The 140,770-nt window shown below is 38.1% G+C and overlaps 15 protein-coding genes, 1 long non-coding RNA gene and 2 pseudogenes across 20 annotated transcripts; 8 read left to right on the plus strand and 10 right to left on the minus strand.

Annotated features, from left to right (window-relative positions):
• Window positions 1-266: 266 nt before the first annotated feature.
• Window positions 267-30,752, minus strand: LOC121755002. Its single transcript, XM_042150287.1, has 2 exons — window positions 30,057-30,752; window positions 267-377 (listed from the first exon to the last, which is right to left on the minus strand). Exon 1 carries the CDS (start codon window positions 30,692-30,694, stop codon window positions 30,131-30,133), a length of 564 nt encoding a protein of 187 aa, XP_042006221.1. The 5' UTR covers window positions 30,695-30,752; the 3' UTR covers window positions 267-377; window positions 30,057-30,130.
• Window positions 30,753-31,779: 1,027 nt separating this feature from the next.
• Window positions 31,780-33,346, minus strand: LOC121754938. The gene is made up of 2 exons (XM_042150222.1): window positions 32,774-33,346; window positions 31,780-32,094 (listed from the first exon to the last, which is right to left on the minus strand). Exons 1-2 carry the CDS (start codon window positions 33,246-33,248, stop codon window positions 32,030-32,032), a joined length of 540 nt encoding a protein of 179 aa, XP_042006156.1. The 5' UTR covers window positions 33,249-33,346; the 3' UTR covers window positions 31,780-32,029.
• A 1,665-nt stretch (window positions 33,347-35,011) lies between these two features.
• Window positions 35,012-37,487, plus strand: LOC121756481 (soluble inorganic pyrophosphatase 6, chloroplastic-like). Its single transcript, XM_042152039.1, has 6 exons — window positions 35,012-35,296; window positions 35,724-35,884; window positions 36,219-36,319; window positions 36,443-36,624; window positions 36,988-37,086; window positions 37,197-37,487. Exons 1-6 carry the CDS (start codon window positions 35,051-35,053, stop codon window positions 37,287-37,289), a joined length of 882 nt encoding a protein of 293 aa, XP_042007973.1. The 5' UTR covers window positions 35,012-35,050; the 3' UTR covers window positions 37,290-37,487.
• Window positions 37,488-39,608: 2,121 nt separating this feature from the next.
• Window positions 39,609-43,483, minus strand: LOC121756480 (probable sphingolipid transporter spinster homolog 2). The gene is made up of 16 exons (XM_042152038.1): window positions 43,108-43,483; window positions 42,693-42,824; window positions 42,379-42,480; window positions 42,188-42,292; window positions 42,018-42,093; window positions 41,856-41,930; window positions 41,602-41,701; window positions 41,489-41,536; window positions 41,364-41,418; window positions 41,151-41,227; window positions 40,984-41,060; window positions 40,750-40,863; window positions 40,503-40,622; window positions 40,241-40,369; window positions 40,036-40,114; window positions 39,609-39,942 (listed from the first exon to the last, which is right to left on the minus strand). Exons 1-16 carry the CDS (start codon window positions 43,272-43,274, stop codon window positions 39,815-39,817), a joined length of 1,584 nt encoding a protein of 527 aa, XP_042007972.1. The 5' UTR covers window positions 43,275-43,483; the 3' UTR covers window positions 39,609-39,814.
• Window positions 43,484-44,027: 544 nt separating this feature from the next.
• Window positions 44,028-52,394, minus strand: LOC121756479 (K(+) efflux antiporter 3, chloroplastic-like). Its single transcript, XM_042152037.1, has 19 exons — window positions 52,175-52,394; window positions 51,363-51,743; window positions 50,762-50,863; window positions 50,486-50,566; window positions 49,817-49,918; window positions 49,578-49,655; window positions 49,000-49,068; window positions 48,825-48,875; window positions 48,191-48,304; window positions 48,009-48,110; window positions 47,788-47,922; window positions 47,432-47,613; window positions 47,218-47,353; window positions 47,051-47,122; window positions 46,854-46,952; window positions 46,397-46,558; window positions 45,172-45,261; window positions 44,931-45,092; window positions 44,028-44,405 (listed from the first exon to the last, which is right to left on the minus strand). Exons 1-19 carry the CDS (start codon window positions 52,220-52,222, stop codon window positions 44,172-44,174), a joined length of 2,400 nt encoding a protein of 799 aa, XP_042007971.1. The 5' UTR covers window positions 52,223-52,394; the 3' UTR covers window positions 44,028-44,171.
• A 4,165-nt stretch (window positions 52,395-56,559) lies between these two features.
• On the minus strand, window positions 56,560-59,073 carry LOC121753707 (peptide methionine sulfoxide reductase B5-like). Its single transcript, XM_042148954.1, has 3 exons — window positions 58,640-59,073; window positions 56,976-57,132; window positions 56,560-56,893 (listed from the first exon to the last, which is right to left on the minus strand). Exons 1-3 carry the CDS (start codon window positions 58,930-58,932, stop codon window positions 56,729-56,731), a joined length of 615 nt encoding a protein of 204 aa, XP_042004888.1. The 5' UTR covers window positions 58,933-59,073; the 3' UTR covers window positions 56,560-56,728.
• Window positions 59,074-60,070: 997 nt separating this feature from the next.
• LOC121754831 lies at window positions 60,071-61,243 on the plus strand (annotated as a pseudogene).
• Window positions 61,244-62,957: 1,714 nt separating this feature from the next.
• Window positions 62,958-65,628, plus strand: LOC121756072 (protein RMD5 homolog). The gene is made up of 2 exons (XM_042151529.1): window positions 62,958-63,098; window positions 64,319-65,628. The coding sequence occupies exon 2, from the start codon at window positions 64,325-64,327 to the stop codon at window positions 65,483-65,485; it is 1,161 nt and encodes a 386-aa protein (XP_042007463.1). The 5' UTR covers window positions 62,958-63,098; window positions 64,319-64,324; the 3' UTR covers window positions 65,486-65,628.
• Window positions 65,629-65,881: 253 nt separating this feature from the next.
• On the minus strand, window positions 65,882-66,660 carry LOC121756073. The gene has a single exon (XM_042151531.1). It carries the CDS (start codon window positions 66,471-66,473, stop codon window positions 65,946-65,948), a length of 528 nt encoding a protein of 175 aa, XP_042007465.1. The 5' UTR covers window positions 66,474-66,660; the 3' UTR covers window positions 65,882-65,945.
• Window positions 66,661-66,671: 11 nt separating this feature from the next.
• Window positions 66,672-69,539, minus strand: LOC121754832 (protein trichome birefringence-like 12). The gene is made up of 4 exons (XM_042150127.1): window positions 69,519-69,539; window positions 68,887-69,416; window positions 67,583-67,720; window positions 66,672-67,292 (listed from the first exon to the last, which is right to left on the minus strand). Exons 1-4 carry the CDS (start codon window positions 69,537-69,539, stop codon window positions 66,761-66,763), a joined length of 1,221 nt encoding a protein of 406 aa, XP_042006061.1. The 3' UTR covers window positions 66,672-66,760.
• A 446-nt stretch (window positions 69,540-69,985) lies between these two features.
• LOC121753853 (phosphoglycerate mutase-like protein 1) lies at window positions 69,986-73,994 on the plus strand. Of its 2 annotated transcripts, none has more exons than XM_042149115.1 (10): window positions 69,986-70,283; window positions 70,924-70,985; window positions 71,082-71,189; window positions 71,289-71,368; window positions 71,816-71,978; window positions 72,160-72,234; window positions 72,354-72,442; window positions 72,984-73,103; window positions 73,252-73,296; window positions 73,396-73,994. In XM_042149115.1, exons 1-10 carry the CDS (start codon window positions 70,148-70,150, stop codon window positions 73,502-73,504), a joined length of 987 nt encoding a protein of 328 aa, XP_042005049.1. In that variant the 5' UTR covers window positions 69,986-70,147; the 3' UTR covers window positions 73,505-73,994. The 2 variants fall into 2 exon arrangements, with proteins under 2 accessions (XP_042005049.1, XP_042005050.1); XM_042149116.1 differs by having other exon boundaries at window positions 70,232-70,283; window positions 70,924-71,013.
• A 7,321-nt stretch (window positions 73,995-81,315) lies between these two features.
• LOC121756070 lies at window positions 81,316-83,059 on the plus strand. Its single transcript, XM_042151527.1, has one exon. It carries the CDS (start codon window positions 81,497-81,499, stop codon window positions 82,898-82,900), a length of 1,404 nt encoding a protein of 467 aa, XP_042007461.1. The 5' UTR covers window positions 81,316-81,496; the 3' UTR covers window positions 82,901-83,059.
• A 5,646-nt stretch (window positions 83,060-88,705) lies between these two features.
• Window positions 88,706-89,764, plus strand: LOC121755012. Its single transcript, XR_006040601.1, has 3 exons — window positions 88,706-88,912; window positions 89,005-89,089; window positions 89,564-89,764. It is a non-coding gene; the product is annotated as an uncharacterized LOC121755012 (long non-coding RNA).
• Window positions 89,765-97,299: 7,535 nt separating this feature from the next.
• Window positions 97,300-99,888, plus strand: LOC121756426 (transcription factor GTE7-like). 2 transcript variants are annotated; one of them, XR_006040948.1, is made up of 4 exons: window positions 97,300-99,023; window positions 99,132-99,381; window positions 99,466-99,609; window positions 99,704-99,888. XR_006040948.1 is itself a non-coding variant. In XM_042151974.1 (3 exons), the coding sequence occupies exons 1-3, from the start codon at window positions 97,521-97,523 to the stop codon at window positions 99,522-99,524; spliced, it is 1,812 nt and encodes a 603-aa protein (XP_042007908.1). In that variant the 5' UTR covers window positions 97,300-97,520; the 3' UTR covers window positions 99,525-99,738. The 2 variants fall into 2 exon arrangements, 1 of the variants encoding a protein (XP_042007908.1); XM_042151974.1 differs by having other exon boundaries at window positions 99,466-99,738.
• A 439-nt stretch (window positions 99,889-100,327) lies between these two features.
• LOC121755761 (myb-binding protein 1A-like protein) lies at window positions 100,328-107,516 on the minus strand. 2 transcript variants are annotated; one of them, XM_042151136.1, is made up of 10 exons: window positions 107,367-107,516; window positions 106,551-107,210; window positions 105,701-105,826; window positions 105,424-105,621; window positions 104,920-105,144; window positions 103,705-104,829; window positions 102,950-103,234; window positions 102,300-102,741; window positions 101,332-102,194; window positions 100,328-100,948 (listed from the first exon to the last, which is right to left on the minus strand). In XM_042151136.1, the coding sequence occupies exons 2-9, from the start codon at window positions 107,181-107,183 to the stop codon at window positions 101,353-101,355; spliced, it is 3,876 nt and encodes a 1,291-aa protein (XP_042007070.1). In that variant the 5' UTR covers window positions 107,184-107,210; window positions 107,367-107,516; the 3' UTR covers window positions 100,328-100,948; window positions 101,332-101,352. The 2 variants fall into 2 exon arrangements, with proteins under 2 accessions (XP_042007070.1, XP_042007069.1); XM_042151135.1 differs by lacking the exon at window positions 100,328-100,948 and having other exon boundaries at window positions 101,154-102,194.
• A 735-nt stretch (window positions 107,517-108,251) lies between these two features.
• Window positions 108,252-111,610, minus strand: LOC121756227 (heat shock 70 kDa protein, mitochondrial). The gene is made up of 6 exons (XM_042151720.1): window positions 111,426-111,610; window positions 110,715-110,782; window positions 110,547-110,625; window positions 109,897-110,463; window positions 109,197-109,817; window positions 108,252-109,099 (listed from the first exon to the last, which is right to left on the minus strand). Exons 1-6 carry the CDS (start codon window positions 111,498-111,500, stop codon window positions 108,470-108,472), a joined length of 2,040 nt encoding a protein of 679 aa, XP_042007654.1. The 5' UTR covers window positions 111,501-111,610; the 3' UTR covers window positions 108,252-108,469.
• Window positions 111,611-114,151: 2,541 nt separating this feature from the next.
• On the minus strand, window positions 114,152-117,666 carry LOC121756427 (zinc transport protein ZntB-like). Of its 2 annotated transcripts, XM_042151977.1 has the most exons (5): window positions 117,427-117,666; window positions 116,366-117,132; window positions 115,199-115,278; window positions 114,830-115,094; window positions 114,152-114,748 (listed from the first exon to the last, which is right to left on the minus strand). In XM_042151977.1, the coding sequence occupies exons 2-5, from the start codon at window positions 117,111-117,113 to the stop codon at window positions 114,480-114,482; spliced, it is 1,362 nt and encodes a 453-aa protein (XP_042007911.1). In that variant the 5' UTR covers window positions 117,114-117,132; window positions 117,427-117,666; the 3' UTR covers window positions 114,152-114,479. The 2 variants fall into 2 exon arrangements, with proteins under 2 accessions (XP_042007911.1, XP_042007909.1); XM_042151975.1 differs by having other exon boundaries at window positions 116,366-117,664.
• A 15,184-nt stretch (window positions 117,667-132,850) lies between these two features.
• Window positions 132,851-137,998, plus strand: LOC121755065 (annotated as a pseudogene).
• The last annotated feature ends 2,772 nt before the right edge of the window (window positions 137,999-140,770 follow it).

Raw genomic sequence — 140,770 nt, forward strand, 5'->3', positions numbered from 1 at the left:
AACTAATATATAAAAATACGACTCACGTTCCAATGTTTTTTTCTTACACACTTTCTTTTATGTATTTCTTAAAAGTTGTGTTCAAACTTAACCGGCACTCCTGATTGAGAGGGAAGCCCTTCTTTAACTTTAAAGTCTTTAAGATTTTTTGTAGAGAATTAAATATTCCCAGTTTAGCGAGAAAAGAAATGATTACACAACTTGCTTAGGCTGTTCAACGGTACGGTAAATAAAAACGCACATACAAATAGTAGCACTCCTATAAATATAATTAATATCCTCCATGATTTATTATTGTTCACAAAATGAAGCATCAAAACAAAGTACAATAATATGCATGCATATAAGCATGGTTAGTGCCTTGCTTAGATTTCTACCTTTTTAATTATTATTATCTCGTGCGTAGTAGATTTAATTTACCACTCCTTAAGTAGTAACGATCACGACGGTAAACAGCGACGCAATGACATTCCCAACGAGACCGAGCACCGTGTTTAAGACGATGCTCACAAGAGTGATAGCGCTGGTAAGTGTGCCGGTTGTCGTGCTGAGCCGCCACCACAATTTGATTGTAACCCATTGCTACTTTTGTTTCTTTTTAGAAGAGCTTAGTTGACACTACTATTAGCTTCCTTTAAAACGGAACTGTTAATTGAGAGTGAGGACTTTTCAAGGGTCTTAGGAGCTTTAGGGAGTTACAAATCTAGGATTGACGTCCCTAGTGTATGTAATATACGCTTGTGCTTATGTGACTCGTCCTACTGAAGTATGAATTGTGCTAGGGTGTTGTAGTTGGAATGTGTATAACCATAACTGTGAAAGCACATCCCTGGAATTCCCTTATCTCATTTGTTTTTCCTCTGTGTTTTATCTGCATAAGTTGTTTAATTCTACTTTTACAAGTTTTTTACTTTCAGAAATCTCTAACCTTTGTTTTCTCCAAATAATAGAAGAAGCTTTGTAGAAGGTAGACAATTTGTGTCTATTTTCCATGTGTTCGATATCCGGTAGTGACCTTTACCTATACTATATATACCATGTATACTTGCAGGATTATTTAGTGTTAATAAAAAGTGCATCAAAACCACCATATCATATACTACCTTACAGTAAATTTGGTATACCTTACCGAAGTTCAGTATTCCGTACTTTTGCGGTATACCTGACTTTCAATATCAATAAAAATAGATAATTTGAGTTTTTAAAATATTATTTATATTTTATAATTTAAAAATATATATTATTCAAAATTATATTTATATTTCACAATAAACTTTATAATTTAAAAATACTACTAATATTTTTCCTTATTTATTACAAAATGAAGCATCAAAACAAAGTACACAATAATATGCATGCATAGCATGGTTAGTGCTTGTTTAGATGTTCATTTTATCATGCTATGTAGTATATTACCACGGCCTTAAACATTGTTCACGATTTGAAACACACCCACTGAGAAAACCCCAGTGAGACCGAGCAGCCCGTTAACAAAGGTTGTCACAAGAGAGATAGTGCTGATAAGTGTGCCGGTGGTGGTGCTGAGGATGGGGCAGACCGTGGAATTAAGAGGAAGATCAACGAAAATGATACATGGTGCGAATCCATTAATGAGCGGGCCTAACTGGGTACTTAAAAATGGCAAAGTGAGGTTAATAGCTCCATTGAGGCCGGTGACGCCGTTGATGACCGTCCCCACCCCAGACAAGAGAGTGGAGCAGTTTAGGCCCAACTTCACCCCCGGGATCCCTTCCGACCCAGGGGGGCAGTTTCCGTTGGCTGTGCAGCAGAATTGTCCGTTGATAACGCCATTATTCAGCACTTGGCCGTAGGCAAGAGGAGAAAAGAGGAGGAGAGCCACCACAATCAAGGCCAGGGATTCATTGTAACCCATTGCTACCTATTTCTTTGCTATGACCAAATCTTTATTTTTCTTTTGATTTGTTGTGATTCAATCTATGCGAATGCACTACTATTTATAGTGGTATTTGCTCCCCTTATTTGCATTATTTAGAGTTGAATTTGAAAGAGCAGTATTTAGAGTTGAATTTGAAAGTCGCACTCCGTCTGTCCATAACATTTCTCACTTTAATTCCTTGTTAGTTTGTCAAATTTCCATTTATGAAAAATAGTACCCATTTTGGGAACGTTGCCGAATGGGTAAGTTGTCAATCTCAGGACTATGTAATATACCCACTCCGTTCTCTTATGGTTGAGTCATTTTTCTATTTCGGGAAGTTCTCTCATAGTTGAGTCATTTCCATATATAGTAACTCTTTCTCTTTCGTACTTTATTCTATCTATTTTATTCACTTTTTACTTTATTCTCTCTAATTTGTTCTCTTTCTTACTTTTTTTTATCTATTTATTTAACACACTCAACATTCCTTCTTAAACTCCGTGCCGAAAAGTTTCACCTCAACTATGAGGGAATGAAGGGAGTACTTTATCCGCTGGGTGACGGGCGGGCATTTTACCAGAGGTTTCTAATCTACCCTGTCTCATATTGTTACAAAAAATATATTCTCTCTTCAGTTAACACATAAAAATAACCATCTAAAATCTCATGTCATCCCATAAGTGTGGCATCTTTTATAGAACCGATGGAATATTAAATACTACTCCCTCCGTCCAGGTTAAGATGACACATTTTTTTGTCGACACATGATTTTAGAAATTGATGGTTAATGTGTTTAAAGGGAAAGGGAAAAAGTGGTTGAATGTAATAATTGGAGAGAGAAAGTATCTAAAAATATAAATGTGTCATTTTATTTAGGACAAACTAAAAGCAAAGTGTGTCATCTTTAGTGCGACGGAGGAGTACTACAATTAATCATAGGGATGTAATCAAATACACTACTAACTATCTACCAACACTTTATATTAAAAATGTCAATACAAAATGTCAAATACATTAAGTTTGTGGCTGTGGCGTGGCTAGACAAGTTTTTGTGGCTGTGATGACTAGACGGACAAGTTTTTGTGGTGAAGAAGAATACACAAAATTCCTTGCTAAGGACTTTGGCGATGAGAAGAGGAAAGCCTTGAAAGGTCCAACGATAGGGGATAGCTTTATGGTCGAAGAAGAAAGCAGCCATCAAAGGAGGCGCGGTGCACGATCATCAATGGAGTCGAGGCACCAAAGAAGAAAGTATATGACAATAATTAACTCACATTTCCTTACCTACTACATTATCCTTCTTACATTTTTCTCTCTACTTTTCATCCTCTCACTTTTCTCTCCCTCCATTCAACACAATAAACATTTTTTTCTCTTAATATCCGTGTTGAAAAGAAGCGCTTCAACTATAGCAGGATGGAGGGAGTACTATTCTCCAAGATTTATTACACGCCTTAACAGCTCTCCGTTCATGATTATAATCTCATTTTGCCATTTTTTTGTTGCCCGTGTTGTAAACTTGTAAAGTCCTTTTACTTTATTCCATTTTAGGTAAGTCCTACCATTCAAGGTCGGGATTGCTTAAACCCATTTCTATTTTGATTTAATTCCTCCCCGAACATTATATACATTGAAGTGCATGTTTGGTAGACTAGATAACTCATCTAGGGATAGAATTATATGAACAAACATATTTTAAGTGTTAGAATTTGAAAGTCGTATGTTCATTATTGAATAGTGCAATTATATCATATATGAAAATAATGAATGGATGCTTTGTTATCTTTTACAGTACTTCAGTATGCAAATAATTCTAAGCTACAAGTCAGCCTAATGTTATATTCCCTTCCTTCCATGTTAATAGAGTTATTGCTTTTATGGGGAGTTTCAACTATTTCTATTTTTGAAGAAAATAATCTAATCTCTTACTTTATTCACCGTTCACTCAAAACATAATTCTTAATCTTTGTGCTAAAAAGAAATGTCACGAACAAAGAGAGGTAACATTTAATTTTAGCATTTCAACTTGTATCAAGTGCATTTTGTCAAACGTAAAAACAAAAGGAAGTTAATAGCAACAGTAGTACTACTATATTTACGCAATAGGCATGCCAAATTGAATCCTTTACTTCTTTCAAAAGTCCTACAACTCCTTAGAATACAAATATGTAGTAGTATTTCTTATATGTATGTTTTACCAAGAATATATTCAGCTCTAGACGACCAGCATACATGTAGTAGTACATTGTATGCTGGTGTTGTGGATATATATATGACGAAGATGCCGAGCACACAGCTCCAGTAGTGGATAAGTCGAATTCCATACTGTTGCTAGCGGCGAAGACGACAGAAGCGTCGTCTTCGATTGGAGACAAAAACGATTGCGCTATGGCATACCAACTATACCTAGTGAACACGCTTTAGCAAGGCCCTATTTAGGTGAGTTGCTTTGATCCAAGTAGCTAATGGCTTTCTATTTTTTAAAAGAAGATCCAAGGTCCCAAACAGATTATTTTATTCATAACTTTCCTTATAACCTTCACCATTACATGTTGTTGGATGATCTCAAATATAAACGACGGACACCCTTATTTATATTTTTTGAAGAAACTAAAGTTTTGTTAGGTACACATAATTATGATTGAATTGGAATAAAATTTTCTAGAAGCTTAATTATAATTGAATTCTAAATTTTTTGTTTGGTTAAATGGCTAATTGATATAAAATTGAATTTGAATAAATTATATGTGTGTGTAATGTGTGCACTCACAGTGGTGAATGTGCTCGATCTTATAACTATTTGGAATTTCAATTTATAACTTTTGATATAGATTTCAAATAATTGGGCACATTGACGCTTTATTTTGTAATTTATTTTCTTATTCATGACATTTTCGATTTAAAATTACACCAAACGTATTTATTTTCTACTAATATTGCTTGTTCTTATCGTTTGCCCTCGTGCACAAATGGAGAAGAGTTTTATTCACCAATGCTCACGATCTTAAACTAGTGCACAACAAAATAATAAATGGGACCGATGACCGCGTTTCCGACTGCAATCTGAAGAATGGGAATGCCGATAAGGGTGCCATTGACGGAGTAGAGAATGGGGTAGACTGTGGAATCGAGAGGATGCAAATATAATTAAAATAGTTGTTTTTTAATTAACGGATAACTCAAACCCGACCCACCCCGTTATCTTCGGGTTCTTATTGGGTCGACCCTATAAGGACCCAAATCATAAATGTGCGTGTTCGTGTCGGGTTTACTTCGTGTCCAATAAAAAATTGCCAGCACCAAACTCACTTAAATTAATATTTTGATTATTTACAATTATTTTCTAATTAATTAGTTTTAAAAGAAATAGATAAATATGGCAAGTTCACTCACAAATTCTAAGATTTCTAGAAGCAAGAATAAAATATGTACCCAATTTCCATTTGCTAATTTCAGATAAGGCCCAACAGAAAAAGAGAGCTCAACCAAAAACACACATACTATATAGGTTTACACATATCAAAGTGATCTATACACATATGTGCATTGAATCATTAATTCATTATTTCACCATGAAAAAATCTATTTAGTCAAATGATGAATTCTAATTTTGTTTTCTAGTTAGGCTTCAATTTAGGCCTTATATTTACATCATTATTTATTCCCCAAAATAATATTCGACCAGCAGCAACTACTTACAGACAATATTTTCAGTCCATTAATCATCACTTAAATTAATATTTTCTCCTAGTCTCTCTTACTTTACCAATTTCTCATTAAAACACATGTCATCTACAAATAAAACTAATTTTTACTGACGAAAGAAGTATAAAACTAATATATAAAAATATCCAACATTTTTTTCTGCACATTTTCTTTTATATATTTCTTAAAACTCGTGTTCAAACTTAACCAGCAGTCTTGATTGAGAGGGAAGCTCTTCTTAAACTTTAAAGTCTTTAAGATTTTTTGTAGAGAATTAAATATTCCCAGTTTAACGAGAAAAGAAATGATTACACAACTTGCTTAGGCTGTTGAACGGTACGGTAAATAAAAACGCACATACAAATAGTAGCACTCCTATAATTAATATTGTTCACAAAATGAAGCATCAAAACAAAGTACAATAATATGCATGCATATAAGCATGGTTAGATTTCTACATTTTAATTATTATTATCTCGTGCGTAGTAGATTTAATTTACCACTCCTTAAGTAGTAACGATCACGACGGTAAACACCGACGCAATGAGATTCCCAACGAAACCGAGCACCGTGTTTAAGTAGACGCTCACGAGAGTGATAGCGCTGGTAAGTGTGCCGGTTGTCGTGTTGAGGATTGGGCAGACTGTGGAATGGAGAGGAAGGCTAGCAACGACCCTACATTGTGGTAGGAGTCCGGTTGTTATGCCGAATTGTACGTCTAACAATCTAAGTATATTGTTCACACGGAGGGCAAAGGTTCCATGAAGGCCGGTGATGCCCTCGGCGAGCGTCACCACTGACCCCGTCGGAGTGGTGCAGTTCAGGTTCACCGCAACTCCCGGGATCCCTACCAACCCATTGGCGCAGTTTCCAGTGGGTGTGCAGCAGATTCTACCGGTGACGTTGATCGCATTGAGTAGGTTGAGCGAATTCGGGAGTAGGGATGGCACGCTCGGGAGTTGGCCGTAGGCAAGAGGAGTCGCCGTGGCCAGGAGGAGGAGAGCCACCACAATTTGATTGTAACCCATTGCTACTTGGTTTCTTTTTTTAGGAGCAAATCTATGTATGTTTCTTTTTTGTTTTGATTTGCTGTGTTTCAATCTATAGGAATACACTACTATTTATAGTGCTATTTATTAATCAATTTTGTAAGTATTATTGAATTTGAAAGTCATTATTGAATACTCCTACTACAGTTATTCATATTTACAAATTAATTCTTTGGTATTATTCTTACTCCAGTATCTGTAAATAGTTGTAAGCTTCAATTAAGTTAACATTGTAAATTTCTCCATTAGAATTTAATTTTAGCATTTCAACTTGTATCAACTGCATTTTGTCAAACTTATTACCAAAAGAAGTTATTGCCTACAGTAGTGCTTCATTTATGCAATACGTATTGCCAAATTCAATCTATTATTTCTCTGCAGCTCCTAAGAATACAATATATACAGTCTTGAATTTAGTATATTTTAAAATGTAATTAATCATAGTATATCATAAAAAAACATTATAAATCTTATAGTACTCCTACATAAGTAGTTTGTAACGACCCGCTAAGCCGATATTATTAGAAACAATAGTATTAGCTTGATTATCTATATAAGTGACTTTTAAGCGATTAAATCCGAAATGCGATAGATCGTCGTAGTTGTTTGTTTTGACGTTAGGTAAGTGAATAGAACACGTAAATATACTACACATATATGAATATAATAAATTTGGATAAATTAATAAATAAGATCCCAAAATCAAAATATTAATGTCCGATACATCCAACAAAAGTCCAACAAAATTTAATCTATACATCATGCGTTCTAAGAAAGCGGGTACTTCAACGCGGACGGCCATGTACTTGAACCGATTATACCTACACCAAATTAAATGAATAAGTAAACAAACCCTCAAATAATTAAATTAATAAACAAATGAAAAAAAAGAAATGAAAAAAGGGGCGTATCCGAGAAGAATCAATTGTCATTAAATTATGCATTAATGAATGAAAGATCATCCTATCCTATCTTCTGAAGATACACGCCTCCATCCACTTGCCATCTCTTAAGTATATCTCTTAGAAGATACATCCCCACTTGCCATCTCTTAAGTGTATCTCTTAAGTATACGTAAATATATATAAATCATTTTTGCCACTTACCCAAATCACCATCAAATCCTAAATTCTCTGCACACACCAACCCAACGTTGATAGAGGAGTCCGAGGAAGGAGAATTTCACACAATTGTACAATTAAACACTACAATCCAACAACACTTTACTTCCCCATCAAAAGGTAAACAACAAACCTTTCCTTTCATCCATATATGTACATACAAGCATGCATATATGAATTCGGAAATAGAATCTGCCAGCACAAATTAACAACATACTGGATTTCACTTTTTATTCATCCACATAGCAAGACATACACTCATAATTCACCAAAATCAGTAGATAGAAACCAAGTAAAACACTTATCTCTATGAATCAGTAGATAGAAACCAAGCAAACTCAGCACTCTGTCACCGACAATCGACAATTAATGCTCTGAAAGCCACTGCTTTCATTCCTTTAAAAATCTGAAAAAAAATTGAATTAACAAAGTTATTATTAAAAAAATGATTTCTTTGAGATTTGAATAAATGAAAAGAGATGAGATTAACGAACAGATTTCCGACCACCTTACCTGTCGGGGATCGGCGACGGCTGACCTGAGTGGGAGGGGGAGATCTGGAGATGACGGTGGCGTATGTGCTGCGCACGGTGGTGGTGGTGCGTCGTCGCACTCGCTGCGGCGGCGGATGGTGGGGTAGTCCGAGAGGAGAGGGAGAGAGAGGGAGAAGCGGACACCGAGAGAGATGGAGTACCAATCTGCTGCTTCCGGAGGCGGCCGGACAACCGGGAGGAGGGCGGCGAAGCCGCCGCCTGTGCATGCATAGTGGCGGCGGCGGCGGATCGGGAGAAAGATAGAGGGGGGGCGGCGGCGTGACGGTGAAGAGAGAAGAGAAGAGAAGAGAAGAGAAGAGAGAGAGGGCGATAGGAGAGAGAGAGAGAGGGAGGAGTAGGCGCCGCCGGAGCGGCGGCGCTGCGGCGGCGCTGGTAGGGCGGCAGAACGATGGCGACGAGAGAAGGGAGGGAGGCTGTGCATTCTTGGGGAGTGAGGGAGGAAGAAGGAGACTTAGGTTGTTACTTAGGTTTTCTTAAATTGGGCTTATTGATTGGGCTAGTTCTTTTATTTACTTGGGCCAAGGGAGTGAGGAAATTAATGTGAGCCCAATTCTTTTAAAATCATAATGGCTGCTTTAATTGGAGGAGGCCCAATTTTCGGATTTAATTATTGTGGGCTAAAAATGGGAGAGAGTCTCGGCCCAGTTTCGAAAATGGTATCATTTGGGAGAAAATATAATACTAAATATTAGCCTAAGTTTTAAAATAAGATTTCATTAATGTTTACTTTAATTATTGTTTTATGATTTCTTCAAATGATGTAATTAAACTAAAATAATGAATCTTGGAATTTATTTTAGAGTTTACGTTAACATTTTAGTGACACATGGAGTGTCACTTAGTCGGAGCCCGAAATAGCAAAAAAGTAGTAATAGATAATGTAAGTTTTAGAAAATTCTTAATGAATGATAATCACGCTAATAAAAATAATAATATTAATAATTTAATAATACTAATAAAAATAATAATAATATTAACAATAGGGTTAAACCTTGAGATTTCATTTCTCATTTAATTAGATTAGTTTAAAACTAAATTAGTATCTTCCTATTGTTTTATTTTCAAAAGGGTACGTCGCAAGTAAAGTCGGAACGAAAGATTCAAGTTAAGGGAACTAAAAGATCAAGGTGAGCTTTCTTATACTAAAACTACAAATCATATTTTATGAGAACACGAACACATGTTCGTCATTTTTTTAAAAGATGTTGTCTTGCCATAAATGTTTTTGTATGATGCCTATCTGTTTGGCTAAGGCCAAGTGAATTATGAATGATGATATAAGTCGAATTCGGGTCCCAGTGAGGGTGGTGTCCCCACTCGGACTAGTGTACACAAGCTACCTCTGACCATGAACGGCAGAGCAGGTGACCGTGGAAGGTGGCCACCTTCCCGGCACAAGAATACCTCTGACATGATGGGCAGAGAAGGTGACCGTGCGAGAACACCATCTCGACGGCACAATGTGATCAGATATGGCTAAGTACCGGAAAAAGTGGTTGCAACCCAATGTGAATATTTTTAGTAAACTCGGGCATTTTCAATAAACCCCCGAGTGTTACTGTGATGATGGCTTGACAATATTTTCAAATGTATATTTGTATTTTTCGGCAATGTGTTCACTGAGTACTTTTTGTACTCAGCCATGCATATATTTCTAAATGTGCAGGTTGAGCAGCGAAGTGGTGGAGGAAGTGCTATTGAGACAAGACATTTAATTCAGTCAGATTTTGACTCTCGGAGGTTCATGTCTTCATACATGGAACCGCGTTCATTTGCTTCCGTTGTGCATTTTAAAAGACTCAAGTCTATTTTGTTCAAAACTCTGATATTTTGAAATTTTTACAAACAAATACTCGAGTTTTTATGATCGAGTATCTTTTCTTCTATGTATCAGCACTTGATTAGTCATATCTCGCAACCAATGTTTGATTTTATTTTCCCTTAATTCTTTCCCCGCTTCTTATACCCCCACCCCTAGTCACGGTTCCCCGACTATGCTATCCTTAGCAAGTGCGGTCGTGACAGAGTGGTATCAGAGCCAGGTTTCTTTCTCGCTCTGAACCCGAGAGTCTTCTTTGAAAATCTTTGGTCTAGCCTTGTTCCACTAGACTGTCTAATCGATGAAAATGCTCTTAGCACTCCCACCAGTCGCGCTCAATGAGGAAAAAGGCAACTTGTTCTTTTTCAAAAGAAAGTCAAGATGTTTGAAAGTTTGACATGGAGAAATAACGCATGCAGTTAATTTGAATGAACAGGTGAAAATACTAAGTTTAAAGAAAGAGTTGATGTTTCTTGATTTGGTAGCATGCTTAAAGAAAGAGTTAGTATGTCTTTTCTTGGCTAAAGATTGTGAATGTATGAATAAAAGAAGTAACTTTCCTAAATGGAAAAAGGTACTGAAATATGAAAGTATAAAGTATACGAGTCTGATACCAATTGTTGAAATGATGTCTCTTTTTGAGTTTGTGAAATGATACCTCTTTTTGAGTAGTCTTTGAATCATATTGCTAGTATGGGGAAATCAAAATTTCCAAGAAGTTAGAATACTTAGTTATGCGTTCCTTCTAGAACACATTATGAACTCGAACTTAGAAGTACAGTATGAACATTTTCGCTTTCCCGAGCGACGAAAAGAAAAGGACGCAACAAGAAAGAAACTTCGTCATGAGAAAAGCAATCCAACATAGAAAAAAACGATGTTTCTAGAAAGATGGTAGGGGTTAGATGTCATTCTCTACGTCCCAATGACATGAATAATCTGGGTTAGCCATTGTCTTTCTGGACAATCCAATTACTCCAAAGGATCATACCTTTGATCCAACTAAGCGATGTACACATACATAGCAATAGAATATGATTACAATGTAAACAAAGAACCTAGCTCTACAATATAAGTAAACAGAAGCGACGTGTTACAAGGATGATCGTTATGACGAACCGAGAGTACCAATGAGTCATAATCCCCACATATGGGCGTCTGACGTGATCGTAAAGTGATAATAGCTTGTGACCAAAGATTCTCATAAATCAGTTACCATTCTCTATGAAGAATTAAACAAGGGAGTATCACTATTGTAGTTAACCAGGAAGATTCATTAGCAACGCCTACTTGGGTTCCCATGAATTCTATTTTCTCGCATCCCCTTTGATCAAAATACTTTTTATTGAATTAAGATATTAAATGACTTCTTTTGCAAGGTAATGTGTCATTATTTTCCCTCTTCTATGTCAAGGTTGTGAATCACTTTCAGTTTTGAGCTTGTTACCTCATGTTTTCTGATAACCTCCAGTGACTACGGTCCTTCTTTACTCGTTCTGTACAAAAGCAATATATTGACTCTTTGAATTCTTGCCACCAAACTCCTATACTAGGAGCTGCTTTATTTATAGCCTTCAGAATAAACATGTTTCTCTAAACTATTGTCTCTTCAATGATAATATATTCTTCAAAGATTATTAGTTGATCTTTAGTGTTTTCAAATGTGCTTGTTGACACTCTTTAATTTATAAAGAATAGTCCCATCTTTTTAATCCCACTATAATTATTCCGGCATGCTTTGAGCTCTTTAGCAACTCCAAGTCTAAAGTAAATTGCTCTATTCCCAAACTAGTTTGCTCTGGTTGTCTTCTCTACTAGTTAATTTCTGTGATTTGGTTATAAACTTTGTAAATTCATTAACGTGATATAATATCACGATGTTATTGACCCAAAAGGGTAGTTCCTTGTCATTCTTCTTTCTCAAATCCACTTGAGCCTAATCATTTTCAGTCTTACTATATTGGAGCAGTCATCTGGTGAGACCTTAAACCTTTTAATTTGACCCTTTTTGTTTTCAGACATACTTATTGACAAGCTCTTTGTTTTACATGAGTATTCTCACCTTCTAAATTCAAATATGATTGTTGTCTCTTGATTTGAGCTTTTCTGCAAGCTCCATGTTAAAGCTGTCACATTGCTTCTCCCTTGGCTAGTTTCCTCTTGTTGCCCTCTTTATTAGTTAGTTTCCCTGAATTGCCTATAAACTCTAAAAATTTCGTTGATATGATCTTCTATCACAGTGTTGTCGAGCAAATTGCAATTGTTTGTTTTTCCTATTCTTTTCAAATCCATTGTAACCAACTATCTCAAGTCTTCCTGTTATCACCTGGGGATACTTGAAACTTTTCTACTTCACTGTTCATTTTGATTATATTATTGACATCTACATTCTATTCATCATACCCTCACTTTTGCAATTTATTCCATCTGGCAAGCTCTTCCCATAATAAAATTCTCAAGCTCTATGGGTATAGATCAAACCCTTTGAAGTTGTATCTTTTCTTTTCTAGGAGTGAGCATAATGAGCCCAATTGAGCATAGTCCTTGCCCTTCATGAAAACCTTTGTTGCAAGCTACTAGTGAAAGTTTGTGGTGAACCAAACACTCACGTAATTGAAATAATTATAATTGTTTTGTTTTCATGGTTACCTTGGAGCCTACCCAAAGTAAGAACGATTCGAATATTTCTCTTGGAGTCCCAAATTCAGTTCCTATCAAAGTTAAAACTCTTAGACCACCTCTAAATTTCCTCGCGTGAGACCCTCAAGGAAGCGCAAGACCGGCAAAAATCCTACGCCGATGAGCGTCAAACGGAATTGAAATTTAACATCGGAGAGAAGGTCTTCTTGAAAGTATCCCCTTCCAAAGGAATAACCAGATTTGGACTCAAAGGAAAGCTGAAACCACGATTTATTGGACCCTATGAAATTCTAGAAGAAGTGGGCCCAGTAGCATATCGCTTGGCATTACCACCCAACTTTGGGAACGCATACTACGTATTCCACGTCTCCCAACTTCGAAGGTACGTGTTCGACCCAAAACATGTGATTCGCCATGAAGAAATCGCTCTACAGCATGATCTGAGTTACGAAGAAAAGTCGGTAGAAATACTAGATCGAAAGGTGCAGCAGCTTCGGAACAAGTCGATTGCTACAGTGAAGGTTTTGTGGAAAAAACACGGACAGGAATAGGCAACATGAGAATGAGAGGAGAAAATAAAGGAGAAATATCCCGAGTCTTTTGTCTAAGTACTTCCTAAATTTCGGGACGAAATTTCTTTTAAGGGGATAGTATGTAACGACCTGCTAAGCCGATATTATTAGAAACAATAGTATTAGCTTGATTATCTATATAAGTGACTTTTAAGCGATTAAATCCGAAATGCGATAGATCGTCGTAGTTGTTTGTTTTGACGTTAGGTAAGTGAATAGAACACGTAAATATACTACACATATATGAATATAATAAATTTGGATAAATTAATAAATAAGATCCCAAAATCAAAATATTAATGTCCGATACATCCAACAAAAGTCCAACAAAATTTAATCTATACATCATGCGTTCTAAGAAAGCGGGTACTTCAACGCGGACGGCCATGTACTTGAACCGATTATACCTACACCAAATTAAATGAATAAGTAAACAAACCCTCAAATAATTAAATTAATAAACAAATGAAAAAAAAAGAAATGAAAAAAGGGGCGTATCCGAGAAGAATCAATTGTCATTAAATTATGCATTAATGAATGAAAGATCATCCTATCCTATCTTCTGAAGATACACGCCTCCATCCACTTGCCATCTCTTAAGTATATCTCTTAGAAGATACATCCCCACTTGCCATCTCTTAAGTGTATCTCTTAAGTATACGTAAATATATATAAATCATTTTTGCCACTTACCCAAATCACCATCAAATCCTAAATTCTCTGCACACACCAACCCAACGTTGATAGAGGAGTCCGAGGAAGGAGAATTTCACACAATTGTACAATTAAACACTACAATCCAACAACACTTTACTTCCCCATCAAAAGGTAAACAACAAACCTTTCCTTTCATCCATATATGTACATACAAGCATGCATATATGAATTCGGAAATAGAATCTGCCAGCACAAATTAACAACATACTGGATTTCACTTTTTATTCATCCACATAGCAAGACATACACTCATAATTCACCAAAATCAGTAGATAGAAACCAAGTAAAACACTTATCTCTATGAATCAGTAGATAGAAACCAAGCAAACTCAGCACTCTGTCGCCGACAATCGACAATTAACTCTCTGAAAGCCACTGCTTTCATTCCTTTAAAAATCTGAAAAAAAATTGAATTAACAAAGTTATTATTAAAAAAAATGATTTCTTTGAGATTTGAATAAATGAAAAGAGATGAGATTAACGAACAGATTTCCGACCACCTTACCTGTCGGGGATCGGCGACGGCTGACCTGAGTGGGAGGGGGAGATCTGGAGATGACGGTGGCGTATGTGCTGCGCACGGTGGTGGTGGTGCGTCGTCGCACTCGCTGCGGCGGCGGATGGTGGGGTAGTCCGAGAGGAGAGGGAGAGAGAGGGAGAAGCGGACACCGAGAGAGATGGAGTACCAATCTGCTGCTTCCGGAGGCGGCCGGACAACCGGGAGGAGGGCGGCGAAGCCGCCGCCTGTGCATGCATAGTGGCGGCGGCGGCGGATCGGGAGAAAGATAGAGGGGGGGCGGCGGCGTGACGGTGAAGAGAGAAGAGAAGAGAAGAGAGAGAGGGCGATAGGAGAGAGGGAGGAGTAGGCGCCGCCGGAGCGGCGGCGCTGCGGCGGTGCTGGTAGGGCGGCAGAACGATGGCGATGAGAGGAGGGAGGGAGGCTGTGCATTCTTGGGGAGTGAGGGAGGAAGAAGGAGACTTAGGTTGTTACTTAGGTTTTCTTAAATTGGGCTTATTGATTGGGCTAGTTCTTTTATTTACTTGGGCCAAGGGAGTGAGGAAATTAATGTGAGCCCAATTCTTTTAAAATCATAATGGCTGCTTTAATTGGAGGAGGCCCAATTTTCGGATTTAATTATTGTGGGCTAAAAATGGGAGAGAGTCTCGGCCCAGTTTCGAAAATGGTATCATTTGGGAGAAAATATAATACTAAATATTAGCCTAAGTTTTAAAATAAGATTTCATTAATGTTTACTTTAATTATTGTTTTATGATTTCTTCAAATGATGTAATTAAACTAAAATAATGAATCTTGGAATTTATTTTAGAGTTTACGTTAACATTTTAGTGACACATGGAGTGTCACTTAGTCGGAGCCCGAAATAGCAAAAAAGTAGTAATAGATAATGTAAGTTTTAGAAAATTCTTAATGAATGATAATCACGCTAATAAAAATAATAATATTAATAATTTAATAATACTAATAAAAATAATAATAATATTAACAATAGGGTTAAACCTTGAGATTTCATTTCTCATTTAATTAGATTAGTTTAAAACTAAATTAGTATCTTCCTATTGTTTTATTTTCAAAAGGGTACGTCGCAAGTAAAGTCGGAACGAAAGATTCAAGTTAAGGGAACTAAAAGATCAAGGTGAGCTTTCTTATACTAAAACTACAAATCATATTTTATGAGAACACGAACACATGTTCGTCATTTTTTTAAAAGATGTTGTCTTGCCATAAATGTTTTTGTATGATGCCTATCTGTTTGGCTAAGGCCAAGTGAATTATGAATGATGATATAAGTCGAATTCGGGTCCCAGTGAGGGTGGTGTCCCCACTCGGACTAGTGTACACAAGCTACCTCTGACCATGAACGGCAGAGCAGGTGACCGTGGAAGGTGGCCACCTTCCCGGCACAAGAATACCTCTGACATGATGGGCAGAGAAGGTGACCGTGCGAGAACACCATCTCGACGGCACAATGTGATCAGATATGGCTAAGTACCGGAAAAAGTGGTTGCAACCCAATGTGAATATTTTTAGTAAACTCGGGCATTTTCAATAAACCCCCGAGTGTTACTGTGATGATGGCTTGATAATATTTTCAAATGTATATTTGTATTTTTCGGCAATGTGTTCACTGAGTACTTTTTGTACTCAGCCATGCATATATTTCTAAATGTGCAGGTTGAGCAGCGAAGTGGTGGAGGAAGTGCTATTGAGACAAGACATTTAATTCAGTCAGATTTTGACTCTCGGAGGTTCATGTCTTCATACATGGAACCGCGTTCATTTGCTTCCGTTGTGCATTTTAAAACACTCAAGTCTATTTTGTTCAAAACTCTGATATTTTGAAATTTTTACAAACAAATACTCGAGTTTTTATGATCGAGTATCTTTTCTTCTATGTATCAGCACTTGATTAGTCATATCTCGCAACCAATGTTTGATTTTATTTTCCCTTAATTCTTTCCCCGCTTCTTATACCTCCACCCCTAGTCACGGTTCCCCGACTATGCTATCCTTAGCAAGTGCGGTCGTGACATAGTTATAAATAAATATATAAAATTTAGTGAATGATAAAATTTAATTAATATCACGAACAATAGTGTAGTTTGAGATTTTCCACGAAAATTATTTTATCACGTTCAATATTATATTTGTGGTTTGTCACGCTTATTTTTAAATTTGAATGGGAAATTGCGAAGTTACTGGAATTTTCAATTATCCTTATGTACATATTTTGTTTTATTTTAGTATATTTTATTGTTTTAGTTTCTTAAGCTATAAATGCGTCGTTTATTCGACCATATATGTCGTCACACATTAATATACGTAACACTTATATGTCACCATGCATCTAATAACTTTAAATTCAATCCTAGTATTGTCAACTGGGTCACTGTTTAATCTTTATTATGTAAATAATTGAAATGTCGACGTTTTCATGGCATTATTTATTTTGTCACGAAAAATATATATTTAGTCCAATGATGAATTCTAATTTTGTTTTCTAATTGGGCTACAATTAAGGCCTTATTTGTTTACATCATTATTTCATCCCCAAAATATTTCCAGTCCATTAATTTAACTCACTTAAAATAATAGTATTGTAAATATTTATAATTAATTTCTAATTATATAATTAGTTTGGTTTTTGTAAACAGTAATACCTACTCTTATTTTCCTAAAAGAAGCTAAATTGGGAAATTTCTCAACCCGAAACTATTTAATTTCAGTACATTTTTGTCCCAGATGTTCTCCTACTCTAAAAAGTCTCGATTTTCTTATATTTGCTTTATTTGAATTTCCGAGGAATTACATAATAACCAACACATAAAATCTAAAGCACCTTTGAGTTTAAAATATACTCTCTTGGTTGAATACGAGTTTTAATGCATAATTGATAAAGTAAGAGAAAAGCAGAAATAGAAAGTTATTAAAATATTATTAGTGGAGAATGAGTTCTACCTCATTAGAGAGGAAAAAGTTCCCAAAATTTAAAAGTGCATATTATTGTGAGACGGACTAAAAAGGAAATAGTGTATATTTATGGAGTATATAAAATGAATTTCTTTTATAAAACACATACAATGAGGCCTAAAATGACAAGTGCATCAAGTCCTTGCTGGGTTGCAAACTAATACCACATTGGAAAATGGCGAAAAGTTGGAAACAATTATTAAATGTTTCAAAGTCCAATTAATTTGAAGCCTTTAAGAAGTGATTCGAAAACAAATATGTGGAAATAGTTAAGCTTTAAGTAAGGTCAAGATTGAAAAAAAAAATACTGTATTAAATAATATAGCATTTAATTTTAGCAATTACTGCAGTTTGTCGAACGTAATAACTAAAGATGTTATTATAAATAGTAGTGCTAAAAGCCTACTTTATTTATGGATTAAACACTGCCATATTGATTCCAATAATTCTTTTATAAGTCTTGTTGCTCCTTAGAATATTCCTGCACTATATTTTATGCAGGTATTTTAATCATTGAATGTTACTCAGGCATATTCATGCTATTGTAAATATATATATACTTTCTCATTTTCATGCTATTGTAGATATATATATACTTCCTCATTTCCAATTCGTACTGAGTTGAGACTTTTTTTTTGGCACAACATTTAAGATATTGATATTTACAGATTAAATGGACAGAGAATAAAGTAGAAAAAATAATAAAGTAGAAGATGGAATAATAAAGTAGAAGAGGAACAAAGTAAGAGAAATAATAAAGTTGGAAAGAGATAGAGAGAACAAAATAAGATACAAAATAAAGTTTTTGACGTAAAAAGGAAATAAGTAAACTAACATGAGATAGTTCGAATTGGAATCCGACACAACTAACTTGGGACAAATGAAGTATGTTCAAGACATCGAGCACCCCATATTTAGGCATGCACAAACCGACCCGGCCCGGCGGTTAACCGCCGGTTCGGGCCCGCCGGTTCATGAATCGGAACCGGGCCAGGAACCGGCGGTTTGAACCGTCTGGCGGTTTCAAGGGTCGTAAGGGCCGGTTCAGGTTCGGCAATATATTGAACCGTGAACTGGCGGTTCGACGGTTCGAACCGCCGGTTCAAAGGGTTAAATAGTGTTTCGTAGGTTAGGGGTTCTTAGGGTTCACGTAGGGGTTTAGGATAGCCGTTGGAACCGGCGGTTTGCGGGGTAAACCGCCGGTTCGGGAGCCGGTTTGCGGGGTAAACCGGCGGTTTTCTTTTATTTCTTTTTTTTTTTCCATTAATTCCTACTTTAAAAATATGCAAATACAATTACATAATTGTATTTGTATATACTCTAGTCGATGAAGTATATTTCTCTATACGGCTAAATGAGGGAAATTTTTGACAATTCTACTATAATTGTTGATTGTTAGACGAAACTCAACATTTAAAGTTGAATTGCTAAAGGTGTCCTTAATTTAATTATGTAGAAAGATCTTCTTCGCCGGTTAAGAGTATATACATAATACACTTATACGTTTAAGAACTTCAACGTCGTTCTTGTCATTTGTAATTAGTTCTTCACTAGTAGTCTTATTTGTATTTAAATTTTGTTTAAGACTTCAAGACCACCATATGTTTTCAATTTGTAATTGTTGTAACTTGTAACTTGTAATTTGTAAACATGCAATTTCAATAAAATTGCAACTTTAGTCGTATTTTTTTCAATTTTATTTACTCACATTTTATACATAAACAAACTTGAAAAGTGTAATGTAATTTGATTAAAAATGGAACCGGCCCGGAACCGGCGGTTCAAGCCGAAAACCGGCGGTTTTGAACCGCCGGTTTTTTGAACCGGAACCGGAACGGCCGGGAGCTAGGCGGGCCGGTTCAGGTTCAAGGATTTCTTGAACCTTGAACCACCGGTTCATGAACTGGAACCGGCGGTTCCTGACCCTTGTGCACACCTACCCATATTCCTCCCCGTTGTTATAGTTTAATTTATCCATTCTACTTAATGCACATGCAAATTTGCCAATTTATTTAAATGATACTTCCTCGGTCCACAACTAGGAGTTCCAGTTCATTTTTGTTATAAATGGATAGTAGACTCCACATTAGACTAACTAATTTCATTCACATGTTATTATAAAATTAATAAATAAAAATGTGACCCACATTTTACTATTTTTTTTCTACATATTTTACTTTAATTTATATTTCTTAAAATTCATGTCGAAGCTCTTAGCTGCAGACTGAAAGAAGGAGGGAGTAGCTTTTTAACCGCACAACTCTTTAAGATTGTTTTAGAGAATTAAAATATTTCCAGTTCAGCGAAAAATGAAAAGTAACGGTTTATTTTAAGAAGAAAACGAGGCAAATTACCTTATATTTTGTACTCCATATTTTGTTGTTATTCATGACATTTTTAAATTTTAAATTATGTAATCCTATTTAATTTGTACATTACAATTTTAGCTAGCTTCCTAAGTCTCATCTTTTGACCTCATTTTCGTGTCATAATTAAGAACTAAGTTTAGGAGAAATCTTTGAGACAAGCTTCGTCATAGTATTATCATTCATAAGTAGCAAAAGCGTTGCTAAATGCTAATACTTGGTAAATAAAAGTGCAGATACAAATAGTAGTAGTAGTAGTATAAATTAATACTATAATATTCTCCATGAGTTATTACACGACTTATTGTTCACAAAATGAAGCATCAAAACAAAGTACAATAATATGCATGCATATAAGCATGGTTAGCGCCTTGCTTAGATTTCCACATTTTAATTGTTATTATATCGTGCGTAGACGGAGAAGAGTTTTAACTTTTAATCACGATACTACTACCCCTTAGTAGTAATGGTGACGACGCGCAGCACCTGAAAAACAAAAACAAAAACGGGGCCGAGCAGACCGTTAACGATGGTGCTCACAAGCGTGGGAACGCCGATAAGGACGCCGTTGACGGTGCTGAGGATGGGGCAGACTGTGGAATTGAGAGGAAGGCTAACGAGAACGTTGCAACTTACGAGCGGGGCGATGGGAAGAAGGCCTGGCAGCACGCCCGGTGAAATTGGCACAGTGATGTTAAAAGCTCCAGTGGTGTTGGTGACTCCCCGGAAGAGCGTCTGCACCCCGGTCAACAGATTCGTGCAGTTCAGGTTCACCGTAACTCCCGGGAGCCTTGGCGACCCAGGGGAGCAGTTTCCAGTGGGTGTGCAACATATTACGCCGCTGAAGAGGCCGGTGGTGTTGCCCTCCTTCGGCGGTGATAGGGCGTAGGCAAGAGGAGTCAAGAGGAGGAGAGCCGCAACAATCAAGGCCGGGGATTGCTTGTAACAACCCATTGCTGCTAGATGTTTTTTTTTTTAATTTAATTTAATTTTATTTTATTTTATTTTCTAGTGTATTTGATTTTGCTGTGATTTAATCTATGGGAATGCACTACTATTTATAGTGTTATTTGGACTTGAATTTGAAACTCGTGTTGAATAGTATTACTACAGTTATTCATATTTACAAATAATGAATGCATGCTTTGATATATACACTTTCTTACCCCTATATACTTTAAGACATAATGGCAATGCCATAATGAGGTTTAAATAATAATTTTGTTTTACATTTAATTTTATATTAAGTTTGGATTTGGTATATATACTTTCTTACCCCTATATAATAACGGTACTTGCATTTCAATTAATGCTACTTGGATTTATTTAACATCTAACTCTATTTTTTTACTATTGTTTATTCATTGTCAAATTAATTCTCTCGTTTTTCTTCTTATTAAATTATGTGTTCCATTAAAAAAATTTTGTTTTCTATTAATTACTCAATTTCTAATATTTCTATAACAATGAAAAACTCACTTACAAAATTTTTGTCCAAATTACAATACACATATGATCAATTCATTCTTCATCATTTTTGTCCAAATTAAACTATCAAATTATTTTACAATTAAATATATAAATTTGGTTACGTAGTGTATTATTAATATTATAACAATTAATTTATAATCTACATCAATGATTTATTTTAAAAATAATAGCTTTAAAAATAATGTCTTTTAACTAAAATCATGAATGCAATAACATATGCATGTTTTAATTTAGTTATCATAAGTCAAAGATGTATGTTTTCAAAATAAGGGTATATTAGTCCATATATATAAATTAAATTTATGGCAAAATGACATAAAAACATTATGGCATAGAGACATTATGTCTCTAAATCACTACTCTTCAATTAATTGTAACATTAGCCGCGCACTTGGCAACGAAGGGACAAATCTTGCTGCAATGAGCTTGAGTTCAAATCTCACTGCTGTTGTATAGTTTCTTCCATCTCTCAGGCACAAATGTGAGGCCTTGGGAGATGGACTTCTGTCAGCTAGTGGGTTAAGGCCTCTCCCTTAACGAGCTACTGCGTATCCTGATTTAACTCCCTCACATTATGTCTGGCCGGAGTGTGGGGACCGCCAAGACGACTGAATAGATTTTTTTTGTTGCAATTGTAAAATTCTCCATTTAGCATTTAATTTTACCATTCAACTTGTATCAGCTGCATTTTGTCAAATGTATTACCAAAAGAAGTTATTGCCTACAGTAGTGCTACATTTATGCAATACGTATTACCAAATTCAATCCAATATCTCTCTGCTGCTCATAAGAGTACAAATATATACAGTATTAAATTTAGTAAATTTAAAATGTATAGTACTCCGTATATCATAAAATACATCAACTCTTATACTCCTATATGGAGTAAGTAGTTATATATAAAGATAAAACATTAGTAAAATTTAGTGTGATAAAATTTATTTAATATCATAAACATTAGTACCGTAGTTTAAGATTTTCCACGATTGACAATTTCAACGAAATTGATTCCCTACGAGGCTTGTCGAAAGAACGTTTAAGTATAAGTTGGAGATTGATTTAGAACGTGGCATATTAAAAATGATATATTATTACAATAAAGTATACCACCTTTAATTATTGATGAACTAATAATGTCAACGGAGTTTGGCTTGAATATTACGGGCGGGTAAATTTACCTACGGTCATATGCCATCAATAATAGTTGTGAAATATTCGAGAGGCAAGTTAATAATAGTTGTGTTAATTTTAAATTAATTATTTCGTTAAATCTCTATTCGTTTTATCACAAATGAGTAAGATTATTAGGCTTAAGAAGAAAATAATACTACTTTAATTTCCATTTGCAAATTTTGGATCAGGCCCAGCAGAGGAAAAAACCCAACAAAAAACACAAACACATAAGCTAACATAAAAAGAGAGTGACTCATATATATATGTATATTGAATCATTAATTCATTATTCCATAACGAAAAAAATTTATTATCAAATGATGAATTAGAGCATTATAAATAGCAACAATCCAGCTACAGTCCAGTTAAAATTCTTCCTGCCATATTATCATGTCTTTCTAAAAAAAAAGAAAAATAAATAAAATATTATCATGTCTTTCTCACAATTTAGCCAATATCATAGACTTCCCACAGCACAGCCATAGCCGCCCAGTCTACCCCTCTCATTTAATTCATTTTATCAAATTAACAGTACAAAATTAATTGAACAAAATAGAAAAACATATTTTATTAAAATAAAAAGCTTACGTAATGAAATGCCATCAATAATAAACACTTATTTAATCGCTATAAAAATATGCACAGATTCCTAATGCACGGTTCCCTATTTGTAATTTTTTTAGGATCTTCGTCTTCCTTAAGAGGAGAATATTTTATTTTTAAATATTTTAAACTTAATTAATTTGATTGATTGCCACATAAATTTTAATTCGATTGCTATATACCCCTCCCTGAAATTTTATCACATTTTATTTTATGCACTCGTTTAAGAAAAATGATAATAAATAACTAAAGTGGAAAGATGATAAAGTAAGAGAGCGAATAACGTAAATGAGAGTCTTATTTACATTATTCTCTCACATACTTTACCATCTCTCTACTTTAACTATTTAATGTCATTTTTACAAAACGAATACAAAAAATGAAACGTGATAAAATTTCAGGGACGGATGGAGTAAGTTCTAATTTTGCCACATCATTTTAATTTTTTATTTTGAGGAAAAAACTAAAAAGTCTAAAGTCCATATATTTATATTCAAAAAATAAAATTTAAGGGAAAAAATAGAAAAAGTTGAAAGTTCATATATTTATAAGCAAATAACTCTATTGTCTATTGAATAGTACTACAATAGGCAATGTTAAAAATGAATATATTATCTATTCCACGACTAAGATCAATCATACACCATTAAATTTTAACATGAGTGGATATGATTAAAGCTCACGGATTTCAATAAATAGTAGATTCAATATCAACAAAAGGGTAAAATAGTCAACATGTTATAACATACTCCCTCCGTCCCACTATAATTGATCAACTTTCCGTTTTGAGTTGTCCCACCACAAGTGATCAATTTCATTTTTTAACAAAAGACAAAACTTTAACTCTCTCTTACTTTATTCTCTCTTTCTTATTTTATTCTCTCTTTATCTTTCTTACTTTTTCCTCTCTCATACTTTATTCTCTCCACTTTAACTCAATATAAATCATTTTCTTAAATCTCGTGCCCAAAAGAAATTCATCACTTGTGATGGGACGGAAGGAGTAGAATTTTTCACAGTTTTTTTTATATCAATGTAGTGTAATATACGATTTTTTGATGCATTTATTGATATAAAATCTATTATCAACATATACGAAAATAAAATAAAAATTATTAAATTTCTTCATTCGATAATCGTCGGAATATATGCAACTGAGATCTCGTTAGGTCCTTATGAAATTACCTTTAATTTGATATATTTTTTACAAAAAAATAATTTAAATCGGGAGAGTTACGTAAATTTCAAGTTTTGAGATGATTTTGAGAAGAGAGAAAATTGCTAGTTTTAACTATCATATATATAGTTGATGTATATACCAGTTAAGTTTTTTTAATAATTTCTTTTAATTTTAAATATAATCCACATGTCATTATTTCAACCACTCAATCTTGGGGAAGGATCTTCGGCTGTGGTGAAAGCATGTTTAGAAATTTAAATATATTTTTAGTGAATTTGAAGTTTCTAATTCATTTATCTATTATTATATTAATAAAAACTTAATATATAATTTATATATTTAATATATAGAATGGAAAGTTATTTTTTCAGTAATCTATATTATAAAATAATCACTGAAGTGTCGAATTAGAGTCAAACAAATAAAACAATAGTAGAAAGTTTATCGGGTTTCCGGGTCAGCCCATTGGGTTTTCAGTTCTGGCCCTAACGGGTTGCGGGTTAATCGGGTGCGGGCTAATCAGACTGTAATTTTATCGGGCTGGAAATTTTCAGCCCTAACCCTATAAATTTGGCGGGCTTTTCGGACCAGCCCACGGGTTACGGGCTAAATTGACATCCCTATCCCCACCCGACCACCCCTACCCCCTTACCCATACCCCCATGTTTTCTTTTAATCCATTTATATTTTGTTTTAAGTATATACATAATTCTTTAATTCTGTATCATGATTTCTTTGTTATACAGTATTATTTTGTTTTTTTTTAATTTTTTAGTTATACATCATTTTGATATTTAAATTAGATTTTGTTATTAAAAATATAAAAGATGTTCCGTAAAAATATTAAAAGAAAAAAAGTGTATGTGTGGTTTAACAGAAATGTACTTCTTTTCCTTAATACTTTTATTCTTTTTTATGGTATATTTTCATTTGTTTATTTAATAAAAAAACACTTTAAATTTGATTATCAAAATGAAAAAATTAAAATGTCTAGCCAAAAAGTTACTTACTTTTAAATCGAATGCTTGTTATTGAAACTCAAGCGTAGTATAGTAAATTTATTTTTTATGGTATATTTTTCTTTGTTTATTTAATAAAAAAACACTTTAAATTTGATTATCAAAATGAAAAAATTAAAATGTCTAGCCAAAAAGTTACTTACTTTTAAATCGAATGCATGTTATTGGAACTCAAGCATAGAATAGTAAATTTATAAAAATAATTAATAAATAAGAAATATTAAGAAAATGGTTACAAAGGATTCAATGGCATTTTTAGTGTAACAAAAATTAAATTAAAGTGAATGAAATCCATAAGAAATATAATTAAAAATAAAAATATGAAAAGAATTCAGTACAATTTGTTACCTAAAAAAATAAATGAATTAATAGAAATAGTTGATGCCAAGTTTCCTACCAAATGATTAAAAGAATAAAGTTAAGTGGAGATTAAAAGAATTGTTTATCAACTTTGTAAGAGATGAAATGAATATACATCCAAACAACACTGTTTAAAAGAAAAACGTGGGGGGTATGGGGGTGAGGGGGGTGGCCGGATGGGGGGTAATGGGATGATTGAATATTAAATGAATATTATAAATGTTTGCTGCTGCCGTTTCATTAGGCAACTTCTGCGTTTTGTGGCACAGCATGGGGTACATGGGGTGCTGTGGTTTTAACCACTGCAGAGAATCCTTCTCCCTAAATCTCTTAATCTAATGAATAAGATTTAGTCTTAATTTTGAAATGTTAATTAAATAGCAATTAATTACAACCCGTACTACAATTATTCATATTTACAAATAGTGCACGCATGCTTTGGTATTCTTACTTCGCAGTGTGTAAATAGTTCTAAGCTAATTCAATCAATTCTAACATTGTAAAATTGTCCATTTAGTAGCAAGCTAGCATTTAACTTTTGCATTTCAACTTGCATCAACTGCATTTTGTCAAACGTAATACCAAAAGAAGTTAATGCCTACCGTAGGTTTAAAACCTATATACAAGTAATATTTTATGCAGGTGTGATAGGAACCTTGTCCTATCGAGAGCACTTGAATAGCTGATGAGCCAGCTGCGCTCAATATCGGCTCGAATTTAGTGAGAAAATGAGTATGGTTTCTAGGGTTTTCGAAGAACCCTATATGTGCATGGTTTCTAGGGTTTTCGAAGAACCCTATATGCGCGTCCTAAATATGTACTCTCTCCGTCCCACTTAAGATGACACACTTTCCTTTTTAGTTTGTCTCACATAATTAAAATGACATATTTCTATATTTGGAAACTTTCTCTCTGCAATTAATATATTCATCCACTTTTTCTCTCCTCGATTAAATAATCAACTCTTTTTCTCTCTTCATTTAACACTTACATCCACTTTTTCTATCTCCAATTAAACACATTAACTAAAAATCCTAAAACCATTAACTTTCTCAAAAATATGTAATTTCCCTAAACTATAAAAGTGGTAAGAAATATCACATACTTTGGCGTTAGTTATTTTTGCCATGACGGGCAGAAGGCGGATCCAGATGAATTACGTAACATTTTAAATCCTAGTTGTCGCTACTTCTTTTCACATGGCGTATAATATGTGAAACCATAGGGTTAGAATTAAAACATTTAAGAAAAAAAAAAGCAGAATATCAACTGATTCAAAGTACGATTTGTTAGTCAAATGATCACATTTATCGAAAAAGCTAGGGAAGGAAACAACGTCGTAATGTTTTAAGTTTCTGGGTGCAGACGCAAACTTTACAGTAGTCCACGTAGATCATATTTTGTCAAAATATTTTAAAATCGGTCTGGCGGGAAAAAAAGCTCTGCCAAAGTTTATATCAATTATTTTATTATATTTTTTGATGAATTATGTTTGCCATTCTCCTTATTATAATAAAAGAAAAACCTAATCCTTTTGTGGTTTTACCAATCTAAATGTTCAGGAAAGAATATTAAAAAAGAAAACCCGAACAGAGCTCATAATACGCCCGACTCATTACATTGAATTAAAGCATTTAAATAAATAAAATAAATGACATTAAAAAGGAAAAGATTAGGGTCGCATAATACACATAATCCACGAAGCACTCCGGTGGTCTTGTTTGCCTGCATGGTCACTACAGAAGCGTCTTCGATTGGAGACAAAAACTACTGCGCTATGGCATACCAACTATACCCAGTGAACATGCTTTAGCAAGACCCTATTTAGGTAAGTTGCTTTGATCGAAGTAGCTAATGACTTTCTATTTTTTAAAAGAAGATCCAAGGTCCCAAAGAGATTATTTTATTCATAACTTTCCTTATAACCTTCACCATTGCATGTTGTTGGATGAGCTCAAATATAAACGACGGACACCCTTATTTATAGAGTATTTTTGAAGAAACTAAAGTTTTGTTAGGTACACAGAATTAGAATTAGGATTGAATTGGAATAAAATTTTCTAGAATTAAAATTTGAAGAAATTGAATTATAATTGAATTCTAAATTCTTTGTTCGGTAAAATGGCTAATTGATATAAAATTGAATTTGAATAAATTATAAGTGTGTGTGCTGTGTTTTTTTGTGTGTGTAATGTGTGCATTGTGTGTGTGTTGTGTATATGCACTCATAGTGTGTGTAGTGTGTGAATGTGCTCGATCTTATAACTATTTGGAATTTCAATTTATAACTTTTGGTATAGATTTCAAATTGTGAAATTAGAGGAATTGAAATAGTTGGGCACATTGACGCTTTATTTTGTAATTTATTTTCTTATTCATGACATTTTCGATTTTAAATTACACAAATCGTAGTATTTATTTTCTACTAATATTGCTTGTTCTTATCGTTTCATCGTTTGCCCTCGTGCATAAATGGAGAAGAGTTTTATTCACCAATGCTCACGATCTTAAACTACTGCACAACAAAATAATAGTAACTGGGACCGATGACCGCGTTTCCGACTGCAATCTGAAGAATGGGAATGCCGCCATTGACGGTGTTAAGGATGGGGCAGACTGTGGAATTGAGAGGAAGGTTAACGACTACTTTAAATGGCCGAACAAGGACGGTATATTACTCAAACGCAAGCTAAAAACTCCGGTGGAGTTGGTGACGCCCTGGCCAAGCGTCAGTGGTGAGGTTCAGCTTCACCCTCACTCCCGGGCCGCAGTTTCCGGTGGACGTGCAGCAGATTCTGCCGCTGATGATGCTGATGCCGCCGTTATCCGGCAGTAATTGGCCGTAGACAAGAGGAGTCAAGAGGAGGAGAGCCACCACAATCAAAATGGATTGCTTATTAAGTATTAACCATTGTTAATTTGCTATGTTTCTATTTTGATTTAGTGTGTTTCATTACACTATTATTATAATGCCATTTCCTCCCCCATTTTGCATTATTTACATCTAAGAGTTGAATTTTAAAGTCGTATGTTCATTATTAAATACTAGTACTACAATTATTCATATTTACAAATAATGCACGAATGACGAATGCTTTCACGTCTGCAAATATAATTAAAACGGATAACCCAAACCCAACTCGTTATCTTCGGGTTCTTCTTGGGTCGACCCTATAAGGACCCAAATTCTAAATGTGCGTGTTCGTGTCGGGTTAACTTCGTGCAGATTCGTGCCGAATAAAAAATTGCCAGCACCAAACTCACTTAAATTAATATTTTAATTATTTACAATTACTCCATCCGTCCAAGTTTAAGAGCCATATTTTGTCATTTACGTCCGTCCCAATTTAAGAGTTCCATTTAGAATTTACCATATTTGGACATAAAATGTAACCTCATTGTTGATGAAATTTACACTCAAATGTCATTACTTTCATAAAAATAAAACAAAATCCTAAACATACAAAAAGTAAAAAATGTCCCACTTTCTACTATCTCACTTCAATTATTACACACTCCAACAATTTCTTAAAACCCGTGTCCTAACTAAATTGCACTCCTAAACTGCGACGAAGGAGTATTTTCTAATTAATTAGTTTAAAAAAGAAATAGATAAGCATGTCAAGTTCACTCACAAATTCTAAGATTTCTAGAAACAAGAATAAAATATGTAACTAAATTCCATTTGCTAATTTCAGATCAGGCCAATCAGAAAAAGAGGCTCAACCAAAAACACACATACTATATAGGTTTACAGATATCGAAAGTGATATATACACATATATGTAAATTGAATCATTAATCATCACTTAAATTAATATTTACCCCTACTCTCTCTTACTTTACCAATTTCTCGTTAAAACCCATGTCATTTACAAATAAGACTATTTTTTATGGACGAAGGAAGTATAAAGCTAATATATAAAAATACGACTAACATTCCAACGTTTTTTTCTTACACATTTTCTTTTATGTATTTCTTAAAACTTATGTTCAAACTTAACCAGCAGTCTTTGATTGAGAGGGAAGCTCTTCTTAAACTTTAAAGTCTTTAAGATTTTTTGTAGAGAATTAAATATTCCCAGTTTAGCGAGAAAAGAAATGATTACACAATGGTGGAATTGCTTAGGCTGTTGAACGGTACGGTAAATAAAAACGCACATACAAATAGTAGCACTCCTATAAATATAATTAATATCCTCCATGATTTATTATTGTTCACAAAATGAAGCATCAAAACAAAGTACAATAATATGCATGCATATAAGCATGGTTAGTGCCTTGCTTAGATTTCTACATTTTAATTATTATCTCGTGCCTAAATAGAGAAGACTTTTATTTATGATAGTATGTAATATTACCACCCCTTAATTAAGTATTAACGGAGACTCTGGAAAACACCAACGTAGCGAAATTTCCAACGAGACCGCGCACCTCGTCTTGGACGACGCTCACGAGAGCAGTAGCGCCGGTAAGTGCGAGGGTCCCCGTGCTGAGGACGGGACAGACTGTGGAATTGAGAGGAAGGCTAACAACGACCCTACATTGTGGTAGGAGTCGGGTGATTCCGCCGAGTTGTAAGCCTAACAAGTTATTTATATTATTCACAAGGAGGGCAAAGGTTCCATCAAGGCGGGTGATGCCCCGGGCGAGTGTCATCACCGACCCTGAGGGAGTGGTGCAGTTCAGGTTCACCGCAACTCCCGGGATCCCTACCGACCCATTGTCGCAGTTTCCAGTGGGTGTGCAGCAGATTCTTCCCGTGACGTTGGCCGCATTAATTAGGCCGAGCAAATTCGAGATTAGGCCGGGCAAATTCGGGATTGGGACGGGCAAATTCGGGATTAGGCCGGGCAAGCTCGGGATTAGGCCGTAGGCAAGAGGAGTCGCCGTGGCCAGGAGGAGGAGAGCCACCACAATTTGATTGTAACCCATTGCTACTTTTGTTTCTTTTTTAGGAGCAAATCTATATATGTATGTTTTTGTTTTGATTTGCTGTGTTTCAGTCTATAGGAATACACGACTATTTATAGTGCTATTTGCTCCTTTTTTTAATTGAATCAATTTTGTATATTATTGAATTTGAAATACATTATTGAATAGTACAATTATTCATATTTACAAATGTGATATTCTTCCTCAGTCTGTAAATAGTTCTACGCTTCAATTAAGTCTACCATTGTAAAATTCTCCATTTTAGTAGCTACCTAGCTAGCATTTAATTTTAGCATTTCAACTTGTATCAAATGTAATACTACCAAAAGTAGTTATTGACTACAGTAGTGCTGTATTTATATTTATGCAATACGAATTGCCAAATTCAATTCAATAATTCTTTGCTGCTCCTTAGAATGCAAATATATACTCCTATTGAATTTAGTAAATTCCCGTACATTTTCCATAAAATTCCTTTCGGGTCCCATACATTAAGTTTGTGACCTTATTTGGTACCAAAATGTATCAAAACAATATATTATGGATCAAAAAGAATTTTAAGCCAAATGTAAGGGACTAAAATTGGATTTTAGTCTTGCCAATAGTAATGCTAAAAACATAATACAATTGTATATGTCATAGGGATTGTTAAATTCGATCCAATAATTCTTTCAAAGGTCCATAAGTTAGCATACAAATATATACTCATCGTCCCAAGTTGAGTCGTATTCTTTTTTCTTTTGACAAAATTTATCTCTCCAAATTTATTAATCTCTCCAACTTTTCAACATAATATCTTAATCCATGTGCCAAAAAGTTTTGTCACAACCTAGTTAAGAAGGTGACCTTAAACTTTATGGTATATAATTAGTTATATGGAATACATAAATATAAAATCTTAAAATTTAGTGAATGATAAAATTTAATTAACGTCATGAGCATTGGTGTAGTTTGAGATTTTCCACGATTGACAATTTCGACCAAAAATTGATTATGACGTGGCTTGTCGAAAGCATGTTTCTGAGTATAAGTTCGAGATTGAATCGCGATGTGCCATATTATAATCACATATATTTCTCCGTAAATGTAATAAGTGAATCGTAAATCATAGAAAACTACTAACATTTCTTCATGATTTAATGTATACAAAATGAAGCATCAAAACAAACTATAATGATATGGTTAGTGCTTGTTGAGATGTAGTACTACATTTTATTAGGTGGTGCGTACATGGAGATATAAGAGTTTTAATTATGATATGTTAAGCAACGGTCAGGTCAAACGTAAACACAACAAGATTACTAACGAGGCCGAGCACTTCCCCAACGATGGAGCCTACGAAAACGGGAGCACCGGTAAGGGTGCCGTTGACGTTGTTGAGGGTGGGGCAGACTGTGGATCTGAGAGGAAGGTTAATTGTGAGAAACCAGTGATAGGGTCTACCCCGAACGCTTGTAGACTATTCACAATGATGTTAAAAACTCCGATGCCCTGCCCGAGACTCAACCCGATGCCCAGGGATGAGTCGCAGTTTAGGGTCACCCTCACTTCCGGAAGCCCGGGCGTGTTGGTGCCGCAGTTTGGGGTGGGTGTGCAGTTTCCATATAATCAATATTGATGATATTAGAATTTCTTTTAATAATTCATTAACGGTTCTATTTATCTTGTGATATTATATCTTAATCAAACAAAATAATTATTTAATCAAATACTAATGTCAATAAAATTTCTTTTACCAATCAAATAATTTGAATGAAAATAATTCATTACTTTATATATCTATATTTTGATAGTATTAAATTTGACCACAATAAAGGATATAGAAGTAAAATCAATTCCTAACTAAACCAGATATTCTAAGTAAACCGGTTTTTTTGCTATTAAACCAGTTTATGGCTGGCCATAATGTGACCACGTAGCATTTCCCTATACAAATAGTAGTAAAAGTCTCCATGATTTGTTACACTTAGATTAATGAAGCATCAAAACAAACAAATATTATATGCATACTTAATTAGTGCTTGTTTAGATGTACTACATTTTATTAGGTCGAGTGTAAATGGAGGAGAATTTAAATACCATCGACGGTGAGAGAGAACGACACTACTTTAAAAACCGCAATGAGACCGGCGACTGCATCAATGATAATTCTCACGGGAGTGAGAACGCCGGAAATGATTCCGGTGGTCGTGCTGAGGATGGGGCAGACTGTGAAATTGAGAGGGAGGTTAACGAAGACGTTGCATGGTGGTACGTCTCCGGGGAAGATAGGTCCTACCGAACCATTCACTTGGATGATAAATTCTCCAGTGGCGTTGGTGATGCCCTGCCCGAGCGTCTCCAACTCTCCCGAGTGAGTCATGCAATTCAGGTTCACCGTCACACTACGAACCCCTACCGACCTAGGGGCGCAGTTTCCGTTCGATGTGCAGCAGATTTTGCCGCTGATGATGGCGTTATCCACCACGGGGACGCCGTATGCAAGAGGAGTCGAGAGGAGGAGAGCCACCACAATCACAATCACAATCAAGGCTGGATATTGCTTATAACCCATTGCTACAACCAAATATATGTAGTATATGTTTCTATTTTTATTTGCTGTGTTTCAATCTATGGCAATGCACTACTATTTATTGTGCTATTTGCTTCACATTTCGCATTTTATCAATCTTGCATTATTTACATGTAATGTAAGTGTTGAATTTGAAGCTCATATTTTCATTATTGATGAATTATTCATGTTTACAAATAATGATGGTGAATTAAAATTCGCATTTAATTTTACCATTTCAACTTGTATCAACTGCATTTTGTCAAACGTAATAACAAACCAAAGTTATTGCCAACAGTAGCGCTAAACACCTAGTACTCCATCCGTTCGCCATTTATAGTCCTATTTTGACTCGCCACGGGATTGCTTATAACCCATTGTTGTTTTTTTCTGTTTTGATTTGTTGTGTTAATGTAATCTACGGGAATACAATACTCCATCCGTCTCATTCATTCAAGATGACCACATTCTTGAGTGACTCACAATTTTAGGATGAATTGTGTAGAACAAATAGAGATGAAGTAACAGAATATTTTAATGAGAGAGAGATTTATTATTTTGAAAATGGACATTTTGAGTGAGACAAACTAAAAATAAGATGTGGACATTTTGAATATGACGGAGGGAGTACTATTTATAATGTTTTTTGCCCACTTTTGCATTTAATCAAGTTTGTATTATTTGAATGTATGCGTTGAATTTGAATGCTACTAGTAGTTCTAAACTTAAGGTTGAAATTTCTCTATTCAATAGTAGTAGTATCATTTATTTTAATTAGCATTTCATCTTGCATCAAGTGCAATTTGTCAAATGGTAAACCTATTGTATTTGTGCTAAATTGAATCCAATAATTCTTTCATAAGTCGTGCTCCTGAGAATATGGATCTGTTTAAGCATGTATTTTTATCATAGAAGAGTAAATATCGAAATTGAAATATAAAAAGGGACTCAACTGCTGATATTTAAGTTACTGATCAGGAAATAACAATGGCTTCCCATATATTATGAGAACTAAAATTTTTCATTTATTTTGTAATTCAATTATATAAAAATTTAACTTTTTATGAGAGATTGAGAATAAAATCCTGCCGGTGACGATCCTGATCGCGTTATTCGGCAGTAATTGGCCGTACGCTAGAGAAGCCATGAGGAGGAGAGCCGCCGCAATCAAGGCCCGGGCTTGCTTATAACCCCATTGCTACTTTTGATTTTGCTGTGTTTTTAATCTATGGGAATGCACTACTATTTATAGGGCTATTTGCTCCTCCTTGTGTATTATTTACATCAAATGTTGAATTTGAAACTCCTATATATATTCATTATTAAATATTAGTACTACAACTCTTTGTAAAATTCTCTATTTAGTACAGTAGCATTTAATTCTGACATTTCCAACTTGTATCCGGTTCATTTTGACAAACAACTAGTGCTAAAAACCTAATAGTACTATAACAAAAATTGCATTTTTCATTTTAGTACGTTCTATAAAAAATATGTGCATTCCATTTTTGGAATGCTATCCCAATTTATTATTTATATACATTAACTTATTTATAACTTATATCACTATTAAACATTACTAATAACGTGAGTCTCATTATCCACTAATACTACTTAAACTAACTTTTCCACCTATTTTTTTATTATTTTATCAATGTTATTCTAATTCTAGTGTCATATAGTATTATTTTTATAGGAATGTTTATATTAAATTAAAATATCTGAAATATGTCAAATTTTTTTTATTATTATAAAGTTTAAAAAGCAGCAGCCACAGAACTCACTCTCTCTCTCTCCACACAGAAATGGCGGCGACGAGAGTCATAGCGTCAGCTGGCAACGCCGTCTCCGGTGTTTTTCTCTGCAGAGGCCAATCGATAGCTGCGCCTCGAAGCCTCAATCTCTGCTTCCGAAACGGCAGATTGCTCACGCAGAGAAGGCGCCTCTTTACCTGTAATGCCATACACAACCCCCAAGTTCAAATCAAGGAAGAAGGCCAGCCAGAATCCTTCGACTACCGCGTCTTCTTCGTCGATAATTCCGGAAAAAAAGTATGTGAAACTTGGATATATCACGTCGATTTCATTCTCATATTTGAATTTGATTTGAAATTTACTTTAATTGGAATTTGGAGGACTGGGTTGTGGAAAATGAAAATTGTGCTTTTTTTAAATGGTGAATTGTGCTTGTATACTGGTTTTGTGTCGAATCTAGCACGATTTTGACGGTACTGATCCATTTACTTTATAAGTTTTTCTCAGTAGCTGGTTATATTTCTGGTTGAATTGAAGTTAAGATGTGTGTTTAAGAGATTTGAAGAGACAAATTGATGTAGTATGGTGAGAAATTGAGAATTCTTAGAGCAAACAGCATTGGAGTAGTAAATTCTAGCTAAGTTTTGGAAATAATTTTGCAGTTCAGCTGGAATTTATGATTCTGGCTGTGTAGTAGCTAACAATCTGTGATTATTTGACACAGATCTCCCCCTGGCATGATATTCCACTTCACTTGGGTGATGGTGTATTCAATTTCATAGTGGAGATTCCAAAGGAATCGAGTGCGAAGATGGAAGTTGCTACTGATGAAGTCTATACTCCCATTAAGCAAGATACGAAGAAGGGAAAACTTCGATACTACCCGTAAGATTGATCTGATTTCACTTTCATACTCCTTCATGGCACTGGAATATTAATTTCTGCTGTTTCACTCCTGGAATGAGTGGTCTATGTTTTGTCAAAGCAACGATCTCTGAGAGGGAAAAAGGAAAAAGGAGAGATGGGAATGGAATAGCAATTGCTTTATAGGAATTGCTGAATTTATATACATGTCAAGCCTGTGCTTATCAGCCCTATATCATTTTATCTTGCTAAATTGGCCTAATTATGCTTTTCTTGCTTGTTTTACCAAGTGTTTCGTTTCTTTATTCTGAATTTTCCCCCTTCTAAACTGTGCTTGTCTTCTGCTCTTCTGTAGTTACAACATTAACTGGAACTATGGATTGCTTCCACAAACATGGGAAGACCCTTCACTTGCAAATGCTGAAGTTGAGGGGGCATTCGGAGACAATGATCCAGGTGTAGTATCAAGCCTTTCAGCATCATGCTTATCTTATGTTGTTAGGTGAACTTTCCCATAGAAATGTATATAGGTAATCAAGAACGCAGGTTTAAGCTAATTGTAATCGCCTTTGCTTATAGTTGATGTTGTGGAGATCGGGGAAAGCCAAGGAAAAATTGGGCAAGTCATGAAAGTGAAGCCCTTGGCTGCTTTGGCTATGATAGATGAGGGAGAGCTTGACTGGAAAATAGTTGCGATTTCATTGGATGATCCAAGGGCTTCCCTTGTTAACGATGTTGACGACGTCGAGAAGCATTTTCCAGTAAGTAATCCATTCTTTATGGATGCTTCCAGTATGATATTAGACTGCAAGCTGATCTACCTTTACTGAAACTCTACTTGATCATTCTTCTGTTCTGCCACATACAGAGCTGCCTTTCATGTTTCAAATGGTGATTAAAAAGTCCATCTATCTCGATTTCTTGCAACTGCCTCGAATAGCTTGAACGATATAAAAACCTAATTTGTGAACATTTTCAACTCATCGGTTACATTTTACAAATAGGATGACCAATCTATTTTAAACCGAGGATTGCTTGGTTGCCCCCCCCTCTTTTCATTTGGGACCAAAACTACACTTCTCACATGAGTTGGTTAATTGTGAAAGTTGGCAAATATTTTGCAGGGAACTCTCACTGCAATCAGAGATTGGTTCCGAGACTACAAGATACCTGATGGAAAACCTGCCAACAGATTCGGCCTTGGAAACAAGCCAGCAGATAAGGTATCATTTCGACTGTTTATTTCCAAAAATATCTCCTCTCACGATCCTATCATGTTCTGTTGTAACCATGATGATCTGATATTCTTTCCTTGCTGTTTTTGCGAGTGCAGGATTATGCACTTAAGGTTATCACTGAGACAAACGAGGCATGGGCTAAACTTGTGAAAAGATCCATTCCTTCTGGTGAACTATCTCTCGTCTAAATGAGGCTCTAACCGTAGAGCGTCTGTGCTGCCAGTTTTCAGCATCACTGGTAATGCGATGAAGCTCTTTTGCTGGAAATTCACCACTATTTATTTTTCTGATATTGAAAGATAAAATCATTGCAGCAATGAAACTGTTGCTTGTGTATTCATCTCGGACAAGTTTTTTCAGAATAAAGAGTCTCTTTCGTTACCTTACCTACCATATCATTAATTCATTATTATTCGCTTGTGTGTTGTGTGTTTAACAACAGAATAATATGAAAATACATGAATATATTTATTGAGAACAAAGGAGAAAACCGGACATGTACATGAAAAGGTAGAAAGTAAAGCACATATATTTACTCATCAATAGCCACTGCCATTTTTTTGGCCCTATAGTTGTAGTTCAGTTATGCGTCGCCCTGTGTTGTGGTGGCGGAGAAGAACGGAGATTGATCACAGGCACTTTACGGGAAGGGTGTTGTTGGAAAAGAGAGGAGCTGTGTGAAATGAACCACCTTGCTAATGGTGATGACGATGAAGCAGGTGTCTTCGACTTTGTTGACGGAGAGCGAGCAGATGCCTGCGCCCGTGCGGCTGCTGCTCGGTTTAACATGAGCATTGCTGCTGTTGGTGCCATTGCCGATTAGCTGCAGTATGAGAGAGAGATAGAGATGGTTGGTGGTTGAATTATTTGTGTATGATGATTGATGAGTTGGGTTGGATAATATAGAGAAGCAGTGGGGCCCTCCTGTGGGGCCAGTTTCTCTATCATTATTTCGTTGGCTGGTGGTTCGCACTGCTTGTAAAAATCCATACCAGAAACGGCTCCCGGTTTGCTCTTGACTTATGGTAGCACACAGCATACTCATGCTTATCGTCTTTTATTCCAATGGCTCGATCCAGATGGGATCGAGCCAGGGATGTCAATGTAGCCCGCAACCCGTGGGCTGGCCCGAATAACCCGCCAAATTTATAGGGTTAGGGCTGGAAATTTCTAGCCCGATAAAATCAAAACTCGATTACCCCGCACCCGATTAACCCGCAACTAGTTATGGCCAGACCCGAAAACCCGATAAAATTTCTATTATTCTTTTTTTTTACTCCTAATTCTGCACTTCATTGATTAATTTTATAATATAGATAATTAAAAAACAACACTCAATTTTATATTAAATATATAAATTATATATTAAATTTTATTAATATATTAATTGATAAATAAATTAAAGTTTTCAAATTCACTAAAAAAATTTAAATTTCTAAAACATGCATTAAAATTCCACGAAATATCTCAAATATTGGTATTTGATCTTGTTTATGATTGAGTTTAAGCATATATCTCAAATATATCATAATTAAATGTTTTACATTGTATGAATATAAATAATATTAATTATTATTTATTGGATTGATCGCATGTTAATATTATCAGTAGCAACCCGATTAACCCGCTGGGCTAGCCCGAAACCCGAGATTTTAGGATTGAGGTTGAACTTTTATAACCCGAAAGAAATCACAGCCCGATTAGCCCGCACCCGATTGACCCGCAACCCGAGTAGGGTTGTCCCGAAACCGGAAGGGGCTGACCCGATTGACATCCCTAGGTCGAGGGGTTGATGCAGGTGACGACCTTCTTTGCTATGTTCGATCTAGATTGCACAACTTCCGTTTCATAGAATTGTTATTAATTTATTTTAGTATACTAGTATTTGTTAGTAGTATTATAGTATGTGCACAAGCTCATTATATTTTAGATTTATAAATTTGCATATTTTATACATGGGAATTTTATAGTAATATTGAAAATCAAAAGAGAACACCTTCGTACGAGCAACATGGTCGGTGCATGTCGGGCGCATGACTGCGTGTGTTTCTCATATGGCGGCATGTGGAATCTACTAATGGTGCTTAGAGGTGACTAATAGTGGTATCAAATTAATTATCCCTATATCCCATAAAAATATATAATTTTTGAATAACATAGAGTTTATAAATTAATTCTTCATTCATCCCTCAATAAGAGTAATCTTTTATTATTTCAGTCCATCCAACAATAAAATACATTTTACTTTTTACCATAAATAATAAATATATCTCACATCCACTAACTCGATCACTCATATTAGGTCTCATATTTCAATCTTTTTCAACTTACTATTCTTTATTTTTCTTAAAATCTGTATCCACCATAAGAGTGACTCATATTATGGGATGGAGGGAGTAAAATTGAATGGATATATTTATATAAGTGAATACCAACGTCTGGATGAGAAATTCCTACCGTCTTTGGTGATAATATAAATTAACCAAGGCATCAAATTCACTGCTTCAAATTGGAAATTTCAACAGCAAATTTCAATTAGAAATAAAACCGAGTCCAATATTACAAATCAACTAATGCCATGAAAATATAGACATTTCTTCGGAAATACAAGAATGATATACATAATAAAGAGCATTGAAAGGAAGAATTTACACAAAAATAGGTGAAAAATCCAGCAATGTCTCTCTCCAAAAACTGCTACCAAGACTCCAATCTAAGATGCTTCCGTCTTCTTCTTCTTCTCCTTCTCCACAAGCAACGGGGTGGAATTCGACTTATCCACGACCGAAGCTGGGTGCTCGACATCTTCGTCGTATCTATCCACAGCAGGCATGAAAATTCCTGCATAACATACAAACATCACAACACTTGCACTCTTTACACATTACACATACATGTGCGATAACTTAGATCGATAAAAACAGATGAACACACCTACAACCCAAATTCCAGCAGCCACGAACAGAATAGACGTTAAAGTAAGGGCGGTAGCCCTCCAATTGTTGATCCGGTCCTGCAGACGGTAACCTCCTTATCACGAGAATGCTACTAAAAACGAGACATCCGAATCCTATTTTCTTCTAAATCAGCCTTCTTAACTCTTGATAATGAAACGTGGGACGAAAATAAGAAGAAAAACCTGGAGGAGCCCAACGAGGGGAGAGGACGGGACATCACCAAATACGTGAATTGCTACAGTTGACATTGCCATTGATAATGGTCGAAGACTAGGCTCGACACAACGCAGACAAACGAAATTTACAGGGGCCTGTAGAGGTCATCGATCCAATCTTAATGCATGTTTATAATTTAGTTCAGAATGTGAGGGTGAAATGTAGGAGTACCGATAGGGCCACACAAAATGAACGACTTCAAACCGAAACGGCTGGGAAGAATGGTACCTGGGTAGCAAAAACGAGCAGCTGTCCAATCGCGAAAAGTGCCAGAAAAACATACAGGCTACGGAAACAAAACGCAGCAAAGCAGAATACTGCTCCGAGGAGTGTAGCAAACGACAGAAGCTGCAAACAAAATAGCAAGAATAGAGAAAGTGAATAATCGGGATCTACAAAAATAGCAGCGGCTCTATTTCACTATCCGCAGTTTCACATGTCGTGAAAATGATATGTATGAAGGAATGTGGATCACCTTAAAGGCATTAGGTAATGTGGAATTCATACGATCGAGAACATGACCACCTGCTATTGAACCGAATACTCCACAGATCGCTGTAACTCCACCAAACATATAATCTGCATTGCTCTGGATAATATAGAGCATCGACGTTCAACCCAACAGAGACATCAGAGTTTATTGCACGGCACATTCATCTATTTTTCGACATAAAAGCACAGCCAATTTATCTTTTTCATAAGAGCTTACCATGTGGTATATATTATATCCTGCCTTAGGTCCCCAGTACGAATAGGCGCCGATCACAAAATTATACGCAATATACCCTGCAATCGCCATTGAGAAATAAAATAATTACAAGAACGAATAGTGTTAGAAAAGAAACACTATTCCGTTACAGCAGATAGAAGATTTACCAAGAACATTAACCACGTACACCTGGTTAAGCAAGAGAAGTTGCATATCTTTCCCGAATATTGTTAAAGCTCCATACCTGAAATATGTAACATTCACTCAGAAATCGAAATGATATTCGTATGATCTCAACATCAGATAATTATCTAAGTTGAAACATTAGTGTAGAAAAAATTTTCTTCTAGCTGAACATGTTAGTTCCTAATGTTCTTCACCTTGAAGACTTTGAACTTTCGTCTCCAACCTCTTCCCTCGTGGAAAGGTCAGAAGCTGCAAACACAGTTGAAAATGGTAAGACGATTAAAAAAATCATATATTAGCAATCGAAAATATCCAGCACCTTGATCTTCGGCTGCCAATGCTTTGTTAGCTTCAGCTTGACCGAAACCTGGATGAAATTGGGTTCAGCAAATAGATATCGAATGAGCAAAGTGTGTGATTGCTTTCACAGACCTTTCAACTGCAGAGGTTTCATCACAAAGCCTAATATAGCAAAGGGAAGCATCAGTAGTGCCAACACCCAGAATGCCCATCGCCAACCGAAAGTACTAATCTGTAATCGAGCACAAATCACTCGATATCTGGACGATAATGGAGACAGAGCACATGACTCAACTCCATGTAATATCATTCAATGCTTGATCGAGTAGCGAGTGACTAGTCAATAGAAAATAGCATATATTTTAGATATCGAGTATGAAACGTACCAATCCACCATAAACGTAACCCACTGCAATACCAGTTGGTATACACATGTAAAATGCTCCCAGCCATGCTGTTCTCTATGAAGAGAAGGAAAAGGTGTTAAATGGACATAATGAATAATGATGTGAAGTCTTAAGCAAGAATGTTTCGGACAGACATCAAACCTGTGTGACTGGGGCATTGTCATCTATGAAAGGAGCAGCGAGACTTATGAAAGAGGCCTCGCCAACACCCACTAGCCTACAGAAAACAAAATCCAGGCAAAAATTAAGTAACAGCGTAAAACTAAGGAAACGAATGCTCCATAAATTCTGAGTAATGAGCAATATCTTACATGCGAGCAACCGCCATGGACCAAAAATTAAACGAAAACCCAGAAAAAGTAACTGCAACTGTCCACACACTCAGGCCAACTCCAATGAGTCTAAATGGATTGACACTGCAGGTTCAAGCAGACACAACAATCTATTTATCACGGCGTAATAGTGCCACCACGGAAAAGTCCTGAAAGTGAAGATATATTACCTCTTGGCTGAAGAGGCAAAAACCGGAGATGCCACAAGGAGCCCAACCATGAAAGCAGATGATATAACTCCATCCTCGAAGTTAGTCATGTCAAATTCACCCCTGCATAAAAATTGGGAGAGGTGAATCAATTCTTGAAACATTAGCATTATGTTCAAATTGATTGTCAATCAGTGAATCTTCAACACCTAAAACCTGTCCATTATATTAAAGAAAGATAAAGAAAACAGCCCACAATATATTTTTGGATCATAATTAGCATAACAATATTCACATGTTAAAAATATGTGAAAAATGCAAAATCACAGACTTACTGAATTCCACTACCAGGTGTGCATACACCACTCTCCGAGCAAGTTCTAGCACTCCCATTGACACCGTTACTCGCTATAGCTCCTCGATCAACGTAGTTTATCAAGTTGATCACACAAAAAATAGCAAGTAGCCTGACAACAACAAACAGTTACAACATTTGTCAAACATCATGAGTGAACAATGCCAAGAACAGACACTGCTTATAAATTATACTAAATCATTCTACACTCAATCCTCAAACTATGACAATAAGAAACCCCATTCTTGAAAACCAAAACCAAAAAGATTCGAACTTTTTCAACCCCTCCACCATATACTCTCCAATTCACCAAGAATTTCAATCATATCATAACTATATTGAACTATAACCATGAAAAATCAACATAAACATTTTAGGCAGAAAAAAAAGTGGACCTTTTGGGAGTAAACCAAGAAGGGTTAGAGGTGGAAGCTCCGGCCATATCTTTCTCCGTCTCCAAAGTCAGAGCTGCAGACTGTGGCCGTGGGGCCTGAATCGGGTCCGGGTTCGGATTAGGTCCCGGGTTTGAATTTGGGTCCTGTGCATTTTCTTTCTCCCCCATGATTACAGAAATATTTGGAGTATAAATATATTTATTGGCTTCACTGTCTTCTTCCCTATATTCAAAAGGTTATTTCAACTTTTTCACTTTGTATGCTTTTTAGATTGAAGTCTTTGTTTTTGTGAAAATCATTTGAACTACTGAGGAAGGAGACGAAGGTGGTTGGAATGTTTGTTGCGATGTTTTGCTCTACAAAATGGGATCTTTTGAGTATTTTTCGTTGGATTAGTTTTTTAGGTTGGAACTTGGATGTGACGTCAGTTACATAGTACTGATTCAATCATGCATTATATCCAAAATTGAGTCACAGTGTATTAGTTAGTTTGAAATAACGAAATTGCTTATAATTTTACTTCCATCGAATTGGATTATTGAATATTTGAATTGAATTGGAATATTTAACAAAATTGCTTATTATCATTGAGTTATAATGTTTAACGTTTCATTTTTAATGTGAGAAAAAGGGTTTCATTTTATATGGGATAGAATGAGGTTTTCAATAGATTGAAATATTTTCAATTGTGAATTAGTACACTTTTTTGCTGAAATCCATAATTATGAGTGTTCTTAGCCATGAGTTAGTATTATTTTGTTATAATTCACAATCTACAAACACTCTCAATTGTGATTACAGAATTTATATTAAAATTCACAAGTAAAAGTACTTGAGTGTTTATTAGTTGTGAATTAGTGAAACCACTAACAATAAACACTGATGAACTATAAGCAATAGATAAATCATGGCTAAGACTGTTGAGCAATATATAAGAATGTCTGAATTGTGATATTCATGAATTGACATATGTACACATTGTGGTTAATGCTAAAATCAATTTTAGTAGACAAAACTTGAGCTTAAAGAAGGATATACAAATTCAAGATGTTGTTGAATCATATCTAACGCCCGTCATTACCAACACCTACTCGATTCTTCACATCACCTTCGTCTGCAACAATGCTATCTGTACCTATATCGCAGTACAACACTCCTTTAGCTTCATCCTCCTCCAAAACTACCTCGTCATCGCCATCTATACCACCTGCCTCCATGGCCCCGCTTTCACTCGCCCGAGATTCATACCTTGCACTTCTAGAAGGTTGATATGCACCTACTAAGTCTGCTGCCCTCAGCTTAAAGAAACAAATCATTTTTTCACTTGTAAGATATACATGTCACACGCATCATAAGAGGAAAGAGAAAAAGCAGCAAGGAATGTGTAATTTTGAGAAGTGATGATATGATATCTTGTCCTGTTATTGTGTATGCTCTTCTATTTCTTCTAGCATAAACCTAGGATGTTGGGTTCTGATCATGGCCTGATAAACAGGTACATTGCATCCAATTCAGTCTTTCAAGAGCGAACCAAGCATTTTGAGATTAATTGTGACTTTATCCATGAAAAAAATCAACAAGGATTGATTTCTACACGGCGTATAATAACTGAAGCACTCAATGGGGTCGGGTTGATTATCTTTGTAACAAGGTTGGCATAGGCATAGGCATGATTAAGGTATAAAAATTGTAGAGTGAGTTCGTACTTTTCTAGTTGAATCTAGAGAAATTTTTCTACCTTTGATTCGCAACGTATGCATAGTAATTCGTTTTTTTAAAGGTGGACCATGAATGTGTAATCTAGTGTGGGAATAGAAAAATACCTGCAATGGCTTCATAACAGTCATCTCTTGATCATCACTTTTTCCTACAGCTTCTTGAGCTTGTACTTCCATTGATTCTCTTACAAGTTGTCTTAGGAAGTTTACATCATCAGACATAACACCAAATCCTTTCAAAAGCTTTGACCCGAGCTGCAAACTTGTCTGGAGAATTGAAAGGAAAAACTGTCAAGACGCTAGATCACTTCAACATATTTAATGACAAAAATGCAGATAGAAATACCTCTGTATTTTCAAGAATGGCATCAGTTGCGCCTGCTTTCTTCAATTCAAGCAAATGCATCATGTCCTGTGCACGGACATATATAGGAACCTGCAAGATTCAAGTATTAGCCACTCGGTAGTAATATAATGAATTTACCAAAGTAAAAAAGAAGTTTTACCGGCTACACCTGTGTATGAAAAAGTGTGCTAGTGTGTGTGCAAACAGTTAACTACAGCTTTGTGACGACATCGCTAGAAACGTAATTGGAGGGGCTCAACTGAGCCATTCTTTGATTCTGAGGGGGGATTTGGGACAAATAATCAAGGAGGGGGCAATGTGAAGGCCACAGAACACGGGAATAGTTGAGTCTATCACATAACCCTTATCCTTATACATACATACTATGCGGCACGGATACGGATACGCGTATCAGTATCCGAAGGATACGGATACGCGGATACGGCTCTTTCCCAAACAACCCGATACGCGGATACGTTTTAACTATTTTTTAATAAATAATAATAGTGCATAATAAATTACAAAATAGATATTCTAATGTTATTATACAAATAAAAATAATAAAATTACAAAATATTAAAAGCTAAAGTCAATTTCTTTTATGGTCGATTACACCACATCGATTTTTTGGTTATACTTATCCATATTACCAATAATATTGATCAAAATATTTATTTATAGTTACAAAATTAGACAAAGTTAATGGAGTAATAAATTGGCCCAAAAAATGAGCCCCAAATATACTCCTTTTCCATCGTGACTACTTCTTGCCCAATTCATTCTCCCATTTCCAATTTTCTTCAATCCCTAGTTGAGGCAATAGCGGCGCCTCCCCTTTCTTCTTCTTCTTCTTCTTCTTCATATCCGATTAACTGTCAATTTTGTTCCCAAATCGGATTGAAGTTCGTAAATTGAAAGTTGCGAAGTTCTTCGACAGAGATGGACGTTGATTTCGAAGAGGAGAACCTCAGATCTTTGCAGATAGAGGAGGATGAAGGCCCAATACGGCCCAGCTCGCGGATACGCCGAAGGATACGTATCGAATCTGAGGTTTCCCGGCCCAATACGGCCCAGCTCGCGGATACGCCCAGGATACGTATCGACGGTGTATCCGTCGCGTATCGGTATCGGATACGTATCCGATACGTGATACGGCAACAGGGTGGCGTATCGGTGTTATATAGCATACATATATATGTGGAGGGAGAGAGGGAGAGAGAGTAACCGCAGGAAAGACAAGACGAATGCGCTCAACAGCCTCGAGAGTCTTCTTCTTCCCTGTATACATAATTAAAATAGCTTTGGGGGAATTGATGCCAGCAGACTGCAATACGGCTGGACGGGAACCATCGCCATAGAGAACAGGGAAACCAAGTTTCCTAGATGTCTGTAATCAGTTAAAAATGAAATTGAGTCTTAGGCTCAGCATAAGAAGTAGAAATATCCAACCTGACCAAAAAGAAAATACTAATCCTACCAGAACTGTTGGAAATTTTGCTTTCATTACATAGATTAATTATACTGTAATAGATTATAGAAAATGTAAAAAATTATTGGCTTCAGAATCTGTTTATCACCAACTAAAAATGCAAATCAATACTTGATCTAAAGACAAGATTATAGGTGTCTTGCAGGTCAGGAGCATTTCCATTAGAAATCTCGAGGATCTCAGAAGCACCAACCTTCACAACTGAAGGATCCAGATCAAAAGCGACATATGGCCACCCAGCATCACCATCGATCCCAGAAGCTAATGGGGTTGCTAAGAAATTGGCAAGGACCTTGTTCACAAAAGAGCTTACAAATATTAACTTAAAATCAAACATATTGTCAGCGAGCTAATAAGTTGGATGCATTAGAAATGATAAACGAACTCTACCTGTGCCTTTTTACCAAATCCAACTATCACAACAGGTTCGGTGGCATCAAAGTTCACAGAGTCATCAGCTTTCTGTGTCAATTAAAGAACAAGCTTATTTTACCATCTATCTAAATAAATCACATCAAATACCTGCATAAGTAACTCTCGTTATTTCAGAAACTTACATTTTCATCCTCAAATTTCTCACCAACATAATCAGCCAACTTTCTTCCCACGTCATTCAGAAACGGTGTGAGAGACATTGACAGGACAACAACAATAATGAGAAGCTTGTTCAGTTCAAGTGGTAGCACCCCAAGCCTATTACAAGTCCGGAGTTAGCATGCTGCAATTCTATGACAAAAGAATGATCGACCAAGAAAAATAATTCATTATTACCTGTTTGCCAGTGAAAATACTACAAATGCAAATTCACCACCTTGAGAAAGAAGCAAGCCTATCCTTATGCTCTCTTGGAGAGTCAGTCCAACTCGGGGACCTAATGCCGTTATTATCAATGTCTTGATAACTATCAAACCTGCTAAAAGTGAGATTACATTTGGCCACTCTCGCATAAGCAGCTGCACAAAACAGGTGAATATGTATAAGGGAGTTGAAAAAGATCCAAAATGGAGGTTCTTGAGGAAACTTAATGCATCAAAACAGTGTTGTGCATAGAAGAAACATGAATCATAGAATACACCAGTAAAGGTGACGAAAGATTTACCCACACAATGCCAAAATATATCCAGTACCTGAGTGTCAATCGAAGTACCGGTTGTCACAAAAAACAACCCAAGAAGTAAGCCTCTGAAAGGCCGTATGTCGGCTTCAATCTGTGTGCGGTAGTTAGTTTCCGCTAAAAGAGCCCCAGCTAAAAATGCCCCTAGCTGCAAATAAATAAATTTAGAAACCATCTACCTTAGGTGTGAAGTATACCCATTATAGTATATATTCAAAGTATACAGCATCAAACCGTGTCACTGAAGCCCAACTTTTGGGTAATTAGTGATGTTCCTGCAACTGTAAGCAAGCAAAGAGCGACAAAAGCTTCTGAACTCCTTGCTTCTGCAACAACCTGGAATCAACAGCCGAATTTCATCGCAAGCAAAATAAAATTTTGGATGTTGAATATCTTTATGATAAAGTTGTTCACACCTCAAAAACCCTCCTCAGAAGATACTTTCCACCAAGAGACAGCAGACCTAATCCAAGTAAGGCTTTTAGACTTTCTTTAAGAAGCATTGGCCAAAGACTTTCTTCAACCAAATTCTGCAGATAAAACCTTCGGAAGCTTTAGTAGTAGTTTGGTAGAAACGATGCAGCTTCAGAAACTAACAATCTGATAGGCAGCAGCCTTGCACCCAAAATCAGTTTTGTAGAAAAAGATCTATATGTTCACCATTTAATACTTTAAAATACTTAAGCAACCAGCTAGTCAAATTGGATGTGATGTGCTATCTCAGCATCAGTTTTTTGCAAGACCATTTCTTGTTCAGGTTACAAAAAGTCACGGTTCCAAGATGATGACTATAATCAAAACTAGATGAGTGACTGAAGAAAAAGAAGTGATACCTAATTCTAGAAGTGATCAATGAAACACATTTTAGGAAGTGATACCTAATTCTAGAAGTGATCAATGAAACACATTTTAGGAGCTCTCAGGCTCATCTACTGAAAACTTAAGCAAACAACCACTAAATAATTACAAGATGATTAAGGAACACACAACTGACACAAGTATACCTAAATAGGATCTTATTGTTTATGCCATCTGAATATTTCAATATACCTGGCTCTCCAGTACCGGCAGTATCACAAGAAGTGGGACAACTGCAATGTCCTGCAAATACCAAGCAGTAGGGATCCAAAAAGGTTACTAGTTTTCGAACTCTGTCATATGACCACTCCCAGCCAATTCAGTTTTATTTCCTTAAAAAGATGGGGATGTGAAAAACATAAAACACCTGTAATAGAAGTATCCCTAGAGTTGCTGACCCAAATCTGGTAGGTAGCTCCCCCTTTTCTGCAAGAAGCTATAATAGTGTGTAAGAAATTATAAGTATGACCAATGCTTTTGGCCTTTATGAATGGCCTCAGCCACCTAGTTTTTCATTCTTACTATCATGATAATGATACAAAGCTCATCTTAAAGATTTCTCTAGTACGTAATTCTTTTGAGAAAAAATTGAGCTAAGAAATCAAAGCCTGATGAGTGACAAGGAGGAAACATGAAAAACCGCTAATGAATAAACTTCCAGGTTATTAAGAAATTACATTGAAGAGCTAATGAATCTAAAATAGATCATCATTTAATTCTAAAGCCGTATCTTGTATAAAATGGTAAAGTTCAAGTGTTGATTTGATGGGTAATGGGGGCATAGTCATATAGAGAACTCAAGGCACAAAATGGGCAATAGGAGAAGGAAGAAGACAACAGCTCGATATAGAATAAAAGTCACAGTTTTATAGCTTTTGCATAGTGAACTCAAACAAGCCACGAATAAAGGAGCACCCACTATTCAGGTAATTTAAGCTGAAGTACCTGGAGAACAAATGCTGAAGAAGATAAGGAAAGAGCAGCACCAATAACCACAGCCTCATCAATGCTTCGAATGTTGACCTACAATTTTTCATAGAGCAACATCAAAATACAAAACGGCAGTGAAAGTAAATACTTTTTAATGTCTTAATAAAGGGATATATGGAGTATACATTAATTTTTGCAATCGATTTTCCTTGGAATCAAATCAGTATGGAATATTAGACATACAATTATCTTACCAAGTCAGGTCTTGAGTGGAAAAGAAACTCCAATATTTTTGTTCCAATGGCACCGTTTGGTGGCAGCTCAAATGCTGTGAAAGCAAGAGTTGATAGTATAACCTACAAGGTGACAACACAAAATCAGCATAAAACGACAGCTTACTGCATGAATAATCAAATGGAAAATTCTAACATAACATTACAACCTGGCCTACACTAAATGCATTACTAACTTATGTAACAAGAGACACGCGGAAAGACAATCAAAAAGATGGGCTAAGACTCATCGGCTTAAAGACCTTCATGCATCTGAATCTGCTTGAACTAGTTCAGGTTCCTCCTTAATCAAGCTACCATAATTGAGATTAGCTAAACTAGCTAGTGTCTAGTAAATAAAAGTTGCATAGCTCTAGATCAGAATAGTATATAGTTGTATCATGGTACATAGTAAAAGAACACCACGCAAGGCTAGATGAAATGCGCTCAAAAAAGTTAAAATATGAGAACAAAGTCTGGCATCACTCAGAAGTTGGATCTAGCTATATTTAGCATATTCATTGTTCTTTACCATGGATCACATCTTTTACAGGTAAAGAGCTGAAGTGAAACGGGATGATGAAGACCTTGTGGCAAAGGGACCCAAGAAATCAAATGGTTACAATGAACCAAATATCTGTCTGTATATACCTGAGTTAGCCCTAGGCCAAATGCAAATTTAGCAAGAGCAGTCAAGCGGGCAAGCGAGAGTTCCAAACCCATCTCAAACAGCTGCAAGAACTTATCTGTTAGTTATCTGATAGCCATTCTAAAGAAATGGATAACTTTATATCTTAACTAGAAACTAAATAAAGATGAACACGCGGAAGACAATGAGAAAGTAAAATAGTTGTTTGGGCTTAATCCGAGTTGTCATGGAGGGATTTTAATCCAGTAACAAATAAATATATAAAAAGTTGGACTTACCAAGAAGAGAATTCCCCATTCAGATAGAACTTTAACATCTGTGAGATTTCTAATCAATCCAAATTGGTTGAGAACAACCCCTGCAGAGAAGAAACCTAGAATCTGAAACAGGCAAAGAAATTAGCACTTGTTGACATAAATACGATATGCTACAAAAATCAAAGAATAGATAAAATTTATTACTGTAATATTTCACAGTTGAAATCATAAAATGAGTTAAGTTCATTCTAAGTTTCACATCAGAAAGTACACAGTTGAATGCAGCCAACGTGGCAATTAGAATTATCAAGTTATTATACACAATGCAATGTTGTCAGATATTTGGCTAATAGATTCCTCTACAACAAGGAGGCCTCTTGTTTGATATGTATTGCGAGCCTACAAGGATTCCGGATCCATTTGAAGATGTGAATAAATTCTGATAGGTCAAGAACCCATGATTCTACATAATCATCCAGAACTCATTAACATATAGCTGAAAACATGTGAAATATATGAAACGACAGCATTTTATACACGAAAAGTTGCAACAAAGACAAATTTGTAAAAGTTAACGAATGAAACTTCAAGAGTCATACTCCATGTGGTCAGGTCAACTTACCGGACTAGCTTTAATCGTTTTAAAGACAGGAACCACAAGTACTGTTACACATAAGAATGTCAGCGTGTCCAACCCCAAGTCGTTGATAACATCCACAGCAGCCGCAACATCAAGTGAAGCATGTATCCTAAATCTGATATTTTTGACATGTCTGCGGCTGAGAAGGTGGGACTTTCCGCGACCAGTTACTGAGTAAGATGATAACGGTCTCCCTTTGAAACCATTGTACACAAGATGGCAATTGATTTGACGAATCATGGACAGGGATGGGGAACCGGCCAACTGACCACAACTGGATGAAACAGTAAGATGACATTGGGACGGGAGGGAAGCCGAGGCCATTGATCTAACGGGATTAGTCTGGAAACTGATGTCATACCCCTGCATTAAGTGCAAGTTGATTAGCCATTCAATTGCCACACGAGTTAAAAACATATCATACAGATTCACATGTATAATCAAACAGTCAAAAGCTAGAACATATCAAATCTCAACACAGAAAATGTGTATACATTCTGTGATGACATGAGGAACAGTATCTCAACATATCGCCAGCTGCAGCAAATTAACCCACTTAATAGTAATCAGTAAAAGGAAACGTGAAAGACATCTCAAAATATCTCAATTTTATTTTCAACAAACAAATTCAGCGCAAGTTAAAACAATGATCCTCTCATTCTCCAACTAAATTGCAAAGGAAATCGATCAAAATCAAAAAGCAAAAAATTACCAAAGCGTTCAATGAATTAAACATGTAATTACGAATTCTACGAGAATCATACAGAATTAAACGATAATGAAGTGAAACTGACTTTCAATCTGTGGGCATGAGCCACTGCATCCAACATACTGACATTCATGAAACCAGAACAAGCGACCTAATCAAACAATTGCAGCTAACATTTGACGAAGGCACACTGAGAAAGAGTCTCCGGAGTTGAGATAATGGAGTTTGCAGAAGGGAAGGAGGAGGAAGCGGAGGAGCCACACGTTCACGCCATTGGAGTTTTTGGAGCTTTTTGAATAAGAGAAATAAATTTGTCATTTTAGCGGTCACAAATCACAATATCAAAAATAAAAAATATGGATGATTGTTATGTGATTACGTGGCATTTTCGTGTTTCTTAATTTGGTGTTTTTAACAATCAAATATTTTTAAATTACAAACAATTTCTAAATAATAAATTTAATATTAAGTTACTGCATGCTCAACAAAAGCATATAAATAGCCTCTGTTGTTAAGGGTGAAATTTATCATGTCACAGGTTGAGTTATGGTTGACGCACAATTAAAATATAAGGGAACTGAAAAATAGTACCCAGAAAAAGAGTCTTCTTAAGAAAATTCACATTTAGGCACTTTTGACGGTGAAAAATCACAATTAAAATATTTCTTTTGACCATTTTACTCTTAAGGCCATATTAAGTCTATCATTTCACATTTTCTTATTTAAAAATATTTATATGTACATATTAAAAGATAAGAAGATCTCATCGCAAATAAATTATATATTTCACCCCACCTTTAAAATCTTCTCATAAAACCCCCTCACAAAAATTTCAGCATTATATATTTTTTCCGGCAATGCACGACTTATTTATTTCAGTGATTTTTTCTCTACTAATTTTCGAGCTTCTACATTTGTGTCTCTTTCATTCGTGTGTTCTCATTTTTTTTCTTGTGTGAATAGTTATATTTTCTTCATTGTTTCATATAGCTCTGCTTATTTTAATGGGACAGGGGGAACGTGTATGATATGCAGTGTACAGACTTGGTGCGTCGTTGTGTGTAGAAAGCATGAGCACGTGCATATCTATATGAAGATCCTCGTATCTTTATTAATTGGTTAATTAGTGATTTGTCATATTTTTTCATATATGTTTATGATATTTTCTTGTTCTTTAAGTTATGGTATTTCGCATTATAAATAGGTGTCATTGTTATTCCTTTCAATGAACGAACGAATGAATTTATGAATGTACGTTTCTTTCTATTTTATTTTACGCACTTTGTTTAAGCTTGAGTTGTCGACGGGATTCCGCCTCCCGGGACTTCTCTTTTATCTTGTTTATCGTCTCCGGCATCGTGATAAGGGAAATACCCTTATTAGCATGCCTCCCTATTTATAGGGTCAGACCATCGCAAGAGAATTATTGGAATCAATGACACCATTATGACTAATGGGCGACTGCTAGTTATAGACGTTGTAAATGTCTCTCATACTCAATGAATCTAGACATCTAAGAGAGTTTTCGATGTATCTGGACTTATATTAGTACACGGGAAATGGAATGTCTCCCCACATCTCCCGGTGATATTCTCCCATGTCTCCCGGGGGATGGATGTTTCCTAGGGGACCAACGGGAACTGTCACTAGGAAACGCCCTTGTGACAGCCGGGATACATCCCGTGGGACGACGGGAGAAAACCTCTGACCAACGCCCTAAGGGGACAACAGGATATGTCCCGGGAACTCCCCCGCCATTGGTTGTTCTTAGACCAAGGCGAACGATCATTCTCATAAACCATTTTCCAAGATCCAAGTTCAAGGCGCCCAATGCACGGGGACGGGCCACGATCCCACGACATCTGACATGAGATGGCTGCAATGGCACACACATGTGAACTTCACAACCCGTCACATGACTCAATCTTATTCTTTCATATTTAAATGGCAAACTTGAGTTCATTATTTCTCACTAACTGGGAATCGATTTATAAAGAATAAATATACAATGATCATTTACTCAGAATGTAGATCAATTCTAAATTTCACAAAATTACATCTTACGCCTGAGCCTGAGCCTGTGCGACCCTCCCCTTCTGACGCTCCTCCCACCATTCTGGATACCCCAATCTTTTAAAGCAAGTGTCTCATGTGTGTTTTTTGTTTTCCACAGTGGGAATACCACAATCTTGATGTGTCGGGGCGGTTTCCCGGCCGGCTAGTGGCGGCGGGGTGAGACGATGGTCCATTCCGGTGTGGCTGGCGATTGCTCTGTGCGGTGAACCCATGCCCGATCTCCCTAAGTGATGAATCGGCGTTACCGCCGTCGGTGTCTATGGTGGGTGCAGCGGACGTCGGTGGCATGATTCAACGTCGAGCCGCCTCCGTCTTCACCCACCCGTAGGCTGTCGCTACTGATGGGTATGGCTCATCTTTCAAGATTTCTCGCCGGATTGAGTCGTACTCCTGATTCAGTCTTGTTAGGAACTTGATTAGCCTCTTCTCGCTCGAATGCACCCTGTACTGACCAACTCCCTTGTCGCAGCAAGTCACGGGCTGCTTCTGGCAGTGGTCAATATCCACCCATAGCCCGTGGAGTTTCAAGTAATATGTCTCTAAGTCGAGATTTCTTTGTCTAATTGCGATTACTTTTTTTTCAGATCGTGGATGAGGTATTTGTCCGCCTTGTTCTTAAAGGTCACGGTGAGGCTGTCCCACAACGCCTTTGATGTTTGGTGGTGGGTAAATTCTGAGATGATGTCGTTCTCGATGTTGTCGATGATCCACGAGAACACCACTAGGTCGTTCTTTTCCCATTCATTGAACCCTCTGCTCCTGGTTCTGGGGGGTTGTTTCTGATGTAGGAGTACGCCCCTCAGCCTCCGATATTCACCTTGATCAGTCAAGACCATAAGGGGTAGTTCTTCTCATTCAATTTGAATGCTATGGTGATGCTCTTGTTGTTCTTTAAGCTTTTCGTCTGTTCTTGATTGGGTTTTGTATCTTCCACTATGTCTGACATGTTTTTAGTGTAGGATTTGGTTTTTCTGGACTAATTTTGGCTAAAAGCAGGTCGGGTATTAGTATATATTGGCTATGATGAAATTTTCTAAGCCAGGATCTTACTGCTATGAGGCCATGTTAGAAATCGGTAGAATGATTCTTTCTTATTCACTGAAAAATGTACAAGGATTGTAGAGCTTATATAGACTAGGCTATCTCTATACATGGTAAACCTAATTTACATTTATTTGCATTCTGTCTATGGTATGAATTGATTCCATATCAATCGTGTATATCATGCTTCTGATCTCGTGTGAGTTCTTTCCAACACTGAGCATCTCCAATAGATCCCCTAACCTAAGATGAACATAATGTATAACATAAAGTGTTAATTGTTTTGACGGGACTCATCTGGAAAAGAAGATAGATCCCTAGTTCTGTGAAAAACTGAAAATCTCCACTACCGGTGAAACTTGGCCACGTGAATTTTTTTCCACCAATCTTCTTTCTAATCTCCTTTTATATAGAGTTATATTGGTCAGATTAGGGATTCGTGGAGGTTGGACTTTGGCCAAAACTGTTGGTCTTTACTAATTAAATTGAGCCTAATTTAATACATGCCGAACAGAATATTATTATCCGTCACTACAATAATTTAACAATCCTACATGTTTGAGTCAAAAAATTGTATGAAAAGATACAAAATAAGAAATCATACACACCCCCATCCAAAAAAAAATAGTCTCATTTGTGGACGACACGAGTTTTAATGAGAAATTGGTAAAGTAAGAGAGATGGGGGAAAAAGTAGGTAAAGAAAAAGTAGGGGAGAAAAAGTGGATAAAGTATGAAAGTAGAACTTTCAATTTTTAGAAATGTGACTATTTTTTGTAGACATACCAAAATGGCAAATGAAACTATTTTTCGTGGAGGGAGGGAGTAACATGGTTAGATATGTGCGTACACACATGAAACCACTTCCAGCGTGTGTCAATGCATTTCCTCAAACCCACAAATTTATGATCCACAAAGCCATTACATTTTTGGAGGAGACTAAAAAGCCTCCCAAACATGTTCTTGTCCATCTTAAGTTATCAACACAAGATCTACCGATAACACCAACCATCCTATTCCGGTCGGGTGCTTCATCTTTGGCGTAAGGAAGCGCTCTATATAAGTTTTAGGTGGTGTTTTTTTGTATCTAAGTTTTGAAGTGGTATATGAAATATTGCTTCATATTAGAAAAACATTGCACATTACTTACCATAGCACTAGCATGTTTTTTGTTTCATGTTGTTTTTTGGAGGACCATTAGTTGCTTCTAACAAGTGAGAAACCGTTAGTAGTTTTTTTATATACTATGGTTCTTTCATTCTTTGCTTGTTTTTCTTTTTAGGTGCATTGATTTTTATGCTCATATCCAAATTAATTTGGAAGTTGAATTTTAGGCATTAATTGTCATGACAACTTTTTCACAAACTCAATCAAATATAATCCAGTGACTCAGGGGAATAATTGTGGAGCAACTACAGCTTATTGAATACACCAATTGATAGTGATGATAAAGAAGTTCTATTACAGTGCAATACACACAACAATATTATCACATTCAAATTGGAGACAGGAGCTCGTACACATCACTGCGAAGACTCGGAATTTCCTGGAGTGAACTTGAGCGATACGCTGTTAACGCAATGGCGTTCATCCGTGGGTGTACGGAAACCTTCTCCTTTGAAGACGTGGCCAAGGTGTCCACCACAGGCTGCACACGTGATCTCTATCCTCCGTCCATCAGGATCAGGCTGCACACGGCGCCCTGTCTGTGAGATATACCGGCTACCACTCCAAGATTGCACAGGAGCACCAAGGAGAAAGAGAACTTACAGTTCGGTTTATGGCCCCAGGGAGTCCCTCATAGAAGGCAGGCCAACCGCAGGGGGAGTTGAATTTGGTTGTCGACTTGTAGAGGGGAGTTCCACATCCTGCACATTCGTATATGCCCTCCGCAAATAACTTGTCATATTTACCAGTACCAGGAAACCTGGTCGTACAGAGTGATTAAGCATATCTCATAGAAGAGTAAATAAACAACAATGTATAATATACACACCTTCTGCTCTGTAATGTATAACAATATACAAACTCAAGGTATTATGATTTCTACAGATGAGGAATTATTGCAACTACGGATCCAAGAAGACAAAGTTAAGTATAAATCATAGAACAGTGAATAAACGACAATGTATACTAAACACGCCTTCTGCTCCATAACGTAGAAGTATAACACCACATAAACTCAAGATATCATGATTTCTAAGAGACAGGTGAATTATTGCAACTATGGATCAGAGAAGAAGACCAATAATTATTGGTGAGGAAGGCAGAAGAGCTCAGTAAATTAGTAATATCATATTGAAAACATATGAAAGCAGAATCAGCAGCAGCAAGCAACTGACGGTGGACAAAGAGGCGATAGGACAAGTGGTTTACATTAGGAGGCACTTCCAAAGAAAATTGGGAACCAAAAACAGCTCCCGACAACTTAAAATTATGAAAAAAATACAGTGCATAGTTCTATATCTGTGTAATCTCACAATAGTCTGAAAGTAATCCTTGCAATGAAGTGGCAACTAAAGCTCTATGTTACATGGGGAAGTATTGCAACTATGGATCCGAGAAGAAGACCAAGACTATTGGTGAGAAAGACAGAAGAGCTTCGTAAATTAGTAGTAATAAATACCATATTGAAAACATATGAAAGCAGAAGCAGCGAGTGAGGGTGGAACGGTGGACATAGAGGTGATTAGTACATGTGTTTTACATTAGTAAGCGCTTGCAGAGAAAAGTGGGCACCAAAAACAGCTTCGGCAACTTACAATTACGAAGAAAACAGAGTATATAGCTCTATGTTATATGGGAGAGAGTGGCAACTATAGCTCTATGTTATATGGGAGAGAGTTTACTAGCCTTGAAAATGAAGTGGCAACTAAAGCTCTATGTTATTAACGCGGATGACGACAGCAGTATCAAGCGAAAGTAAATTCTGATAGAACGAAAATTGTCACAAAGCTCAACCAGAGTATAGGTAGGGATGCTCGGTCTCTCAGTTGAAAAAAATCTATATCTTATCTTCTATAATTATGTACTCCTATAACAGTAAGTAAGAATTCAGCAGTGATTTCTGCTGTTTATACAAACAATTATTCGCAATTGCATCACATTGGCATTCAAGATTTCAGCTAGATCATCTCCAGCAAGAAACATTCCTCAATCTCAATATGCTATCTCACAATTTGTGATATTTAGTGTATTTAACACAGAAATGTTAATGGAAATGCAAACCCTAGGCACTTCAAGAACTAAAATCTCTCACTATAACCCCACAGCAAAAATTGCTTGAAACAAGCTAGAAATAACTGATTAACTCATCAATATCTAGAAGAATCAGAACACCTGCATGAATAATCTCCACGATTAACCCCTTGAATTTCATAATTCCAATGAAAAAAAAAACAAATTGCAAAAATTGGGGATAAAATGAAACGTACTCGGTGCCCTTGAGGCGTAGAATGCGAAACTGCTCCGGCGAGAGGATCGCGCGCCACTCCTCCTCCGATTTCTGCACTGAATCAGTGGCAGCCATGGCCACAACTCCGCTTCGGAAACCCTTCTTCCCCCGATTAAGATTCAACCAAGGAAGGCCACCGGAAAAATAGGTGTTATATCGAATGATTTGAAGAATTGGAGAATTGGGGAAGCGATTGATTGGGTTGGGATTGAGCGCTGGGGAGCTGACACTGAACGTTCTAGAAGCCGCGAGAGGTGAAATTTTCATTATCATTTTGATATTTAATTACATTAATCGACCCGTTTTCAACCCTTTTTCTTGTATATGTGTGTGATTCAATGCCCATTCCGCCAATGCATAGTAATCTGTGGCGGAGGGCAACCAACGAAATGCAAGGGGGAATTTGCCACGTTGTGTTTGGCTCTAGGGTGTTCAAAATCTTCATTGGGATAAGAGTATCTACAATACGGACGGATGTCCCGACAGACATCCCAACGGACATCGCAAAACACCTTCTGCCCGTCATAAGGATATCACACTGCACTGCCACGCCATAAGGACATCTCACTGCACAATAGCGGACATCCCCAAGGACATCCCGACGAACATCCACAATAATCAAAATTCACAAATATGCAATTTCACATAATTAAAATTTCGACACAGATACGAGAAAAATGCAATCATTTTATTTCAAAAATAAAGCATACATATTTAAATTAAAAAAATACATGGTTCACAAAAAAACCATCCCAAACCAAAAAACGATTCAAACAAAGTATATGTTATGTCTTGAATCTGTATAGTTTGCCGCTAGCCGAACGGGGTATGGTACGTTTTTGTTTTATACCTTCATTTTCGACGATAATACATGCGTCAGAGTTTTTAAATAAATCGTATATATAGAGTTTGCAACGAGCGATATATATAGAGTTTTATAAAAAAATCATAAATTCGGACGTCCCGCGGAAACCGACGGACGACCTCTCGTCCGTCGTTTTTGATGCAATAGCGGACGTCCGCCCTGACGTCCGCTATTGCGGATGCTCTAATGGATTATTGGATGTAAAATTTTGGAAGGTCATAAGACCAATTCAGTAGATAAGACTCGTGCAGTCGTATACATTAAAGAACATAGTATCCTCTCCGTCCACAAATAAGAGTCTCGTTTTTTCCATTTTAGTCCATTCACAAATAAGAGTCATGATTCATTTTTACCATAAATAATATTAGGGTCTCATATTCCACTAATTCATTTCACTCATATTTCATTTAAAACTAATATAAATAAGTGAGACACATATTCCACTAACTTTTTTTCACTCAATCAAATCCTCTTTTTTTGCATCACAATAGGTATTCTCTTGAATCAACCAGGAAAGTTTCTACGAGTGTAAATTTTAACTGAGTAATGTCTGACATTATCTATCTCGTTCTGCAGATAAGTTCAGTGCCAGTTTCGGAGCTGTTTCAGCACAGAGTTTTGCTATACAACAAAGATGCCACGCGACATCTTTTGAAGTATCTGCAGGGCTCGATTCCTTGTTTTTTAGGTGAAGGTCAAATTCTTTCACAGGTGAAACAGGTTGTTAAAACAGGACAAGGGGTCCCTGGATTTGAACGTAAAATCAGTGGGCTATTCAAGCACGCAATTACTGTGGGAAAACGTGTTAGAACAGAAACCAGCATCTCTACTGGCTCAGTATCAGTAAGCTCGGCTGCTGTGGAGCTTGCTATGATGAAACTTCCTGAGTCTGCTCATGATTCGGCAAAAATGTTGGTTATCGGAGCTGGAAAGATGGGGAAGCTAGTGATACGACACCTAGCTGCAAAGGGATGTAGAAGGATAGTAGTTGTAAACAGAACAGAGGACAAGCTAAATTCGATTAGAGAGGAGCTCAAGAATGTTTAGATTGAATATAGGCCTTTGTCGCAATTATTGCCATCTGCTGGTGAAGCAGATGTCATTTTCACGTGTACAGCTTCGGAAACACTTCTGTTTTCAAAAGAGCAAGTTCAGACACTACCCCTCGGGGGTCCAGAAGCTGGAGGCAAGAGGTTATTTGTCGACATTTCCGTTCCCAGAAACGTGGGATCATGCGTATCAGATGTTGAGAGCGTTCAAGTTTACAACGTGGATGACTTGGAGGAAGTAGTGGCTGCAAACAAGGAAGACGGGTTGATGAAAGCCATGGAAGCTCAGGCGATCATTGAGGAAGAAGTGAAACAATTCGAAGCATGGAAGGACTCTCTCGAGACTGTCCCAACCATCAAGAAGCTCAGGGCGTACGCAGAAAGAATCGGGGCCGCTGAGCTGGACAAGTGCTTGTCGAAGATGCGTGATGATCTACCAAAGAGTGAAAAGAAAGCTATATATGACCTGAGTGTAGGAATTGTGAACAAGCTCCTTCACGGTCCCATGCAGCACCTGCGATGTGATGGCACAGATAACCGCGGGCTGGATGAAATCCTGGAAAACATGCAGGCGCTTAACAGAATATTCAGTCTGGACACGGAGATATCCGTCCTGGAGCAGAAAGTACGGGCGAAAGTGAAACAGCAGAACAAACAAGCAGCTTCTTGAGATCTCTGTATGCGATTCATTTGATTTTGGGGAGAGTACCTTCTCTCCATCGGCATTGAGTTTATCATTTTTGGAGGTGTCGTAACTTATGTATAGACCGGGACGAGGACGAGCAACGAGGATACAAGAGCAAGCCATTGAAATCGGGCTTAGCATTAAGAATAAGCATGAGAGAGGTTAGCCTTTTCTTATTGTGTTGATTGTATACACATGATGACTGCATATTTTTCTCACCAATTTGTGTTGATGCAATTCTTGTAAGCATATTTCTTATGGGAATTTGATTTTTCTCAAAGCATCTTCTTGTAAGCTATAGATATAGAGAGAGAGGCTTCTCAATTTGTTGTATCTGTTTGTTGCTTATGCAATATTTAAACATTATATATGGGATCTTTATTCAGTTGTAGTCAGTTGGTTTCAGGTTCATTTTTTGATTTTTTTTTTAATCAGGAATTTATATCCAAAATTATGTCGTTAGGTATGATGTCTTTGAGAGAAATTGAGACTTGAGAGTGAAAGAAAAGATGCTTTTATTGACATTTACTATTTTTTCCGTCCACAATTTTAGTGTTTTGTCATATTAGAGTGAGCATTCACAGTTTAAATACTCCTATTCATTTACATTTTTATTTTCTAATTTTCCATTTGAACTAATATCATAAAATTCATTAAAACTAAAAAAAAGAATTTGTATACGTTGCACCAAAAAATGCTAGTTAATTGATTATCTATCAATTATTAGTAAATTTCAGTTTTCCAGTAATCTAGAAACTTTATGTAATACTATTCCTTAATTTCTATAATTTTGTGGTATCAGAAATTGATAATGTGATATAAGAATAAATAACAGTGAGAGAAGTGATGTGAATAAATAAAATATTATTGTTTCAATAATTAAAAATGTGTCGGATCATTGAATTTACTACTTCATCTATTCTCTAATCTCCTATCCCACGTCAATTTTGGTTTGGCTAGGGACGAATTAAAATGGCTAAAGATTTTTTTTAAATGGTGGAAGTAGGAAAAACAAAATTAAATAGTTAATAATTGTACAGCTAATTAGCCCTTTTTTAAACATGGTCTAGACTCTAGAACTAGCATCAATTGTAGAGTCAGTCGAACTCAATTTAAGACACGAGTTAATTAAATTATTAAAACTCTATCCAAACCTAAAATAAACATGTAGTATATGAATTAGATGCCTCAGTTTATGTTAATTAGATTTAAAAGCTTAAATTGCTAAAAAAATTATTAAATTTAATCAAATTTTAGCTTATCCCTTAATTTTTTTTTAAAAATTACTATATCATAACTACTCCTATGATACTACTAGCACTATTTTTCTCAAATGTCTTATAGCAAAATTTTTTAGCATGCTACGTCTTTGAATTTATCAACGTAATGTATACATATGTAAAAATTTAAGACATAGTAATCAACTAAATGTATTAAATAACTTCATTAATTAGCCAAATATTTTGTTCCTATGATATTTTTCATGTGCCAAAAGCACACATAATTTCCCCTAAATCATAGATTATGGTATAGTTAAAAAAATGTTACAATTATTATATAATTAGTCATTTAAAAAAATTGTGAAATAGATGAGAATTTGTTGTGATGAATTTTTTGATCATTTACCTATTCAAAAATATCATAGATAACCAACAAATAATTTCATTATTAGTGAAAACTAATCTGGAAAAACAGAAATAGAAAACTGAGTCAGTTTCTTTTTTCCACCACTCTTGATCTCTCTTTTATTTCTTCACATGTTACGCAACCGCAGCTGCTTCCACTGCATAATTTCGCAATCAGCAAACAAGAAAAAACTCCAATCTATTCATCGGTTTAGGTACACAATTTGTTGAAATCCTTTGTATTTTCTTTAATCTCGCTATTAAATTCTCGATTTTCTTTGTCGCTCTTTATCAAGTGGCAATGAATTCCTCGATAAGATCAAATTGTTTTCATGCTTTTGTTAATTGTACCCAATGCTGTTGAATATTTTCTTTTACGTTGGTTATTTGGTATTGCTGCTGATCAAATTGATTCTGTTGGGATTTTGAATTGAGAACATTGTAAAATCCATTGATGATGTGTGCAAAAACCTAGTTTTGGGGAGTTGTGGCTATATTCTATTCACATAGATATACACCTACTGATGTGTATCACGGTTTTAATGTGAAATTGGTACATTATGTGAGCGAAAAGAAAAGCACTTGACTTGAAGAAGTTTTAGTTGATAGTGTGATCCATTTTATTAGTATTGTACTGTGTGGTGAAAATGTTTCATGTTGTTGTTGTTGTGAAATGGATTTTAGATGAGTTCTCATGATGTTATCTTGATAGAGTTTCCTTATGCTATCTACTATGTGTGAAACTCTTGATTGGATGAATCCGTCTTCGTTTCACGCATTCGTTGTTGGATTGTAGCTCTTTCGTGAATTGGTGCATCTGATCTTCCAATTTTGTTGTTTAGCTATACACCCGAGTTTAAAGATCGACTGCAACTTACTGAATTGATAACTTTCAGATGCGCTATGGAATTAGAAAGTACTAAGTATATCGCTTCGTGTCAAATAGGTTGTTTCTATTCTCAGTTACAACTCATGCATCCGTTGTTGCTGTCTAGTTTTTTGGACAAGAAGGCAAGAACCATGTTTAATAGTCTTAATTATGCCTCTTTTTGACGTTTTCCATATGAACACTTACTAGAAGAACGAAGAAATTAGATGGCAAAGTACCAAAGTTGCTATAGATTGAGGTGGTAAAGAATGAATTTCCTTTTGTATAGAGAAAACATTACATTTGATGCTCAACGGTTTTTTAGCAGAGAACTCCAGTTTAGGTTTAAATAGTGATCCGAGAAAAGGGCGACTACGGCCTTCTTTTGAGCAGATGCTGATTAGCCAGATCTTGTGTTTTTGTTATGATTCCCAGTTACAGTTAGGGCGACTGAAATGACAGCTTTTGGAAATTGTTCATGATTCTTGTTGACTCTGTACAATTTTCAGCTCTTTTTGCATTTGATGTATTGAAATATTGCCTGTGTTGGGTTGTTTTCTGAACTAGTGAAACATGGAGCTGATTGCTGTACAAGATTCATTCGAGAGGGTTGCAAAGAGACGAAAGCTGTCGTCTTCGAAATCCCAAGAAATAATCATCCAAGTTGTCTATGAAATCGAACAGGCACTGTCAAGAATACAGTCAAGTAGTGATTCCATCGTTGCAGACGTTGATCAGAAGACAGTTCTTGCTGAACTGAAAGCCAAGCTTCACGTTGTCGGTTCACAAACTCATTTAGAGGGACCGCTGCAAGAGCTTCATACGGAGCTCACCAGGTATCAGAAGGTGCTTGAGAAAGTGCTGCATCCGGACATATCCATGGCGTGCGTAGATGCTGATTTCGACAGCCATATGATTAACCAGATAATTATTCGTCACTTCTACTCTGAAGCCCTATTTGACATCGTCGACTGCTTGGTTAAAGAAGCAGGGGAAGATGAAGCTATTTCACTCAGATTACAATATCAAGAGATTCATGAAATACTGGAGGCTCTGAAGTCAAGAGATCTCGGGCCAGTTTCAAAGTGGATCTCTGTGAACCAAGAGAGACTGCGCGAGTCCGGTTCGGATTTGGAGCTAAAACTCCACAAACTGCAGTTTGTGGACCTTTTGCAAGGCAAGGGAAGATCTGCCGCGCTTAAATACGCCAGAACTTATCTCGCTCCTCTGGCTTCTCGTCACATGAACGCGATACAAAGGCTCCTTTGCAGCGTGCTGTGGGAAGAGAGGCTCGACAGGTCCCCCTATGCTGACCTGGCGGATCCTAGCAACTGGCTGAGTTTCGCGGAGGATGTGACGCGGGCCTTTTGCAGCTTCGCAGGGCGGTCGATCAGGGACCCTCTGACCGTCGCGCTAGCTGCTGGGATGGAAGGGCTGCCGACTCTGCTGAAGCTGGCGAACGTGATGGCAGCGAATAAGCAGGAGTGGGAGGCGATGAATCAGCTCCCGGTGCCTCTAGAGCTGGGGAGGGAGTTCAATTTTCATCCAATCTTTGTCTGTCCCGTTAGCCGGGACCAATGCAGCGCAGAGAATCCGCCTATGCTGCTGCCCTGTGGCCACGTCCTGTGCCAGCAGTCGATCGATAAAATGTCGAAGGCCGGTACCCGGAACTTCAAGTGCCCTAACTGCCCTCATGGTACTTCTTTATCACAGTGCAAGCAACTATGCTTTTAGCATAGGAGTAGTTTATATTGTGAATTTGCTGTTTTGAGATTTAATCTTCCTCCCATGAATTGGGTTAGAATTTTTTATTTACTAATTTTTTAATCTTGATTTGAACATTTCAATAATTTAATTGTTTTACATTCTTCTTTTTAGTTGGGAGACCACATGAGCCGCAATTAGCATAAAAAATGTGAGAAGGAAAGAGAAAATAAGAAAAATGAATATAGAAGAAGATAAAAATAAAAAATGATCAGAAAAATTCAAACATATAAATAATACACATACCAAAATCAAAAAGTGAAACTAGTTTTTTTAAGACAAGAAATAGTACTCCATGAGTTTGATTGAATGAAGAATGATCAATCACAGATTCCACAAGTTAATAAAAAATATGCAAATCGAAAGTAACCAAAAATTGGCATAATTTAATTTGAATTAAATGTTTATCCAATAAAAAAAAGGTTCGTCCCTAGCTATGAATATCATCACTACCAAATCCAAATAATTTCCCCAAACCAGAGAACAAATTACCAGAATCCGAAAAATCACTCATTCCAGCAACGTACTCCTCCACCAATTCCTTGACAGACCTCGCCGATAACGGATGAAAATGTGCGCTCCACTCCGCCACAAAACCCCTAACCAAAACCAATTTTTCATCGTCGTCCATCCTACGCCACTTGCTGTTGAAATCCTCCGGTTTCAATCCGGCGAAATCGGAGATCTCGGCGAAGAGGAGCTCCTTGCTTTTTCTGAAGGCGTCTTCTCGCTGAGCGATTTCGGAATTCAATCGCTTGATCTCGAGGCTGAATTCGGCGGCCAGCAATTGCTCGCTGGGGGTTTCGGTCTCTTTGGTGCAGGAGATTCGGAGGGCTGTGCGCGGCCTGGCCGGTCCGAGCCGGATGGTGTGGAGTGCGGGAGGGATATTTAGGGATAGGGTTTGGAATTGGATCGTCGGAGTCGGAGCGATTTGTGTGGTTGCGTTGATTAGAATCATTGCCTCGAATTCCCTCAGTTACCCAAGAAGGGAAGGGGCAAAGTTAAGTTAGTAGTAGCTCTTACTAAGGGCCTGTTTGATGAGGCAAAAAATGGGCCTTTTCTGATATGAGGCCAATGAGTCAAATCGATGATACCAAAAGTACTATAGGAATAGGATGGCTGCAATTGCAAACGCTGTGAACAAGGCACACAGAACTCATCAAAAATGGTAGTAGTTGCATTGGAACATAAAAAGGGTTTTACAATAATGAAATGAATAGGTGAAAAAAGAGCAAAATCTTGAAATCAAAGTGGAGTGAAGTTGTATGTGATGAGTTGTGCTAATATATCAACCCAAGTATCAGGAACACCAGGCAAGCACCAATGCATGCAGTCCTGTCCCCACACAGCCACTGCGTCCTTCTTCCCCAGCCACACCGCCGGGTGACCGTCAGCTCTCCACTCGCTCAAACGGCTCAACTCCAGCGCTATGATGCTCGTCCCTTTCAACGCCTCCCCGATCACTGCATTCACCATTCTAGCTTCTCTGTTGGTTCCGCTGTTGGCTGGATCAAACCATAAATCTAGCTCGGATTCTTCAAGAGGGTTGTCGAACAAGCAGCTCCCGTTCTGATTCCAATCGCCTCCGTGAAAATGCCGCGGTGACTGCAGCCGCCAGAACTTGAGCGTCTTCTTAGGGAATGCTTTCTCGATATGAGATACCATGTTCTTGACAACGACTTTCAGCCCACCCGTTAAGTCCAGAGGAGGATGTATCGGCTGCCCGTCTTTGAAGAATACGAGAGGAGTCTCTTCTGGGAATTTATCAGGACCCCACCTAAGCACAAGACGACACTTTATCGCATCAACAAACTACATAGAAAAACATCATTATATTCTCATGAATTTGTCAATCTGGGATTCATTGACAAGAAATCAAAAAGCTTGGATTAGAACCAATAATTATCTACTGAGGATAACAATGACATTCTTACAACGGGTACGAAATTCTGTTGATAGCATGCAAAATTCAAGTTTCGTGTGCCAGTATCATCCAAACCAATGGCTGATGTGTGTATATTGTTAAATGATGATGGAAATTGAAAAAACACAAGATGAGAGAATCACCAGTGACCGGTGTTGAAGACAAGAACATCGTAGAAATCCGAAATGTTAGCCCAATCATCAGCTGGAATATCAACATCTACTCGATATATTCCTTTGACTCCATCTTGACCAGAAAATCCAGGCTGTTTAGTCTGCCACCTTGTTTAATCAGTAATCAGCTAGTGAGGAAGCAAATCCAAGTTATCCAACAAAAAGATACACATGCTACATAAATCGAGCATTCAAAGTAAAAAATGTTATAATTCCATCAGTTAACGTCCAACACAGGCCACACACAGTGCTCAGACAGGAAGAGGTGAATATATGAAAGAGCTGCAACCAATTTTACCAGCAAAAAAAATATAGCCAACACATGCTTTTGGTTGGGTGTGTATGAAAGTTGCAGCAAATGTGCAACCTGAAAATTCCTAGTGGAAGGCTCAGCCAATACCAAGGTGAAACATTAACCACAGAGGCATCAGCCTACCGAGTCCAAGATGGAAGAGGGGTTTATAATTCTACATCTAGTGGAAGGCTCGGCGCAATTAGAAATGCTGTAAAGTTGCGGCTCTTCATAAAATTTGTTTGGGGGTGGTGGAAATATCCAAGGAAAAGAAAGGATTAGGTACTAGAAATGCTCCCAATGATATTCATATCCAAAGTATATTGATGTGAAAATCAATCCGCTGAAGGAAAACAATAGCTACTCTTACAGTTTCTTTCTCTCTTAGTTTCATACAGTCTAGTGTTTGCGTGTCGGGGACTCCAAGATAGCTTCTCAAAACTTGCAAGGATTCAATCATTGCTCCAATACAACAATGAACACTAACACCTTAGAAATGCAAAATTTTGTAGCATCCCTTCATACACAAATGCCTTTTATAAAAAATCCTCTTATATAATGATCTGCTTTTTATGCACTAAAGAGAGATATCTGTTGTCACGACTTCCTACAGTTGAATCATCACGTTCCAAGTGAAGATTTTACTGATTTGCTTTAGATGAGATACAACCTTTCATTTCTCTACTTGCACATATAAAACTCATTAACAATTCTACTAAGCTGTGAACATAAATCTCGTGAAAAACAGTAAGCAACCCGATCAGCTGCATCGAGCTCCAAACGAATAACCATCAAACATAAACCCAGTTTCCATATCCCAGCTACCTCAATTATGCAATGAAATCTATCATTACCAAATCCAACAATGCATAACATCACAATCCCCAAATCCCAAACCCTAATCACACTAATAAAAACACAGATTCACTACACCAATCAAGCATAAAAACACATTCAAACACCTCAAAGGAAGAATGCATACTCATATCTAGCCAGCAAAACCGCACGATGATACGCCACAGTGACATTGAATTTGGGGAAATAAGCCCCTCTCCACGCCCCTCTCCTCTTCCACTTCCTCGCACCAGCATCCCCCAATCTCAACACACACAGTAACGCCACCAAAAAGTTCTCATTCAAAGAGTCCCCAACGAGCCCAATGCTCCTGTCCCTCATCAAATTGAGGAACCTAACCGGGTCGAGCCGGTCCAGATCGCAGGCGTGGGGCGACCATTTCCATGAATTGATCCGCGCCATGTTGGCGCGCTGGTTTTTGAGGCAATTCCACGCGTTTCGGTGGAAAGGGCAGGCTGAATCGTAGGCGGGATTGCGGGAGGGGTCGAGAAGCCAGCGGCCGTCGGAGAGATTGCATGATGTGAGGGGGGAGATGGGGGTTTTGGATTGGGGGAGTAAGAGGGGGAAGGAGGAGTGGAAGAGGATGAGGTAGCAGGAAGGGAGGATTAAGCAGATGATGAGTTTGGGGGAGAGTTTGATGCCATTGGCATTTCTGGGCTTCTCTCATTCCATTGAAAGATTTCTTCTTGAAATTGAGGGACAATTTGAGATTACAGTGAAGAAGATAATTAGCTAAGTACTGATTTTGTAAAGTTTTACAGTGCATAATATTATTGACATTACTTTAAAATTTTCAAAATTCAGTTAATTAAATTAGAGAAGTAGAAAATGAAAATGGTTGCATTCATATACATCTGTACGGTGTAAAAAGGAAACATAACCCAATTATTATGTACTCCTAGTACTATAAGATTTTTCAAATATTACGGCTAGCTTTATTTATAATATTTTAAGATTAAATCAATTTTAATTAAAATAATATTGCGTTGAAAATAGAATTTGGAAAAGAAAGAAATTGGAATACAAATCTACAGGTAAGAGTGTGAGAAATAAAATCTAGAGAATAAAAATGAGTAAGATAAACAAAAACCATTGTCAGCTAAGATAAACAAAAACCATTGTCAGCAAACCATTTGAAACAATTAAAAAAATTAAATTAAGTTGAAAATCTGTCATTAAAATCAATTTCAAAGGAGTATCAATTTTCAAATCCCTTTATTCGAAAACAGTAAAATGGGATTAGAATGAGATAGGAGAGTATGTGATTGTGGAGTGGAGCTGTGCTCTCTATTATTCCTCAATTAATTAATAATTTCTTCATTGAAGAATCAAGACGAAACAAAATTTGTAATCCCATTTCCATCATTCATTAATCTTGTATCGATCACATGTTCGCCACCACTACTTTAAATCCCACGTCTCTTACTTCTTCTCTCATTTCCGGATTCCCATTTTCTCCGTCTTCACCAATCCAAGGAGGAGCTTCACAATCACAACACTTGCGCTGCTCCTTTTCACTACTCAGTGAGTTTACCAACTCTTAATTAACAATTTCTATAATGGGACGCCAAAGTCATGTGAAAGTTTGAGTCTTGATGAAGTATCTAGTGTAGCTGGTTGTTTACTCTCGTGGGCTTTTCGATTTCAGTAAAAAAATTGCTGCTTTTTTACTTTTTCCTTTTCTTCCTTCTGTTGTGCTTCGTTGTCAAAGTATAATCTTGATTGTTCTTGCTGGATTCGTGTGTGTGGATTTCAAAGCATTTTCAGTAGATTGTTTTTCACATTTGGATAGTATAAAACCTGATTGTAGTCTTTGGTATATCCGAATAGTTTTACATTGCTTGATTCCTGTCCATTTTCAACCGAATATTGTCAAATTATTAGACTCGAAATGATGATCAAATAGGGAGTGTTTTCTGATAAATCAACTGATAAAGATGGTATATTGGTATCATTTTTGCTATATCAGTGTTATTGAATGTAGGCATTTTGAGAAATGTGTGTTGCCTTTGTGTTATATTCGAATTCCCAGAGCATATATTCTGTACATTAAGTGGATGGCATCTGAAATAATGTACTCCACCTTAGTGCATCTCCATGTGCTCTTTACATGGATTTCTACTTATATAGTATTGTAAGTTGTTTCCTTGTTTGTTCTTTTCAGATATGGATAATGGCGTTTGCCCGAGTTTGTTCCCACTGCACCGCAGCAAAACCATCCACCTGGTTGGTATCTCTATTTTGATACTTCAAGGTTGTCTTCTATCTTAGATTTTGGCAAATTTTCGAAGGCTTTGTGGTCTCATTAAACAATCTGTTTAGGTGAGGCATGCTCAGGGAATCCACAATGTAGATGGAGACAAGAACTACAAAGCTTTCATGTCTCCGGAATATTTTGATGCGCACCTAACTCAATTGGGCTGGCAGCAGGTAGGAAAGCCGCCATCGGTTTAGTCACTTACATTTTTCCTAATCTTTGCTTCTAAAACTCGTGAAGAAGTAGTGGCTGACCTCGACCTCTGCTATCAGGTTGACAACCTGCGTAAACATGTGCATTCAAGTGGCCTCATAAAGAGCATTGATTTGGTCATTACGTCTCCATTGCTAAGGTAGTACTCAAGGTGCAAACAATTCCCAAGCATAAATGATTATCTACATAATTGTACGATAGCTACTTCGGTATGAGTCATTAAACATTGTGTCATGAGATGTGTGAATGTATTTCCTGGAGAAGAGTAACAAACACCATGTCCTCGGTTGTCAGTCTATACACGATATGTGTATCATTGTGCCAATGTCGAGAATTCATTTCTTGCTTCTAGATTTTCTTTAGGCTGTATCTTGTTAACTTGCCTTGAAAAATGGACTTTTTTTCAACACTGCCCGGCCTCAAGCATCGCGATGCTTACATGATGTAAATTTTGGACAATGGAGCAATTGAACTCGGAAAAAACCTTATCTTCTTTTCAACCCCAAGCTTTATATATGGAATAAAAAATCCTTTGTATCCACATTCCTTTAATGGATTTGACCTTACATGATGATTCGAATTATAGGACCATGCAAACAGCTGTTGGGCTATTTGGTGGCGTGGCCTATTCTGACAAGATGGATATTGTACCACTAATGGTGGAAAATGCTGGAAATAGTGACCATCCTGCAATTTCGAGTCTTGATTGCCCACCTATTGTTGCAGTTGAACTCTGTCGAGAACATCTGGTACGTTCACTGATACAACATGTTTGCTTCAGGCTGGTTCTATATACGATGATCTTGGCAAGGGACCTAGAGAATAACAATGAAATTGCTGTAATGCTCAGCTATCGTAATTTCAAATGGTCGTAAGAAAAGTGCACGCGATTTAAGGCACATCAACCTCCTCACACAAATTTGGTTGCAGGGAGTTCATCCTTGTGATAAGAGGAGAAGCATTAGCGAATATCGATGCCTTTTCCCAGCTGTTGATTTTTCACTGGTAAGTAGTTTAACTAAAAAGATACTCTTTTGGTGCATAAGAACATACCAGAGGTGGATACCCTTCAAACGATTTAGGCTTGCGAAAACATCCTAATAAGTATCTCAATTTTCATTCAGATAGAGAGTGATGATGATATATTATGGAAGGCTGATGTCAGAGAGACCAAGGATGAGGTTGCAGCTAGGGGAATGAATTTCGTGAACTGGTAACTATTTCTACATGAAAATCATATAACCAAACCTTTATCAAGGGTAAATAATATCCCCTGGCCTTATCAAGTTTCAGTCTTTTCGTTTCATTTAATCGAATCACCATGAAACATTTGCTCTTATAGGTAAAAGATCATTATATTTTTGCATCGTTAAAAATGACTTGATCCTCGATTATTGGTAATCTTTCCAAACTGCTCAGCAAGTACGATATTAAATGAAAAGAAATAGGGGACTCTTGCACATAGTGCCAATGTTGCTTTATATTTTAGAGCAAGTTTCAATAAGTTTTCGAAGTACGTTTGCATTCCTTGTTTTATCCAACTGGTTTATAAACAAATATGTCATCTTGCAAGAGTAGTGTGCTACCCTAAACCTTCTGCACCCGAGACTTGGTTTGATACACCTACGTTTACTAGAGTCAGTACTGACATCCACCCATACTTATCACACATCAACAAAGTTTTAAATGGTGGGGATTACTCTCAACTCTGTCTTTGTTTATCGTATTCTTCTTGCATATATTTATTTACGCAGGTTGTTCACACGGAAAGAGAAGGAGATAGCAATAGTTACACACAGTGGGTTCTTGTTCCACACACTAGCTGCCTTTGGCAATGACTGTCACCCTCTTGTAAAGAAAGAAATTTCTAGTCAGTAAGTGAAATCTGCATCTTTCGAATCCCTATTGAAATTGACTTGACTTCACCTACGTATTTTGCTATGCATCGAACCCACTGATTTCTGCCTTCCAAGTATGTAACTGAATTTATGCTGGATCTCTAAATGTCCCTATCATATGTAGTTTTGCCAACTGCGAGCTTCGTTCCATGGTCATCCTTGACAGAGGGTAAAGTCCCGTAACTCAACACATGGCTTTGATTATGAATGTTATCCGCATTCGTTCCATGTAGTTATGAATAACTGAAATAATTGGTACATTTGGTAGCATGGTTGGGTCAGATTGTTCATCAACTAACTTTCCCGGAAAGATCCCCTCGGGGCTGGATTCTCCGAGTGATGCCGCTGCAGATGCGAAGAAGGAAGGGAAAGAGTGACCAAACTCGTTGCACCAATAAAGAATATCTAAGCGATGGATGAGGCGAGAGCAATTTAAGCACTCGTTGCTTCCAGGCCATTCCGAGAATCGACACATCTCTTCAGAAATATGGTGCCTCTTCCTGATTATCTTCTTTGAATATTGAGTGCCTGTGCAGACATGACTGAGTTTCTTCATCATCCTATCTATTAGTATTTCCCACCATGTGTGGTGAATTTGTGGTTGAATCAATGTTTGATTATAAGCATTTTAAAAATTAGTGCTAAACTTTAGGAACTGATTTATTTAGTTTGTTATTGTTATGATTTTGTTCTAGATTTTAGGAGTCACTCATTGTGTAGAATGATTTGGCAGTTGATTTAATTTCAGTTGTTCTACTTCTGTTAGTGGCAGATATAGGAAGAGTGGTAGAGAGTTTTTAGGAATTTGTTAAATAGTTACCTATATATATTGTACTTGGAAGTTATTAATATACAGATTTTCTGTCATCATTTAGCTTCCTTTTCTGCTTTTCTTTGTTTTAAAACATTGTGTTTTAGATTCATGCTTATTTCCTTATCTATAGTAACAATAAATAAGTATATCGATCGCCTAGTGGTAAAGTGGCTAAAAGAATTCAATTTTCAGACTTTGATTTTCGGATATAGCTATCATGTCACGGAGTAAATAAGGAATAATTATTAATCTCAATTTTTTAGACTCGAATTTCCAGATATAGCTATAATCCGACTGGCTAATTGAGGAATCATTATTAGTCTTTTGCTTTGTGACAAATTTGAGTTGCGGCTAGTAATGATCTTGTGGAGAATGACAAAGTTTAATGATGATATAATTGATCATTATAATAAAAGTAGCATCTTTGCGGCTAATGGCTATTCATTCACATACAAAAAGCAAACAACATTATACCAAAAATTGGGTGGAGAGAGATATGGCATTATGTACAAAATATCTCTTCAAAATAAACTATTTTATGTCTTTTCAACAAATCAACTTCAACTTTGTTATGGATTTCCATAATGGTATTGATTACAATCATTATTTCATGAAAATTTGAAGTAGTATGGTAACATGGATGAAGAAGTGTCAAGGCATCTCCAACTTTTTTTACTCTATTTAATAATAGGATCTCCAGATTCTCCACTCCATGTTAAATAAATAGTCTTCTGTTTCAGTATTACATAATGAACATTTTATTTGTTTAATCTCTAAAAATTCTTGGACTCATTTTAGCAAACTATGATGCATAGCATATTGTAAGTTCAAGTTGCATTTTGATTCTTCATTCCACTTTGGAGCACTTATACTGTAGAGAAGTAAAGTCAACGCATAGATAAAATAAAATTCAATATATAAGGATGGGAATAATAACCCTACATGTGTACTCAATATTTATTTCTACAAACATGGGTTGTGCTATGAAATGAGCTGCTTAATTTGCTTCACATATATATAATTACATAACTTCCTGTGACGTGTCGGTGCAGTCGGCGTCACTACCTAAGAAAAATAGTGGATAATAAAATAAAAATATAAACAAAGTAGCATCCCACATTCAGACATTTTATGCCAACCTCAATGGGGATTTGATAATCAAAATAGCAGAAAAGCAAAAAAAAAATTACGATAATAAACAAGAAATAAGTGCTTGTTTGATAATACAAATCACACCGTTTTGCATGCCTTTAATTAAAGCAGTCAAACATTTGTTAATTGTGTCTTGATATTAGAAAGAATTGTTTTAGAGTTGGGAATATTTCAAGGCAAGGAATCTGGTTGTCTTATGATAATTACAGTTAATTGACAGTTTTGAGACTAAACCTTTTCCTTCGTATTAACGAAGATTCGTTACACTTTCCCATAATCTGCAACTAATATAGTATTAATTAATTAATTAATTAACTAATCTGATAAATTAACTCGCTAGATTTACGCACTTCACTCGTGCTTGGATATGATTTATGTTTATGTCTCACTTGAGCGAAAAAAACAATAGTGAAATCTTTATAAATTTGAGCTCGTCACATCTAATTTTCCAAATATAATTTATTTATTTATTTTATATGCTAATATGCAACCTAGCTATTTATACACAAATGCAAAAATATGGAGTATATTGCATTATTGTTCATCGAAAATTATATTTGTGGGTTCCAATTGAGACAAAGATGGTTTCTATAAAGTCAATATTTTGTATATACTTCTACAATAATGGTGGGTCCATTTCTTAACTCTAAACATTATCTTCCAAAAATTTATCAAACCTCGTGTATAACCAAATTAATACAATTATAGTGACATGTATGATAGATTGGTAATATCATAGTAGTTGGAAGACTTGAACGGTCTTCAATTATATTAAATCGAACATTATCATGTATCGTCTAAAGTGAAAAAAAATAAGCTAGACTCTTGGATATTTATTGATAAATGAACCATTTAATCCACTAATTAAAATTATTAAAAATATTTGGAAAAGAATTCAAATAGGATTAAAATTTTGCTGAATCTATAATGAATTCCCATAGAAGTACACATGAAAAGAAAAAAAAATCCCAGTATTTTATTTATCAATATCTAACTGACAATATATATTGGAATCTTTTTATGAGTAACTAGACAGGCACTGTAAATTAAAGCAATAAATAGAAATAAATTAGGTTTTAAATTAATAACAAATAAATTAATAAATAAAGATTTATGTAACATTCTCTCTAATTTCGTGAGGAGACATATATAGTTGTTTCTACCAAGTTGCATGGAAAAAATTGGCTGTCGAAATTTGAAATACCATGTTTTGACAATCACTCATTTTTAAGTCTACCAATAGTATCAAATGACTCGATCAAGTGATCAACCAATATGCGCAATTTTCTTCTACCAATTAATGCAATAAAATGCATTTCTCGATTTATCTTTTCTCTATATTTAATGGCAAATTGACTATTGAGTTTTGAGCACTCTTACGACAGAAAGTGAAGTAGAAATAATTAAGCCAAAAGGAGTGGTTAGTTGTTTACCCTTTCTTTTTCTCTAATTGTTGTAATAACTTACAAGTTAGTGCAATTTATTATTATTCATTTTTTATGAGGTGTGAAATAAAAGATACTCACAAGTCACATCTCTCATTAATATCTCATATTAGTACCATTTTAGGATATATAGGAAGATATTATTAAAGATTTTATTTTACTTAATAGTACTATTTTTAATAAATTAAATCATCTATTCTACTAAGTAATTCCAAATCACATTATATTGCAAGTATATATGTATGTAACTAATATACATAAAAGTAAGATTAATATTTCACCAATTCTTTTAACCATATATTTTTCTTCATATTTCATAGAATATGTGTTGAATCTATATTTATTCATGGCCAAAGAAACTTTGTTTGTTTAAATTTTTTTATAAAATGAATGAAATGATGTGACAACTACTCAATTAATTAGTGGTAAGTACATATTACTACATAACTAAGTATATAGTGATTACATTATGATTAAATATTATTAAAAATGTAAATTTATTTGCCTTAACATAAATCTAACAAAAATACTACCTCTAAGATCATATAAAATGAGTCTATGCCTCACACCATAACTCATATCAGTATTTTCAGTGAGATGTACAATATGTAAATATCATATGTAAGACCATATGAAATGAAACCATGACTCACACAATATCTCTAGCAAGACAATACTGCTTTACTTTGATTGTCACACCAATTGAACCATATATGGTGACTCTATTACAAGCTCGTCCTAACAAAAAATTGCACTTTGTACCCCCAATAATTAAGGCACTCATCTACAATTTTGACAATTATAATCCTACGTGGCATGTGGGAATACACACGTAGAGCTGACTCATTTTTAAAGTAGGACAACAGCACACAACCTAACCTATTATAGATTTATAGTTATAGCCAGTTTGAATAGGCAACAACAAATTATTTAATGGACAATGCAAGTGGCCATGGTAAAACAAAAAATGTACCACTCCATATAAATTACGCCCTCTCGTCCCACTCTAAATGACTACATTCTTGAGTGGTACGAGATTTTAAAAAGTGTTGTTAAGTGGAATAAAGTAGAAATGAAAAAGATAATTAAATATTTTAATGAGAGATGAGAGGGAAGGTTATTTCTAAAATTGAAAAGTGAACATCTTCAGAGAAAAATAAAAAAAGGAAAGGTGGCTATCTTGAATAGGACATATGGAGGGAGTACTATTTTGCAAGAGAAATATTTCTAGAAAATCGCATTATGTGCCATGAATATATCATAATAATAGTCATCTTACATTAATAAATGTATAGAATTGGTACACTTAGACTAGAGAAGTTTAAAGACAATTTTCTCATTATCTATGCTAATATCATCCTTAACCCCGCCCCGGATTAAGGCTCCAAGTCCCCTCTACGTCATAATTCCCTAATTTTGAGGCTCAGGCCACAACTCCTCTAACCCTGCAGGCCCAATCCAGGCCCCAACTATTCAATTGCACAATTCACAGCTACGATCTATTTTACTTGTAAAATAGATTAGGTTGAACAATTATATTTCGCGAAATTCGTTTTCATTTAGAGATTATAAATTACAAACCCCAAGAAATTAAAAAAAATACAAATCCTATAAATTAAAAATTACAAGTCCTAAAAACGTAAAAATTACAATTCCTAAAAATTGAAAATTTGAACAATTATATTTCGGAAAATTCATAGGAACAATACAGAAGGAATGAAAATGTTGTGGAGTTTAAATAGGCCAAAAAATAAAATAAAAATTTATTTTTAATAAAAAAAATGGTGTTCGGGTCTGGCCCGAGGAGCTCCAATGCCAGGCCGGGCCGGAACCGGGCGCGGCCCAACGCAGTCGGGGCCAGGCCGGACCCCAGGTGCGGTCCAGCCCCAATTTTTTTGCTGTGTTAATGATGCTCCAAGGTTGCACTGATATGAGATAAACATGGTTAACACTAGGGCAATAATTGTGAGAACAACAATTATGACCACTCAAAAAAACCTTTATCAATGCAGTGAACTAGTACAATTTTGGGTGGATAAGTAAGGATTCCTTAAGATTTTACCATTACATGTAAATATGTGATTGTTTGATGAAGGTAAAAATGCTCAAATTAAATAGAATTGGTAGGCGAAGTTGATCAAGAATAGTGGCATTCAAACGGCACAAAATCAACAGAATAAGTAATATTGAAATTAACAAAAAAGCAAATAGCAAAAACATACTACTTGTAGCATTTCTCTTTAAATGTGATCTCGTGGCGCGGCAGATTATACAATCTCCCTAATGATAATCGAAGAATGATCTGATAACAACAAACAATAAAAAAAACAAAATCATGATAGCAAACAATAACTAAACCATAGCCCTAAACTACGACAGTTTGTAGTTTCTTGAAATTTATACACCAACTTATGTCACGCCGGTCGACAACGACTAGGAAATTTAAATCAAAGCTATAACTAAGATCAAGATATTGGTCATACCCGAAGGGAACTGATTCACTAAGTTTAAGGATACGGCGATGAGAGCTGCGGTAAGTGGTATTTTTGGGAACTAAAAAATGTAATAGCCACATTGAGGCATCGTGAAAAAATGACTTGCTCATTTCAGATAGAAATCCATGGGTTCCATCCTAAAACCAATTGGTGATAAGAGAAGAGGCTCATGAGACGTACCGATGTGGGATATTATTATATTCATTTTTATGTATCAATTGCCAACACCCTCCCTCAAACCCTTCAAGGTGAATCTCCAACACCCTCCCTCAACCCCTTCAAGGTGAATCTTGGAGAGGTTGGACTTTTTTAATCGGCCCAATTTTTTTCGATCGGTTAGACCACTGGCCCAAATTTTCAGCCTAGTTATACTACTGGGTCAGTCATTTTTTTTCGGTTTCAGCTCAGATATACTGCTGGGTCAGTTAAATATGACCCACAGTCGGCGACCCGCTCTGATACCAAGATAGAAATCCATGGGTTCCATCCTAAAAACCAATTGGTGATAAGAGGAAAGACCCATGAGACTTATATAGCGGATTAAGCTCTTGTATACACCGATGTGAGATATTATTATATTTATTTTTATGTATCAATTGCCAACCATTACATTCTATCAGGTTTAGAAATAGTAAAATAATTAGAAATGTGGTTTCCGTTTGGTACTTTAGTACTACTATTATATAGTGTTTGATTGGAGAGGAATCATAAAGATTGAAGTAGTTATAAAGTAGTAGCGCCAAATAAATGCATAGGCATTTAATTGACAAGTGCAACAACCACAATTGTTTTATTTATGTGTTGATTTTTTGAGACAATAAAAAGGACTTTATATCAAGTGAATAATAACAAACAAAAACAGAAACTAGATCTTAACTACTTGATTTTCTTAAAATGACAGGACTTTAATAAAATTTTATATTTGTTGCATTTTTGTTCTTTCTAACAATTTCTACCGTCTAGTAATTATTATATAAATTTTGTTTTGAAGTATGTGTTTATCACAATATCGTTACTTAGTCTTACTTAACTACACCACTCCACATAATATTGGCAATGGAGTAGCATTCAAATATTTAAATTAATTTGCGAATTATGTCATCCTAAGAAAACAATGCTTGGTTAATTTGAAGTTATTATTTAATTAAAAATACAATCTTGTAATTATTCCATGTTTTTAATAGATAAAAAGTTACATACCAAATTAATCTATTTGATTTGAAATCCGAAGAACATAGGCCGCTTGTGTTAAGCACGAACAAAACAAGAACACAAACAAATGCTTAGATAGGCGTTAAGCGCGCCAGTGCAGTCCACTAAGAACACAGGAAAGGATCCTCTGCTGTTCACAGCAGGGGCTGTGCTATTATGCACACACACATCAAATTATTTGATAATAAAAAAATTAATATTTTAATATTATAATTTAAAAATAAAATATTGGTATGGGTGGAACAGCAGCCCCTACTGTGCTATCACCCATAGCAGGGGATCCAAAACCCTAAGAACACACAACAGTTACTTGCATTTGTGCGCATGAGCACAATTTTGTTTTCTGCTGACAATGAGTTGCTAATATAGATTCACCTATTTCTTTTTAGTAAAAGTAACATATTTCTTCTTATTTATTTTATTCTATCTTCTGACAATGGAGTATTTTATTTTCTTTTTATTTTTCTACATTTTTTATTTATGACTTTATTCTTTCTTTACTTAACTTATTTAAAATATTTTCTCTTAAATCATAAATGTATCTACTTACGTCAGGACGGAGGGAGTATTTGATAAAAAAAATTTGATAAATAATTTTATTAAATATATATTTAAATAATAACAAAATTATGACGAGCACTTAAAACGTAATTCTTCTAGAACATTTATTAATTCTTTTAAAATTATACTCTATTTATCTCTTAAAAATAGAATTTTTTTATCTATTCCTTAAAAAATAAAAACTTTTGATTTTAAGAAAAAAATTTCTCCTTAACGAACGTGACTCATTTTCTACTAATAAATTATTTATTTCTATATCTCTATTAATTTTATAAATTTTTTAGTAAAATTTATTCAGTAGTAAATGAAAATTGCCTTAATCAATCAGTCAACATTATGAATCATTGAATAGCCTTCCCCTCTCCTCTCTCTTATCCTTTTCTTAATCAATTATCAATCCCATAAAGTGGGACCCATGTCACCATTCTTTCGCCCTAATTTCTCAATTTCCCCACTCCCCATCACCTCATCCTCACCACCTGTCCTGCCACGTCAGCACTAAACCAAGGTTGCACAGAAACAAATGGTGCAACTACTCCCTCCCCCTCACCCAGCTGAATAAAACGCTTCTACAATCCCTCTACTGACTACTCTATTTTCTCTCGCACAAAATGGCCGCTTAAACACAAATCTCTCTCTCTCTCTCCAAATTTTTGCTTCCTCTCTCCTAAAAAACGCTAACGCGTGCCTATGGAGAACTACCCGTACAACTCCTCCTACCCGGAGTCCGGCGACTCCTCCCCCCGCTCTCGCGAGATCGACTTCGAGAATCCGCCGCCGTGGGAGGATTCGCAGGGGAATCAGCCGCCGCCGAATTACAAGGTCAAGTTCATGTGCAGCTACGGCGGGAAGATCCACCCGCGCCCTCACGATAACCAGCTCTCGTACATCGGAGGCGAGACGAAGATCCTCTCCGTCGATCGCAGCATCAAATTCGGCTCTCTGCTCCCCAAGCTCACCGCGCTCTGCGATTGCGACAGCATCTCCTTCAAGTACCAGCTCCCCGGGGAAGATCTCGACGCGTTGATTTCCGTCACGAACGACGACGATCTGGAGCACATGATGCACGAGTACGAGCGGCTGTACCGGATTTCTCCGAAGCCGACGCGGTTGAGGATTTTCATTTTCCCTACGCTGAATCAGAGCTTGAGCTCGTCGACTAGGAGCTTCGGCTCCGATGATGTTAAATCGGAGAAGGAGAGGTTTGTTGAGGCGTTAAATTCTGCGCCGATTGTCACTGCGCAGCCGCATACGGTGCCGGCTGCGGCTCCGCAGCCTCAGCCGCCGGCTGTTAACGTCGATTTCCTGTTTGGATTTGAGAAAGCGAACGCAATGGCGCCGCAACCGCCGATTCAGCAACAGATGATGGGGAGAGCTCCGGAGATGGAGGATCCGGTGTTCCTTCAAGGACAGGATGAGCGTTCAATTGCGATGGATCCGATCCAGAAGCATATTCAGGATCTGCAGCGGCTGAGGCTGGAGGAGCAGCAGCAAGGAGTCTACCGAAGAAAAAGCGACGATAATCTCTCCGGCGGATATCCAGCCGCCGAGTACTACAAATTGCCGGAGAAAGCTCCTCCACCGGTTCCTCACTTGCCTGAAAATAGGCAGATCCCCGGCGGAATGTTCCCGGCGACCACCGAGCAGCCGGTTTACATGATCCAGACGCCGGCGGGTGCGTACCACGCGCCGATGATGAGGCCGATGGGCGGAGCTCCGCCGCAGGGTTACTACGCCGTTCAGCGCATGCCGCCGGAGCAGCAGCAACAGCAGCAGATGTACAATGTGATACCGCATCCACAGGCGGCGCTGCCGCAGCATCAGCAGCAGAAGGCAGCGGCGGGGGGATATTCGGAGGGTTTCGGGATGGTGAGAGGGGGGACGGGAATTATGACGGAGGCAGGGTACGCGCAGGTGGCGTATGATGTGGGGGCGGGGAGGCAGGTGGTGTACACCACGACGCAAGGGGGGGTGATGGGGGTGGCGCCGCCGCAGTATCAAGGCGTGGTGAGCGGCGGCGAGATGAGGACAGCTGGAGGGTATAATCCGGATGCAGGTGGGAAAGGTGTCCCCAAAGTTACGCAAACATTGTGATTTTGGTCAATAATTATGCTTTTATTAAATACCCATTAAACCTTAGTTATAATGGTTAATAATGATTTGAGTGAGGTGTTTACATGCTTTATAATATACATATGTTTCTGTGTCGCTTTTGTACCGTTGTTGAGATCAAATTAATTCCTACATTTCGCATGAGAGCATCCACGGGGCGACCGTATGCTTCGCCACATCAGTATTTTATCTTCCTACTCATTCATTTGCAGTAGGATGCCCTATCGGCCACCTATAGTCCGCCCTAATCATTTTATTTATTTGAATATTAAAACACTATAAAAATTGAAAAAAAAAACTTTATTTTATTGAAAGTTCAAACAGTACAGTACGAAATAAAAAAAAAACTACAAATTCTCAATGGATGTTACGGTCTCAAACTTCTTCAATCATATTGTTCATGAGCTGATCATGGTCTTATTGGTTGCGTATTGAGGCCTGTCTGGATAGAACCTCATCGTAGCCCATCGGTAATCTTCGAACGTGGGGCGGGTTCGCCGTACTGGAGCTAGATCCAGCTTCATCATCGCCCCAATCGGTGACTCTTCCACCTTCGTGTTCGACTATTATGTTATGCAAGATGATGCAAGCATACATGACATCGGCGATGACTTCCTTGTACCAGAAATGCGCCGGACCTTTCACTATAACCCACCGCGCTTGGAGCACACCAAATGCCCGCTCCACATCCTTCTGCGTAGCCTCCTGCTTTTGCGCAAATAAAACTCTTTTGTCACCCATTGGGCAGCTGATCGTCTTCACAAAAACAGGCCACCTTGCGTATATGCCATCGGCCAAGTAGTACCTCATATGATATGGGCGTCTGTTGACAGTGAACTCGATGGCCGGGCCATTGCCATTGCATTGCTTGGTGAAGAGGTTGGATGAGTTGAGGACGTTGATATCGTTGTTCGACCCCGCTATACCGAAGTAAGCATGCCAGATCCAGAGCCGATGGTCAGCGACGGCTTCGAGGATCATCGTCGGGTGGCTGCCCTTATCCACTAGTAAATTGGCCTCTCCATGCCGTCGGGCAATTCTTCCACTCCCAGTGCATACAATCTATGCTCCCTAGCATTCCAGGAAAGCCGTGCACCGTCTCGTGCATCTCAATCAGGGCCTGGCAATCCACAGCAGTTGGCCTTCGCAAATATGTGTTGCTACAAGTCTCCACAACTTCCCTACAAAAATTCTTCAGGCACTACCGGCCAGTTGTCTCCCCGACGTGAAGGTACTCGTCGAACATGTCCGCCGTGGTGCCGTTGGCCAACTACCCGAGTGCAACCATGCACTTCTGCAACGGCATAAGTCCGGGTCTGCCGATGCCATCTTCCCGATACTAGAAGTATTCATCACATGCCTCCAACGTTTTGACAATGCTGAGAAAAAGATATCGCCGCATTCTAAAGGGTCAACTGCTGCGCATTCATTGAGTGAGTTAAGTTTAGATCTACTGGACTCGGTAGAATTAAGAGACTATTCTATCTAACTGACCTAGGAGACTGAAGAAGTACGGAGGGAAAATAAAACACAAAAATATTTTTGATCATTTTAATAAAACATGAAAGCAATTCAATAAAACAATTGAAACTTACTAACCAAGCTAAAGACTTTCCTAAAATAGACAAACAAAGCTGAAAAGCAAGTGGAGACCATTTTTCCTAAACTGGCTGTGAAAAGCAAATAGCAAAAGCAAAAAAACAAATCTAATTCTCTAACCAACTTCCCACTTCATCTTCTTCATGTAACTAAGCTAAAATAGAGTGAAAACAGGGCATGAGACACCATTGACGCAGAAACCAGAGCATGCATCAAACAAAGAACGTGAACACGAAATCAAGCTAGGATATCAGATCTACTCTCCTCGGTCTAGCAGAAAGCGAAATGAACACAGATTTACCTTGCATGCATCACCTAAACTAACATATCTCAGAAATCAAGCACGTGAACAACTGGATCTCAACATCTAAACTACTGTAAATCATGTAAACATCATGGATCTAAACATCTAAGCCACCAATTGCGAAAAGCATCAAAGAAACATGAGTAAATGGCATCATCAACATGAAAATAAACCAAAGCTTCATAAAAGTGGAAATAAACCAAGATCCAACAGCGGAGTCGTCAATTCCTCTGGTGAAACCATTTAATCCAACTAGAAAGTGAGATGTGAAGGAGCTTCTAAGATGGGGGCGTCAATTCCACCGTTGAAACGACCAACACACTGTAAATCTACACTAAAGTCTTGAAAACATGAAATAAAACGTAATCCCGACGTCGGAGTTGTCAATTCCTCCGTCGAAACCACGTAACTAAGCTAAGAAAGCGGTGGCGTTAAGCGCCTATGAGAGCTTTTACCTAAACTACGAGAATGGTAGTGTTAAGCGCTACATTCTTCATTCACGTTGGTCCCTTTATAGAGGGAGGCTTCAAGCTCAAATTCCTAGGTTATGCTCTTCAAGATTTGACGTTTGACCCTTAAAATAAGGGTGTCTTCGAATTCTCTCTCTTTTGTCCTTTTCCTTCCACTGCCTCCTCTCCTAATAATTCTCCTTGACCTAGCAGATTTTCGACATTTTTACTCCTTTTATGCTCATTCTGCATCTGCTCGGTCAGTTTGCAACATCTACTTGACTCAGCAGATACCTGCACACTTAATCTCAAATTTGTGCATTATCTCCCCAAAAAGCATGTAATATCACCCAAAACCAATGCATGAAACGAGTCTTATCAATTATCTTTGAGCTACTTTTATACTATTTTAAACTTTTTTTGGACTAAATATCCTTAAGCCCGTAAAGGGCATTTAAAGTATCTTAGAAGATCGTTTTAAAATACTTACACATTCATTCATTCATTCATATTTATATTGTTACTTCAGATTAAGAGAGATGAGAAGATAAAAAAAGAAGTTATAGAAATGGAAAAAAGAGAGAAAAAAGAAGACACAAAGGCGAAAAAGAATTAGAAATATAAATCAAATATATTAATGAAGAATAGAAAGTTAATAGATTGAAATGTCCTTCATAAGCTTGAGGATATTTTCATCTAAAAAAATTTGAAACGATGAAAAAATAGCTCAAATGATATTACATCCATCGAAGTTAATGGACCTTAAAATATATTTTCAAATGTTACGAAGTAAAATTGAAGAAATTTCTATTTAGTTTTGGTTTATGTAATACATACTTTTTAGTACTAATTTAACTTAATACTACTAATGTATGAATTTATTCATTTTTTTCAAAACTCTTTACTCTTACTTTCCAGTCTTTTTAAATATTGCTCAATTTTTTTTATTTATCTGTCTTCAAACACATCATTCATTCCATTTTGGTGACTATCCCATACTTCTTTTTATATTTTGTCATTATTATATATTTTTATTTACGTAAAAATCAATTAGCATGACTTATTCATTTACCTAATATATATTATTGAATATAATACTCCATCATCTAATAAACATGGGTAGGGGTGGGTAGGTACGGTATACCTTACCGAAACCACCATACCGTATACCTTACCATAAATACGGTATGCGAAAAAATCATACCTTTACCTTACCAATGTTTTCGGTATCCCGAACTTCGGTATACCTTATTTTCGGTATGACGAATTTCCATACCGATACCGTACCTCATTTTCGGTATACCATACCGAAGTTCGGTATACCTTACTTTCAACATCAATTAAAATAGAAAATTAGATTTTTAGAATATTATTTATATTTTATAATTTTAAAAATAAATTAAATATAATTTATTCATAATTATATTTATATTTCACATTAGATTTTATAATTTAAAAATATATAAAATATATTTTATATATAATTGTGTTTATATTTTTGTGGTATATACCTTAGTTTACGGTATATACCGAATTTCGGTATGCAGCGGTATACCGCGGTATTTGAAAATCCATACCGTTACCTTACCGAAATTTTTCGGTAAGGTATCATACCGTACCGAAAGTCACGGTATACCAAAAATTCGGTATTTTCGATATTTTTTCGGTACGATAAGACCGGTATTTCGGTATTTCGGTATTTTTCCCCAGCCCTAAACATGGGCCTTTTTTTGCCATCTATGCACACACTTACCTAGTATTTACTAAATTCGTGTAAAAATATATATATACAATGTTTTCAGCAGTGAAGATAACACGGTTTAGTGGATAAAATGTTTTCCCTCCAATCAATAAGTCAGAAAAGGCATAGTATATTTCTATTCACTCTTTAATCTTTATAGGTTGTCCCCTCAAATTCTAAAATTCCTTCCACTTATCATCTAAAAAATAATTCACTTTTGCATTTGTCCTAATATTTTGTTTAGTTCCTATTGTCCGAAAAAACTTTTAAAAAGTTCAAATAAAACTTGCAATTTTGGGCTGATATATGCCTAAAATGATGGTGATGTATACTAATTCTTGTTTCACTTTTTCCTAATAATTTCTTAGAAGCACAATAAGGTTGGATTGTAGTAAAATATAGTAGTATAATTCTTTCTCAGTTTCATTAACGTCAAGTATGAATTTTCTTTAATTTATACGTAATAGTCAAATTCAACGAAATCAACAAATAGACCAAGTGATTAAGATATGTGTATACGAGGAGATCTCAAACAAAAATCTCCAATAGCCTAATAGTAAAAATTAAGAATCAATATGGGTTTTAAATAATAATATTATCCTTTGCAATCATTTTAATGGATAATACTATCATATTTCACCTATTAAAGAACGACTCGATCCCACCTAAAAATCTAAAATAACATCACTTATTGTACCATCTAAAGTCCATGAAGAAATAAATAATATATTACAGAGTGATAATGAAAGAGACTTGATGTAATACAAGGTCTCATTGTTCGTGTACTAATTATTTTCATAAAATTATAAGAACATATTAATATAAAAATACATCAAAATAATATTATTCTGTAAAATTGCAATTTTAAGAAAAATTATACCTTGATTATTTATGAATTTATCAACTTCAAAATCATTTTTTATATGATAAATATAACTAAAAAATCAAAGTACAAAATTTAATTAAAGAGAAAAATATATACAGTAGAATTTATGAAAAAGTGAGAGTGATACATAAAATGAGATATAAAAAAGTGGATCACTGAATCCTCTTCAGTATCGTATGGTTTCTTTTACCACGATTTAATATCTGATTGTTCAAAGTTTAATACTTGCAAAGGGGGAACACGTTAGTTCTATTATAAATAGGGCTTTTAATTTGCTATCGCAATCCATTTTCATTTTTTAATGCTTCTGTTACTGTCAAATAATATTAAGGAACTATTGATTATGTAAAATTATTCATTCCAATCTTTGGAGATTTTTAAATTTTTGGAAGGTAGCTTTTGTTTTGTAAATTAGACAATTTCTTGGAATTATGGAGTTAGAATCATTCTTTGAAGACAAGGCTTCGGAAATCAAATATCACTTGGGTGGGCTTATATTTTATTTGAATATGGGCTTAGTAACGTGACCAAATTTTGGGCTTTCTTTACTTCGAAATTGGGCTTTTCATCCATGCCTTATTTTCTAAATAATTTTGGCTTTCATCCATGCATTATTGATAGAATAATGAGGAGTAGTATTAGTATATAAAATAAGTTTAAAATGCTGATTAACATTATATAAGAGATATATATAATATGGCCTCACACATTGCCACGTGTACAGGTAAGAAGCAAATGTGACTTAATAAACATACTAGAAACATGCATGGCCCACATATTTCCAATATCAATATGAAACCATCTTTCCAGAGCATTCTCATCACATCCCCAACAGAAATTTCAAGTAAAGAATTTGATTCATTATTCTCTCCACAACATTCACTCCACTAAATAAATATATATACACTACACATACAGAGAGAGAGAGAGAGGAGTTCTAAATTTTCTTGTGCTAACAAATCTTGTTAAGAGATGAGTGAACCACCAAAATATGCTTACCCCTATCCTGTTCAAGGTAACTTAGATTTAATCCATATAATCTTGTTTAAGATATATATATATATTTTAATTTTGGATAGTTTTTATTTGGGTTGGATTTTGTTATAGGATACTACCAGGGGCCGCCGGTGGTGGCGCCGCCACAGTATGCGGCAGCGCCGCCGAAGAGGGAGCCCGGATTCTTGGAAGGGTGGTATGTGTTTCTATGTGATTTAATTCAATTTTGATTTCTTGAATTGTTAAACTGCAAAATAAAATTTTTACTTGTTAGTTAGTATTGGTAGCTTAGTTGAAAATTTTGTTTTCTTTTTTATTGTAATTTTGTGTAGATTTTATCCCTATAATTTTGTTAGTCTACATATAAAATCGCAGCTAAAATCACGTAGGATGGCCTAATTTTGATATTTCACATGAACTTAAAAATCATGAACTTGACTTGTGAATTGTGATGGTAGATTTTTGGGCCTAATGTGGGTGATCGGATAATCGCTATGGAAAATTAGCGACGGTATTAAAATTGATGGATAATTTTTTCTACATTTTAATTTTGTGGAAAATACAAAATTGGATGAGTGATTTTAGCTACGAATGGCTAAAGCCTTTATCCATATCTTAGAGTAATATATATGATTATGATTGTGATTGTGATTGTGATTGTTTAATGCAGCCTTGCGGCGATGTGTTGCTGCTGTTTAATGGATGAATGCTGCGACTTGCTATGGCTCTTCTAGGACTTCACTCATTTTCTTTAAATCTGCCTTTAAAATATTATGTACAATATTTTCGTCATAATTAGAAGAAAAATATAAAGTTATGTACTTATATTAATATAATGAAATAATCCTACATTTGTGGATATTTCTCGCTAGAGATACTCTGTTTTATACTATTAGTAGAAGCTTTGATATGAAATTGGAAATTATGGATACTTATTTTATTTGTCTTGTTCAATCAATAGTGTACAACAAAAGGCATTTTGATGTTATACAATCATGAATCGTTTGAGCTATTAAAAGGCATTGTATTTTTGGTTAAATGTATTTTCACATATAACAGTAACGAGACTATCTTGAACCCTCGATTAGATTACTCTATAGTTCAAAAATACAATCATGAATTTGCATATGAAAGTTTAATATTATTCGATTTTCTATTCAAACAACAATTATCTATTGAAGAACACATTTTTGACTTAGCAAAATGCCCGCATTAAATCCACATTTCACCAAAACCATTTAAATATGGAGTACTTTTATAATTCAAACGACTTGCCTCTCATGTCTCATCTCTGAATAATAAATCCATGATCGAGACGAGACAGCTTTATTGTCCATTTGATATTAATAATTACTATTCCTCCATTAAAAAATTTTAAAAAGGTAACGGAAAAAATGTTACTCCAATTTTAAAGCGAATTTACATATTAAATCAAGGACTAGATATATGAAAAAAATAAAATGAAAAACGTAAATGTCACAAAACTCGTAGAAAAAAAAAACAGAGCTCAACTTTACTGGACGAAAAAGTACTCACGTTGCCACCTACACACGTCATGATTCACACAAATGCAACGCCAAATTCAGCTCAAATTCGCGCCAAATTCACATTCAGCCACATCGCAAAAAACCTCCTCCCTCCGCCGCCGCATCTCATTCGCGATCCGCGGCGGCCGGCGGAGATTAACCGTGCGAAATAACACAACATCAGATCCCGCTGGTCTGCGGCATCAGCGATTCAACTCATACACGCCGCGGCGGAAACATTATTGGAAATATGTAGCTGAAACTGAGAAGAATAAAAAAGCAGTAGAGAGTTATAAAAAGGTTTGGGTATGGGTTTTTTCTTCTTTTTTTTTCCTAGAATAGAACTTAGATTCCGTGTTTGTTTTAAACTTTTTTTTTGTTCGGGTTTGGGAGAGACGCATGACCCTCATGCGTTTCCTTTTAATGAGACGCATGACGATTATGCGTCGTTCATAAAGACGCATGAGGGTCATGCGTCTCCCTTTTTTTCATTTTTTTTAACGACGCATGAGGGCCATGCGTCTTAGGTAGAGACGCATCTCCCTCATGCGTCTCTAATTCGAATTAAATCAGATGAGGCAGAGGCAGTAGCCTCCTTCGAGCGCGACAGAAAGAGAGAAAGACGAATTAGGTGATTTTTCATTGGCAATTCCGGCGAATCCGACGATTTCCCCTCGTATTTCGGTAAGTTTCCTTCAATCTTTCAACATTCCTCCCTTATTTATTGTTAATGTGCATATTTTGTTTAGATTTCTCCCAATTTTGTAAATTATGGTTTACAACAAATTGCTTAATTTTTAGTCGATGTTTTGTTGTTTTGTTAATAGTAATGGATATTATTGGTTAAATTCATGCTATTGTATAGTTTATGATATGTTTGAGATGCTTGGTGTTGTGATTTTGGTTGTAATTGGAGAATAGAGTATGGGTTGAAATGTATCTTTTAATTTAACCTTCTAATTTAGTAGTTATATATAAATTAGGCATTATAAATCATGAATTGTGTTGAATTGGAGTGAATCATTTGGTTTATGATGTTTGTTATTTTGCCGATGAATTTGAATGTATATGTTATTTGTATTGCAATTGTGAGTTTGTAATTGTTGTTTTGTGAATATGTACTTAGATTAGATGGAGACTTCAAGTTCTAGCGGACAATTATTATATGGACCCGAAGACCCGTCCGTGCTAAATATGCAGAAACATCATATTTCAAATAAACTCATGAAAGAGGGCACAACACAAGTATTTAAAGTCCGAAGGATAGAAAGTAAGACTTGGGACATCGACATTCATGAGAATGTTAGATATTGGCTTGACGCCTTTGGTTTCAAAGGCGTGATGGATTGTGGGAGGCCCATGAAGGTCGACAATGAGCTGCTGATCACGACTTTGATTGAGCGTTGGAGGCCGGAGACGCACACTTTCCATCTACCAATCGGTGAGGCGACGATCACCTTGAAAGATGTGCAAGCCATTTGGGGCTTGAGGGCGGAGGGTCACGTTTTCACAGGGCGCGACTATCATATCAACTTTCCAGATTGGACCAGCAAGTGCCACGATCTGTTGGGATGGATACCAGATACTTCCACAGAGACAAAGCAAGACGGTTTGCTGATGACCGCGCTGATCAACCAAACAAGGATGCCTCTGGGTGATGACCTACCTACGTATGTATACATCCAAAGGGCACGTATACATGCCCTAATTTTATTAGAAGGTCTCATTCTACTAGACACCACGGGGTGTAAGGTTCCATTTATGTGGTTGAATGCGCTTGGGGATCCGGAAGAGGTGAAGACTATTAGTTGGGGAAGTGTGGCATTGACCTACCTTTATCATTATCTGTGTGAGGCTTCCATGGATAAGAGGAAAGAGTTGGGCGAGCCTATGATCCTTCTGCAGCTATGGGCGTGGGAAAGAATGCCCACATTGAAGCCTTCGTTCATAGGATCAATTGTGCACGAGCCATATACACCATGTGGCGCCAAGTATATATCTAAGTATTTATTTATTTATGCATATTGGGTAATTTACTTACATCAATTTTATGTATAGGTGGAAAGGAACAAAGCAGATAGGAAATGTTCCTAGACACTCGGTTGAGCATTACCGTGACCAAATATCTCTGATTAGACCTAGCCAGGTGAATATTATTTCGGTTTAGACTTCATTTATGAACTTATTATGGAATTAATTTGGCATTTGCATTGCTGTTTTGTAGTTTATCTGGACACCATACGCACATTGCATACTGCCTGACTACTGCGATGATGTGAATGGATGCTCTTTGTGCGAAACCTACTTGGTATGTTGGGCCTATGTCGAGGCACATGAGCCTGGACGAGTGCGGCGACAGTTCAATCGGTACCAGGATATACCTCAGTATGTAGACAGGATGCTAAGGAACGCCGATCATTTGGGCAAAAATGATCGGCGTGGTAAGAAGGGCAACAACTGGGCAAACACGCATCAGTTCTACATTGGGGAGTGGGACCTGAGGTACGAAAGGTTCCAAGCTGCCGAAGACGCCGCACCGATGTCCATGAATATTCCTATGAGCCCGGGGTATATGGCGTGGTATAACAGGATTACCGTGACGTACCTGACTCAGCCTGGGGCACGGTCCACTGCTGGGATGAACGAGTCGGCTACTTCGATGAGACTATTTGTAAGTTTGTTATATTAAACTATATGCTTTCATGTGATATAGATTGTTTCGTATTGATATTTGTATCATTTTTTTGTCTAGGTTGAGGGTTTTCAGCAGGTTTTCCATTTAACTATGGAAGACGAAATGGACCCACGAGTACGCCAGATTTGAGAAATTGTTAGGAATGTCCTCGAATCTACGAACAACGCTGATGTCATGGAGTACCCCGCTTCTCAACATCGGGATGTGGTCATGCCTTATCAACCAGAAGTAGTTCCACGGCGTCATGGAGTGCCTGGTGTTCGGACTGGGGGACACGGCTACACAAAGCAATTTAGGATGTCGCAGCCGCATCCCGACTATGTAGCACCAGATCCGCAGAATCAAGAGCATGACCCACCCCAGTGGTATTCATACCCGGCACATGAGTCTCAGTCACAGTGGGACCATCCCCTGTATTCTCCAAGCCAGCCTGAGCCCAATTGGAATTGTCGCCCATATTCACAAAGCCAAGACGTGCCGCAATGGAGTGGGGCCCGAGCGTCGGTCGATTCATTCTTCCAGAATTACCAGATCGTGCCTCATGTACAAGCTGAAGAAGAGGATGATGATGAAGGAGAAGAAGAAAATGAAAACATAGAGGAGGAAAATGAGGAAGAAGACGTTGTTCAGAGCATCCATGTCCAACCTCGACCAGCTGCGGAGGGTTCATCACGCGGCGGGGTTGGGAAGCTCATGAGCAAAGTGTACAAGAGAATGTCAACAAGGAAGAATAAGGGGATTGAACCGTCAAAATACACTCTGTCGTCGTATAAGTAGCTCAGGTTCTTTGTTTATTTAAGTATTATTCTGGAGAAGAGGAGCTGATTCGGATGATTTTGTTTCTGATTTTAATTTCCCTTTTGCATGTATGCATGATGATCACTGCTGTACATGATGATTCTATGGTTCTGTGAATTTTTTGCAAGTAAATTATGCTTTCCATTTTGCAAGTAGTGAACTTTTTTTAGTAAATTATTTAGAGAAGTGGTTCTGTGAAAGAAAAAAAATACATAGTAATTTGCCAGGTTGATTTTGAAGGCAGATGATAATCTAAACGAATACAAATGATCAATTTGTCAATTTGTCAATTTTTCATCTGAACGAATACAAATGATAATTCAATACTACTTCGGTCCATCTTATTTCATGCTAAAGAGGCATCAAAATAAGAAATTGAAACTATTACAAAAGATGCACCTTGAGGGATAATTTCATTCAAAGTACAAGTAGCAAAGACGAGCACGAAATAGAAACGAACATCGGATAAATCATGAAATTAATTTTTCTACATGTTTGGAGCAACACAATATTCTTAGCCTAACATGTTTGAACTAAGAACAAAAATAATGGAGATGAAGATCCTTGAAACCATGGAGCAAATTCGGAGAAGATGAATTGTTTGATGAAATCTCAAGCACAACTTCTCTTCTTGATTCAATATTCTCAAGTCTTTCTCTCGTCTCCTTCCTCCCTTGATTTTTTTTCTCTCCCCACCGTGCTCGTCTTCTCCTTTCAGTATCCTGCCTAATTTCCCCGAAACCGTCATGAAACTGCAAAATTGCAGTTTGAATTGAACCACCCGGCCGGGTGGATATTTGCAACTGAAAATATCACCCGGTCGGGTGAAATGCCTCTGGACTCTTTATGCTTTAAAATTTTCACCCGGCCGGGTGATTTATTGGTGCAAAACTCACCTGGTCGAGTGTTATGCTCTGGACTCCGCCTTTGTTAAAATTGTCACCCGGGCGGGTGGAATTAGTAGGCCAAAAAACACACCCGACCGGGTGCCTTCCTGCTACAGATTTAAGCAAGTTAGAGACGCATCATGCGTCTCTCCCTAAGACGCATGAGCATCATGCGTCGTCTATTAAAATTTAAAAAAAATAAAAGACGCATGAGGGAGATGCGTCTCTACCTAAGACGCATGACCCTCATGCGTCGTTAAAAAAACGAAAAAAAGGGAGACGCATGACCCTCATGCGTCTTTATGAAAGACGCATAATCGTCATGCGTCTCATTAAAAGGAGACGCATCTCCCAAACCCGGAACAAAAAAAAGTTCAGTACAAACACGGAATATAAATTTTATTGTAGAAAAAAAAAAGAAAAAACTCGTTTGGGTAGATATGGACGCCACCCTATATATTGCTGTCTTTTATAATTGAAAAAAAATATTATTGCTCATGGGTTGGGTTGGGCCCAGCACACTTTGGCAGTCCTTTGCCGATTCTACCCCTACTATTCTCCTTTATTTTATTTTACTATTTTTAGTTTACCTTTTTTTGTTTATTAATTATACAATTCAATAATTTTTCTATGATCGAATTGATTTTTACTTGATGAATGTTATTAATAGTTTTATCACATTATTCACATTTTGATGCTTGCATTCAAGATTAGAATACCTAGACAGGGACTTTTCTGGCCATTTTTTATAGATACTAATAGTAATATTTTATAGATGAGACTAGAGGCGCGATTGAGGCGGCATGTGCACAATGTGCTTGGATCACACTCAACAAATCCCGACCTATGTACATGCAATACAGCCGCACCTCAGAACCTTTGATAAAATATTTTCAGCATTTACAAAAACACCCTCAAGTCATTTTCTAATATTTTATTATCGAATAAAATATTATTTAAATCATAATAGTATTTGAAAAAGTAATTTATGCCAAAACATATACATACAGGTGGGGACACAATAAGTATACAAATTTAGAAAAGTGTTAGTTCTATAATAAAATGAAGATCAAGACCAATTGTGGAAAGTAGAAACCCCTACTAAATTGAAGGGCACAATAGGCATGCACACGGTTCAAAAACCGCCGGTTCCGAACATTGATTTTTTTTTTTGCATTTTCTTCTTTAGTTATCTATGGAATGTGCGTAAATAAAATTCAAAAAATCACGAAGAAATTGCTTTATTGATATAAATTTAAACGAGGCTATAAGTTACAACAATTACAAATCACTAAAGACTTGAAGTCTAAAACAATAAATTTAAATATTGGTTGCTTTTTTAATCGTCTATTTTTATCATTCTTATACAAATTATATTAATTGTTATTTTTTTACACATTTTAATCAATACATTGAGAAAAATGAGTAACATACCTACATTTAAATCCAATTATTTAAACATATCCACATTCTATAAATATACAAATTATGAGCAATATGCCACATTCAAATTTAATTAAACTATTATAACTAAACTATTCTAGTTGATGCTATTATTAACTATAAATTTGCCTTAGAAAAGGAATTATGACAAAAATAAATATAAAAATAGTAGTAAATAATAAAATGTAAAAAATAAAGAAAGTTTTTTCTTCTACATTGGAAAAAGATTAATGAATGATCTAAACATATAGTTATAAAAGAAAATACTTCGACATATTTTGTCCTACATCGAAACTGAAACATAAAACATTCAAAGATATCTTTATAAAAGAGAAACAACCAAGAATGGTTTCTTAGAATTCAGAGGCCCAACAAATAAATATGGGATATTATGAATTTTTTGTATTTATTTTTTTATAAAAATTAATTTTTAAATATAAAAATTAATTTTTATAAATAATAAATATATTTTTTTATTTTTATTTGAACCGCCGGTTCGAACTGTTGAACCGTCGGTTCCGGTTTCTAAAAATCGTGAACTTGAACCGAACCGTCCGAACCGCCGCCGCTGGTTCTGGTTCCGGATTATGAACCGGCGGTTAACCGCCGTTTCGGTTCAGTTTGTGCATGCATAGGGCACAACGCACAATTGTAAAATTCAAACAAAGTCGGCTTTTTAACGTTCTTCCCGTGGTGCACATGACGAACCGAGTTATCTTCACATTCACGTCGTCAATTCCACGTCACCACTCTCAGTGGTCCACACACGAACCCTAAGAACTGCCACGTGCGACTCATCTCACCTCAGACACAAACGCCTTGCCATCCTCTCAATTCCATCCATCGTATGTCCAGAAAGACGCCACGTGTCCAACAGCACAATCTGAGCCGTCCGAGACAGATGTCCCGGTCAACTGCCCGCCAGCAAACAAAGTCACTTTTTACCGTGGGACTGGACGATCGACGGCTGCGATGCTGCCCGTGATATCAGCGGGTAGATCTCATCGCCTTTAAGAAGCACGCCCTCTCCTCCTGATTTCTTCGCTCAAACCCTAAATTGGTGTTTAGAATCGTTGTGAAATTGGTGTTTAGAATCATTTCCTTTTTTCGTTTTCCCCCAAATTCTAGCTGATTTTTTTAATTTAATCTAGCTCTGAGCTGCCGTAGGTCGTTTGGCGAGGGGAGGGAAGGTCCGATTCCGGCTGTTCGATACATGATTTTTGGGGGAAATTGCTGCCGGAGACTCGACGGAGCCGAGCGTTGCCGTCGGTGTGATTCATGGCATCCGCCGTTCTAGCGAGCCAGAATGAAGCGAGCTGGAGCCACATGGGAAAGACGCAGTTCGTGAATCCCCATGTCAATTCGAACCCTCATCCTAATTTTAAGAAGAAGCAGAAGCAATTCCACCACCCGTCTGCAGCGAACGGTGCCGCCGCCAGTCGTTATCGCAGCAACGTCGATTTGCCGGCCGTGACGCAGACGGCGTCCGATGATGCGTATTCCTTCAACCAGGCTCCCACACCTCGTGAAGCGGGGAATTACGGAGGCTATTTGACCTTTAATGTCTCGTCGTACACGAAATCGAAGCTGCTGGAGCTCCGGAAACGTCTCTCTGCCGAGCTTGATCAGATCCGTGATTTGCGAGATCGGATTGAGTTTGGTCGGTTCAACAATGTTGAAACCCCTAGATCTCAACCGAAATCGAAGAAATTTAGCGGCAGCAAGCGTCCTGGCCCTGCGATTGGATCCGCCCCCAAGAAATTTGTCAATGAATTTGACATTGGGGGTTTCGAGGCGGCCAATTTTGGGGATTTGTTGAAGGAATGCGAGAAGATCGTCAATAAATTGATCAAATGCAAACACGGGTATGTTTTCAAAGTTCCGGTGGATGCAGATGCTTTCAAGCTTCACGATTACCACGATATTGTGAAGCATCCCATGGATCTCGGTACCGTGAAAGCGAATCTGGCGAAGAATTTATACCGTACGCCTGCAGAATTCGCCGCTGACGTTAGGCTGACTTTTAACAATGCATTGCTGTACAACCCTAAGTCGGATCTCGTTAACGGGATGGCCGAGGAAATGCTGATGCGGTTTGAGGAGATGTTCAAGCCAGTGCAGGAGAAGCTTGACAAGCGGCTTGAGAAGGAGCCCGGCGAGTTCAACATTAACAATGATTTCCCGTTCCGAGAGGCTGAGGAATTGCAGGGGAGCTCTTGGAACAACAATGGTTCTCAGGTTCTATCTGCGAAGAAGAAGCCGAAAGCTAGCCATGTTCCGGTTTCCCACATTATGAAGAAGTCTGATGGGATGCATTCTGCAATGCAAGCCCATTCTAGTGCCTCTACGCCTTCTAATCCGCCTCCACCGCCGATGAATCCACCGGAGCCGTTTCCCCCTTCCCCGGTGAGAGCTCCTCCTCTGCCCGTTGCCAAGGAGCAAAGAAGAGTAGTGGCGACCAAGCTGCCGAAGCCGAGAGCTAAGGATGTGAATAAGAGAGATATGAGTATGGACGAGAAGCAGAAGCTTGGACTTGGGTTGCAGAGTATGCCCCAAGAGAAAATGCCTCAGCTGGTGCAGATAATCAGGAAGAGGAACGAGCATTTGGCTCAGGATGGTGATGAAATCGAGCTTGATATTGAGGCTCTTGATACGGAAACGCTGTGGGAACTTGATCGCTTTGTGACGAATTGGAAGAAGTTGGTGAGCAAGACAAAGCGGCAAGCATTGATGATGAACAACAATCCAGCTCCCACTAGTCCTGTTACCGACGCTGATATGGTAAGAGTTGAATTTGCAATCAAGAATTGTTATATCGTGGTATTTTCACTAGTTTAGACAATCTTGGTTTCGTTGGTGTTTACTTATGTTGATGCTAATGTTGTGTAGGGTGCAATGAGTGACAAGAATGATGATCCGGGCAAGAAGATGAAAGACAATGAGGAAGAAGATTTGGATATTGATGATGATATGCCGGCTGCGAGCTTCCCTCCTGTGGAGATTGAGAAAGATGAAGGGCTCGGCGGCGGCGGTGGTGGTGGTGCTGATGCTGTTGAAGGGCTTGGCGGTGGCGGTGGCAATGCCAGCAGTAGCTCGAGCAGTTCTGGCAGCTCGAGTAGCGATTCGTCATCCTCGAGTGGTATTGATACTGATTCTTCTTGGGTTTCTACCTTGTGTTGAGAGAACAAAAAATGCTCATTTGTTTGAGCTTTGCCTTGTACAGATTCAGATTCAGGGAGTTCCTCTGGTAGTGAATCGGACGCAGATAATGCACAGTCTTGACAACTGTTTGAACAAATCTGAATGAATTCAGTGCTTGATGATCGGCATTTGGTTGCTGTAATGAATGAGCATATATGTTCATGAGGTATTGTGGTGTTAGTAGCAGCATGTGTTGTAGTAGCTTTCTTGTCATTTTAGCAATGTATATGAGCTGAATATATTTGAAATTGGCTTTGCAGAATGGCAAATGAGGCTGTTGTTGTTACTGGATGAAGAAAGAAAAGACTAATCTGTTGGGTTTTTTCTCCAAAGAAATTGTTAGCTTAAGCTTAGGTGATGAATAGATAGTTTGGTTAGGTTAAGTTGTACAGTTTTTATCTCCCCCAAAAAATGGAAGAAAGCTATTACTGCTATTGTTATTCAACTTGTGCCTTCTGAATTATTCCAGTTTCACGTCTCTATCTATTAACACAAGAAAACTCACAATGTGTGTGTGATGAATGTCTGGGACATATGGGGTTTCGAACTATCGGCCTTTATAATTTATTTGTCAATAAAAAAAAAAGATGTCAATATCAGTCAATCAGAATACTCTTTCCGGATCCAATTACATTTTCTTTCAATTACTAAAACGTAATAGTAGTATGTCATTTCAAAACTAGTCAATCTTTATGATATTAATGGCCAGAATGAGTAGGATTGTGTATGGATAAAAATTTTAGCATATTGTTTTGTAAAAAAATAGTTTTTTGGATTATTGTTTGAGTGGGAGTGAAAATGACATTATTACCCTTCTCTTTTATGCATCTTTTTTGAGTTGAAGAAATTGCAGTAGACGAGTTTGGCAAAACCCAGATCCAAAATTCGTCAAAAATTCCATAATCAATGGATTCATTCATAAATGAGAGAAAATCGAGTTTTAAAATCAAAACCAAAGAACCTAGAATCGATTCGCAGGCTCAAATTTGCGCAAACGGGAATCCAGATGGAAGAATTGAACCTCAAAAATTGATTCCCAATCCATAATCACAAAAAAAAAAAAATAATCGGAAAACAACAGCGGGCATGGAGCACGCCGGCTCGGATCTCACTTCGAGAATCGTCACGACAACAAATTAGCCGGTCGCCGCCACTACCGTCATGTCGCAAACGACGGCGGCCATGGCGTTGATGACGGCGAGGGAGACGAGAACTCGAGAGGGGATTACTACCACCGGATGGCGGATGGCGGCAGTCATGGCGTGAACGACGGCTGCCATGGCGTAGAGAGAAATGAAAATGGAGGTGGAGGAGAGAATGAAACTAGGGGTAGGAGGGGAAACATAAACCCACCAATTTTGGTGGACTTCTTAACTAAGCCCAACAGTAAAAAGTTGCACTGTTCACACGGGCTGCCGCCTTTTTTCGGGCCTGGCTCTCCATTTGTCCAACTTACAAAACATGAGAATAGCCTTGTTTAATTTTCTTTTCCAAGCCAATCCACCCTAAAAAACACGCCCTAAGAGAGTATTAAACACAAGGAATGAAAACAGTATGTCTCCAATTACTTTTTCTCTTTCTTTACTAATTTTGCATTAAAATCTAGATGGTTGTAAAAGTAGTCTATTTTTATATAACAATGAGAGTATTAAACATAAGTAATGATAGCAGAAGTTGTCAATATCTATGAATGCATATTACAAAACAGAATTAAGAAAACAGGTGAATTGAACTCTCAATTACTAATAGAAAAACATAGCAATTGTGTAAAACAACAATAACAACTTGAGACACAACAGATTTGGTGAAGAAACAAACACAGTGCAAAATTGAGTCCTAAGACTTAACCAGATCAAAGTTTAACAATAGTGTAGAGAATCAAACTTGCCTCTTGCTGAAATACAACATCTCAAACTTGTTTCTTCAGAGCAAGATATGTATCACCAAGTTGGGATTGACAGGCAGCACAACCATCTTCTTCCAAAGCATCAACAAAGCTAGAACTGAGCTTAAAAGTTGCAAGCATCTGGAACACCTTGCCACAAAATTTACGCACACCAGCTCTCCTCGCCTGCTTATCGGGCATATTCGTCACTAGGTGCTTGATCAAATTGCTTAGCTTTGGAACATGGCTTTTCAAAAACTGTTCTGATGTCTTTTCAGTAGCACTACTGTGAGACTTTAGCACCTCTGTCACCAAATCCAGGGCTTCAACTTGCCGAAACTGCGATTTAGCACAGCTGCATTTCTCCAATAGGAAACCAAATAGCTGTTTCCCAATCCATGGTCGCCTTCTGAATATTTCTTTCAGGAACTCACATTTCATTTGTGATTTCTTGCTATCGAAGTAGTCCACTAAAATATGCTGCAGTATATCACAGACCTTCTGTAGCTCAAACTCTGAGAAGTTGCTAGCGTCGATAATTTTCAGAATCCAAAATGTTGAGCTTCGGGCAAGGGAATTGATCAGGCGGTGACGACTCCAGGAGGCGGATTGTTTCTTCTTGGATGGATTAGAGGCAGATTTTTTTCTTTTGAAAGGCTTTGCTGCCAGCTTCAGATACTTTTCTAGGAGAGGCTCAAGTATTGCAACCGACACTGTTTCTCCTTTTGGATACTCTTTAGCTTTTAATATCTTCTTTTGTATAATCCCCCATATACGCTGACCAAGCTGTTCGCTTCCTTCGGTTGTTTGTGGGTTAATAAATGCTTGAGCAAGGTTTGAGAATATTTTGATCACCTGCGGTTTACCTGCATCAACAATATCCAAAGGTGATTAGATCTTACTGTATGTTTTAACTAAGGAATGGATCAAAGCTTAAAACAAGATGTGCCCCTTCGATCATTTTAACTTGCCTGGATTTTCATGCAGGTACAACTCCAGCAATGAGAGGACGCGGAGCTTAAAGAGCACAAGCTGCGAATGTGCAGTTTCTCCTCCGGCTTGGTTCTTCTTTTCCCTGAATATCCGTGCAAGATAAGTATCCATTCGGAACATTGCATCATCATCCATTCCCTCATCAGATTCATCATCAGACGCATCAGGGAGTTCAGCAGTGACTGCATCAACCCCAACCACTGCCTCGGACTCATCTGTCTGTTGATCACTGTCTGCAGTTTCACCTGTCTCGGCCTCGTCAGACTCTTCAGCTTCTTCAAGACCAAGCAGATCATCTTCGGCATCATCATCATCACTATCTGAATTGTGGTGGCGAGCAGGTTTCAAATCCTTTTTGACAACCCGCAACATACGATGTAAACCATCATCGGTTATATCTTTACAGAAGCATTTGAAAACCTGTAAGATATCACGAATGATTTAGCCTCGAGGAGGATAATCAAAAGCAACAGGGCGATGCACCAATGTCTTTTATGACTATAGGTGAATCATCAAGTAATGCTGGCCCAGAGTTGGTTAGCTAAAGGAATCATTCTTTAAGATATAATAGAAGGTAAAAATGCATATAATTAACTATGGGGAAGTGACATGAATATTTAGTTGGTACCTGCTCAATGGCAGATCGCAAAGGGGCAGATGACTGCGGCAACAGAGAAAGCATTGTGTCCACAAGTACATCCATCAGTTCAGGAGCACCATCCTCCTCAGGTTCATCTTCTCCAGAGGATTCGAGATCAGAAGAGGCAAAAGCTTTTTTACAACACATGACAACTTCGCTGGCAGCTTCGAAGAATTCTCCAGGCCGAAGTATGATTTGAAGCAGTAGTTGGATAAGCAAATATCTCAGAGCATGTATCTTACTTGCATCCGAGGTGGTAGAACACTTACATTCCTATAACAACCAAAATAGTAATGAGAAGTTCTCCTAAGCACCACAAGCATAATCTTTGCAAGCAAAGCCAAGAATTAAGTCATTAAAACTAATTTAGAGGTCTGGGTAAGACCCCAAATTTCAAGTCATGGGTCAAAATGAGCAATTTGCATATATATTTTATCACAAATATAAGAAATCTAACATCCGATAAGATTGGTCAAATTATAAACATCCTATAAACATGATAAGTTAGTTACAAATACTCCGAAAGTCTCTTTCCCGTCTTCACACGTTGTGAAAATATAATTGGAATCTGATAATTTTATGCGCTGGGAATAGCTAAATTACATTAAAAAATTTCCTACCAGACCTATATACTCATCAGATAAAAAAACAAAGATTATACAGTACACATTTAAGAAGTAAAGTGAACTGAAATTGAGTATTATCATGAGATGCAGGGGCTAACATAGACTGAAAAGGAGTACCTCTTTTGATAGTTGACTTTCCATGGCCTGCAGTTTCTTGAATGCCTTTTCATCGTCACTATTCAAAGCCCTTGACAGAGAAACTGAAGGAATGTTGTATAATATACCCAGAAACCGCATAAAGTAAGACCCGAGATCCTTTGCCTCCACACCACTTGCCACAGCATGAGGCCCCTCTCCTTTCTGTGCATTTGAAAGCAACAACTGAAGCTGCTCAATACACATGTGGGATAAAGCACTAGGAATTGCTGATTTAGGCCACCGGAACGTTTCTTGTAGTTCAAAAGATGTTACTTCAGTTCCGAGTGATGATGAGAATAGACCTTGAACTGCCAGAAACTTCAGAACTTCTTTCTCCACACGAAATTTTGCAGCATCCTGTTCTAGCTTCAAATGCTTTTGGACAGCAGGTAGGGATTCCACAACCCAACTTTTAAGAAATTCAGCAGTTCCTAGTGTCCCAGCAGCATCTTTATCCTCAATAGATCCGATCTCAGAATTGTCGTCAGTAGTTTGAATCTGATCTGAAGGTTCTTCTGAAGATTGACCTTCATCAAGAAACATGGTAATCAAGCTTTCAATGAACAGAATGCAGCCAGACTCTGTTTTGAAATCTGACATCAGGTCTTTCACTGTTTTTGATCTGGTGATGCAATCAAATTTTCCATTGCTGTGTTTCTGCAGAGCCATTATAACCTCAACCCTCCTCATGTCATCATGCACTACCCATTCAGACAGTTCTTTAAGAAAATGTTGAGCAACTTTATAAAGCAAAGAATCTTTTGTGGAGAGTATGTCCACAAGACCTTGGACAACCTTGTATGACAATATAACATGCACATAAGTAGCAGGAAGATTTGGAAGCAGAAGCAACAGCACATCCAATGCTAGCTTTTTGCGATCGTGAGATGAGGTTAGAAGGGACCCTTGAATTATTATTTCACAGAAGCTGACCAGATTTTTTTCCATATCTTCGTCAGCAGAGCTACTCTTACGACTTTTTTTGTGCTTCTTGCTCGAAATTGGACCTGATGCTGAATCAGCATCTTGTATGACATCAGGTAACAGATAACTAATAAGGACGGGCCATACACTATGCACTCGTGGCTGACAGAAGGTAGACTCCTGCGTTACACCAGACATATAGATCAGCAATGACTTGAAATATCACTTAATCAGTAAAAAAATCTGTAAGAAAATAAATATGAGTAGTACCTTCAGGCAACTGGAAATAGTGGATAGGTAATCAGCAGCAAAAAGGGCACTTTTGCTAAAGGGGGAAGGCAATAGTTTATTAAATTTATGGTCGATAGAAACTTTTTCTTGTATTTTAAGAGCTAAAAGTAATGCGTCAGGATTTCCAGCTTCAGTTGCTCCTTCTAACCACTCCTGTAGCCCCGATGCCTCAAGAATATGCTCCAGCAGTGCTTCCTCAGGCAACTAAACCATTAAACAGATACAGCATACAGGGCACATTTAGTCATGGGTCGTAAACATTAAAGAATCCTGAGAAGATATGGCACTGAGGAAGGCTTATAATTAATACATAAAGTCGTTACAAGTAAATTTTTTGTGCAGATGTCCCAGCACAATCTAATAGAGTAATTACAAAAGAATAAGTCTTAAGGATTATTACTACTGCGAGCGATATCTTATTCCACTCATCAGCATGATGGAAAAAATAATAATATGCTGTGCAGGTAATATATGATGGATTACCTTTCCAACTATCTCCAGTAAAATAGCAACAGCAGGCTCTTGTAGGTACCGTTTCTTAGCTGCAAGATCGATAAGACATTTGGTAAATTCTTTGATGAGTACACAGTTATTATCTGACTTCCATTCTTCAGTAAGCTTTCCTGATCTTGCAAGAGCCCCATATGCAAATAAACGGCCTAGTAGGCAGTCTTTAACCTCCTATAGACAAAAGGTGCCACATAATTTAAAAAATCAAATCTCAATGATTGACTTCATTTGAGGAGGGATCATTACTCACCTGACCCTTCATCGAAGATGAGACCTCCAGCAAACTTGTAATTAGTTTTAGCAATGACTCTAATTTAATGCTACGAACCGTGGCAACAAGCATTGTGAGACCTAATGCAAACCCTTGCCTTGCACACTGCAACAGAAGAGTAGAAAAAATTAAGAAGAAAAATAAGCAGTGTATTCAATAAAATCTTCACTGGGACATATTCCATGCATAACTCAGTTAAAATTAGCAATAAAATAACTCTCCGAGAACTTTCTTGACAACATTCCTATTAAGTGTACCACAACTTTCTCTGCATATACGCAAAAACAAATTATAAAATTTTAAATCTGGAAATCTCAAATCTAATATCAATAATTATATTCAGGTCGGCACTTAAATCAGAAGGATTAGAGTCTTAGACAATCCGTATAAGACCTTTACTGCCCACTTAGTACCACGGAACAAATGATGCCGTATCTTACTTAAGCATGTCGAATATAATGCTCTTACTTACTAGGTAATCTTAACCCATCATTGCTCACATTTTCAATATTTACAATTGCGCAAGTGAGTATGTGGTAAACTACACACCCAACTCTTTGATACGTTGTTAAACGTGAGAAAATTAACCAAGGAGAACATGGAAAAACAATATATTGGAGGGGAAAAGGATTCAATTTAACATGAAAAACACCCATCCTGCTGCAGCTCCGTGCTGTTTGATATGCCAGAAACAACAAGTATCAGATGCAAAAGCATGAAACTACATGAAATTCATCTCTATCCAACCATCCATAACATTCTTGGCCAATTATAGGCTTACAGCATAAAATTCAATAAATTCATCGGCAATAGAAATTAGAAACCGCACCTCTCTAGATGAGGAAACACCACGAATAAGCCTCCGCACAGCATACCTCACAGAGGGAGCACAGTTATTCAACCCATCATCCTTCTCCGCTTCGAGTTTCGACTTATCCTCCACCTCATCCTTATTCTCCAACTTATCATACGCATTCTGAACTTGCCTTAACTCCACAGCCAACGTCTTAGCTGCCGCTTCCCTCACACTGGCATCTACAGCTGCCAGCTCCTTAAACACCCCAATGTGGAACTTAGGCAACAATCCCCCACCACTACTACTGGTTCCACCACTCTCATTACCATCATTTTTCGATTCCACCTCCATCTTTTCAGCCCCTGAATCGATTTTCTGCCCCTCCCCACTGTGCCTCACCTTATCCTTCAATTTCCTATGTTTTTTCCTCTCCCTCGAATTCAACGGAGCCCTGTGAGCATTTGAAGATGCTGGTGTGGCATGAGCATCATTCACATTCTCAACCTCTGGTAGCTCAATATCCTTCTTCTTTTTCTCCTTTTTCATTCTCTTTTTCGAGGGCTCCACATCCGCATTCTCGGAGATCACGTTCAATTTCTGCTTATCCTCGCCATTCTCCAACGCGGATTCCTGCTTCGAACTCGATTCTCTCTTCTTGCTACCCATTTAACTCAGCTTAAAATTTAAATTTTTCTGCAAACGCATAAAAACACACCATCATATCTATAAAAGTTTTAAATCTCTATAAATACCATATAAAAATGAGCAGGAACTCAATCTAGAATAGAAAAAAATCAATTCAAACAGAAATAATAAAATCAGAATACTTTAATTGAAGAAAATCAATACCTTCTGCAACACACCACGGCGAGGCAGGAGAGAAGCAATGCGACGAGGTATGGCGGCAGAGCAACGCGGTGAGGCGGGCGGTGCGGGTTTCACCGGTAAGGGGGAGAGCAGGATATAGTGGCGCCACTTTTATTAGGGTTTGAGGTAATATAAATATGTGTATGCAGTTAGGACTTTAATTTGTATGGGCTTTTATGGGAATGAATCCCCTGTGGAAAACTTATATTTTTGTTTTAGCTTGATAATCTCAAATTAGTATGCAAAAATCACTTGAGTTGTGTGGGTTAAACGCTAATATTTCATTCCAACTAAGTTGAGTTATAATATTTCATTTTGTAATGTCGTAATTAAGTTAAGTCATTTTCTTTTAATAAAAAATAAAATATTCAATTACTCTTATTTTATTCCATCATTTAATTTACTTTCTTTTATCTATCTTATTTTATTCATCTCTGATACTACTATTTTTCAACTAAAAGTGAAAACAAACTGAAAATATTATCAAACATAAAATATCCATAACTATCCTAACAAACTCTCTAGCACTCCCTCCATCCTATTATAAGCTACTTGCGTTCATATTTGTGATGTCCGTCATTTTTATTTTTAGCAAAAAGAACACTTTTCCTCTCTTTTACTTTCTAACATACTACTATTTGAATGTAATAAAAAAAATTATACAAGTAATGAAGCAATAGAGTGTGGTTAATGCTGAGTTCAAATCCATTGTAGTGGTAGCCTTAAAAATATACTCAAAAGTGATGAACACGCTATACAACGGACTCGTCTTATCAAATGTAAGCAAAGCACTCGAGAACCTAAAGATGCAAAAACCATTGCTGATACATCTCACTCATCCAAAGATGCAAAATGCACACAACACAATTCCCAAAAACGAAATCTCATACCCCAAGCAGCATAGGATTTATTATACGATATTTCAGCATATATCATTCTTCACCAAATTTATGTCAAAAAACAAAAAAGAAGAAATCCGATGCTCAATTCCGCCCGAGGAAGTTTCTAATCGAACTCCTATCACAACCCAACTAATAGTAATGTAAATACAAAAATGAACTCCGCTGAATCAATTCTCACCCATCCTACTTCTTCACCTCCTCATATTCTGCCTCAGGTGGCTGCTGTTCACCTCCCTCAGAGCCTCCAGTGGGCCCGCCACTCGATCCGCCACCACCAGACATGTGCTGCCCGATCTTCGACACGGCCTTGTTTGCCAAATCAAGCTTCGCCTTTATGTCGTCAATGTTCTCTGTGGCCATCGCGGTCCGCAGATCTGCAACGGCAGTCTCGATCTCGGTTGCTACTTCGCTTGGAATCTTCTCCCTGTACTCGTTCAAGGACTTCTCGATGCTGTAGATGGTGGTGTCGGCGTTGTTTCTGACATCGATCAATGCCTTCCTCTCTTGATCCTTCTGGGCGTGTGCCTCGGCCTCCTTGACCATCTTCTCGATCTCGTCCTCTGACAGACCACCTGATGACCTGATCGTGATCTGCTGCTCTTTGCCGGTGGTCTTGTCCTTGGCAGAAACAGTCACAATACCGTTGGCGTCAATGTCAAATGTGACTTCGATCTGAGGCAAGCCCCTGGGAGCTGGAGGAATACCCACGAGGTCAAATTCACCGAGAATTTTGTTGTCTGTGGCCATTTCACGCTCTCCTTGAAGCACTTTGATGCCGACCTGGGTCTGATTGTCAGCAGCGGTCGAGAATGTCTGCAATAATATTAAGACTTACATCAGTGTCTTGAACCAGAAATCAATAGTATAATACCTTCAGAAGAAGATTACACCTTCACAAAATGCTACTGACCTGGCTTTTCTTTGTTGGAATTGTGGTATTTCTGTTTATCAATCTGGTGAAGATTCCTCCGAGTGTCTCAATACCTAGAGACAACGGTGTAACATCAAGGAGAAGCAACTCTTTGACATCACCTCGGAGAATGCCACCCTGAATAGCAGCCCCCATGGCAACAGCTTCATCAGGATTCACACCTTTGCTAGGGGACTTGCCAAATATTTCAGTAACTACTTCCTGAACCTTGGGAACACGGGTCATTCCTCCAACGAGGAGAACTTCATCAACTTCCTTAATGGAGATGCCAGCATCCTTCAAGCAACTCCTGCAAGGATTCTTAGTTCTCTCGATCAAACTGTTAACCAAAGCCTCAAACTTAGACCTTGTCAGTGTGATATTCAGATGCCTTGGACCGGTTGAATCAGCAGTGATGAAGGGCAAGCTGATCTCAGTCTGAGCAGTTGATGAGAGCTCAATCTTTGCCTTCTCAGCTGCCTCCCGTAGTCTCTGAAGAGCAAGACGATCCTTGGACAGATCAATACTGTCTGTTCTCTTAAATTCACTCACCAAAAACTCCAACAAAGTATTATCGAAGTCCTCCCCTCCCAAAAATGTGTCACCGTTTGTGGCTTTCACCTACAAGCAAACATGTATCAGCATAAAGACATAAACAAAGACAGGACCAGTTAAAATGCACTTAACAAGTATGTCACACCTCAAAGACACCATTGGAAATCTCCAAAATGGATATATCAAATGTTCCACCTCCAAGGTCAAAAACTGCAACCAGGCCTTCTTTATTGTTCATGCCGTAAGAGAGTGCAGCTGCAGTAGGCTCATTAATAATCCTTTGCACATCAAGCCCTGCAATTCTCCCAGCATCCTTTGTGGCTTGTCGCTGAGCATCATTGAAATACGCAGGGACGGTCACAACAGCCTTTGTGACAGTCTTCCCGAGGTAGTCTTCAGCAGTTTCCTTCATCTTGGTCAGGACAAAAGCACCAATTTGACTAGGGGAGTACTGCTGCCCATTGGCCTCGACCCATGCATCACCATTAGGAGCTCTAACAATTTTGTAAGGAACCATCTTCATTTCTTTCTGTGTCTGAGCATCATCAAAACGTCTACCAATTAGACGCTTGGTGCCAAAGACTGTGTTTGTTGGATTAGTGACAGCTTGTCTCTTTGCTGGTATTCCAACCAACAGTTCTCCTTTTGGGCTAAATGCAACTACTGATGGAGTTGTCCGAGCACCCTCAGCATTCTCAATAACTTTTGGAGTCTGTAAGCATCTTACATGTAAGTAAATCAATTGATAACAAAAACTAGTAAGATGCAGGTTCAATTGAGAGAAAATTCTGGCACCTTTCCCTCCATAACAGAGACACAAGAATTTGTGGTACCCAAGTCAATACCAATCACATCATTTCCAGCCGGTTTGGTGCTGTTCAGGAAGAAAATACAATTGAATCACAAAAGAAATAAAGCAACTACTCAATGCTTGATATACAAAATGATGAGCACGGAACATACCTGAATGGCCTCACAAGACCTGCCCACTTGTTGCTTACTGCCCATGATGGTTTGGTGTTTCCAGTTAACTGAAACACAATATATAGGTGGGTAAATTAAATTCTCGAGGTGCTAAACGCTAATAGTATAGTCTTCAGAAAGAACACTCAATTTTAAAGGTGCTGCATATATAGAATTATCTTAACCGAAGCAGTACATAGTTTGACTCCTAAAATTCACTAATCAAATAGCGTCGTCATAAACAAGAAACTGCTCAATGGCAAGATGCATGAAGTACTGCCAGTAATTTAACCAAAAATCATGGGAAAATAAAATTAAAAAAAAAGAATGCACGCAAAAGATCACATCCAGCATTCAGTCAATCCTTCATTCTACCGATAAACTAATTTCACACTGATTGTGAGATGGTTTGCATCCAAAATCAGATGACAATAGACCACGATGTTCAAAATATTTACTCGCAAATTCAAATCACCAGAAATCATAGCAGCCGTATACATGTGACACATAAAACAAAGAACAAATTCGTAGATTCATCACAACAGAAATCCTGCAAAAAAATATTCTAATAGACTGTCACCTCCTGAAATACAGTAAAATACGCAGTTCAAACCAGATCTAAGACAGTAAATAAAACTGCACACCATATTACAAAGAAATGAATCAAAGAGAAACTGAAAAAGAACAATCAGAGATATTGGCGAGACGTACTGTTCTGAAAGCAGAGATAGGAGCGGAGGAAACATCGCGGCGGCGAAGAGATCTGAGGAGGACGGCGGTGGCCATTGAAACGGAGCGATCTGAGGGCACCTTGGTTGCTAGGGTTTAGGGTTTATGAAGATGAGCTTTGAAAGAGGAGAGTGAAACTGCCTCAAATAGCTGAGGTTTAGAAAAAAAGGATTGATGAAATGTGAATAAATAAATAGCGGAGAAATGTAATGTCGGAAGCTTCTAGAGATACGTGGTTACAATTCTAGGTGGATTGTTCCCCAAGATAAGCATGTGCCAAATTTAAACAAATTTGCAAGTGCCTTTTATTTTTGATTTTTTGTTATCTTAGAGCATCTCCAGTGGGCGGACATCCCACTCGGACATCCACTAGGACATCCCAAAAACACCTCCTGCCACGTCACTAGGACATCCCACCCCACTGCCACATCACTAGGACATCCCATGCATATCCGCCCTTCCCATCGCCCTTCCCACTAGGACATCCCGCAATAAAAAAATCATAAATTCACAAATAAAAACAATTTACGTTTACGGAAATAAAATTTGACCGAGAATATGAACGGGAAAAATTAACAACTTTATCGGAAAAAACATACATGATTCGAAAAAAAAAATTACACACTAATAAAAAAAAATTCATACATTATCACGTCAACCCCTCCGAGTCCAAACCTCTTCGATAATATCCTGCTGAAGTCGAATATGGGCATCTGTTTGCCGCATGTCGGCAAATGCACGCAGCCGCTCGACCTCTCCATGAGGTACCCCCATATTCACATTCGCGGTGGCCACGCCGTGACTTGGACCTGCACCCGTATCATCTTCATTGGTCCACTGAGTCAGTTCCGCAGCTTCATTTTCGACAATCATGTTGTGCATTATGATACATGCGTACATGACATCGCCGATGTTGGGAATATACCACTGCCGTGCAGGACCCTTCACTACCGCCCACCGACTCTGGAGCACACCAAATGCCCGCTCCACATCCTTGCGCGCTGCTTCCTGACGGCTCGCAAAGTATGTCTTCTTTTGTCCGGTCGCATGCTTGATTGACTTCACAAAGACAGGCCAGTTTGGGTATATCCCATCTGCCAAATGTACCCCATATTATGCTGGTTGCCGTTGGCGACGAAATTGATGGCGGGACCAACGCCATTGCACTGATCGTTGAACAGGGGCGACGACTGGAGAACGTTGATGTCGTTGTTGGACCCGACGACTCCAAAATAAGCATGCCATATCCACAACCGGTAGTCAGCTACAGCTTCAAGGATCATCGTGGGATGCTTGGCTTTGAAGCCGGTAGTGTACATCCCCTTCCAGGCGGCGGGGCAGTTCTTCCACTCCCAGTGCATACAATCTATGCTGCCCAACATCCCAGGGAACCCGTGCACCGACCCATGCATATCTATCAGCATCTGGCAGTCTTCGGGGCTCGGACTCCGAAGATACCGCTCCCCGAATATCGCTCTCACGCCCGCGCAAAAATTTTGCAGACACTCGACTGCTGTCGACTCGCCAATGTGGAGGTACTCGTCGAACATGTCGGCCGCGCCTCCATACGCCAGTTGTCTGATTGCGACAGTGCACTTCTGCAAGGGCGTGAGTCCGGGTTTGCCAGCTGCATCCTCTCTGATCCTAAAAAACAGGTATCTACTCTCTAAAGCACCCACGATGTGCAGAAACAGCGGACGATGCATCCTAAAGCGTCGCCGGAATAAGGCTTCCCCAAAACGCGGTTGCGGAGCGAAGTAGTCCGCATACAACCGAATATGTGCAGCAATGTGGTCACGGGGTACTTGAGTTCGACGATGGATCGGCCGAGGTACCGCCGCCTGCTGCCCGCCGCTGCAACCTCTGTTGTAGCAGCCTCTGTATAGCACCTGAAACAGCGACCTCCAACTCATTCTCGCTATCACTTTCACTAGACATTCTAGATATACTTGAGATTATAGATGTAGAGAGAGAAACTTGTTATTAACGCAAGTGGTGCGAATGAAATAAAATTCAACGAGCCGTATATATAGAGTTTCAAAAAAAAAAAAAAAAAAAAAAAACGGGACGTCCGACCGGACGTCCGAGTTGAAGCCACAGTGGCGGACGTCCGCCCGCCCGTCGCCGGGATGTCCGAGGACACCCGACGTCCTCACGGGACGTCCGTATCCGACCTCCGACCTCCCAACGGCGGACGTCCCGTCGCCCTTCCCGGTGTCCGACCGGACGTCCTACCGGAGGGGCGCCATAGGAGATGCTCTAAGAATCTACTACTAGTATTTTTTGTTATCTTAGAATCTACTACTAGTATTTTTTATAAAATAAAGAACATGGTTTCTAATTTATCACATAGTCATAGTAATTCGAATCCAATTTACTGGTTAGATGTGAAACATTTATGGTACAAAATAGACCATGTATCCAATTGCTTAATACTTCATCCATCTTATTACTCTGTCTCGTTAGTGTCTGAGGCATTTTTTTAACACAAATATTAATAAATAATTATTGGTGAGTTAAGAGACTGTGAGAATAAAATAAGAGAAAAATTAGATAGACTATGCTACTAATGTAGTACCTCAAAATGTAGTATCACAAATTTAACTATATATGTGTACACCAAAAATATATCTAAGGCATAAAATATAAATCCATATAGGAATGAGTAGTTCGAAAATACATTAAATCTGCTAAATTTCATAACTGACTGAGTTGAATGTTTCAATTAGTTGAAAAGTATAAGGCTTGTCACCTTAATCGTCAATATATTTAAATTAGAAACACCATGCTACACTTTCCATCTCAATTAAACAAAAGATACTGTACAAGAAAAATCAATATCCACAAGGAGAAAAGAAATGCAAGAATGGCCTACATCTAGCAAAATTAGTGTGTGGTGTGTGCGTGTGTGTAAAAGTTAGCAGATGATCAACGATTCAAGTACAAGAACGATCCATCCCGGGCAAGATGATGTCGGATCAAAAGAGGGAGAAGATCGAACATATCTAGCATGTACGATGATCATCACGCTCCAGCCTAAAGTCGAACATATCCCCCTCTGTCTGTTCTCCCTCCATCCATCCCGGCTCTCCTAATGAAGGACCTCCGGTTGAGGGACCAGCTTCGTTGCATAGTCGGCCTTCTCCACCAGGCAATTGCACGGCTGTACAATGCCGGGAAACCGAAGCACAAGAGAACCACTGCAAGCATCGCTGCACATACCATCATCACGTTGCGAAACCCATCCTTTAGCGCGGGGTCTCTCTGTCCGGTCCAAGGAACTCCGCCCACATTCATCCCGAACACTGCCAACAAGGAACAGCCGAGGTTTATGCCAGATGGCGTGACAGGGAAATATGTGTTCGAGTTTTATGTGAAAAACTGACCTCCGGTTATTATTGACAGAGGGAGAAATATAATGGAGAGGAAAGATAGGTAGTAAAGTTTTCGGTTTATTTGCTCGGACTGCCAGCTGTCTAGGCCTGCTTGAATTGCAGTGACGCGGTTGGCTATGAAGCCAACGTTCTCTTTTAATCTCCTTATACGACCAATCAACTCTTCTAACGCGTTGATGTCTTCACTGCTGAACCATTCTTTAGACGAACACTTCTCCTTGACCCGGGGAAATACTTGTTCACCGTGTGCGATCACCTGGAGTTTCCCCAAACAAGTCAGAGCACCGGTTTAAATTAATACGTACGATACAGGCTTTCTCAGAGAGGGGCTATCGAAGCATGGATTAGATGGCGAAATACCTGCAATAGACGTTGCAAGTCGAGATTCATTTTTGGGAATCTTCGGCTGTCTAACATTTGCTTCTTCATAGCAAAACCACCTGCAAACAAATCACTGAGTATCATATAGTGATGAAGTAAATACAAATGAGACACCTTGCTATCTAATAAATCGGGAGTACTCTAAGATCCCTTTGATCGAGACTGTATGAATGTCTACACCATCTGATTTCTTCTCCAAATAATGTAGCCTACTTCTTTTAAGAGCATCCATCGAGATGAACATAAGATGAACGTTTATATAGCTTCGATGAACTAGTCCATCTATGTCTTATCGATCCACACTAGCCTCGTTCATCCCAGAAATAAACACAAACTTATTTTTCACAATCCCTGATAAATTTTCAGACATCCACCCAAGACTCGGATCTAAGAGCATCATATATTCGTTTCATCTGTCATTATATGTTGCGCGTGTGAGTAAACGCAACCTAGACTACTATTTGGCAGGCCAGGAAAATATTCATTAAGGAAACTATATAGAACTAGTACACTCTGAAACGAAACTTTTTCACAATTCCTGATCATTTGTGTGCGGTCTGACAGAGAGAACGAGACCGCTGCTCTTCTTTCACTGGCCATTTGTTTTTATGTAGTATGTCAAGCCACTTACAACTCAAGTTAATACAAGATCAAAAAAATAAAGATATGGTCATTTAATAAAAAGGCACATCATACTTCGACCAAATTCTTATATTTACTGCTCTGGAATGGTTCTCGAAGAAGATGAGGTATAAATTTAGAAATTCCTATTTTTCTTCGCTTCCATCAATACACACTCTCTCTTTGCACTTTAGTTCATATTCAATGTATGTTACTAGGAGAAATAACAATCTGCCGAAACATTTTTTCTACAAGTACTGATGGGGTAACAGATACTAATAATATGTTTTTCCACGAAACCGCCTGTTAAATTTACAAGGTAAGAAAAGTACAATAAAAAAAATTTCAATAGGATCATCACAATACACATAAATTCATCAAGAAGATAACACATGCCAAGACTCCAAAACGGCACTACAAGTAAGCAGTGTAAATCAAGAAAGTTGTCCGACCCACCCCTCAAACATAGCACGAGAATAACAAAAAAGCATAAATAAGCCGAGTTTAAAGGATGTGCTGATGTACCTCTGTCCATCTCTAACTCGACCGCATCCAGCTCAATCTCAAGCTTGGTCACGACATCCTGAAGGTGATCCACGTGCGTATCGATGATGTGCACCACAAGATCCGCGACAGATTTAGGCACAGGATTATCAGCTTCCTCCGAATGATTCATAGTCAGCAGAAAATCCAGCACATGCTCCCTTATCACAATCCCCCCTCTATCCCTACCTTCACTAGTCCTACTTCCATTACTCGAACTCTCTACAATTGGGATTTCCGACAGCAAAGACTCATTTGTCGGGGAGAATCCCAGCCTAGGCACGCGCCCTAACGACACCGTGATGACTGAATTCTCAGTGACCCTAGCTGCAATCCTAAAGGTGAATTTGCTAGAGGCAGGGCCGGGAGAGTTAACTCTGAACACAAGAGCACCGTCAACGTGGCCACAAAATGGGCTGTTGCTGATGAGGGAGAGGATGTCCTGGAGCTTTAGGGGCGGGGACAGGGCATCGATGAGATGCTGAGCCAACTGGGAGAGCTTATGGTTCCCCTTTGGGAGCTCAACATGATACCAACAAAACTCTTTGCCTGAGCCTTGCACAAGATCCCATTCCTTGTTGAAGTAATTCCCATCCCCATCAAAAATGTAGGCCTTTTTCCTCACAACACCAGAGTAATTTGATTGGTGGAATAGGTTTTGCCTAAAACTCCCCCTTTCTGCTTCACTCTCTTCAACTTCTCCCTCACCATTTATATTAGTGAGCTCCATCACATTCCTCAAAATCAATCTAATTATAGTATAGGTTTATTATATTAACAAAAAAAATCAATTTCTAAACACCTATTATTCAACTTATATCCCCAAATTCATACTTCAAAACCTGATTTTTGCAAGAACTAAGTCAAGGATTTCATCATCACCATTTCTGAAGAGTGTATCGAAGTTGAAATCACTACTAGCAGAAGACTTGCTATTTTTGGAACGACATCTACATCATTATCAAGCAGAAAAAAGGGGGGAAACTTTCCCAAAAATGAAAATCAAGCAACGCAGCTATTGAATAAAATGGAAAAAGAGTTACCTGAATTAACCCAGAAGCTCGGAACAACTGAAATGCCAGGTTTTTATTTAGCCCAAATGAAATCAGGGAAAATCCTAATTGTGGATAAATTAAAGATTTAATCTTGAAAGAGTCATACTCAATAAACAACCCAAAATTAAAAAAAGACCAAATAAAATGAACATAATTCTACTTTTTATTTATGTAATTTAAGGTGGAAATTGTGGTTTCCTCGTATATTCTTCTTGCATCACAATAACCAGCTAAGAAATTTGAATAAATTTTAGTCTAATTTCACAAATTTTGAATTTAATTATGAAAATATGATTTATTCTTATTGTTCATTGAAGAATATAAAAGATTACTTATTTTACTAAAAATTCGTTTATACGAGAATTAAAAAAAGAATTGAAAGCTCACGATTTAATATTCGCTCTAAAATTGCATCGGGCTAGAAGTTGACCTTATTACAATTACTATATTAAAAAAATAAATTGTGATTAACTAATTGTACTACTATTATATGGTTGACAAGAAAGAGATTATACTTAATTCATATGTATAATATATGGTGAATTATTTAGGGAGTATTTGATAATTTTGAAATTCAATGATTAGTTCAAATGATGTATAGATGATTTAGATATGTATACAGTTTCAAATTATTGGTTGAAACTTGCAAGACTCAAAAGACACATAATTTATTCATATGTATTTGTAAGTAATTTTTGGGATATTTTATAGACTTTGTTATGACTCTTTTGCATGTGAGCAGTAATAATCTCTTTTGCCATCATTCGAGCGTCGAATTTCTCATTAACTATAATTAGTCATACAATAAAAGATGTAGGATTTGCGTAATGTTTTGGATGTAATCATTTCAACAAGCTTTAAATTACAATTATGACTCTTGTATTTTTACGTTATGTTTACACGTAGTAATGTGTTAAATAAGTTTGGTAAAGGAAATTACCGCGGTTAGACAAAGCACAATTGCAAGTAATTTTTGGGATATTTTATAGAATTTGTTATGACTTTTTTGCATGTGAGCAGTAATAATCTCTTTTGCCTTCAATAATATGAATATATATTTTAAATTTTACTCTCAAGTGTTATAAATAGGTGTCAGGTAGCTAGAACTTCCTCTGTCCATGAATAAGAATTCCGTTTTTTCCAATTTAGTCCTTCCGCGAATAGGAGTTCCGGTTCACTTTTCCCATAAATGATAATATGATCTCCTCTTCTACTAACTCATTCCACTCACATTTCATTTATAACTAATATATACAAGTGAGACTGTAAGCCGGCAGACACACCTATGATCCAGAACCACACGGTTTGAGGGTAGTAGAAGGGGCTGAACCTACCCATCGGTCAAGATACCAACGTTTAGTAGGGAAGCTGATCTACTTGTCCCATACTAGGCCGGACATCGCATATGCAGTGAGAGTGGTAAGCCAGTTTATGCACCAACCACAGGCGGCTCATTGGGAAGCAGCAATGCGAATTGTACGATACTTGAAGGGAACACCAGGACTTGGAGTGTTGTTCAAAAGGCATGGACATATGGACATACATGGATATACCGATGCTGACTGGGCAGGAAATCCAAATGATCGAAAGTCGACTGCAGGGTACTTTACCTTTGTTGGCGGCAATTTAGTCACCTGGCGAAGTAAGAAACAAAAGGTGGTAGCATTGTCGAGTGCAGAGGCTGAGTTTCGAGGGATCAAAAGCGGCATAACTGAGATCCTATGGCTGAAGAGACTAATGACCGAGCTAGAGTTGGTGCCCTCAAGTCCTTGTAAACTATTTTGCGACAATAAGGCAACCATTAGCATATCAGAGAACCCAGTGCAACATGATCGGACAAAGCATGTTGAAATAGATCGGCACTTCATCAAGGATAACATCGAGGCAAAAATTGTGGAATTACCATTCGTCAGGTCCGAAGACCAACTAGCAGATATCCTCACCAAAGCTGTGGACTCAAGAAACTTTCACGAGGTATTGGGCAAGTTAAGTATGGACTATCCCCTACTTAACTTGAGGGGGAGTGTTGGAAAGAAATAAAAGAGGATCAAATCACAAGGAAGGAAATCATAGGAAGTTATGGAATTGATTGATATTACCGTGTAATTGGCAAGTGTGATTAGGGTAAATCTTTACCTAATTTGTATAATCTACATCCTATTTAAAGTATTGTATACCACAGTAGAAATCAGTTTAATACAAAATAAGAGTTTTAACATAAATAGGTGTTAGATAGCTACTACTTCCTCCGCCCATGAATAAGAGTTCTGTTTTTCCATTTTAGTCCTTCCGCGAATAGTAGTTCCGGTTCACTCTTACCATAAATGGTAATAAGATCCCACCTTCTACTAATTCATTCCACTCACATTTCTTTTATAATGAATATATATGTTAGGATCGTCGACTGCAACATTAGTTTGATATTGTCCGCTTTGGGTCAAGCCCGCACGGATTTGTTTTTGGGTCACTTCCAAAAGGGATCAAAACTAATTGGGGTTGGACATGAATTATATACACCTTATAACTTCCCTCACTCATCCGATGTGGGACGGGTTTGTAAAACAACAAATCTCCCCTCAAACCGAGACCACATCGGGAACGCAGTCGACACAAACATGGGTCGTTCCAACCCTGGCCCCTAGGTCATCCTGGGCCCGACCCAAAGCCACCTGGCTCTGATACCACTTGTTAGGATCGTCGACTGCAACATTAGTTTGATATTGTCCGCTTTGGGTCAAGCCCGCACGGATTTATTTTTGGGTCACTCCCAAAAGGCCTCAAACTAATTAGAGTTGGACAGGAATTATATACACATTCCAACTTCCCTCACTCATCCGATGTGGGATAAGTTTGTAACCCAACAATATACAAGTGAAACTTGTTATGTTATGATTTTATTCGGCATTTAAATGTGAATAAGACTTTGTAAAAAACAATCTATATCTTCATGCCCCTCCCTTAAATGATTAGTTTGTTTAAAAAAAACTAGACAAGTGGTCTATTTTTATTTTATCAATTTACTAGTATGCTATAATGTGTGCTCGTGGGCCTCAATCTATCCTTATAATCTACAAACAAGTTGGAAGTCAGAGTCATTTTAATAGACCAATATTTTGGCCCTTCAAATGCATTTACCCTACAATGTATGCAATGATATTTTAAAGAGTTGAGTACGCTCTTTATAGTTTGATTTTTTATTTTAATTTTTGAACTAAACAATTTTCATGGTTAGCGATCAAATCATCTCCAGTGATGAGAAAATTGGTATTTATATAATAAAATTATTTTCGATCGCTACTGTAAAAATCACATTATATTACTATATCATATGATACACTCAATTTTTTTTACTATTTTTTAAACTCTGATTTTAGAAAAACAAACAAATGTAAAATCCTTCAGAAAAACAAACAAATGTAAAATCCTACTAAGAGAGGATAATTTTTTAGGCAAAAACTTGTGTCACAGTTCCTTATTAATTACCAACTTCATCAAGATATTACTATTGTGCTAAAATTTATTATCGTCATAATTAAAAGTAATTGTGTTAAAATGATCGAGGCTATGATTAAAATTGACATTTGTTGTGATTAGGAGTAATTGTTATTAATAAAGATTACTGTTTTTGATGAAAGCAAAATAGAGTATTCCTTTTTTCAATTTCATTTAAAAAAAAGAGTGAAATTCAAAAATAGTCCCTGGACTATTGATTTATCTCGCCCATAGTCCATGAACTTTAAAAATACCATCAAACAACCTTGGACTTAAGGTTTATCTCGAAAATGGTCTATGGTTGCGCAATTGTGGAACAAATTGTGCTCCAAATTCAACGCTTTATGTGGATTGCTTTTATAAATTACTACACATTACCAAAAAAACTATATATAAATTCTTGGACATCTATATTTATGTAATCATAAAAACAATCAATTTTATTAAAAAGTAGTTTAATTATTAAATAATATATATCTCAATTTTGAGGGATACCATTTTGTAGTAAGATTTTGCAATGTCTATCTCAAGTTCTCATCTCATCACCTATATACAGCTATACTATTCATCTTACTTTTTAAAAATGGTTTATTATTTCATTTTATAATTTGCAATTGTGTATATTTATACACTCCATCTAATTATACTGATATGTGAATAGTTGACACATAAGATTTCATTATAATTTGCAATTGTGTATGGTGTGTAAGATTTGAAGTACAAATATATAAAAATGAGGAATATGAATGATGGTTTGGCGAATTTTTGATGGTAGTAAATGCAGGTAATGAATATAGATCACGACACAAGGAATTACGTGGTTCGATTTACTGAAGTAAATCTACGTCCACGGAAAGAAAGGAGGGCAAGATTGTATTGCTTGATCTGGTTTCCAGCTTACAAATACAGACTTGCTATATGATATTTTATGTCTCGAGAGCCCTCTTCTATCTGATCTAAGTTCTATTTATACATTGAACTAAGATCGTGGCTTGCATCACTACTAACTAGGTCGTGGCTTGCATCACCACTAACTAGGTAGTGGATGTCGTGGAGGTCATGAGATCCTGCATGGGTCCACTATCTCTTTGTTTGGTCCGCTATCCTGCATGAGTTGACACCACTAAATAGATCGTGTAGTGGAGGTCGTGGAGGTTCTGCATGAGTCCACTATCTCCCAGTTCGGTCGAATACTGAGACCGAACTGCTGAACTATTGCCGAGCAGCTTTTGCCGATCTGAGAGTAGAGCTTGATTGGTCGGCTTTTACCGAGCTGTAGGCTGGGGCCGAACTCTTTGGTAATGCCGAACCGATTGGTTGGCTTTTACCGAGCTGTAGGCTGGGGCCGAACTCTTTGGTAATGCGGCTGGGGCCGAACTCTTTGGTAATGCCGAACTGATACTCTTCCTTGGGCTTTGGGCTGATGGGCCGTCACTGCTATTGGGCTTGTTTAGTACGTACCCCATCACTACCCCCCCGAAAAGCGAAGTGAATCACTTCGGCGAAGCGAGTCACTTCGGCATTCTGGATAAAGGTACGGGGGAGGCTGACGTCAGGGGACGTGCCTTGCGCGTGACTGCATTAAATGCGACAGTAAAATCCGGCCGTTGAATCCTGAAAAGGTGGGATTCGAAACGGTGCGATGATTTTGAAATCTTCTCCGAATCTGATAAATACGTCCTTTCTTCATCATTTGAACACTTTTGCTATTGCTTCTTCTGCATTCTCTCTCTCTTTTGCGTAAAAATTTCCTTCCACTTTCAAGAATTTCTTCAGAATTTCTTCAGACTTTCAAAGAGTAAGAACCATGTCTTCTTCTTCTTCTTCTGAGTCAGGTAGCGGTAGGAAAGGGGGTAAGGGGTCTTCTAGCCGGAAAGAATCCGGGGAGAAAACCGTAGAGTATTTTCACAGCATCTTGAGTAAGGATACTGTGATATCCCTACACGAAAAATATTTTTTTCCTGGGGGGAAGGTTGCGATTCCCGACGACCTTCATAGGGCTGACTCGCCGCCGGAAGGTTACGCCACCGTTTACGAAGCCGGCTTGGAATGCGGGCTTCGTTTCCCTCTTCCCCCTGCCTTTGTAGAGCTGCTAGATTTTTTTCAACTCCCTTTAGGTCAGGTGACTCCGAACTCTTGGAGGCACTTATCGGCCTTTGCTGCCGAACTGCGTAGGCTAGACAAGGATCTGTCTCTGAGGGCAATCCTTAATTTCTTCCAGTTTAAGCGGAAAGGATCTTGGTTTTACTTGATCCCTTTACAGCCTTTTAGGGCCTTCTGCAAAACCAAGTGGCCAAAGTGGCAACATCGTTTCTTTTTTTATAATAGGACAGCGGCTCCGGGCTTTCCCTGGAGAGGGCCGAAGTCCGTGATTCCTCATCCTCGGTTAGAACCGTTGGACGAGCTCGAGGGCGAGCTCAATAAGATTCCCATAGTTAGGAAGCAGTACCTGGAGTCTGAGCTCGTCAAGGGCGACTTCATGTTTGACTCCTCGTCTTCGGACGAAGAGACCGAGGGGTGAGGAATTCTTTTTTGTGCCTTACTGCTTTTGTGGCGAAAACTAACCTTGCTTTCTTGCTTTTTGGCAGTGAACTTGCTAAACAAGTTCGGTCGCAAATCCTCCGAATCTAAGGAACCGGAGAGGCCGAAAACCAGCAGCTCGGCGTCTGATGCCGAGAAGAATCCGAAGAGGCAAAAGACCTCTTCGGATCCAAAGAAGCCGGAGTCGACTTCGGCAAGTAGGAAGGGGAAGACCCAGAAGCCCCCAAGAGCGCCGGAGAAAGACGTGGTCTTGGCACCTCCTTCGGAACATATCTGTGAGCCCTTTTTATGGCCCACGGACTTCGCCGAGGTGAATTCTCTTCTTGATTTTCTTGCCTTGCTTTTTTTTTTTCTGTATTTGTGTGGCCCCTCGGTTGACTTTTTCCTTTTTCCATTTTCAGAGGAACGATATGCTCTCCAAGCTCGTCGCCGTTGAACTCTCCAAAGCGTCCAACGATTATGCTGAGATGCAGAGGAAGTTGGCGGCTGCTCGTCACCAGGCCGAACAGGCTAAGGCAGACTTTGAGAAGGCCCGAGCTGCTAGGATCTCGGCCCAGGATGAAGCCCAGTTTGCCAAAAACCAGCTCGTCATCCAGCGAGAGCAGACGAAACGGAGGGATGCTGCCGCCGTGGTTGCCCAAGGGGAGGTTCTCCGTGCTTTCGCGGAGAAACTCTTTCTGAGCAATCAATTTTCGGCCTTTGTCGGTGATCTGCTGAAATTGATGACCGATAATGCCGAGCAGGGGCCCGAAGTCGTCCTGCCGCTGTACGGCCGAGAGATAGCAGCTCGTCTCCAGAGTCTGCCGCTCCTTGAGGAGCTTGCTTCGTCCTCGGTCCTGCTTTCTGCTGACCGAGTTCGTAGTTGCCGAGCTGACCGGGATGAGAATATGGAGGCTATTTTTGCCTCCTTAGGGCCAGTTTCACCCGCTCCAATTTTTCACGGAGAGGGTGAAACCGAGCAGCTTGATCAGCAGACCGGAGACAGGCAGGCCGAGCAAGAGGTGCTGCTGATCGGTGATGGGGGGCACCGAGCAGGCTGGGGGGAGCAAGGAGGCCGAGGCTGAAGCTGAGGCAGACAAGGAGAAGGAAGCTGAACCTCACCGAGGAGCCGGAGACGAAGCTGGCGGAGTATGATTTCGTCTCCCTTCTCTTAGTTTAGTTTCTTCCTTGTTGTAAAATGGCCTTGAAGCCCTCGTGTAAAAATTTTTTCTTATGAATGAAAAAATTCTTCTTTCTGCACTTGTGTCTTCGTATAGCTTTTCGTACTCTCTTTTACTCCTGTTGTGGTTTACTACCTGCTCAGTAAACTGAAATGCCGAACTGACATAGGCTGCTTTGTATTCTTAACTCTTAAGGAGCTGGAGGTACTTCACTGGAAGCGGCTGTACTCTTCCGCTTTAGACGAAGCTGAGAAAAAAGCCATAGCTGACCAGATGAAGAATGACGAACTCTTGGCTTGTTTAGTGAAGCTGGAGGCCGACAATAAGGACTTAGAGTCCGAAAAGAAAGATCTGGAGGCCGAGCTGAACACTGCCGTCGCTGAGAGGACTGCGTATGAGGATTTCATCTGCAGGCGCGGGGGAATGACCATCTCTGAAGTTCAGGAACGAGTTGACGAACTGTGGGAGGAATATCACGTACTCCGGAGGAACAATGCGCTGGAGAGCTCGGCTTGCCAACAAGTCGTGAAATCATTGCGGCGCTGGGCTTCTCGGTACGACATCATTCTTTCCCGGCGTCCCTCAATCGAGAGATTCCTTAGGCATTTCCCGCCAACAGATGATCGCACTCCAGCTCAAACCCCTGATTCACTTGCTCAAAACCCTACTCCAAGTCAGCAACGAACTCAGGAACAGCCGGAAACGTCAAGACGAGAACGGACTCAGGAGCAACCGGAAACGTCAAGACAAGGACGGACTGAAGTTCGTAGAGGAGCTGTGATTATGAGTGAGCAAGATCAACAAATGCTTCGTGAAGAGACTCTTCGCCGCCGAGGTGCTAGAGCTTCCCGGGCTCAGGGAAGAGGCGGTAGGTCGATTAGAGCATCTCGTCGACCTGCTTATTCTTCAGCTGCCGAGAACGCCCGAACTCGGCTTCACGAGGATTTTGTGAATAGATGGCTCAACTTTAGCAACCAGGGACAGTAGAATAGTCCTTTGTAATAGCGTAACGCCTTCTCGTAGGGCAGTGGAGTTGTATGCCGAACAAGATTTGATAAATGAAATTTTCATTTCGCTTCTATCACTGCGTATTTACAGCTCAGCGAAAAAATTTCATCGTGCTCGTCCTCGGTCTTATGAAGTAAACTTCTTTGACCGGACTCGTCCTCGGTCTTATGAAGTAAGCTTCTTTGACCGGACTCGTCTTTGGTCTTATGAAGTAAACTTCTTTGACCGGACTTGGTCCTCGGTCTTATGAAATAAACTTCTTTGACCGGACTCGTCTTTGGTCTTTATGAAGTAAACTTCTTTGGCCGGACTCGTCTTTGGTCTTATGAAGTAAATTTCTTTGACCGGACTAAGCTTGTGTCCTAATTTGGGGATCGGACTTTCCCTTGTCCTAATTCGGCGAGTTTTATCGCGTGGATCGGACTTTCCCTTGTCCTAGTTCGGCGAGTTTTATCGCGTGGATCGGACTTTCCCTTTGTTGCAGTTCGTTTCAGACGAACTGCTTGTTTCTTAAGCTGAATTATGGTCTTGTATCCTCCTTAGAAGCTTGGACTCACAATCGTTGGCTTATATATGTTCTAAAAAGGGGATCAGCCTTCGAAGAACAAGATACCTCAGTAACATTTGTAAGAGACGACACGCACATAGACAGACAAAACGCATATAGACAAACAAAACGCACATAGACAAACATGAAAAACAAGTAAAAAACAAAGAAAGCACATACCCCTATGACCGAACTAGACACAAGACTGACTGACCGGACTGTCTCTTACAAATGGAACTTCTTGAGGTTGGAAATGTACCATGTTCGGGGTACTTGTTCTCCTGACATGTGAGTCAATTTGTAAGACCCTTTGCCGAGGACTTCTGACACCCGATATGGACCTTCTCATGTGGGTTCGAGTTTGCCCAGCTTTTCTGCTCGGCTTACTTCGTTGTTTCTCAAGACGAGATCTCCCACTTGAAATTGAAGCTTTTTCACCCTTTGGTTATAATACCGGGCTACTTGCTCCTTGTACTTGGCTGCTTTTATGCAGGCCAATTCTCTTCTTTCTTCGGCCAGATCTAGTTCGGCTCTTAGTCCGTCATCATTCATTTCTGAGGAGAAATTTAGAGTTCGAGGACTGGGTACGCCGATCTCAACCGGAATCACGGCTTCAGTGCCGTACACCAGACTGTACGGAGTTTCACCGTTGGAGGTTTTGGGTGTAGTTCGGTAGGACCATAGGACTTGAGGGAGATTTTCTACCCATTGTCCTTTGGCTTGTTCTAACCGAGCTTTTAACCCTTTCACCAAGATACGGTTTGTTACCTCCGTTTGTCCGTTTGCTTGTGGGTGGGAGACCGAAGTGAACCGCTGTTGAATATTCAGCCCTTGGCACCAATTCTTGAATGTCTTGTCGGTGAACTGAGTCCCATTATCCGAAATGAGGATGTGGGGTATGCCAAATCGGCACACTATGTTCTTCCAGACGAAATCCAATGCCTTCGAGCTCGTTATCGTAGCTAATGGTTCAGCCTCCACCCACTTCGTGAAGTAATCCACGGCAACGATAAGGAATTTCATTTGCCGAGGAGCTTGTGGTAGTGGTCCTACTATGTCTATGCCCCATTGCATAAAAGGCCAAGGGCTTTGCATAGCACATAGATCGGTCTGCGGCATCCTTGGGATATTTGCATGAATTTGGCACTTCGTACATGTCTTGACGAGCTGCACTGCTTCTTGTACCAAAGTTGGCCAATAATATCCCCATCTCAGAACTTTTTTAGCTAAAGATCTAGCTCCGATGTGGCTACCGCAAGATCCTTCATGAACTTCTCTGAGGATGTAGTCCGTCTCTTCTGGTCCTACGCACCGCAATAACGGTTGAAGGTAGGACTTTCTGTATAGGACTCCTTCATGAAGTTCATACCGAAGTGCTCGGCATGTGATTTTCCGAGCTTCTCTCTTATCCTCGGGCAGTTGTCCTTGATCTAGATACTGTAAGATCGGCGTCATCCAGTTCGGCGAGCTGGTTACTGAATGTACCTCAGCTTCATCAATGCTTCGGTGTAGTAATTCCTCCACCTTTGAGCTCGGATATGAGGCCAACTTACTTAAAGTATCTGCTCGGCTGTTTTCCGCTCTGGGAATGCGGATTATCCGAAAATAAGAGAAACTTCGGCTAATGCTTTGCGCTTTGTCCAAGTATTTTTTCATCCTCTCATCTCGGGCTTCACTTGTACCCAGCATGTGATTCACTATGACTTGTGAATCACAATGGATTTTGAGAGATTTGACAAATAGACTTTGCGCTAATTGAAGTCCGGCAAGGAGGGCTTCGTATTCGGCTTCGTTATTAGTAGTTGGGAATAAGAACCGAAGTGAATAAGTTACCTCGTGTCGGTCGGGGAGCGATAAGTAGAATACCAGCTCCACTTCCCGTCTTATTCGAAGCTCCATCTACGAATCCACTCCAGCAGTCCGGCGGTTCTACTTCGGATTCTTGGGGCTGTGTTAGTTCGTCATTGGCAGGATTTTTCTGTTCGGCAATAACAGGGATTGCTTGATCGAACTTTGCCTCTGCAAGAAAATCTGCCAAGGCTTGTCCCTTGATGGCTTTCCGAGGTAGATATTCTATTGAGTGTTCTCCCAACTCTATGGCCCATTTGGCGATTCTGCCTGATGCTTCTGGCTTGGTCAAAACTTGCCGAAGTGGCAGATCGGTTAAGACGCATACCTTGTGAGCATAGAAGTATGGCCGCAGTCTCCTTGCTGCATTTACTAACGCCAGAGCAATTTTTTCCAGAGGTTGATACCTTGTTTCTGGACCTCTTAATGCTCGGCTTGTAAAGTAGATGGGAAGCTGCTTTAGGCCTTCTTCTCGTACAAGCACCGCGCTAATGGTTTGATCTGATGCCGCTAAGTATAAGAATATCACTTCGGCATCTGTTGGAGCAGAGAGAATTGGAAGCTTGGCTAAATAACTTTTGAGCTCGTCAAAAGCCTTTTTCTGCTCGGCTCCCCACTCAAACTTTGGTGCCTTTTTCAACACTTTGAAGAACGGTAGTTGCTTTTCGGCTGCTTGGGAAAGGAATCTATTCAGTGCGGCTAGACATCCAGTTAGTCTTTGCACATCATGTATGGACTTCGGCATCGCCATTCTCTGAACAACTTGAACTTTTGAGGGATTTGCCTTGAGTCCGTCCCTTGAAACCCAACAACCCAGAAACTTTCCCGAATCTACCAAAAAGGTACATTTTTGGGGATTGAGTTTGAGGTTGGCTTTTTTGAGCACGTCGAGGGTGGATTTGAGGTTGTCTTCGTACTCCGAAGTGCTTCTGCTTTTGACGACTATGTCGTCAACATACACTTCAACCTCTTTTCCGATCAAATGCCGAAAGAGCTTATCTACCATCCTTTGATATGTGGCTCCGGCATTCTTTAAACCGAATGGCATCTTTTTATAAGCAAAGATGCCGAAGTCAGTAATGAAAGCCGTTTTTGAAGCATCATTCTCATCCATTAAAACTTGGTGGTAGCCTTTGTATAAATCAAGAAAACAGAAAATTTCGAAGCCGATCAAAGCTTCTACTTTTTTATCTATGTTCGGAAGGGGATAGCAATCTTTAGGACAGTGCTTGTTTAGATCGGTAAAATCTATGCACATCCGCCATCCTCCTTCTTTTTTCTTGATCATCACAGGATTGGCCACCCAAGAAGGATATTTCACCTCGAATAATACATCCGCTTTCAGTAATTGGCGGACTTCGTCATGGATGACTTGATTTCTTTCTGCCGCAAAGAGTCTTTGCTTCTGTTTTATAGGCCGGACTGAAGGATCAATATTTAATCGATGAGTGATTACCTCAGGGGGCACTCCGGTCATGTCCAACGGAGACCATGCAAAGACATCTTTGTAATCCTTGAGGAGCTGGATGGTCTTTTCCCGGAGTAGGGGCGTTCCCGCGAAACCGATCTTGACCGTTCTGGATGGATCATCTTCGTATAACTGAACGGTCATTGAGTTCGACTCTGGTGTGACTTCGGTCATTTCGCTTGCCTCTGACTCCGGCTGCTGTGATTGCTATGCTTGATGATGCCGATCTGATTGCTCGGCACTTTTAAGCGCAATCTGCAGACACTCTTTTGCTCTCTTTTGATCACCTCGGATGACCGCTATCCCACCTTTAGTGGGAATCTTGATGGTGAGGTGATAAGTAGAGCAAACGGCCCGAACTGCGTTGAGCCAGTCTCTTCCCAAGATGATGTTGTACGGGGACCGAGCTTTTACCACAAAGAACTCGATCATCGTACTGGAGCTTGTAGGCGCTTTTCCCACCGTGATCGGAAGGCTGATAATACCTTCAGGGCGGGTGTCCTCCTGGGCGAAACTTTTCAGAGGAAGTGGAGCCGGACTGAGCCGAGCTGGATCCACTTCTAATTTATCGAAACATTCTTTAAAAAGAATGCTGACTGACGCTCCGGTATCCACAAACACTCTGTGGATCAGTTTGTTTGCCACTCCGGCTTGGATGACAATAGCGTCTTGATGAGGAGAGATGGCCGGGACGGGATCTGCATCTGAAAATGTAATCACTTCGTCCTGCTTCAGCCTTTTATGCTTTGGCTCCTCTCGATTGAAGCCTCTGCGCTCTGACTTCAGGGACGATTTAGTCTTCCCGGCAGGGAGAGCATCAATAGTCAGGATTACTCCATCATATTGCAGCTCGTCATCGTCTTCGGGGTCCTGTCGCTTTTTCAGATCCTGAGGAGCGCAGTTTGCACCTCTCTGCTTTTTGTTCTTTTTCGGCTGCTTGCTTTGGTATTTTTTTAACGTCCCTGCTTTCACAAGAGCATCAATACCTGCAGCCAAATGTCGGCACTCCTCGGTATAGTGACCGTGGTCTTGATGGAAAGAGCAATATTGATCCTGAGGTCGACGCGCGGCCGATTTCGTCATCCGCTTTGGTTTTTCGAACATATCGGAATGCAGTTCGAAAATTTCCGCTCTCGACTTGTTCAATGGTACGAACTGAGCGGGCGGCTTCTCGGGATTGAGACGTGGCCCTAATCGGTCTTGCACCGGAGTCCTTTGAATCATTTCAAAAGGAGTTCGGCGAGGATGTCCCTGATCGCCAAAAGGAGTTCGGCGAGGATGTCCCTGATCGCTATGATCGGGCTTCCTCCTGTCTCCTCGGGATGAGCTGTCTAAAGACCGTTTGCGACGGTCTGCCTCATCGGCACGGGAGAACTGGTCCGCAATGTCCCACATCTCTTGAGCTGTTTGCGGACTGCATTCCACGAGCTTTCTGTAGAGAGCTCCGGGTAGGATTTCATTTTGGAATGCCGAAATGACAAGTAGATCATTGAGATCATCTACTTGTAGGCATTCCTTGTGGAATCTCGTCATAAAGTCGCTGATCTTTTCGTCGCGACCTTGACGTATAGAAAGCAGCTGAGCCGAAGTGATTCGGGCTTCCGCTTTTGAAAGAACCTCCTGTGGAAAGCATCCATTAGATCTCGGTAAGATCTAATGCTGCCTTGGGGGAGGCTATCGAACCACCTTCTTGCGTTCCCGATAAGCAGCTCGGGAAACAGCTTGCACATATGGACCTCATTGAGACCCTGGTTCGCCATGTTATACTGATAGCGTCCCAGGAAGTCATGAGGATTCTCTAACCCGTCATAAGTCATCGACGGAGTTCGGTAGTTCTGTGGCAAGGGAGTTCGGGTGATATCGTCCGAGAACGGAGTCTTCAATGCTCCGTACATGGCGAACCCGACATCTCTTCGGTATGGAGGAGATGGAGTTCTCCTGTGATTCCGGTACCGAGGAGGAACAGGAACATGTCGGGGTTGAGGATTCTTTTTCCTGGAAGACACGGCACTACTGCGGTAGTGACTTTCATGTCTGGATGAGGAGGGAGAATCCACCGTTCTCGTCTCCGGCTTTTGGCCCTTTTGCAGGAAAATTAAGAACTCTTCCTGCTTCTCGGCCAAAAACAACTTGACAGCCTCGTTCAAATCAGGCTGCTGGGAAGACTCGGTGCGATGAGTCTTTGAGCGGCTTGTTCCTTCTCCGTGAGAACTGGAAGTAGATTTCTCCCGAGGCTGTTTTCCAGACCTGCGGGCTGGACTAGCTTCCTCATGGTTATCATGAACGGTATTATGGGTGTTACGTGATCTGGTATGCATTTTTTTTATTTTTTTTTTGGGGTGGAAAAAGGGTCAAAATTCGCTTTATCACAAATTTGGTTCTCTGTTTCCCACAGACGGCGCCAGTGATGGTTTGGCGAATTTTTGATGGTAGTAAATGCAGGTAATGAATATAGATCACGACACAAGGAATTACGTGGTTCGATTTACTGAGGTAAATCTACGTCCACGGGAAGAAAGGAGGGCAAGATTGTATTGCTTGATCTGGTTTTCCAGCTTACAAATACAGACTTGCTATATGATATTTTATGTCTCGAGAGCCCTCTTCTATCTGATCTAAGTTCTATTTATACATTGAACTAAGATCGTGGCTTGCATCACTACTAACTAGGTCGTGGCTTGCATCACCACTAACTAGGTAGTGGATGTCGTGGAGGTCATGAGATCCTGCATGGGTCCACTATCTCTTTGTTTGGTCCGCTATCCTGCATGAGTTGACACCACTAAATAGATCGTGTAGTGGAGGTCGTGGAGGTTCTGCATGAGTCCACTATCTCCCAGTTCGGTCGAATACTGAGACCGAACTGCTGAACTATTGCCGAGCAGCTTTTGCCGATCTGAGAGTAGAGCTTGATTGGTCGGCTTTTACCGAGCTGTAGGCTGGGGCCGAACTCTTTGGTAATGCCGAACCGATTGGTTGGCTTTTACCGAGCTGTAGGCTGGGGCCGAACTCTTTGGTAATGCGGCTGGGGCCGAACTCTTTGGTAATGCCGAACTGATACTCTTCCTTGGGCTTTGGGCTGATGGGCCGTCACTGCTATTGGGCTTGTTTAGTACGTACCCCATCAATGAAGTTATCAAGTAAGACGAAGGACAAATATAGGTGAAGAGAGTAGACTAATGAGTTTTAAGTGGGGACAAAATTATACTCCTACATTGAATAACTAAGCGCAGTTACACCACACAACTAGCAATCCCACTCTCATCCGTCCACACACAAGAATTGCCCTATCCTCATTAACACACTATATTCAAATTCCACTTCCTCATGTGAGAATGCTTCCCAAATTTTCAACATTTTTTATTCCATTAATTACAAACAACAAAACATAATTAAACATTGGTTGACTTCATATGTCAATAGTCATCCCCATCTCTCACTAGCCACCATAACTCCATCTTATATAGTTAGCCCCACCCCCCATATTAATATATATTAATCCTCATAGCCAAGTAGTGAACCCAAACCCTCAGCATGGGAACCTTAGCACCAGCCGTCTTCGTCTTCGCCACGGACGAAGACGACGAGTCCCCCATCGAAGAGGTCCGCCTCACGGTAACAAACACGGACGACCCGACCCTGCCCGTGTGGACGTTCCGGATGTGGTTCCTCGGGCTGGCTTCGTGCGCCATGCTCTCCTTCCTCAACCAGTTCTTCGCCTACCGCACCGAGCCCCTCATCATAACCCAGATCACGGTCCAGGTGGCGTCCCTCCCCATCGGCCACTTCATGGCCGCGGTGCTGCCCGAGACGAGGTTCGGGCTCCCCGGGTTCGGCCCGAGGCGATTCTCCCTCAACCCCGGCTCGTTCAACATCAAGGAGCACGTGCTCATTTCGATATTTGCGAATGCTGGGAGCGCGTTCGGGTACGGGTCGGCTTATGGGGTGGGGGTTGTCACCATTGTTAAGGCTTTTTATGGGAGAGAGATCTCTTTCTTGGCTGGTTGGCTTCTCATCATCACCACTCAGGTAATTAGGTTCTTGATGTGTATATTTCTACTTTATTTGATTTTGATTGTGATTTATGATCTTGAATTACTAGTTTTTAATCTGGAAATTATTGAAAGATACATCGACTATTTGATTATGATTGTGATTTATGATCTTAGAGAACCGTCTTCTTTGCATTATCCTCTCTCTTACTTTACTATTTTTCTACTTTAACTATTTATTATCATTTTTACAAAACGAGTGTAAATGTGACAGTTAATGCGGGACAGGGTGGAGTAATAAAAATAAGTAAAAAAAGTAGAATTCGTATTTCATACTCAAATAATACTATCTTCTCAACCATAGAAAGATATTTATTGGTGGGTGGTGAGAAATTAATAAAATGGAATATTGCAGGTGCTGGGATATGGATGGGCCGGGCTTTTGAGGAAGTTTGTGATCGAGCCGGCCCACATGTGGTGGCCCGGAACTCTAGTCCAAGTCTCCCTCTTCCGGTGAGTCAACTTTTCCGCCTGCTTCCACACTAATATTTTATTAGACTACGAGTCATTATCTCATTATATTGTCATTTATTTTATAGGAGTATCTCCTATATGTTAATACTATAATATTTCATCAAGTGGGCAATCTTTCCTTTTCTATGACTTATTGGACTTGATAAGACTCTAGGTTCACGTTTGTCACCAATTAAGCTATATGATTATCCAATTTTTTCCAAAAGTAATACTCCCTCCGTCCCACTTTAGGAGTCCCGATTTACTATTTTTGGGTGTCCCACTTTAGGAGTCCCGATTGAAATATTCCATAAATGGTATTCGGCCCCACATTCCACTAACTTTTTTTCCACTCACATTTTATTATAAAAACTATTATAAAAAAGTAGGACTACATTCCACTATCTTTTTTCACTGACTTTCCTTTACATTTCTTAAAACTCGTGCCGAACTCAACTGAGACTCCTAAAGTGGGACGGAGGGAGTATATTTAGCTGGATACAATATTGCACAATCTTGCTACATATATTTGCTTTAATATTTGATGTACACCACTGAGAGAGAGGATGGAAGCAAGTTATACCTTTTATGAGCTTCACGTGATAAATCTTTGACCTTTCTGTCACAGCTCACAAACTTACAGTTACTATCTCTTGATCTTAAATGCACCCACCAAGATTCCTCAGCAATCAATCAGACTTAGTTTGTGGACAGATTCATGGACCCATACAAGCCTAAAATCTCGTCTAGATTCATAGCTCATGGAATCTATGACTTAATTTACTGGTTATTGAAACACAGTCAACTTTTACTGATTACTACTAGAAATGAACTCCCTCTAACTTTACTGTCAAGAAACAGCAAAATTGGAGGTTTTTTCTTAATCATATAGCATAGTGACCATTAGCTAAGTAATTAAGATTAGCTGGAATTCAACTAGATGAGAAAATGTTGTACGCCAAACGCCCAAACCTGAAAGAGGAGCTCTTGAATCGAATAACCTGGTGCGTATCAGCGTATCTGAAGCTCGCACAAAATCAGACTGACATAAGAAAGAAGGAGATATGTGAAATTACAGAGGCAACAAGAAATCACTTCTGAGATAAGGTAGATAGAATAAGACTATGTGATATCACTAGGTCGAAAGCTTCGTTATTTATACGTGCCAAGACTATTACAAGTGATGAACAGCACCTGATAAGCTGACCAGTTTACATATTTTCCCAAGATTTTGAGATATCAAATGCATATCTCCAAACTGAAACATCTCATGTGAAAATACAACAATGCAACGTTGTGCAGACTTCGAAGGTAAAAATGAACCAATATTGCAAAGGAAAGAGAGCAGAATTTGCATGTGCACTGTTCATCATTCCTTTTCAAAATCATGTGTTTTCTCCCACTTCATCTGCACATGTAGCGTGGTCCGAGTTGAGACAGACTAAACCCCACATTCTTGTACCAAAACCTCACCGATGATTTCTTCCAACTTTGCAGGGCTTTGCATGAAAAAGACGAGGCGCGCATGTCAAGGGCAAAGTTTTTCTTGATTGTGCTAATATGCAGCTTCTCCTGGTACCTATTTCCCGGGTACCTGTTTCCAACTCTCACAAGCATTTCATGGATGTGTTGGGCATTTTCCAAGTCAGTCACAGCACAGCAGATTGGATCAGGCATGAAAGGCCTTGGCCTTGGAGCCGTGACATTAGATTGGACAGCCGTAGCATCCTTCTTGGGCAGCCCGCTAGTAACTCCCTTCTTTGCCATAATGAATGTCTTTGCGGGTTATGTACTCATAATCTACTTAGTGCTTCCTACAGCCTACTGGGGATTCAACTTGTATGGTGCTAGGAAGTTTCCAATTTTCTCCTCACACCTGTTCACATCTCAAGGTCAGAAGTATAACATATCTGCAATTGTAAACGACAAGTTTGAGTTGGATATTCAAAAGTACGAACAACAGGGCAGAATACATCTCAGCATGTTCTTTTCCCTGACATATGGGTTTGGCTTTGCAACTATTGCTTCTACCCTAACACATGTGGCCTTCTTCTACGGAAGGTACTGAACTTCGATGCTACTTTTTACGTTCATTTTTTCAATTTTGTCTGCTTTATGATATAATGAGAATTGCCTTGTTATTGCATACAAGTAGTAAAAATGATACCAACCTAAGTGTACTTTTATGCGTGGAGCATACTCTGGTATTTCATCATCCCAAACATGATGATTAACTTAATAGCTTGTTAATTTGTAAACCACAGGGAAATAATCGAAAGATTCCGTGCTTCATACAACAAAAAGAGGACATTCATACAAGGCTTATGCGCAAATACGCAGACATACCATCCTGGTGGTTCTATGCATTACTAGCAGTGACCTTTACTGCTTCTCTGATGCTCACCATATTCTTGAATGACCAAGTTCAGATGCCATGGTGGGCATTGATCTTCGCCTGTATCATTGCCTTTGTTTTCACACTTCCAATCAGCATCATCACAGCCACAACCAACCAGGTAACTGAGCAATGGCATTCCTCTCTAATGTTGTTGCCTACAAAAAAGAAATAGTTGTGCCTTCAGTGCCAAACATACACTGTGCATGCTTACAAACACATTCAAGTATCATATAGCAACTGGCAATTTTATATTATTATTCTCTGATACAAAATAAAAATGTTTTATTTGCAGACTCCTGGGTTGAATATAATCACAGAGTATGTTATGGGTCTCATATACCCAGGAAGACCAATTGCAAATGTCTGCTTTAAAGTCTATGGATATATGAGCATGGCACAAGCTGTCTCTTTCCTAAGTGATTTCAAGCTAGGTCACTACATGAAGATCCCTCCAGATCGATGTTTATAGTTCAGGTAGATTGCATTGTTCAATTTATGGAACACTTCACATTCTTCATCATCATGCTCTCAAACTGTGTATACTCAATCAAAATAGAACAATTATGTTTTAGTCCTAACTAACCACATAGATACATAATTTTAAATGGAAAATAACCAATGTTAGCTAAACTTTGAGTTCTACAGACGTTACCTACTGTAAGGGATAAGACGATGTGGATACCAAAAGGGATGAGATCCACTCTCTAATAAACTAATCACCAATTCGACTACCTACCTACATATATGATGAGCATGCTCAGCATGGCCTTACTACGGGAAGTTGGAAAACGTGTTAACATAGAAGAACATAATACTCATCACTCTAAGATGCCAGACAGTCTTTCTATGACATATTGTTGTTTAATCAATAACTGAAATTCTTACCATCCCAGTAGACTTACTATTCTTCATCTGTATTCCATTTATGATGCATCAGTCCGTTGGAACAGTTATAGCTGGAACAATCAACATTTCTGTGGCGTGGTGGCTACTTACATCTATCAAAAACATATGCCACGATGACCTCCTTCCACCAGACAGGTCCGTGGACATGCCCCGGAGATAGAGTCTTCTTCGATGCATCAGTCATTTGGGGATTAGTGGGGCCCAAAGAATATTCGGAAGTCTTGGAAATTATAGTTCAATGAACTGGTTTTTTCCTTGGAGGTGCAATAGGTCCTGTCATTGTCTGGCTCTTCCACAAGGCATTTCCAAACCAATCTTGGATTCCTCTAATCAACCTGCCTGTCCTTCTAGGGGCAACAGGTATGATGCCACCTGCAACGCCATTAATTACAATGCCTGGGTCATCATTGGGACGATCTTCAACTACTTCCTCTTCCGTTACCGGAAAAACTGGTGGCAGAGGTATAACTACATTGTTTCAGCAGCTCTAGATGCCGGAGTAGCTTTCATGGCAAGTGGCACTCTATTTTACATTCGGCATAGAGGATAAAGAAATAGATTGGTGGGGCACGAGCGGTGAACACTGCAGCTGGCTACTTGTCCTACCGCTAAAGGCATACAAGTTGCTGGTTGTCCAGTTTACTGAAACTATTGTGCTAAATGTTTTCCACTAGTAGGTATCAAGGATATTTTGTAGCCCATATTTCTGTGAGTATTCTGCAATTGTAAGATGTTAAATCAAAGGTAGAAACATGAAATATATGTATCTTCATCTACTCAAAGTACTTGTATATACACAATAGTCCTATATGAACTAGGAAATCACTAACCTGCTCTACAATTTATACCATATACTGATATACACAAATCTCATTCTAACACTTTCCGTCAAGTTGGGGCATAGATATTAATAACGCACAGCTTATACAAAGTAACAATCAATCTCAATATGCATGGTTCACTCATGAAAGACTAGATTAGATTGCCATGTGAAGTGCAGCCTGATTATCTCACCACAAATTAGCTTGTATTCAAACATTCAAACCCACTTCACATACAGAAACCAATGTACATTCATGATCTCACATACAGATAGTCATAGCTCTATACTCCGAATCCACACTAGAGCGTGGGACCTCTTTATCTTTTAAAACTTTTCGATGAAATCTTCCTTCCCAAAGAACACAGAAAATCCAGAAGTAAATCTTTTGTCTTCTTCCGACCCCACTTTTCTTGGTCTCCTCATACAAGATTCTATCTCATATATCACGGCATGTCTTGTTAGCTGTAAAAAATGGGACCATAAGTGAAACATATGGTTCAACTAAACCTTTCAAATTAGTCATCATTCCCTCCCTGTAATCTTTTCCATATACACTTCATTCTCATATGCAAATTTGGCCTTCCATTGAAAATTCACCACGAAATTTCATCAGTTAAAAACTAAAAACACTACAATATTCACATCTAACAATCATGAAAGAAGTAAACGCAGCACTCATATTACCAAAAAATACTACCATCCTCACTAAATAGAATCCAAGATATAGAAATATTGAATTTTGGGGAAAATGCATTAAAGAAATCCAAAATACATAATTAAGGCTATAATCTTAAACTAAGAAATCCACAATGAATAAAATCTGGTTTATAATATACGTAAATATACAGCACATATATGGTGTCACTAATTTTAGGAATTACTAGCAAAATCAAAGGAAACATTCCTCTCCTCCCTCCAAATCATTTCTCTAATAAATACACAAAAACAGAGGTTAATCTTCACAGAAACATTAGTAGACTGAAGTGATGGCCACATGGGACCTAGTAATTGAATCCTTTTTCCTCATTAATATCAAGAGTTGGTATAAACATGGTCAATTGTGTTACATATTTGGGGCTAAAGTACATTTCGGTGTAAAGAAACAAAATTGTCTAATACTTATAAGGTCACAGCCTCTTAATCCTCAGAAGATATTCCTCACACTTGATATGAGAGGAGTCCCAAACAACAAGGCTGTTGTAATACAAATCAAACCGTCATATTTCAAACAATGCAATGTCAACCAAACACTTAGCGTGAGTTTGGGAACATGGAATTGGAGCCTCCAATTCCAATTCCATTGTTTGGTATCACAAAATGTATAGAATTGGAATTGAATTATAATTCCAAATTTTCAATTCCATATCAAAGGAAAATTGGAATTTCAAATAGTCATAAAATTAGATAGTTTCAATAACCACTACACACATTTCACATACACTACACACACTTCACACACTACATATATTTCACACACACTACACACACATACTTCACACATTTCACACACCACAAATTTCACACATTTCCCGCACATACACACATTTCCACACACTGTACACATTTCACACACTACACAAATTTCACACACTATACACACTACACACATTTCACACACTACACAAATTTCACACCATTTCACACTATACACACCCTACAAAATACATACGCTACATACACTATACACAAAATACGCATACTACACACTTTACACACAAAATACACACACGACACAAATTTTACACAAAATACACACTACGCATACTATACCCAAAATACATACAATATTCACAAACTAAAATTTTAAATTTTGTTCAGTTAAACTTTAGAAAATTTTAGTTTTTTGATTCAGATCGGAAAAAAAATCTAAAACTAAAAAAAAAAAAAAATCGGATGCTTGAAATGTGTGAAATGTGTGTAAAGTGTGAAGTGTGTGAAATGTGTGTAGTGCAGGAAATGTGTGAAATGTGTGTAAAGTGTGAAGTGTGTGAAATGTGTGTAGTGCAGGAAATGTGTGAAATTTGTGTAGTGTGTGAAATGTGTGTAGTGTGTGAAATTTGTGTAGCGTGTGAAATTTGTGAAATGTGTGAAATTTGTGTAGTGTGTGTAGTGTATGACGTGTGTGTGAAGTGTGTGTATGTGTGTGTAGTATGTGTATTTTGTGTGAAGTGTGTGTGAGTGGGTTTTTGTATATAGTGTGTGTATAGTGGGTGTGCACAAATTAATCAATTCAATTTCATATCAATTACTTCACTTTACCAACATAGGATTTGGAATTGAATTAGAATTCAATTTCTTCCAATTCAATTCAATTCCAATTCCAATTCCAATTCCAATTCCGTGTACCAAACGGAGCCTTACAACCTTTCTGTGTTAGAAAGTTTTAGTTTTAAAAGTGATCACATGGAACCCCTAAGGCATAAAACCATTAGATCGACACTAGTCAATGAAATCATGGAAGTAACTTCAGAGAGTAAGCCGAGCTAATAACAAAGTAAGTCCCAACGAACTTCCTTATAGCTGATGGCAATATCTTATTGGCAATGGCAGTGCTGAACGCCACTGGTTATACTCATCCATACGAATAATAAAGGAGCTGGAACTTGGGAAACCACCACCACCGTATGCCTGCAGGT

Source organism: Salvia splendens, chromosome 11 (genome assembly GCF_004379255.2).
Source record: "Salvia splendens isolate huo1 chromosome 11, SspV2, whole genome shotgun sequence".
Lineage (NCBI taxonomy): Eukaryota > Viridiplantae > Streptophyta > Magnoliopsida > Lamiales > Lamiaceae > Salvia > Salvia splendens.

What these genes read in the sequence shown, in the direction of transcription:
- LOC121756070 (XM_042151527.1), top strand. Translation starts at nt 81,497, where the DNA reads ATGGAGAACTACCCGTACAACTCCTCCTACCCGGAGTCCGGCGACTCC.
- LOC121754938 (XM_042150222.1), bottom strand. Translation starts at nt 33,248, where the DNA reads ATGGGTTATAAGCAATATCCAGCCTTGATTGTGATTGTGATTGTGGTG. An exon ending in GTTCTCTCTCACCGTCGATG is followed by an intron (nt 32,095 to 32,773) that starts GTATTTAAATTC and finishes CCTTCCTCTCAG; the next exon opens with ATCCACAGTCTGCCCCACCC.
- LOC121753707 (XM_042148954.1), bottom strand. Translation starts at nt 58,932, where the DNA reads ATGATAATGAAAATTTCACCTCTCGCGGCTTCTAGAACGTTCAGTGTC. An exon ending in CTACGCCTCAAGGGCACCGA is followed by an intron (nt 57,133 to 58,639) that starts GTACGTTTCATT and finishes CTGTACGACCAG; the next exon opens with GTTTCCTGGTACTGGTAAAT. An exon ending in CTGGGGCCATAAACCGAACT is followed by an intron (nt 56,894 to 56,975) that starts GTAAGTTCTCTT and finishes CGCCGTGTGCAG; the next exon opens with CCTGATCCTGATGGACGGAG.
- LOC121756427 (XM_042151977.1), bottom strand. Translation starts at nt 117,113, where the DNA reads ATGGAGCTCACTAATATAAATGGTGAGGGAGAAGTTGAAGAGAGTGAA. An exon ending in ACTTGCAACGTCTATTGCAG is followed by an intron (nt 115,095 to 115,198) that starts GTATTTCGCCAT and finishes GGGAAACTCCAG; the next exon opens with GTGATCGCACACGGTGAACA. An exon ending in TCTGTCAATAATAACCGGAG is followed by an intron (nt 114,749 to 114,829) that starts GTCAGTTTTTCA and finishes CCTTGTTGGCAG; the next exon opens with TGTTCGGGATGAATGTGGGC.
- LOC121753853 (XM_042149115.1), top strand. Translation starts at nt 70,148, where the DNA reads ATGTTCGCCACCACTACTTTAAATCCCACGTCTCTTACTTCTTCTCTC. An exon ending in AAGAAAGAAATTTCTAGTCA is followed by an intron (nt 73,104 to 73,251) that starts GTAAGTGAAATC and finishes TATCATATGTAG; the next exon opens with TTTTGCCAACTGCGAGCTTC. An exon ending in ATGGTCATCCTTGACAGAGG is followed by an intron (nt 73,297 to 73,395) that starts GTAAAGTCCCGT and finishes TACATTTGGTAG; the next exon opens with CATGGTTGGGTCAGATTGTT.
- LOC121756426 (XM_042151974.1), top strand. Translation starts at nt 97,521, where the DNA reads ATGGCATCCGCCGTTCTAGCGAGCCAGAATGAAGCGAGCTGGAGCCAC. An exon ending in CTGTTACCGACGCTGATATG is followed by an intron (nt 99,024 to 99,131) that starts GTAAGAGTTGAA and finishes AATGTTGTGTAG; the next exon opens with GGTGCAATGAGTGACAAGAA. An exon ending in CGATTCGTCATCCTCGAGTG is followed by an intron (nt 99,382 to 99,465) that starts GTATTGATACTG and finishes TGCCTTGTACAG; the next exon opens with ATTCAGATTCAGGGAGTTCC.
- LOC121754832 (XM_042150127.1), bottom strand. Translation starts at nt 69,539, where the DNA reads ATGTCAATAATATTATGCACT. An exon ending in TGTCAATAATATTATGCACT is followed by an intron (nt 69,417 to 69,518) that starts GTAAAACTTTAC and finishes GAATGAGAGAAG; the next exon opens with CCCAGAAATGCCAATGGCAT. An exon ending in GTTTTGCTGGCTAGATATGA is followed by an intron (nt 67,721 to 68,886) that starts GTATGCATTCTT and finishes TGATTAAACAAG; the next exon opens with GTGGCAGACTAAACAGCCTG.
- LOC121756480 (XM_042152038.1), bottom strand. Translation starts at nt 43,274, where the DNA reads ATGGGGGAGAAAGAAAATGCACAGGACCCAAATTCAAACCCGGGACCT. An exon ending in ATTGGCAGCCGAAGATCAAG is followed by an intron (nt 41,419 to 41,488) that starts GTGCTGGATATT and finishes CTGTGTTTGCAG; the next exon opens with CTTCTGACCTTTCCACGAGG. An exon ending in TGCTCGTTTTTGCTACCCAG is followed by an intron (nt 40,370 to 40,502) that starts GTACCATTCTTC and finishes TGACCTCTACAG; the next exon opens with GCCCCTGTAAATTTCGTTTG.
- LOC121756227 (XM_042151720.1), bottom strand. Translation starts at nt 111,500, where the DNA reads ATGGCCACCGCCGTCCTCCTCAGATCTCTTCGCCGCCGCGATGTTTCC. An exon ending in GGTCTTGTGAGGCCATTCAG is followed by an intron (nt 110,626 to 110,714) that starts GTATGTTCCGTG and finishes CTTCCTGAACAG; the next exon opens with CACCAAACCGGCTGGAAATG. An exon ending in TTCCAACAAAGAAAAGCCAG is followed by an intron (nt 109,100 to 109,196) that starts GTCAGTAGCATT and finishes ATATTATTGCAG; the next exon opens with ACATTCTCGACCGCTGCTGA.
- LOC121756481 (XM_042152039.1), top strand. Translation starts at nt 35,051, where the DNA reads ATGGCGGCGACGAGAGTCATAGCGTCAGCTGGCAACGCCGTCTCCGGT. An exon ending in TCGATAATTCCGGAAAAAAA is followed by an intron (nt 35,297 to 35,723) that starts GTATGTGAAACT and finishes TATTTGACACAG; the next exon opens with ATCTCCCCCTGGCATGATAT. An exon ending in ACGTCGAGAAGCATTTTCCA is followed by an intron (nt 36,625 to 36,987) that starts GTAAGTAATCCA and finishes AATATTTTGCAG; the next exon opens with GGAACTCTCACTGCAATCAG.
- LOC121755761 (XM_042151136.1), bottom strand. Translation starts at nt 107,183, where the DNA reads ATGGGTAGCAAGAAGAGAGAATCGAGTTCGAAGCAGGAATCCGCGTTG. An exon ending in AAAGTCAACTATCAAAAGAG is followed by an intron (nt 103,235 to 103,704) that starts GTACTCCTTTTC and finishes TGGTTGTTATAG; the next exon opens with GAATGTAAGTGTTCTACCAC. An exon ending in TGCGATCTGCCATTGAGCAG is followed by an intron (nt 102,742 to 102,949) that starts GTACCAACTAAA and finishes GATATCTTACAG; the next exon opens with GTTTTCAAATGCTTCTGTAA.
- LOC121755002 (XM_042150287.1), bottom strand. Translation starts at nt 30,694, where the DNA reads ATGGGTTACAATCAAATTGTGGTGGCTCTCCTCCTCCTGGCCACGGCG.
- LOC121756073 (XM_042151531.1), bottom strand. Translation starts at nt 66,473, where the DNA reads ATGATTCTAATCAACGCAACCACACAAATCGCTCCGACTCCGACGATC.
- LOC121756479 (XM_042152037.1), bottom strand. Translation starts at nt 52,222, where the DNA reads ATGAATGTCAGTATGTTGGATGCAGTGGCTCATGCCCACAGATTGAAA. An exon ending in TAGGGATACTTCTATTACAG is followed by an intron (nt 48,876 to 48,999) that starts GTGTTTTATGTT and finishes TGGTATTTGCAG; the next exon opens with GACATTGCAGTTGTCCCACT. An exon ending in AGAAATTTGAGGATGAAAAT is followed by an intron (nt 47,123 to 47,217) that starts GTAAGTTTCTGA and finishes TAATTGACACAG; the next exon opens with AAAGCTGATGACTCTGTGAA.
- LOC121756072 (XM_042151529.1), top strand. Translation starts at nt 64,325, where the DNA reads ATGGAGCTGATTGCTGTACAAGATTCATTCGAGAGGGTTGCAAAGAGA.